The sequence below is a fragment of the Rhamphochromis longiceps genome, linkage group LG22 (assembly GCF_057381845.1).
Source record: "Rhamphochromis longiceps isolate RC_006_pf linkage group LG22, R_longiceps_female_GT1.1, whole genome shotgun sequence".
In the NCBI taxonomy this organism is placed as follows: Eukaryota; Metazoa; Chordata; class Actinopteri; order Cichliformes; family Cichlidae; genus Rhamphochromis; species Rhamphochromis longiceps.
In genome coordinates, this window is record NC_140577.1 from 1,320,700 (window position 1) to 1,433,642 (window position 112,943).

The 112,943-nt window shown below is 45.8% G+C and overlaps 3 protein-coding genes across 4 annotated transcripts; 2 read left to right on the forward strand and 1 right to left on the reverse strand.

Moving 5' to 3' along the window:
- Positions 1 to 6,076: 6,076 nt before the first annotated feature.
- Positions 6,077 to 26,599, reverse strand: LOC146643037 (uncharacterized). Its single transcript, XM_085396919.1, has 8 exons — positions 26,319 to 26,599; positions 25,991 to 26,141; positions 19,910 to 19,971; positions 19,427 to 19,702; positions 18,239 to 18,490; positions 7,019 to 7,117; positions 6,701 to 6,796; positions 6,077 to 6,418 (listed from the first exon to the last, which is right to left on the reverse strand). The coding sequence occupies exons 1-8, from the start codon at positions 26,377 to 26,379 to the stop codon at positions 6,381 to 6,383; spliced, it is 1,035 nt and encodes a 344-aa protein (XP_085253045.1). The 5' UTR covers positions 26,380 to 26,599; the 3' UTR covers positions 6,077 to 6,380.
- A 1,432-nt stretch (positions 26,600 to 28,031) lies between these two features.
- atf6b (activating transcription factor 6 beta) lies at positions 28,032 to 40,575 on the forward strand. Of its 2 annotated transcripts, none has more exons than XM_085395829.1 (17): positions 28,032 to 28,349; positions 30,066 to 30,145; positions 31,918 to 31,999; positions 32,098 to 32,157; positions 32,239 to 32,318; positions 32,418 to 32,625; positions 34,484 to 34,654; positions 34,982 to 35,151; positions 35,310 to 35,489; positions 35,966 to 36,048; positions 36,135 to 36,341; positions 36,716 to 36,823; positions 36,954 to 37,050; positions 37,161 to 37,231; positions 37,533 to 37,632; positions 37,715 to 37,799; positions 38,060 to 40,575. In XM_085395829.1, exons 1-17 carry the CDS (start codon positions 28,277 to 28,279, stop codon positions 38,350 to 38,352), a joined length of 2,148 nt encoding a protein of 715 aa, XP_085251955.1. In that variant the 5' UTR covers positions 28,032 to 28,276; the 3' UTR covers positions 38,353 to 40,575. The 2 variants fall into 2 exon arrangements, with proteins under 2 accessions (XP_085251955.1, XP_085251956.1); XM_085395830.1 differs by having other exon boundaries at positions 37,164 to 37,231.
- An 18,609-nt stretch (positions 40,576 to 59,184) lies between these two features.
- Positions 59,185 to 112,602, forward strand: tnxbb (tenascin XBb). The gene is made up of 20 exons (XM_085395828.1): positions 59,185 to 59,331; positions 66,334 to 66,692; positions 67,661 to 67,718; positions 67,839 to 68,057; positions 74,006 to 75,280; positions 82,662 to 82,777; positions 96,141 to 96,294; positions 97,064 to 97,333; positions 98,715 to 101,696; positions 103,504 to 103,626; positions 106,264 to 106,407; positions 108,287 to 108,406; positions 108,577 to 108,726; positions 108,800 to 108,942; positions 109,694 to 109,826; positions 109,907 to 110,058; positions 110,263 to 110,359; positions 110,601 to 110,756; positions 111,305 to 111,468; positions 111,671 to 112,602. Exons 2-20 carry the CDS (start codon positions 66,558 to 66,560, stop codon positions 111,767 to 111,769), a joined length of 6,690 nt encoding a protein of 2,229 aa, XP_085251954.1. The 5' UTR covers positions 59,185 to 59,331; positions 66,334 to 66,557; the 3' UTR covers positions 111,770 to 112,602.
- Positions 112,603 to 112,943: the final 341 nt, after the last annotated feature.

Sequence of the window (112,943 nt, forward strand, 5' to 3'; positions counted from 1 at the left end):
TCAGGAGAGACTCGGAGGCAGACCGTCACTTAAGTTCACAATTTATGTACACACAGACACCAGGTGCGGATATATACAGGTGAGGGGGCACAGGAAGAGGGTCTCCGGGGAACACAGGCACGGGAAGGGGACGGCTATGTACACAATCCTTCACGGAAGCTCAGGTAGCTCGGACTCCGGCTTAGCTCACCAAACGGCGGTCCTCAGGCTGGCGAGAAATCTGGCACAGGGAGGAAGAACAGGTAAGTTGCGGCACGAAAGAAACTCGGGAAAAAGCTCAGACTTGCAATGACACTGACGAGTGTTACACAATAATCCAGCGAAGAAGCACTCTCAGCAGCCGCCTTAAAAAGTGAATGAGATGAGACGATTGCTTGCAGGTGTCCGAGCCAGGCGCTGGAGCCGTCATGACTCCGCCCCGGTAGAGCGCAGTGCGCCGGAGGGGAGAGAGAGACACAGCACAACAAAAACACTTGTAGCCATACAGAGTCAGCCGAGAAGGCACAGGGTCATGACACAGGGTTTCAGGTGAGCTCATTAGGAAACCTGGCCCCACCTTATCATGCGAATTCCTGAGGTCAGACGGCCCAGGATGTGAGTGGGCGTTAAGGCGTCTGGGAAGGGATCTCAAAACTGGATTATAGATGGCAGAGAGTTGGTGTCGTAAACCCCGCCTCTGTTCAAAGATGGTCACTCACAGTGGACATAGATGCTTCTTTCACTCTTTCAAACCATCTGTCCTCTCTGTCCAACATGTGAACGTTGGCATCCTCAAAGAGTGACCTGAAGAAGCTTCTCGGATGAGAGAAGCTCCTTAGACCTCCATGTTCGTTGTTTTTAGTTTTGCTTGCCCTGTGATGTTCCCCCTGATTCCCTCCTGTATGTGTTTAGTCTGTGTGTTTTCTTTCATTCTCTCTCAGCTCGTCTGTTTTCCTCCCATCACTCGTGCTGGAGGACACCCCAGTGTGGGACGGCGGTCCGCGCCTTCTTTGCGACGTTTCCACCGGCCGCCCCCGCCCGGTGGTTCCCCTTTCGTGGCGTCGTCCCACACCGGGGTGTCCTCCAGCACGAGTCCCATCTGCGCCAGGTTTTCCAGCGTTTGGAAGGAGGAGCTCCTGTGCTCAGTCTGATGGTGCTGGAGGTGTTGTTGCCGATTCGGACGGACTGAGGCCTCTGACAGGAAATCTAGCACGAGTCCCATCTGCGCCAGGTTTTCCAGCGTTTGGAAGCGCACGGCCTGATCATCAACTGCGCATATCGCGCCACAAAACACAGGAACACACTTCCTCTACACTGGGTGTGAGTGGAGCCCTCTAGTGGTCCACCACAGTGGAAGCAAAACAGCAAAATTCATGACGCATTGATCAAATGTGAAGCGCAGTTTGCTGCTTCTTTTGCTGCTGGCTCGGTGGATTTTGGTTGGAGAGACAAAACCTGCAGCTCAGAATCAGCGCAAAAAGACGTAAACACAGCGCGGACCGGACACATCAGAATCGCTGAGCTCCGACAGCGTGTCCGTCTGCGGGCCGGCGGGTGAGAAAGCCGAGAAAGACAAAGCTGATTCTGATGCGTCGGTCTGTGTTTACGTCTTTGTGCGGAGTCCGTGTACCTGCTCTCATCTGCTGTTTGGTTGTTGTTGAAATGGTTTTGTGAGCTTTAATCTGAGAATCTGGCGTTTCTGGCAAAACACAGTTATATTTAAAAGTCGATTCAGGATTTAATGAATTGATATCGCTTTATTCAAGCTACTCACCTCCCACTTCCACCTGCACTTTCAACTGGACCACGGCCAATCAGAGAGGTCCCGCCCCTGACTATCTCTGATTGGTTTAGTCCACGATAGGGGCAAAATGTGTGTCTGTTGTTGACCACAGGGAAGGTTGCAGATTTTTTTTTTTGTTACCCGAACAGTTGGTCGCACAGGTGCAACCAAATTTTTTTTTAGTCACACCACTGAAAAATTTGGTCGCATTTGCGACCAAATTGGTCGCACTCTAGAGCCCTGTGTACATGGAAGAAGTGGGAAAGAGGGCTTTGTGATCCTATTCTGGAACACCAGGGTAGGATCACATCTGTGTGAAAATCAAATCTTAGGGTGTACTACAATTCACCAACACATCAAATTCACCAGGGAGGATATGAAAAGTGGCAGGTTGGCCTTCTTAGACTGTGATACTTCCATCAGTAATGGGGGACATCTAAAAGCTGATGTGTACTGGAAACCTATTTAAGGTTTAACCATAATATTTAAGGTTTGACTCTCATCATCCACTGGAGCACAAACTGGGTGTCATCAGGACGATACAGCAGCAGGGAAGCAGAAGAACTAGTTATGGTCATTATGCAAATGTACTGTTGCTAAGGAAACCTGCAGTCAGCTGAGATTGAAGAAGTCACCTGGATGAGTGATGTACATGCAGATGAACAGAATCAACTTTCTGGTAAGATAAAATCCTTCTATGCTACTCAAGTCTGGTGTTAGTCAGCCATGTGGCTGCAAACACTTATCCCACTAGAGGGCGCTCCGGTTTTACTTTGAACCAAGAAGAGGAGCAAAAACCAGCTACTGGTCTGCTACATTAATGTCTGCTCAGAGAAAATGTACTTTAAGTGGTCTAAGGAGCTTGGAAAGAAAAGCGTCTGGACTTCTTTAAGTTGCTTGAAGACGTTTCACCTCTCATCCCATAAGCTTCTTCAGTTCTGAAGAGAAACCAAGAAATGTAATCCTTCACTGCGCACATTAAGGCTGTGGATAAAAACATAAAGTTCAACAGGGAACGCACAAAGGATAACTGTTTGCCTTTCCTGGACTGCACTGAAGAGAACGGCAACCTCAACATTGAAGTTTACCGGAAGCCCACACACACGGACCAGTACCTCCTCTTTGACTCCCATCACCCTCTGGAGCACAAACTTGGAGTAATTAGGACCCTACACCACCGGGCAGAACATGTTCCCTCTAAGTCTGAGGGAAAAAAGAAGGAACACACACATGTAAAGGAAGCACTCAAAACATGCGGTTAACCTAAATGGGCGTTCTTAAAGTCAGCAAAGAGGCACAGAAAAGAAGACCAGACACCAGCGAGGGAGGATAAGAAGGACAGACGCAACAACATTGTCATCCCCTATGTAGCCGGTGTATCAGAGAAACTCAGGAGAGTTTTCTCCAAGCATGACATCCCAGTGTATTTCAGACCCAGCAACACACTCAGACACAAACTGGTTCACCCGAAAGACAAAACGCCAAAACACAAACTTAAGTACTGTATGCTGTACAGTGCAGCGAGGAATGCTCAGACCTCTACATTGGAGAGACCAAACAGCCACTTCACAAGCGCATGGCACAACACAGAAGAGCCACCTCCACAGGACAAGACTCAGCAGTCCATCTGCATCTATGGCTACGTTCACACTGCAGGCGAAAGCACATCCAATCGACTTTTCTGACCCCATATCCGATCTTGCTATGACAGTGTGAACGGCACAAATCTGATATTTTCAAATCCGATCTGGGTCACATTCGTATGTGGTACTGAATCCGATACATATCTGATGTTTTAGAAAGCGACTGCTGTTTTAATGGTCATGTTGCATTAAATCCGTCTTTTATGTCACTGACACAAGACAGACGACAATTATCAGCGCCTGAGAAGACATCATGAACGCTTCCTGTCCATCCAGCGTAGATGTCAGTGAAACTGTTGGGAAGACAACGTTGGAGAAACGTGAACATTTTATTTGTACTGTATAATCAGCAGATTCTTTTTTTTTTCTTTTTTTTTTTTTTTTTCTTTTTAAATGACATCAGAAACAGCAGTATGCGACATTACGTGATGGCAGAGCTTCAGTTCATCCTTTGTCTTTTTTTTTTTTTTTTTTTTTTAATAAATAGGACAGGGGGAATGAATGAGAGAAAGAGGGGGAGAGAAAGAAAGAAAACCAAAGGGGAGAAGAGACGGTGAGAGGGGGGGGAAGAGAGAGAAAAAAAAAAAGAACTCCTGGGTCACCTGTATGGAGAAAAAAAAAAAAAAACAAAAAAAAACAAACAGAGGAGACAGCAAACAACAAAGAGCAACATAATAATAGAGAAAACAAAGCACCATCACAATAAACTAGCTAGTCATAGATATCAGTATTTACTAAGTAATAAACGATATTGTGCAGCACGCAAGATAGACAGCGCACAGTGTGCTTTGAGGCAGCAGCCAAGAAAGCTTTAGTCCGCGTCTGTGAATACCCATGTGTGCATACCTGTGTGGATCAGCATGCTTGCATTCCAAAGGTTTCTCCATGTAATGATCTGCTAGGGAGTGTGGGGGGGCCACAGCCCCGTCCTCCAGGGTGTGAAGCGGGTATGGAGGAGATCAAAACTCCAGACATCCAGAGGCCCCCAGAACACATGAGACCATGGAAGACCAACAGAGGGGCAGCCGCGCCACTGTTCCAGTAAGAGCTGAGGAGAGTCCCAGATGAGGGCTCGCCCAGCAGCCGCGGAGCAGAAGCCAGGGGGAGTTGCAGTGACGCGCCCGTGAGCTCCGCCGGCCCCCAGCTGTGCCTGAGTGACCGAGCCCCAGGCCGAGAGGCCGGGGGCACCCCACCTCCAAAGGGGCCCGAGCGAGCCCCAGGCCCCAGGCCCCGACAAGCGGCCGCCAAGGAGTGAGCCGGTGTGTACCCGGACGCCCACCCCCAGACACAAAGAACCACCAACACACCGACACCTGAGGGAGTCCGCCACCGGCAGGGGAAGTGGTGGTGGGTGGAGATAGGCCTCCAAACCTTGGAATCAGCAGATTCTGACAGAAATTCGGAATCGGAATTGAGCATTAAGACCTGCAGTGTGAACGTAGCCTTAAGGTCAAAGGTCACTGTTTCGAGGATGCCAATGTTCACATTTTGGAGAGAGAGGACAGATGGTTTGAAAGAGTGAAAGAAGCATCTATGTCCACTGTGAGCGACCATCTTTGAACAGAGGCGGGGCTTACGACACCAACTCTCTGCCATCTATAATCCAGTTCTGAGATCCTCCCCAGACGCCTTAACACCCACTCACATCCTGGGCCATCTGACCTCAGGAAATCACATGATAGGGTGGGGCCAGGTTTCCTAATGAGCTCACCCGAAACCCTGGCTGATTGGGACCCACACCCGTTTTCACACCACGGCTCATGTGATTAGGTAGAGGATCATCAGGGGGTTGTCTCTCTTGGGGAACCCTCCCATAGGGCTTTACAGCATCCTGCGATTGCATTTGTCCCTAACCATCGGGAACCCTCACATTAACTTTTATAATGTCCAGCTTTACTGTGTCTGCTATGCTAACATAGCTGTGTCACTAGCGATCACATAGCACATCATTATAAACCAACTAGCCCAACTTTAGTAACCCTACAAACATCACTGCTGTTTTGTGTTCTGTCTTCACTCATGTCTGAAGTGATAGCAGCGCTGTACGACTTAATTTTTTCTGAAATGCCTCAATCAGAACATGGTATATTATATTTCAATGGAAACTAGCGACCTAACTTCCTGCTAACTTCTCTGTTAAACTTAATAAATTCTGTTTTCCTGGATGCCTGGATGTTAAACGTAATTGTTGCACCTGCCAATCAGCCACACTGATCATTTTATTAAATATGAAAGGATTTAGACAGTTTTTAACTCTCAGTGATGCTGCAGTGATCGTTTGACTTTTGGACCTGCAGCGGAGTTTGGGCCCAGACACAGCTAATGATGACAGACTTAAAGACTGGATTGGCTGACGTCTGAGGCCTGTAGCCAATAAATGCTCTCCAGGGCCTTTATAACTGGACTGATGCTGCATTCAGGGCCTCTGTGTTTGTGAAACTGCTGTTAGTATGTTAGTTAGGATCTGATCGTCTTTGTTAGCTTGTTGGTGTTTGTTAGCCTTCATTGATGGTCTTGTTAATTTAGCCAGAAACCTTGAGTGCCCATTCTATTTTGGTTTTCACCGTTTTCTCCTGTTTTTCCAGCCAGTTTGATGTTACTGTCCTCACTCGTAGACCAACTTGGGGATGCAACAACAGCAACATTTACTTTTAAGCAGGTGTGTTTGTTATTTTTATTCAGAGTTTTACATGGTATAATTTGGTGTTATTGCCATGACAACAGAGCCAACAGCGCACTGAAGCTAAACAGCAAAATAAAATCTGTAAGAAAAAAAAAAAAAAAAAAATTTTTTTCCAAATGATTTAAAATTGTGGACACAACGGTACATACTGAATCTGCAAGGCACTTATACCAAACTGGAGCCTAGCAGCAGTAGCTTGCTATTGTGCCACACTGTCTTTAGTCTCCATGAGCAGCTACGATGCATATAGTTAACACAGGTGTCCTGCTTCTGTGTGATGGAGCATCAGAGATCAGAATCTGCTGCTGTCTCGCTTCTGTATCTGTCGAGCTGCAAAACACACAAAATAAACATGGATATGATGGATGGTTATAAATCATACAACTGCTTAAAGTCTGTTTCACTCTATAATTTACAAACTGAACATCATGTTGAAACTCTTAAGACTAAAAGGATCATTTTCTCAGAGACTTTTATGCAGTTGGACTTCTATTTGTAAACCTGCAAATGTGCAGCTGCACAAACATCTGCACTAAAGCTGAATCATGTTAAACTTCAATGAGTCTGAAAACAGTGATGATGAGAGCACAGAGGCTCTTTGAGCTCATCCACCTTTCCTCCGGGTAACAGCAGTGATGCTGATCATGATGATTAAGTAGAGCAGTCCAATCAGTGTACGGACAGTCATGTGCCACAGGTGATCAGCAGCTGGAGGACAAAGAAACATCTGGAATCAGAGCCTCATCCACCACCAGCTACAGTCACTGATCACTCAGTTATTCAGCTGTATGGGAACAAAACTGAACACTTGATTATTCTGGTACGTTTGTCCTGAAACAAACACACTGGGTAACACTCAGAAATTAATATTTTGTCTAAATACTGGTCACAATAATGCAAAAGTCGTTCTTTGAATAACTGCTTTCATACCTAAGATTTCCTCAGGTGCTGCTGCCGCTGTTGCTGCAGTTCTTGTTGTCAGTGAAGTGGTCGTTGTTTTTGGTGGTGGTGTTCGCGTTGTTTTCCTGTCTGTGTTTAACATTTGAAAGATATAAAAGACAGAAAATGTACTTTAGAATAGTAACTTTACATAAAAAAGATTTTTTAAAAACATAACAGAACCCCATGAGTGTTGGTAATCAGCCCAGGACTCTTCTTTTCCAACTAATATTGGTCAGTTTTTGCTGGCCTCTGCAATTCGTCCTCTCAACCCACTGGCTCCAAAACCTTTCCCAGTATCCGCTCACGTTCGCCAACAAAGCATTGTCAGTAAATATATAGATCTAGCACAGCTCATTCTTCCACCACTCAACCAGCCCACTCCACCCATCATGCGCAGTCCGGCCCCATCTCAGGCAAAACAGCTCACTCCACTCGAGTTTTCTTTTGCATTTTCACTATACAGAGACATCTTCTGCACTACTTTCCCTTCCCAAAGACAAGTTCTCAATACCTACTTGACCATAATACTCGATCTCGCCCTACACTTCAGCAGCACCAGCTTTTACTAGTACCACATCCAGTTCACTTCTCAAGCAGCTGCTTGCCTACAACAGTTTGATCAGGACACATTCTGGGGCAGGAACTCTACTGTCGCTGTCCGATCTTCACTCTCCTGCAAGATATGCAGTGCTCCGTCACATCCTGCTTCCGTTTGTAGCATTCCAGCCCAAAGCAACTGACAGCCCATAAGCCACACATCCACTCTTACCTGCTTGGGTCCAGCCTCTAAACCAGAAATTTCCAAACCCACAGCATCCATTCCTAGCATGCCTTTGCCACAAGGTACAGACTGAAAGGGCGACCCATCGTGAACCTAGGAGGCCGCACCATTTGCAATAATTCCAACTCCAGAAACTGATTCCAGTTGCCTCATGTCTTAGTGCTGCTATCTTCACTCCTGCTCTTTTTGCGGCAGCGGCCATTCCTGCCCAGCATGCCCCCACAACCCCCCCAAACAATGACCAGTTTTATCTGTTTTGACACCTATACATATTCGCGCTTTAAAAGAAGCCTTAAAAAAAAAATCACCCTTACCCAGACTTGGTGAACTTTTTAGTAAAATGTTTTTAAGGTTTCCACCCAGGGATTGTTACCCAGCCATCAGGTCTCTTGTACCTGTAAAAACCTCCAGTCAGCTCTCAAAGACCCAGACGCCATTGAAATCCTGCTCGCCAAAGAAGTTAGGAGGGTTTAATGAGTGGACCCTTTCCTAAACTGCCTGTTCCCCTTTTTCGCATCGCTACCAGAAAATATTCAGGCAGAAAGCGCATCATCATCATAAATGTATCTGCACCTCATGGGAGTCATGTTTTTAAATTAGAGATGTCATTCCCTGGAAACACCTGGAGAAACACAGCTGACACAAATGAACCTGACGCCACCAGGGAAGCAAAACTGAACACATTGAACATGGAAACAAGACTTTCAAAATAAAACAGGAAAACATAGAGAGACGTAGACATGACAACCACACTTGACATTACAACAATGGTTTGTATCATATCTATCTAATAGACTCCAGTTTGTGCATGTAAATGGAGAGTCCTCTTCACACACTGAGGTTAATTATGGAGTTCCACAGGGTTCAGTGCTAGGACCAATTCTGTTTACATTATACATGCTTCCCTTAGGCAGCATCATTAGAAGACATAGCATACATTTACACTGCTATGCAGATGACACCCAGCTCTATCTGTCCATGAAGCCAGATAACACACACCAATGAGTTAAACTGCAGGAATGTCTTAAAGACATAAAGACCTGGATGGCCGCTAACTTTCTGCTTCTTCATTCAGATCAAACTGAGGTTATTGTACTCGTCCCTGAAAAGCTTAGAAATATGGTTGTGAAATGCACTACACACACACACACACACACACACACACACACACTTCTTTATAGCGAGATGCCACGTTTATTTCTAGTTTTTGTTTGGTGTGACAGTCCAGTCTCAGCTCTTCCCAGCCTCCTTCCCGCTCCTCTCCCGTCTCACAAAAAAAGGGAAGAAACCGTCATCAGTCCAAAAACCACCAGCTGTGTTCTCACCTGCCTCTCCAGCACCACCCCGTTGAGCTCACTGCACCACTCCTCCCCTGCAGCTGAGCCAGGGACATACACCCCCACCGCCCGACTGAGGCCAGGGAGCCGTCTGGCCGAACCTACTTTCGTGGACAGGATGCGATAGCTGCCGTCTTCTCCACCTGTGGACGCACCTGCCTGCCCCCAAGTGGTGCCCCAGATACTGTAGCTGTGGTTGGAGAAGGGTGTTTTTTCCTTGGATTGGCAGACAAGGGAATCTGCCAGTAACCCTTGGTTAAATCCAGTGTCGTGAAAAAACGGGCTGTGCCCAACCGGTCCAGGAGCTCGTCGACCCGGGGCATGGGATAAGCATCAAAGCATGACCCTTCATTCACCTTGCGATAGTCAACACAGAACCGTATAGACCCATCCTTCTTCACCACAAGAACTATGGGGCTACAGCAGGCGCTGTGCGACTCTTCTATCACTCCCATTTTCAGCATTTCAGCCAATTCCCTCTGAACAATTTGCCGGTTATGCTCAGGAAGCCTGTAGGGCCGTGAACGCACCTTCACGCCAGGCTGTGTTTCAAAATGATGCTCAATGAGAGACCTTCGGCCGGGCAGGGGGGAGAACACGTCTGCAAAATGCTGCTGTAAGGCGTCAACATCCGCTTTCTGGGCCTGTGTGAGATGGTCATCACAAGGGAGGGAGGCGGGGATGATAGAATTTGGCCCCTCCGGCCCCAACTCCTCTCTCTCCTTAACCAGGCTTACCAGAGAAGCGTTTTCAGGCTCTCTTCATGCTTTAAGGAGATTGAGGTGATAAATCTGCGGCGCTCTTCCCCTGTCTGACCTCATAGTCAATGTCCCCAATTCGCCGTGTGACCACAAAGTGTCCTTGCCACTTTGCAAGCAACTTTGAGCTGGAAGAAGGGAGTAATACAAGCACTGTCTCCTGGTGAAAATTGCCTGAGTCTAGCCCCTCTGTCATACAGGCGTTGCTGACGCTGCTGAGCCTGGAGCAAATTCTCCCGTGACAACCTCCCCAAAGTGTGGCGTTTCGCTCTCAGGTCCAGCACGTACTGAATCTCATTCTTGGCGAGGCCCGGACCGTCCTCCCAGCTTTCTTTAATCAGGTCGAGCACCCCACGCGGCTTCCTGCCGAACAGCAGTTCAAAGGGAGAAAATCCCGTGGAGGCCTGGGGCACCTCCAGCACTGCAAATAACAGAGGGTCTAGCCAGCGATCCCAATTCCGTTCATCCTCGTTAATGAACTTACGAATCATGGACTTTAAAGTCTTGTTCAACCGCTACACCAGCCCGTCCATATGAGGGTGGTGGACGCTGGTTAATGCCCAGTAATTCGTACAGTTCCCGCAGTGTGCGAGACATGAACGATGTGCCCTGATCTCTTTCGGGATTCCGACTCGGGACCTGAAACAGTGCCTGCGCCACACTCTTTGCAGAGGTGTTGCGCAGCGCCACTGCTTCCGGGTATCGCGCTGCATAATCCACCAGGACTAACAGAAAGCGATAGCCGCGTGCACTCTGGTGAAACACCCCGATGAGGTCTGTGCCAATGCGCTCAAACGGGACCTCCATGAGTGGGAGCGGGTGCAAAGGCACTTTTGGTATGAACGGCTGATTAACAAGCTGGCAGGACGCGCACCAACGGCTCACATCCGGATGTCCGGCCAATAAAATCAGGCCGTTATTCACTCCAGAGTTTTTTCATATCCTATATGCCCTGCCATGGGGTTAAAATGAGCCGCCTGGAAAATCATTGCCCCTCCATGAACTGCTCCAGCACCGACTTCTCCACCAGCAGAGTCTCCCCCTCTGACGATCCCGGCTGCAGCCACCACACCGCCGCGTCGTGTAGTTTCCGGGCCCAAGCAAACGGCCGATCCTCCCCGGCGAATATCCTCAGGGGCAAGATCCATCCTGTCCAACACCGCCCAGCTCATGTCCTCGAAGTTGCTCCTCGAGGAGCTCAGACGGCGGCCCTGAGTCTGCCGCCGTCTGAGCCTCCCCCGACAGCAGAGGAAGCAAACGTGGAGCCCACTAAACCTGCGGCCACTTCCAAGGTGGCCGCAGGTTTAGTGGGCCACCTTGGAAGTGGTTTAGCTCCAATCAGCCGCTCCAGAACCTGGGTCTGCCGGTCCGCCTGCTCCTTCAGCTTTGATCACGCTGGAGCGCCGCCTGGTCTTGGCTCATCTTCGCCATCTCTGCTGGCATTTGCGCCAGGAACTGCAAAGGCTGGGCAGCATGTGGGTCTGACATTCCCACCAGACAAGGTTTCGGCACAACTTGTGAAATGCACTTCACACACACACACAGTTCTTTATAGCGAGATGCCACGTTTATTTTTAGTTTTTGTTTGTTGTGACAGTCCACAGTCTGGACAGCTCCGGTCTCAGCTGTTCCCAGCCTCCTTCCCACTCCGTCTCACTAAAAAAGGGAACGCCACCAGCTGTTTCCTCTCCAGCACCGCCCCGTTGATCTCACTGCACCACTCCTCCCCTGCAGCCGAGCCCGGGACCACACCTCCGCCACAGTGGTATCTAAGCAGATTCTTACTCTGGATGGCATTACCTCGGCCTCCAGTAACGCTGTGAGGAACCTTGGAGTCATTTTTGACCAGGACATGTCCTTCAACGCACATATTAAACAAATATGTAAGACTGCTTTCTTCCATTTGTGCAACATCTCTAAAGTTAGAAATATCCTGTCTCAGAGTGACGCTGAAAAACTAGTTCATGCATTTATTACTTCCAGGCTGGACGACTGTAATTCATTATTATCAGGAAGTCCAAAAAACTCCCTGAAAAGCCTTCAGCTGATCCAAAATGCTGCAGCAAGAGTCCTGACAGGGACTAGAAAGAGAGAGCAGATTTCTCCTGCTCCTCACATACAAGGTCTTAAATAATCAGGCCCCATCTTATCTTAATGACCTTGTAGTACCATATCACCCTATTAGAGCACTTCGCTCTCGCTCTGCAGGCCTACTTGTTGTTCCTAGAGTATTTAAAAGTAGAATGGGAGGCAGAGCCTTCAGTTTTCAGGCCCCTCTTCTGTGGAACCAGCTTCCAGTTTGGATTCAGGAGACAGACACTATCTCTACTTTCAAGATTAGGCTTCAAACTTTCCTTTTCGCTAAAGCATATAGTTAGGGCTGGACCAGGTGACCCTGAATCCTCCCTTAGTTATGCTGCAATAGGTGTAGGCTGCCGGGGATTCCCATGATGCATTGAGTTTTTCCTTTCCAGTCACCTTTCTCACTCACTATGTGTTAACAGACCTCTCTGCATTGAATCATATCTGTTATTAACCTCTGTCTCTCTTCCACAGCATGTCTTTATCCTGTCTTCCTTCTCTCACCCCAACCAATCACAGCAGATGGCCCCGCCCCTCCCTGAGCCTGGTTCTGCCGGAGGTTTCTTCCTGTTAAAAGAGCAGGGGTGATGTGGTGCATAGAAGGGGTCCAGGTGATAATACGGGCAGCAGAGTTCTGGATACGTTGAAGCTCATGGATAGATTTTTGACTAAGACCAAAAGAAGAGAGCTGCAGTAATCGATCCAGACTGTGAACAAGAGTGTCAGCGGCATGTGGGGTCACTGTTTGATCAGACTTCACAAACAGGAAAAGACTCATGAACACCTGGACATTGATTAAACATAAACTAGAATAATACTCGACTTAACCATAACCAAATAATAACACCAGAACTTTGTGTTAATTGAATCTAACATTAGAAAATACAAAATACTCAAAACGCTGGTTTACGTGAACAGTCGAACTCGGTTTGTTCTGTGTCCAGTCCTCATTGGGGTCTATGCTGACTGGCTTACTGTACAGATGTGAGGTGATTCAGTCTCAACATGTAACTCTACACGACTTACAGTAGAGAGCAATGAAGTGAAAATCTACCTTTGTAACAGCGCTTTCTAAAGTGCATCACGTCATGAAGAGGACAGTTATTCACATCCTCTCTGGGACATGTCAACAGAAAACGATTCTAATATTACGTGTGGGTTTAAGATTCAAAAACAGAAAAAGGGAAGTGAAAGTTTGACGTTACCTGACGGGATCACCCTCAGCTCTGCGGCCGTTTCGTTATTGCACAGGTATGTTCCAGAGTCTGAGACAGCAGCTTCACGAATGTGCAGTGACTTATCCACGAATGCATGGTAATGTTCTCCTGGATCATCGTGTCTCATTACACCGTCATTAAAAACTGTAAGTATGATAACTTTCCTCCCTTCTGTCTCTCTGCTCCAGGTCACGTTGCCCTGAGGGCGAGGACAGGGCAGAGTGATGGGCTGCTGCTCCTCAGCTTCTCTATAGATTAAATCTGTGAAACATAATCTATGAAAATATCTAACAATACCAAATTATCTGTTTACACATGAAAGGCGGAGTGTTAGAAGCCTGTACCTGCAGAGACATCAGAGCCCAGAATAAAAGCACAAAGACAGCAAATGTTCACCCACATCCTGATGCACTGAAATAACTGCAACAGCTGACCCAGGCTTCTGTTTCTGCTGAGAACAGGAACTGTGTGGTTTACAGGAACTGTGTGGTTTACACGCACATCTTCTGCACATCTCAGAGTCTTTTTATAGGAAATGAATATTAATGTTTCCTGTTAATATTTCCTCAGGATTTGTTGTTGACTACCGACAACAACAAAACTGTGTCTGTACTGGAAAGTGAAAATTACTTTTCTGTGAACAAACACACTACGCCACAGCTACAGTGGGGCAAAAAAGCATTTAGTCAGCCACCAATTGTGCAAGTTCTCCCACTTCAAAAGATGAGAGAGTTCTTCCATCACAGGTATGCGTCAACTATGAGACAAAATGAGGACAAAGATCACATCGTCTCATTTTTAAAGAACTGATTTGTAAATCGTGGTGGAAAATAAGTATTTGGTGAGTAACAAAAGTTGATCTCAGTACTTTGTTATATACCCTTTGTTGGCAATGACAGAGGTCAAATGTTTCCTGTAAGTCTTAGCGAGGTTTTCACACATTGTTGCAGAGGTGTGGACTCGAGTCACGTGACTTGGACTCGAGTCATTAATTTTATGACTTTAGACTTGACTTGAAAAAATGTTCTAAGACTTGTGACTTGACTTGGACTTTTACACCAATGACCTGGGACTTGAACCGGTTTACTTGAAAAGACTTGATATTTCACCCCAAATCTAAAATTTAACACACACATTATGTACAAAGTGTGCATCATTAATTCAATTCATTCATTCGTTTATTCCAACCACACTCCGTACGTATGTGTGTGTGAGCTGTAGCACAGCCAATCAAATTAACCAGATTTCTTTTTTAAGAAGAAAAAAAACGCTCAAAAATGTTATTTTTTCCAGGTACATAAACTATGAAGTAGTCAACAAAAAACCGAAACGCAATATGCAAAACATGCAAGCAGAGAATCACAGACAGAGATGGAGCAACTTCCAGCAGTTGGAGTTGCATAAAGAACGGTAGGCGGTGCTTCATGACTTCATCTAACTGGCAAATGTTGTCCAGGCTCCGTTGGTGATACAGGTTTTTTTAATGTGTATGATATTTTTGTCATGCGATTTTAAAGCCGGTCCTACAAGCGCATCCAAGAATAACATGCAGCTTATCTCAGAACTGTCGGTGAAAATTATTCTTGGAGCTAGGTTTAATTGAGCTGCATTTTAAAGAGGTGCAATTTCACAATTTGTGTATATTTTCTAAGTTCACTATTTCGTCATGTGTTGAGAAAAACACAGATTTTAAAATTACATGGTCTAATATTTACATTTAGCATAACTGCAACATGCTTTTCTTTTTTTTTTTTTAAGACTTGAAATTCAAAGTTTCAGACTTGTGACTTTACTCGGACTTTTACAGTGACTTGAGACTCGACTCTGACTTGAGGATAAAGACTTGAGACTTACATGAGACTTGCAAAACAATGACTTGGTCCCACCTCTGCACTGTTGCCCCACAGCCTGATGTTCCCACCATGCTTCACAGCAGGTATGCTGTTCTTTGGATGCAACTCAGCATTCTTTCTCCTCCAAACACAACAATTAGACTTTTTAGCAAAAAGATCTATTTTGGCTTCATCTGAACATATGACATTCTCTCAGTCCTCTTCTGGATCCAAATGCTTTCTAGCAAACTTCAGACGGGCCTGGGCGTGCACCAGCTTAATCAGAGCGACACGTCTGGCACTGCAGGATTTGAGTCCCTGGCGGCTTCGTTAGCCTTTGTTACTTTGGTCCCAGCTCTCTGCAGGTCATTCGCTCGCGCCCCCCGTGTGGTTCTGGGATCTTTGCTCACCGTTCATGTGATCGACCGCACGGGGTGAGAGCTTCCATGGAGCCCCAGGTCGACGGAGATTATCACTGGTCTTGCTCCCACAGTTGATTTCTTCACACCAAGCTGCTTGCCTATTGCAGATTCAGTCTTCCCAGCCCGCTGCAGATCTACAATTTTGTTTCTGGTGTCCTTTGACAGCTCTTTGGTCTTGGACATAGTGGAGTTTGGAGTGTGACTGTTTGAGGTTGTGGACATGTGTCTTTTATCCTGATAACGAGCAAAAACAGGTGCTATTAATACAGGTAACAAGAGGAGGACAGAGGAGCCTCTTACAGAAGAAGTTACAGGTCTGTGAGAGCCAGAAATCTTGCTTGTTTGTAGGCGACCAAATACTTATTTTCCACCATAATTTGCAAATAAATTCTTTAAAAATGAAAATTTTTTACTCATTTTGTCTCTCATATCCTGGAACACCACCAAGTCATTGGTTCAGGTATGTGGATGACACCTGGGTGACAATCAAATCTCAGGACGTTCCACATTTCACGGATCACATTAACTCAGTGGACCGACACATCAGATTCACCAGGGAGGATATGAACAGTGGCAGGTTAGCCTTCTTAGACTGTGAGATTTCCATCAGTAATGGGGGACATCTACAAGCTGATGTGTACCGTAAACCTACACATACGGATCAGTATCTAAGGTTTGACTCTCATCATCCACTGGAGCTCAAACTGGGCGTCATCAGGACGCAACACAGAGCGAACACCATCCCTACTGACACAGCAGCCAGGGAGGCAGAAGAACATCAGGAAGGCCCTGAGTAACTGTGGTTATCCCAGCTGGACTTTTGTCAAAGCTGGGAAGGCTCCTAAAGAAAGCTCCAGCTGATCCAGGAGAGAAGGACAACCACATGTTAATGATCCAGGCACTGACCTCACAGCCCATGGTTCATTCAGTTGTGCTAGTTTCCGTTATTATGCAAATGTCCTGTTTATAAATTTTTATCATCATCCAGGTGACTTCTTCAGCCTCGGCTGAAGAAGTCACCTGGATGATGATCAAATGTTTCTCCCACTGACAACACAACGTCCAGATGAACAGAATCAACTTTTTGGGATAGAGTGCTCCCAGCTTTCTGTCGAATGGCCTTCATTGCTTGGAGAATCGAGGAGAGCATCCGGCAGGCTCTACGGGATGATAATAATAATGCATTGGATTTATATAGCGCTTTTCAAGGCACCCAAAGCGCTTTACAATGCCACTATTCATTCACTCTCACATTCACACACTGGTGGAGGCAGCTACAGTTGTAGCCACAGCTGCCCTGGGGCAGACTGACAGAAGCCAGGCTGCCATATCGCGCCATCGGCCCCTCTGGACAACACCAGTAGGCGGTAGGTGAAGTGTCTTGCCCAAGGACACAACGACCAGGACAGAGAGCCCGGGGATCGAACCGGCGACCTTCCGGTTACAGATGCGCTCCCCTAACCCTGACCTCCTCCAACCTCCAGATCGCCGTTTTGTTCCCACGTTCGGACTCACATATCTAAATTCTCCTGTCACCACAGAGCAGGTTGAACCATCGCCTTACCGAAGCGCCACTTCTGGTGGGAAACGTGCGCGGGAGTACGTCTCCGCCTGCGAGACCTGCACCAGGAGCAAAACCAGACTACTGCAGCCATTAGCCATACCTTCCTGCACTTGGTCACACATTTGTCTGGACTTCGTCACCAGTTTGCTCATCTCGGCAGGTAAATCCGTAATTCTCTCTGTAATTGATAGATTCTCCAAAGCCACTGACTTTATAGCCTTGGACAAACTCCCCACAGCTACTGAAACCGCTAAACTTTTGGTCGCTTCATCTTCAAGCGCCACAAGAGCTCAATCCGAGATCACCTCCAGCAGAGGACCCCAGTTCACATCACAGGGTTGGAAGTCATTTTGCTCTTTAGGGGACCAGGTCAGCCTCAGACCAACGGAAAGACTTCTTAGGTTCTTAGCTTTTGTGTTCTCATGTTTATCGCAGGTTTAGTTCAGTGTGTAGTCTGTCTCTCTGTGTCGTGTCTGCGTCTTTGTTTAGTGGTTTCCTGTTTTATTGTGAAAGTCTGTCTTATGTTAGTGTGTGCAGCTTTGCTCCCCCTGTCTCGTTAGTCCAACCCCTCCCAGCTGTGTCTCCCTCCTGTGTCGCGTCGTACCATCAGATTATGCCTGTGACAGTATTCAGTGTTCACTTCATGTTTTGTTTCCGTGCCAGCAATAAAGCTGAGGTTTGGAGTTGTATTCAGGGTCCTCCTCTCCCTCCGCCTGCACACAGAGCCCTGACAGATCAGATGCTCTCCTGAGAGAAACTGGGAGACGAGCGGGGATAAATCATGAACTCAAAAGCTATATAATAATTCAAAAACACAAAACACTGGGTCACCGACCCAGGACCGTGACACGTTCCTTCATACTTGACCCTCCTCTCATTTCAGATTTTTTCAGGTCACATCGCAGGTTGGAGGCTGCTCCTGCTGCATGGCTGCTGCATGGCTGCTGCATGGCTGCCAGCTTGGCCATCTGGCCAAGCAGAGTTGCACTTTTTAAATGTCTTTTATTTTCCAGCTGCCCTCCTTCTGTGTCACACACAGGTATCTCAGGTCCCAGCAACATGATTGGATAATTAGGTCACGTGTGTGAGTAAACCTCCCCTGACACCACACCCTGAATCCATTGCTCCACCCCTCCCAGGCAGCTGAGCCACAAACCACACCCCGCCCCAAGGTCACTACCATGAGATATTTTATATTCACTGTCTTATTCTCACCGCTGTCAGATTTCTCCTCTTTGATCACTTTTAGATAAGCAGCTGGTTTTCCATCACAGTGGTACAGTCCGGAGTCAGCAAGCTGAACATCTGGAATAATCAACATCTGGCCCACAGTGGAAGCATGAGGGCAGACTATCTGTTGTTTTCCAGCAAAACTTCTGCTCCACGATGGACTTCCTGATCTTCGACCAGCATGAGGGCATCTCAGGGTGACGTTCCTCCCCCCCACAACAGCGAGTCTCATTGTTCCTGTGCACAGTAAACATGAACATTACGGGGTCAGCACCTGTCTAAGGTTCACACACATGCATTCGGTCTGTCTTCTGACTTTCATTCTCCTCTCCAGGCTCTCCTCCACCTCTCCAGGCTCTCACTGCAGATCACAGTGTCGTCTGCAAACATCAGAGTCCACAGAGACTCCGGCCTGACCTCATCTGTCAGTCTTTCCATCACTGCAAACAGGAAGGAGCTAAAAGCCGATCCCTGATGTAATCCCACCTGCACCTTCACACCCGTCTCTCTGCTCTTATACATGAGTTGCACCACCCTCACTTCTCTGCCACTCCTGTCTTCCATCTTCAGTGCACCTCTCTAAACAAAATGAAATGTTCTCGAGAGACAGAGAAACATGGTCACATGACCTCACATATTCAGACCTGAGTTCAGGGTCATAAGCCTGGGCTGATGTAACGGTCAGAGAGGCAAAGCGTTTCTAGTCTGTGCTGTTTCAGATGCTTTTTGTGGCAGACACGCAGCTACACTGGGGCCATGCGGCACATGTTACCTGCTCACCAGCAGAGCCACACCAGTGAGCCAACGTTCATTATGCAAATTTAGATGTACCGGAAATTTACATAACGATGCAACGTCATAAGGGTTTCTTTTGAAAAGCAGGCTTTCCTAATTATAAACTACTACTATAACAATAATTCTCGGTATGTGGAGAAGACATCGTGTCATTTCTTAACCATTTATCAGTTTTTGTAGTTGCACCAGTGCAGCCAGTTTTGGCCCAGCAGGTGATGTCAGCGGGGAAGCTAAGCTAACCTCTGACCCACACTGACTGCTCAGATGTGAGCAACATCTGACTCAGAGACTGTTATGACCTCAGCACTGAGAAAATATCCACATCATGTTGGGAAAAACCCAACTGAAGACTGAAAAATCGAATAAGTTTGCTGTCACCTGACGGGATCACTGTGAGCGCCACAGCAGCTTTATCGTCACAGAAGTAGGTTCCCGAGTGCGAGACAGCAGCTCTGTAAATGTAGAGCGACAGGTCGTCGTATGCAGTGTACTGCTTGGTGATGTCATCGTGTCTTATTAAACGTCCGCCATCGGCTGTCAGGATCTCCTCTCTGCTGTCATTTCTCTCTCTGCTCCACGTCACTCTGCGCTCCTCGGAGAGAGGACACCTCAGAACAACGGAGCGCTCTTCTTCAGCCACTTCATGCATCAAACCTGCAAAACACAATATCATAAAAATACAAGTGAACATTTGGCTGCAGCTGGATTAAGATTAAATCTTTACTGAGGTTTTTTAAATTAAATCAGCTGCACCACACACCACTGACACAGGCTTCAATATGCAAACTTATCATTAAGGTGTAAAGAACAAGTTTAAACATTTAGGTCAACATGTTCAGAATGAATGTAAACGGTTCTTACCTGCAGTGACTTTACAGCTCAGGAAAAAGGCAAAAAGACAGCAGCAGATGTTTGCTGCCATCCTGATACAGACAGAAAAGATTTAAACTCTGACTTCATCTTTTCTTCATGAGAAGATTATCAGGAGTTATTTAGGAACGGCCTTAACACCTCTCACTGTCTTTTAATAGTGTTTCCTGTTTTGTGCGCATGAACGTGTGCAAATACAGTGTTGGTGCTAAAGGCGTTCGGGGAAGTGTGACTTCTGAAACACAAAGAGGATTTAAAGAAACCTGCATCAGAAACTGGCTGATGGCTGGCAGCAGAGACCCAGGAGCAGAGTGGGACAGGGCGCTGATGACCGGTCGGGCGGAGACGCAAATGGACCAGACGGTGTGGAAACCTCTGGTGAGACAGAGCTAGCTGCAGCTGTGCAGGACACGCAGCGTGCTCAGGACGCTTCTCAAGCTCAGGGAGCGACGTGGAGTTTGTGGCCGGCTGGAAACGCTCGCTCGAGCTCCCAGCTGATGCAGGAGGCTGAGACAGCTCGCAGCCTCCCCCATGTTACATAGTTAATGTTGGATTGCAGTCGGCACAGTCAGAGGACATATCTTACACATCGTGTTTAGACATTAAACTAAACATTACCCTCTGAACAATGTCCTGCTTCTCCTCAGTTACTTCATAGATTAAATCTTACAAACACATTTAAACACAAAAGACAAAATGCAGTGAGCCCAGTGAGTGTGAGTGTCTGGTAGTAGGAACTCAAGCGCAGAGCCGTAGGCGTCTCCAAAAAACAGTTTATTCACAGCACCAGTGCACGATATATACAGTGGAGGGGAAGCTCTCTCACACTCGCTCACGTCTTCTTGCCCAAACTCACACACGTTCACACGACTGGGGGGTCACAGGTACGGAAAGTCTGTCGCAGAAGAGAGGGAAGTCACACACGAATCACAGGTTCACCAGCGCTGGGAGAAACACTAACGTCTGTAGTACAACCACCCAGCGACGAGAGGATCTGTGTTCCAGCCTCAAATAGTGCTCCAGGTGATGACCGCTGATTGTTGACAGGTGTGTGGGCCAAGGGCGGAGCCCACAGTGAGCTCCGCCCAGGCAGAGAGAGAGAGAACCAAACAACACATGTAGCCCTGTGGGGCCGGGCGGGTGCGGAGACCATGACAGTGAGAGCCTATAACAACACAGCAGGAGATGTTCACTGTCACCATCATTCTGTACTCAGATTAGCATCTGAGCTAATACTTCGGGCTGAGAGCAGGAACTCTGTGGTTATGTGTGGGTTTGCCCACACGTAACCACAGACAAAGAGGTGCTTTATATACAAGGTCAAAAAAACTGTACTGAGTCCATCCACAACTCAGCTAAACTAAAGTTCGTGGATGGTTTTGTTTCTTATGTAATATCTCAAAGAGCAGCTCTGCTAACTCAAACTGACTCATGTGTTATTTTTACTTTAAGCTGAAAACAGGAACTGTGCGGTCGTGTTTGCACGTCCTCAGCACACCACAGTGTCTTTTTAGACGCATACAGAAGATGTGTGAACTGCCATCAGACACATGCAGTGTGACGTTTCCTCCGTCTAGTCTGCGCAAGTAAAGAATACAACAGAATTCAAATGTCTGCAACAGCAGAAGATGAAGAGAGGACTCCTCAGCTGTGTGGCACATCGATCATGCAGGTGCACTGAAACCTGCTCCTCACATACAAGATATTGAATATTCAGGCCCATCTTATCTTAATGACCTTGTAGTACCATATCAGCACTTTGCTCTCAAAACATATAGCTGTAGGCTGCTGGGAGATTCCCATGATGCACTGGGAGTTTATTGTTCAGTCACTATGTATTTATAGACCTCTCTGCATTAGTTATTTTTAATCTGTGGCAGTCTTCACAGCGTGTCTTTGTCCTGTCTTCCTCCTCTCGGCCCCAGATGGTTTCTCTGTATTAGTGTAGTCTTTATCTTACCATACAGAGCATGCTGAGGTGCCTGCTCTTGTGATTTGTTGCTACAATGAAATTGAATAGAATTTGTCTAACAGCAGGAAAGCAGCACAGCATGGCTGTGAAAGCAGGGTTACGTCTATGAGACAGCACCGTAATATTTTGCCACTAAAATCAATAATTATTGTAACAAATAATTGGAATCAAATATTGATGAAAATAATTGTGATAATTAATTTGGCCATAGTGATGAAGTCCAAATTACAAGGCTGCCGGTCCAGACGGTGTAGCTGAATGTGAAAAGGAAGCACGGCATCATCAACACCTGTCTGAGTCACACATGCCCACTCAGCCCTCGTGGAAGAAGTGTTGAAAAGGTGGAGCTGAAAAGCTGAGAGAGGAAAGCATGAACAGAAACTAAAAATAGATGCAGCTGCTGCATCGTGAACATTAGTACCACCAACAACTAACCAACCAGCCTCAGGGTGCTGGACTTGGGGTGAAACCCTTCATGCATGGTCAAGAGCTTCCTGGACTTGATGTCAGTGGCTTCTATCTCCTTCTTTGGGCAGCTTATTATCCCAGCAGGGTACCTGATCACGGGCAGGGCAGGTGTTGATGGCCCGGGTCTTGTTCTTATCGTTCAGCTGACTCCTCAGGACTTGCCTGACCCTCTGCGGGTACTTGGTGGTTGCGGTTTTTCTAGCGACCTTTCCATGACTCCCACAAGACTTTTTTGAGCATGTTGTAAGCTTTGTGCTTCTTTGGAGATCCCAAAGATAATTACTGGTGGATTTGGATCAATCTTGGTTTTAAGAATATTAGACAGACAGGTGAAAATGTCACACCAAAAACCCTGAAGTGCATTTCCATAATGTGTCATACGTTTTTCACAGAGGGGGGAGCAGTCTGGGTACAGTTTGTGAAGTCTTTCCCTTGAGTAATGTAACCTGTGTACAATGTTATACTGAATTAGGCAGTGACGGGAATTAATAAAAAGCCAAAACTCTTCCGATAGGGAAATCCCAAATTCCTTTTGGATGAATGAGTTGAAGGTGCACTCATCTCCTGTAGTGCGTCATAGAATAATGAGATTCTCTGTTCGGACCCCGGCTATCACTAAGGCTTCTATCCAAGGTGTCGGACGACGTGTGCAGATATTATTCCGTAGTTGAAGATATCTTAAAAGATGGCTGCGCTGTAGTCCAAATCTATCTATTAATTGTTGAAATGACATGAAGGCATCGTTTGAATACAAGCCTTTTAATTTACGAATTCCCAGTTCCTGCCACACGTTGAAAGCTCCATCTGCACATGATGGAAGGAAAGAGTGGTTAGCTGTAACATACTCATCGATAGTGGTGGTATGGATCTCTGGTTATAGTTATAGTGTGCACTTGTCAAGGGAGTAGAAGTAATATTCCACCAACACAGTAAGGAAGGCAGTCCTGCAGACCGTGGGGGAGTAACGCTGTATCATCAAGTAAGAGGGAACTTATTCTTAAATTTGATGCCCAGTAATAATGCAGGCAGTGCAAGTCCTCCAAGGCCTTTACAAAGATGTTCTTTCTTTATTCTATGCGTTTTCCAGTTCCATATAAACGACATAATAATGGCATCCAACTTTTTGAAGAAAGATTTGGGCAAAAAAATCGGGATATTTCGGACCAAGTACAGATATTGCGGGAGAAAGACCTTACTGAGTTCACTCTTCCTATAAATGAGATAGGGAGCGTCCTCCAAAACTGGATGTTGTTTTCTAGCTTCTCCAGTAGAGGGAGACAGTTTTCTTTCACTAGTGAACTACATTTTCTTGTTATTGAGATGCCCAGATATGTAATTTTTTCACAAGTTATTTTAAATGGTAGAGATGTAAGCCACTCACTACTTTCAGATTTGATGGGCAATACTTCACTTTTCCCCCAGTTGATCCTGTAACCGGCGAAGGTGCCAAATCTTGTCCCAATTGAAATTTCTCTAAGACAGCAAAGAGATAGGGCCACTCCACATGATCAAATGCCTTTTCAGCATCTAAGCTGAGTATAAGTAGATCCTGTTGCACCTTAGAGGAGTAAATTATATTAAATAGACGCCTTAGATTATTAAGGGAACTCCTATCTGCTATAAAGCCTGTTTGATCTGAATGTACCAGTTTATCTATCACCATACTGAGTCTACTCGCTAGTGTTGTAGCCAGGACTTTATGATCCAAATTTAATAAAGAGATAGGTCTATATGATCCCACTTCCTCCAAGACTTTACCTTTTTTGGGGAGTACAGTAATAACTGCTTCATTCAATGTTGGTGGTAAGGTGCCCACATTGTATGCATGGTTGTACAGTTTAAACAGATATGGAGCAAGTTTGATCTTAAACTGTTTGTAAACCCATCTGGGTCTGGACTCTTACCATTTTTAATACACCGATAGATTTAGTAATTTCTTTTGTTGTAATCTCGGCATGTACGTAATCTTTATGTAATCATGTAATCTTTAATTGTAATGCCGAGATTTTTGTTTTTAATTCATGTCCTTATTTGCATACCACAGGTCAGAGCGGACACTGTGTCCTGTTGTGACAGCCTGTGGGCTGTAGCCTCGTTTTCTTGTTTTCTTATTGTTTCTGTGGCTGCTGTGGTCAATACAAATATGAAAGCATTAATTTATTTGATTATTGAATTTGTTTGTCTAGTTTCGTGCCCCCTGTCAGCAGAATGAACTTAAAAAGTAAAGTAAGTTGACTCAAACAACATCTACACAAACAACTCAAATCAAAAATGGACTCACTCTATTTGCAAAACAGTGAATGCAACACATGTAAAATTAACTGAGCTTCTAACGTGTTTTTAATGCCTGTTGACTAAATGCAGCACAGCTCCAGAAACAGCAAAGACAAAGAAATGAGACTGTGACGGGACAGGAACTGTTGAGCTGCAGGACGTTGAGAGGGCAGAGCAGCAAATACTTTACATGTAGGTCTGGATCACATGCTGAAGAATCTGTCGTCCCTCTGATGTTCAGACTGGCTGTTTGCTGTGTGACTGGATGACGATGAACTGATCCCAGTTCAGTCTGTACGGCTCTTGTTTCTGTGTGATGGAGGATCACAGGCCGCTTTCTGCTCCTCTGTCTCTCTTCTGTTTCTCTACCCGTCGAGCTGCAAGAGACAGAAATGAATATAAGATGTTGGATGATCACAAAGCAGAAAACCATCAAACATCTGCACTAAAGCTGAGTCATGTTAAACCTCAGTGAGTCTGAAAACAGTCATGATGAGAGCACAGAGGCTCTTTGAGCTCGTCCACCTTTCCTCCAGGTAACAGCAGTGATGCTGCTCATGATGATGAAGCAGAGCAGTCCAATCAGTGTGCGGACAGTCATGTGACACAGGTGATCAGCAGCTGGAAGACAAAGAAACATCTGGAATCAGAGCCTCATCCACCACACCAGGACTTGTCTGCTGGAGCTGTCAGTGGTTTAATTCTTGTCATACCTGCGTTTTCCTTTGCTGGTGGTGGCAGTTCTGTTGTTGTTACCATTGTTACCACTGTTGCTGTCCATTCAGTTGGTAAGAGCGGTGGAGCTGGAGGTGGTGGAGATGGGCGTGGTGGAGGAGGGGCTGGTGGGGGTGGGGGCGGTTGGGGTGGTGGAGGTGCCTTTTTCCTTCCAGCTCCACAGTTTGTCAGGAGGCAGAAACAGCAGTTTGAGGTATCAAAGTGTTTTTGAATGGCCGTGGAACCAGGAGATAACAGCAGTCACAACATGAATTGTGTGATGTGCAACAAAAACATCTGGTATCACAACTGAATAGTAAAGTACACCCTCCCCCACTCGCCCCCAGCCATTCTTTGCACGTGTTCGTTTCTTTGTTTCCACGTCCTGTTTTATTTCGCTCGCTGCGCTTCTCTGCCACCTTGTGTATTTCCCTTTTTTGCCTCATGCTGAAGGATGTCTTATTTCCTAAAATGAATGAGGGGGAGCTACATCCAAGGATACATAGGTCTATCCTGTCAGAGATAAAGGAGGCATAACGCACAGCTGGAATATACAAACCACAACAAGGACTCTTTCCCCCTTCTCATTTTATAATTACACGTCCTCATTAAAAGAGCTTGATGTTACCTGATGGGATCACGGTCAGCTGTCCCCGAGTCTGAGACGGCAGCTCTCTGAATGTACAGGGACCCGCCTTCCAGCACTCTCTCTGCTCCACGTCACTTTGCCCCTTACAGAGCGACGGCAGCTCAGAATGACCTGCTGATTCTCCTGAACGGCTTCATGGATGAAACCTGCAAACACAGAATTCGTAACAAGACTCTGATCATTTACCTGCCCGATGCAGCGAGAGGACATAGAGTCCGCCAGTACAAACCAAGAGCTCACAGTTTAACACAGACCATCATGAAAACAGTGAAACAAGGAGCAGATTAAACTGTTTGGTTTCAGTAAATGTGCAAAGTTCTTACCTTTAGTGACATTAGAGCCAAGAATGAAGACAAAAAGACTGCAGATGATGTTCACCTTCATGTCAGGATGGACATTATGATTCACCAAAGGCCGACAACAGGAACTCTGTGGTCACGTATGTAGGTCTCTGGTGTGAGCTCTTTTTATACATAGCATCTAAACCACAAGAAAACACAGTGTGCAGTGTTGGTGTGACACTAAAGGTGGACACACGTATGTACGATTGTTTCTGTTGGTGTCACAGATCTCGGGGTTGGACACTGTCCTGATTCTTTGACTGAGTCTGGTTTTCCAGCAATTAACTGAAGAAACGCAAAGATTTCTACTCAACAAAGTGAAACAGAAAACCAAGTCACGTGACTCTGCATCCAGGTGCTTATTATGAATCATAACCTTACCAACTTTAATCTCAGTGATCAACAGGACATACTCGTATAAGCTGCATGTGTAGAATCATTTTAGTCCAAGTAGAGTTTTGAAACCTTGTTCCACTATGGAAGCATCTACCACCATGTTTTCAGACTCTTAAATTTAGGATTCTTTGATTATAATAATAGTTACATCGTTTCTGCTGCACCAGATTTCATTCATCAACAAAATTACAGTGATGTGACTGTCAGTCATTTGCACGTTTAAAGGTTTCAATAGTCAGAGCTGTGAAATAGAGTGTACACGTTCATTTGCTCTCAGAAAACCACATGAGCTCACTCACCACAGACCTTCAGTGCACAGCACAGGTTAGACCGCTGGGTTAGTTTAGTGCGACAACAAAACCAGGTGCATGTGTTTGGTCTGTGCTGTCACACTGACCTTGGTCCTGTGAAAGTCTCTGTGTTTTAGTCCCATTTTCACCTTGAAACAGTCCCTTACAGGAAAATCCAGGAACAGAAAAACATGTTTTTGAAATTCCTGTTTGTCTGCAGCAGATCACAGCACACCTGTGATCACCTGACATGTCTGCTCACACACCATTTTATTTTACAGCTGGAAACTTTTATTTATTTTTATTAACGCTCCGAGTGCGTCACTAGGAGGCGCTGTGCTCCACCTTCCACATAAAAGCCACAGCAGTACACCGGAAAGCAGCTGCAGCTCTCCGAGTTCCTCATTAAAACTTCCCCCTGCAGCGCGCAGCACCTGCGCCATCCTCAGGTGTGCTCCCAGTGATTAATAAAAACAAAACCCTCGTGAGGGGCTGCAAGCTGCCGCTTTGTCCCCACTCACGCTGCACTGTTATGTAACGACTCCCACGCTTCATCCCCAAAACTAAAAATGAGAGCCCCATGCCAGCCCCGCTAGCATCGTTTACTACCACGCGGATTGTTTTGTTTATGTGTGCACACCGGCTTCTTCTTAAATTCGTCCACAAACTGGACATAACGCAGAAATCATATCTCTCTGCCTGGATCCACGTGAGTTCACCAAAACTGTTTTTCTACTTCTAACCCGTGATTGGCTCCCCTTGCCTGTCAAACCCTGACATTCCTAGCGTTCACTGGCTTGCTACACATGTCAATCAAAATACGACCATTCGATTGGACCGAATCACCTTTAAAGCCCTTCCTCACTTGTTCTTCTCAACGATAGGCTCCCTGGCAACCCAATAGTAGTCTCTGAATTCTCCTATTGGCCCAATATTTAGTCAATCACACATCCCTGTGCTGTGATTGGCTTCTCTAGCAGACGTGGGCGGTAGCTCTGCCCAAAAGAAGCGTTTCCTTGTGCTGTCATATGCGACGTAAAAGGCAAGGACCTACAGTTCAAGAGGATACAGAAAGTTGACATAAATAAGGGAATTTAGAGCAAATATATATTTGATTAGTTTGAATTATAAATGATATCTTTACATCACACCGCCCAGCTATCTTGATGCGGACGCTGGAGGCGGTAATCTGTCTGTTTGTTTAGCTAGCTGCTATCGAGCCTCCTGCTCTTCAAACACACCGCCTGCGGGGCGATGGGTACGGATCTGTTGTCGGACTTGGACAGCCGCTTCTTCGCGGATAACCTGCTGACGAGCGAAGACTGGGGTGAGGCAGCATTTTGAAGCATTAAGGGTGAGGCTGAAGCATTCAGAGGAGGCTGACGTGATAGCGGGGGTGTGGATGCATCGAGAAGGCGAGGCGACGCAAACGGGGTCGTCGGAGCGTCTTCGGCGCTCATTGTTCTCACCGTGACATCTGTGTTCACGACAGAACTGGTCAAATATATTCGTATATGATGATTTTTGGGTTGTGTTAGAGCGCACGCGACTGCAGGGCTGTCCTGTGCACGCGCTTCCTCCTTCAGCCTGCTCGCCCGGACGCGCCGGTGTGTTCAACACGTTGGCTGGAAACGTGAGCTGCTTTAATTTAACCGCACACGTCGCCCTCTGCGTGTTGTTCCCCCATTTCCGCTAAAAACCCGCATTAAACCGCGTACTGTTGACATGTTTCAGGGCAAAGCTCGAGCCGCGGTCAGGGGGAGGAAGGGGGCTGTCACGACTGTCGTGATCAGCGCACGCTGTTATCGCGATATCTGCTGGAAACTGGTTAAAAAACCTCATCAGCCTTCTCTTATCTCCAGCTTCACAATAACCCCGAGAAAGGTGGTGTAGGCAGGTGGATGCAGGTGGAGGGTGTGCTGTTCCCTTTGTTAGAATAACATGTCATGGATAACCAGTCAGATAGAACAGCCGTGCTGTAGATGTAGCTCTCTCTGTTATGTTAACATTTTTAAATAAAAAAACACGTTTCCAGGATTTACCTGCCTGTTAAACAGTGAAGTAGGTTTACAACCCGTTTTATTGTAGCTGTTAGACCAAAGAACTTATAGCGCCCTGCCGCTGCGGTAAATACAGTTTCATCTAATCTCACCTGAGATTAGATGAAACTTTAATGATCCCCCTGAGAGAAGTGGGTCAGAGCAGCAGCAGGAAGAGTGAAAACACCTGAGGACAAGAGACGCTTATAAAGGACAATAACGTGTAAAACACAGCTATTTCTGACCAAAGTGCATGTATGCTGTATGTATGCACACAGCAGCACAGGAGGCGGAGTCATCACATATAAACTTCTGTGTGTAAAAAGTTTAGGTTTTTTATTTTGTTGGTAAGAGAAACTCTGCTATTATTATCCACAGATCAGTGTGTATTTATCAGCTTCTAGAAAATAAAATGGTATCAGCATCTATAAACATGACAAAACAGTAAGAGGAGACATGAGAAACACCATTCAGCCCTGCTGTGTGTTAATGGTGCATAGTTTGTCCACAAGGGGGCACTCTGCAGCTTCCTCGTTGATAACAGCTATCGGGACATTTAATCTTTCTTAATCACAAAAATATCCTGTATTAGTCAGTAAATCATTTTAAAATCTGTGATCGTAGCGTCTCTGAGCTCGAGTTCTGGGATACTCGAATACTTTACGCCGTCTCCGGCTGAGCTGATGGACTCATTTCTAGTCCTGTCCATCTGCTCACACTTCAGCTCCGCCTCCCATCTCCAAACCATCACAGCAGGTCTCACCTCCATCTTTAAACCTGCTGCTGTCCTTCTGTCACAAATCCTGTGCAGAGATCTGGAGGATTCATAAAAAGTAAAGGTCACATGCAGATTTTTTGAGTGCTGCTCTGACAGCATGTGGCTTCAAACTCCAGAGGTGTGAGGAAAGCATGACGGGAGAAGCAGAGTTGACACCATCGCGGTGTGTGCGTGGCTGAAGCTGGTTTTGTTTTCTCTCATGTATGTGGACTCGTGTCTCCTGCAGATGCCTGCCTGTTCCAGTGTGAGAGCATGGAGGAGGGCGAGGACGGGGACTTCGGCCGAGGCTTGAAATACGACGCATCGGTACGTTCGACACACAAAGCTCACGCTCTGCTTTCTGTGCACGCCTCACATTGAACCCGACACCCTGCGACCAGCACTTTCACACGGTGATGAAATCCAGTGTGTAGCTCTGCTGCTACACTTACAGCTAATCCTAGATCATCAGCACTGTCAGATGATGTAAAACCAAAGTGTTCAGCCGCAACATTAAAACCACCTGCCTGATACTGAGCAGTGAAGACGGCTGTGAGCCTGCAGGGCTGTGTGGGCTCTGCCTCTGGGACCTGGCCTGCTGTGACTCGCTGGGCACATTTGCGTAGCCTCACAGAGCTGTGAGCTCATTATTTGACTGTCTGATATTTATGAAAATGACGACGCTGAGCCCAGCGATCGCTGCCTGATTGGGTCTTTCGAGTCGCTGCACTGCTTCCCTGATTCGTCACTCCACTATCACATGACCCACAAACACATCCTGGATAGCAGGAGATCAACATGTACAAGAATAAACGGACAAATAATTTCTGAAGTAGGGATCATTTGAGTTTTAACAGATAAATTGATTTTGCTCAACTACAGCAGCTTTGCATGAGTGATGGTTTAAAATAAGCCTTCTTATACTTCCACTGGACCTCACTGCAGCTGCTCAGTTCATAATCTGTCTGAAATGAACAGTTTGAGTTTGCCCCACAAACAGGTTTGAAGAGCAGGGGCGTGGTTTCTGTGGCCGAGACCTCCATATAAGGAATATTTCCCCTTTGTGGCTTCAGCTGCATCAAGAGTGGGAAACAGCTGAGACTTCTAGACATGTTTAATATCTACATCAGCCATCGTAGCTGCACAGGCAGGAAGACAAAGAAAAGCAGAAGAAGCTTTTTTTAGCACCAGAATCTTTGTTTGCTTTGTTTGTTTGTTTGTTTGTTTTTTAAATAGAAAAACAAAACTTTCAAAGTAAAAGTTTGTTTTTCTGGATTTTGGTTCTTCAGATTAAAAGTCTCTGAAACAGACTGACACATGACTGTTTTGGTTAGCAAGCTGCTGTGAATGCAGTGTTTGCTAGTTTAGCTGTGAGCTTAAAGTGCTGCAGATGGTGATTAATAATTGTTATGACTTTAACGATCAGCGGTGACGTGGCGTGTGTTGCGGAGCTGCTTCCTGGTTGAAGCTGCAGGTTCAGGAGGATGTTTCCTGGTGTTTTGTTATCTGTGATCTGCAGGACGTGACCGACAAGTTTACTGAATTGCAAACAGTTTCTGCAAACGTCCCACCTTAAAATAACGATGGAAATATTTGGCGTGCTGCTTTGGCCCTCAATGAGGAGAAATGTTTGCTTCATGTTTATCACCTGCTTCCTATGACCTTTGACCTGAATTGAGTTTCCACATCACAGCTCCTGATGCTTCATGCTTCAGCAGATTTACGTCCTCACAGAAACGCAAGTTTTTGTCTGAGTTGTTGTAGCTGCAGATCACAGCTCCGCCCACTTTGCTGCTTTGGTGACAGCGGTGTGATAATGAGACACACACACACTCTCGTTTTGGTATCTTAGTGAGGACATCTAATTGACATAGGCGTTCCCTATCTGCTAACCGTTAACTATGAATGCCTAACCCAACTGTGACCCTGACACTAACCCCACACTTTAAGTCTCAAACATGCAAACTCGTGAAGACGGGCACATTTGGGCTGTTGGTCCCCACAAAGATATCTAAACAGGCGCACACACACAGTTGCTGGGTCTGATTGTTTACTTTCTTTGCTCTCTCTCTCTCTCTCTCTCTCTCTCGCTCTCTCAGTTCGACAATGACCTCGTACTCACCCTCGATCCTGACAACCCTACGTCGCCCTGGCGACACCTTGACGACAACCTTCTCACAGGTACATGGCGGTCAGCGGACCGTGGCGACCTTAAACCACCACCGTTTAGTGTGAGTTTGATGTAAATGAGCTGTTTCCTGTGTGTGTTTTCTTTGAAGCTGACGCTCCGGCCATTAAAAACGAAATGACAATAACGCAGCCGCTGCCGGTGGAGATGTGTAAGTCCCTGTCGGGTTTCTTTTCATGGGGTTTTGGATCGTTTGTACGTTTCCTGTGGTTTCACTGTTTGTCGTCTGCAGTGTTTCAGGTGAAAGCAGAGCCTCCCTCGCCCACGTCCTCGCTCGAGTCCGAGTGCTCGGCCTCTCCACCTGACCCACAGGTGTGTCTCAGTCAGTGGGTATATTACAGAAAGCTAATGAACACAGACGGGTTTGTTATGGCGTTTAAAAAGATGTCCTCGTTTCTCTCTCCTGCTCAGATCACCGTTAAAGGCGAAAATCCTCCGACTCCTCCCTACATGTACGGAGACGTGCTGTCGCCTCCTCTAGGGTCCATGGAGGTTACCGTAGCAACAACAGCACCCCCAACACAAACCCAGATTGCTGCGGTGACACAGACGCAGCTCCAGACGCCGCTGACGACGCCGATCCCGGCGGTCATCGGCGGGCTACAGACGCAGGCTACAGGTACGACCGCTCGCCCGCTTATCCACTGAAAGCAGCCAATGGGAAAGCTGGGTGTGGTTTGGTTGCTTTGGTGATTGGTGCACGAGCGCAAGTTTTCCAGGTGTGGCTACAGAGGACCAGTGTTAGCTTAATGAGCAGCTTCCCTGGCTGGGAGTCATTCTCCACGTCAGGAAGCATCAGAAACATCAGGCCTGCTTCTCCAGCTTCGTGTAATCAAATGTAACCTTTGTCCAAGAATCACACCAAAACAAGAAGAACGTCTTGGAGGCGCCTGGTTAGCTGCTGTGACGCCGAGGTCAGACTTTAGCCTTTTGACACAGTGATGGACAATCTGAAGCTCAAAGTCTGATTCAGGGTTCTCAGTTTAATGAGCTGTGATCAGCTGATGGCCATGGAGTGATGTAACAGCCACGCGTTCAGAGTTCATCAACCTGCAGGCTGATGACGAGCTGCTGATTCAAGCCTGATGTTCAGTAATGACAAATAACCAGCAGGCAGAAAGCGTCGCTGCAGGGAGGCTGTTAGAGTGTGTGCGTGTGTGCGTGCGTGTGTGTGCGTGTGTGTGTGTGTGTGCGTGCGTGCGTGCGTGCGCGCGTGTGTGCGCGCGTGTGCGTGTGTGCACTGATACACGTTTATAGGGGAGGTCGGGTCTCTCGGGGAAATGTAAGTTTGTTTTGCATAACTGCACTTTAAACATAAAAGTTGTTTTTAGGCAGGCGACGTCATACGAGCTGCAAAAATGAGCGAATGTCTGTGTGCAGATTGTATTCTGCTTGGTGTTGTTTGTTCGTGGCTGCTGCACACGTCGGTCTAAAAACAGGATGTTCCCGTGCTGGTTAACTTTGGCTCTGAGCTGCACTTCAGTGTGAAGCAGCTGTGGACGAGTCGGCGAGCACAGCACCGGCCCTTTGTGTGAGAGGTGAAAGAGTTCAGGTGTGTGAGCTCTGCCTCAGTGGCTCTCTGCTGTTTCCAGGTGTAAGCCTGCTCAGAGAGCCGGTGTGAATAAGGCAGCAGCTCAAAGCAGCTTTTATCTGAACTGTGGGGAAAACGGAGCGTCGGCGGGTCGCTCGAGCTTTCATGTTTGGGCTCTGCCTGAAGGGAAAGCTCTCAGTTTACTGGGCGACTGTGGAGGTGGAGCCTGAACATAATAGGTCAGTCCCAACAGACATGAATGTCTCATCTGCTGCAACCTGATCCTGGTTAAAGGCAGAGAAAAGGCGAGTGTATCATCATCATCATCATCACCACAGCGACTCACTCTGAGGCTCGCCGCTCACCTTAAAGTGTCTCTAATGAACATCAGAGGGTTTGGATTATAAATCCTGGCAGTGATGGCCGTATGAAAGCACACGCTGGTGTCACGTTAGCTTACCTCTGTATGCGTGTGTGCGCTCTGCCAGCAGGATGTGGAGGAGTTTAAATCCTGCTCAGGGTCAGACGCGTCGGGTAACCATGACAGCGAGAGGACATCACTGAGTGAAATATGTTTCCAGAAGTTTCTGAGTGATTGAACTCAAACTGCTGTGTTTATCTTCTAAAATCAAGTTTGTCATTAAAAGTTTGGAGCATTTCCTGCTCTGTTGTGGACAGCACGCCTGCAGCTCTGCAGCGCCTCCACACCGGTTGTTCTGTGCGAGCATGCAAACGACGCACGCTAACAAACCTGTTTGTGTACTTTGGATTAACTGCAGCGTGCGCGCTCCGTCCTGTTTGCATGCTGAGCCTTAGCGTCGGGTTTCACTTACGCTGTCGTTTAACCAAAGAGCCGCGAGGTTCCAGTCTGACCTGTGACCGCCGCTGCAGCGTCTGTTAAACGGCGCCGTTTTAACCTCTGACGCCGCCTCTTTGTCTCTTTCAGTCTCTCTCAGTCCGAGCTCGGCCACGTTAAAGGCCAACACCATCCTGAGCACCAAACCCCCCATCCAGCCCCGACCCGTGTGCGTCGCCACCCTCCCCGTCTCCCAGACCGCCACGCCGGCCAAGGCGCTCATACTGCAGGGCCTCCCCTCCATGGACCAGACCAGACCTGGTAACAACATCCTGTTTCTTCCTTTACTAATCCTTCTGTTTATTTCCTTTCCCATCACCGTTTCTTTTATACATATCTACTTTTATGTTTCACATCTAAATAATTTAATTTATTATTATAAGTTAATATATTAATTTATTTCTGCCTTTGCTTTTCGTGGCGTTTCACTTTGTGCAGCTGATTTAATAACGTAGTCGGGGAATGAGTGATGACGGAGGGATGCTGGAGTCCGACCTTTAACCTTCCTAAACAGTCATGTGTTCAGTTCTCGTGTGTCGAGGATGCTCTGAGCAGATTCGTCTTCATCTTCTCCTCTTCCTCCTCCAGTCGTCATCTCTCCGTCCGTCTGCCTCGGCTCCACGCCGGCCATCGTCAAAATGGAGCCCGTCTCTCCCAGCATCCCCCAGCACTGCTCCAGCCCCACGGCCCCGCCCACCAGCAAACCCATCGTCCCGGCGACCACGACTTTGCCCGGCAACAGCTCGAACGGCATCGATGTGAGTACAGCACTGACATTACAGCCAGTACCCACAATTCCTCACTCTGAGCCTGTGAACGGATTACATCACACAACTTTCACACAGCTCCTCCTCTTCTTCCTGTCCTCTCTTTTTAACTTCCTCCTTCCTGTTTCCCTCACTGACCACCTCCTCAGATGAAAGTGCTGAAGCGGCAGCAGAGGATGATAAAGAACCGCGAGTCGGCCTGCCAGTCGAGGAAGAAGAAGAAGGAGTACCTGCAGAACCTGGAGGCTCAGCTGAGGGAGGCCCAGCAGGAGAACGAACGGCTCCGCAAGGAGAACCAGGCACTGAGGGAGAGACTGGCAGGGAAGGAGGTGAGACTCCAAGAAACATCACAACACACGAGTGAAAGGTTTGATGGAAACCGCGCGTGAACCGTTCTGCCTGCTGTTAAACTGTAAACGCCGGGAGCAGCAGGACAGCAGCGGACACACCGGTTGGTGGAGTCCTGCGAGCTGGACGTTCTGGTTGTTCGTGTTTTCCCTCTCAGCTCTTCAGCTTCACGCCATTCCTCAGCCTTGTGATAAGGATCTGATGCGTGACAGCAGCATCAGAGCGCCAAGCGTGGCGTTCAGCGTAATGTCGCTTAACCTGCTGCTGAGTGAGGAACGTTCTGTGAGACGCAGCGTCTCTGCGTAACGACACTGAATGATCTGCTGAGGGAGCCAAAACCACCAACAGGAAGTAACTGAGACAAAAGGGGAGGAGTCAGACGAATAAGAACAGAGTCAGATGGACCTGCTGCGTCAGCGTTCAGGGTCATTCTCTCATCGTGTTCGTGTCATTTCAGGGCGCCGAATCAGCGAGTAACAAGAGAGCCGTGTGCGTCATGGTCGTCCTCCTCTTCATGACCTTCAGCTTCGGACCCGTCAGGTATCGTTTGCGACTCGTCGTGAAAATATTTGCCGCCGCAGATGTCGGCGCCGCTTTTGATCAGCACGTTCTGTTCTGCATCACAGCATCACAGACAGGAAGCTGGCGACGGGTCTGCACGAAGACGTGGTGTCGTTTACAGGACGGCGGCTGCTGGAGATCGAACAGCACCAGCAGGCGCCGCCGCCGCTTACCAACAAGGTGGAGGACAAGACGGAGACGGAGGAGGACGGAGGAGACGAGCGATGGAAGAGAGCGGAGGCGAAATACGCCGCAGAGCCGTATCAGTTCAGGTGAGAGGAAGCTGATGTCGGCGTTTTGTGACATCACTGCGACTGTCGGCTTTGAGTGTTTGTGCTGCCATCACACCACAGGAGCAGCTCTGAATACAGAGCGCTTCAGCAGAGGCGGAGCTTTATCACACAGAGAGGTCAGGGGTCAAACACCCAGCCACAGCAGCACCAACACACACACACACCCACTGATACACCAGTGGGTGTGTGTGAAAGTGTCCACGCTGTCACAGTTATCAGCTGACAGACACGTTTAACAGAAGCCCGCCTGCATCAGACCGTTTCTCCACACTGAAACAAACGTGTGTGTGTGTGTGTGCGTGCGTGCGTGTGCGTGTGTGTGTGTGTGCGTGCGTGTGCGTGTGTGTGTGCAGAAACCTGAGCGACGTGTTCAGTGATGTGAAGGACCTGGTTCTGCAGGACATCGACCGTTACTTCACCTCCTCTGACTGCCGGCAGTTCAACCGCTCCGAGTCTCTCAGGTGAGTCTGACTGTGTTAGGATCTCCACGCTGGCGCTGTGGCTCGCGCTGTGGCTCGCGCTGATGTGAGGAGCTGCAGCTGTATTTAAACCTTCCTGCTTCTGTTTCTTTGCTTCCTCTGAATCTTGCAGGCTGGCGGACGAGCTGAGAGGATGGGTCCATCGACACCAGATCGATCGCAAGAAGTCCGGAAAGCCGAAGATGGCCAAGAAGGCCAAAGTCGCCCAGGTGAGGAGTCGTCTTCATCTCCCAGAGTTTTAATCCTTTAATGGAGAACAGTAGTTGGTCTTCAGCTCACTGGGATCTGTGTTTTGTGTCACTTGTGTCTCGTTCTGCAGCAGAAAGCTCAGCAGAGGAAAACCAACTTCTCCAGATATCTGCCGATCCAGACTCACCGCTCCATAGAAAGGTACGACGCGCTCTTCATCGCCGAGCGCAGACCTGCTGATGGTGCAGCAGTCAGCCTCAGCAAGTCAGACAGGAAGTGACATACATGACCATCGTTTAAAGAGTCTTTAAAAACATCCAAAGCTTAAATCGCTGAATGTTTCTGTGCTGCTGAAACTCAGTTATAAAATATTTGTGCTGATTGTTTAAAAAAAAACAACTTTTATTATAACGTGAGCTCATGTTAGCTGAGAAACACTTTTGCTGTGTTGTTGCATTAATGTTGGTTACTGTCCAGCCTGATGAGTCTCTCCCTGCTGCAGTCAGCTGCAGGTGCTTCCTGGTCCTGAGGTCACCTACAGCGACTTCCTGGACGCCATCGACCGCAGAGAGGACACGTTCTACGTGGTCTCGTTCAGACGGGTATGACGCACGCACACGCACACACACACACACACAGCAGGCTCTCACAGCTGTGCGTGTTAAACGGCGTGTCTTCCTGCAGGATCACCTCCTGCTTCCAGCCATCAGCCACAACAAAACCAGCCGGCCCAAGATGTCCCTGGTGATGCCGGCCATGTCTGTAAACGGTGAGTGTGCACGCTGTGGCGCGACAGGCTGCAGTGCAGCTGTGAATCACTCGGCGAGCGCCGCCGTGCACAGCTGACTCGGTCACGGCGGCCCAGCGAGCGCCGCGCCCTCATGGTGAAGATAAAAGGCTGTCATTGGCTCAGCTGCTGTTCTTCTCCTTATTGATACAGCTGTCCTGATGATGATGATGATGATGATGGTGGTTACTGTTATTATCATTAACCAGCCGCTCTTCCTCCATCTCCCTCCTCTTCCTCAGAGAGCCTCTATAACTCATCTCAAGGCTACGAGATGATGATGCAGGTCGACTGCGAGGTCATGGACACTCGGATCGTCCCCATCAAGTCGTCCGCCGTCCCCCCCTCGCTTCGAGACCCACCCCCGCCTCCCCCCTCCTCCCACGGCAGCTCCAACCATCACCACAGCAACCACACCTCACTCCGAGGACGCCACCAGCACCACCCCTCCTCTTCCTCTCCGTCTCAGAGGCAGCCTTTACCCGCCCGCCGACGGACAGCTGAATACTTAATCAGCCAATCAGAAGGAGTCTGAAGGTCGGAGGTTAAAGGTTGGAGAAAGACTTGAAGTATAACCTCACTGTCCCTGCACCAGGTAACGGTTCCTCCTCCAGCAAACAGGAAGCTCCTCTCCGCACACAAGTCGAGTTTCCTGCCGTTTCCCAAAAGGTGAAAATTCAAGAAAACAAATTGAACTTGAGGACGTCCCACAAACGCCAGCATGTTTGTAAGAACGACAGCGGCGTGCATGCTGCGTTTTAATGTTTAACAGCGAGAACGCAGCGTGGAGAAGCTGCTCCATGAAGCGCCCACAGCCACACATCTGTCACCTAAGCTCCGCCTTCTGTACCTCATAATTCAGACAGAGGACGAGCTGAGCTTCTTCTTTCACGTACAAACAGGAAGTCTGTTCTAATGCTCTGAAAGATCCGAGTAAACGTCAGAAATAAACTTTACAGAATAAATTCAGCTCATTTACAGGATCAAGTGTAACGTTCATCCTTCAGAGACACCAAGCACAGCGCTGAGACGTTAACCGGCGCCAGCGTGTTTTTCACGTTTTAGTGAGTCGTAATTATGAGATACAGAAGCCCAGAGGAGCTGCAGCGCCTCTCAGCTGTCAGTCCGGCAGCTGCTGCATGAAGCAGGAGCCGCAAAGATGTGACGGCGTCCGTACGGCGCGAGGTATGGCATCTAAAATATCGCCAGCAAAAAGCCAAACCAATGAAATTCCACTGAGAGTGAAACAAAAGCAGCTTGTTTGGTACTTCTCTGGATTTTCTGTGGTACAGCAGTGAAATCGTTTCTGCGTCGTGCGTCAGCCGTCGCCTTTATCAATGTTTTGTTTTTTATGCTTGTTTTGGAGCGGTTATTTAATAGTTGTAAATATGAGTGTAGATATTTTGTCACCTTTTTACTTTTTCTAATTTTTGTTTTTTCACAACAAAAAGTAAAAAAACAGAAAAATATTTTGTATTTGTCGGACGGTCCGGCGTGACTCTGTGCTGGTCGTTTGAACTCGGGATTATCTCCTGATCTAAAATATTTATGGATATATATGCAGATTTTTGATCTTTATTATTGTACAGAATTAACGTGTAGAAAACTTCATACAGTTTGTTTTATTGTGAAAAATCTTGGCCTGTTCTGCTCACTTCCTGTCTTTTTTTTTTTTTTTTTAAGTTTAGACTCTAACAGAGCAGCTTTGCATGATCCACAGTTCATAATAATCCTTCTTTATCTGATACGGGGCCAGTTTATCCTCTGTGTGGAAAAATAAAAAGCTGCTTTGGCCACTCCCCTTTAACCTTTCTTTTGAATTTTGGGTGGGGCTTCTGTGGCTGAGATGACCATATTAGGGATGCTTTCTTTGTGACATCATCCAGAGCCACAAGGAGAAAAAAACTGCTGAAATTTTCCATTTGAGCTCCTGGATCATAGGACGATTGTCCATTAGTGCACATATGCTTGTGTTTACCACGAGCACGGAGGGCGGGGCAAGAGACCTGGCGGATGAAAGCAACCCCCAAATGTACAGAATAGCTCCGGCCCGCTGAGCCGACGGTGTGACTTGTTTTTGAGTATGTACAAAATTTTCAATCGTTTAAAAAGTTTAAAGCGCCCAAGTTTCACCCATCAGGGTCACGTTTGCTCAGCATTATGGGAAATGTAGGATCTGCAGCCTTTCTTACAGTGAACATGTGGGAAAACCTCCTCCTGTGTTAATGTCGTTTCACTTCATGGTGTTTTCCTTTCATACTGATGTTACTCTTCATGTGTGCAGAGAGGAACGTGGAGGATATGAAGGTAAACTTTTCCTTTTAATGGTGGTTTGAGTTTTAAAACACAGATGGAGCAGAAAAACGAGATTTGTCAGCTGCTCGTTGGTTCTTTCACACACAGTCGGCTCATGTTTCACTTCCTGGTTTCTGTAATCTGAAAACGCACTGAAAGCTGTTACTGAACCTTTGGGGTGCTTGTTGATCAGCTGACATTATGACATCACGCATTTAGATAAATCCTCAGGAAATGTTCTGGTTTGTGTCTGTTCATCACAAGAATGACGTTTGCATTCTAAATGTGGTTCAGACGTAGTTTTATTCAAAACTCCGACCTTTGACCCGCTTTAAGAGCCACCGTCTGCTCTGCAGCCTGTTCTTGTACAAACCAGATTGTGAGCTCGCTGAAGCTGCACATATGAAAATGTAAACTGTCCTTTTTTATGTAAAGGGAATAAAATCATGAATGTGTAAATATTTCACAGGCTCCTGCTGATTGGTCGCTGCGTTCATGTTAGCAGGAAATGAATCAGAATCAGACGGCTGAAGGTTCAGAGCCGCGAGCTCCGAGGAAGCCGGAAGACTCACTGACCCCTCACTGACCCCTCACTCACTGACCTTTCACATCACAGACTCAAAGGGGACTTTTATTTTTCTCACTGCTCACACTGGATTTTTTAAAAAAAATTAATTGTTCACATTTAATTTCATAAGTCAGGGAGAAAAGAAAGCAGGTTGAGGAACAGACAGGAGAAAAGTCTGTCCATCCAGCAGAGGGCGCCAGAGTGCTGCAGACTGACACTTCATGAAAGAAGAACACTGACGGAGGCTTTACCTGTGCAGGTGAGGAAGCTCAACCTGAAGAGACGACCTGCCTGTAGCAGACTTGAGTCACAGCGCAGACACGGAGCAGTGAGGTGGCGCTCCCTCAGGCATGAATACACGTGTAGTGAAAGGCGGGGCCGCCTCACCTGCTTAGATTACAAAAACAATCAAACACTTAAAGTCACCTGTCATAGGAGACAAAGACTGCAGCAGCATGGGGTCATCACTCAGTCACATGACCTGCTGTGATGTTTAGTTTCGCCTCAGTTTCAGAGATCAAAACTCAAAATGTGTCAGTTTGATGGTCCGTTAATGTGAAAAACTACAGATGGAAGAATCTGAAGACATAAAGATGAAATATTTTTAAGCTTCCCTCTAAATTCAGATCTAATACCTGGGTCGTGTTTGTGGTTTCCTCATGACGGCCGTTTCGTGCAGACTGAATAGATGCTGAGCACTTCAGCGTGCTGATGCTTCAGGCTTATCTGGCACGCAGTCCCAGCGTGGATGTTTATTTGCTCGTTCAGTGAGACGCTGTGTTTATAATGGAAAATCGTCCACATGCAGTGTTCGCATATACAGCTCCCTGTTACAGGATAATCAGGACAAACTAATTCTTTATTCTTTAAGACGTTTCCTGACTGGCTGTAAACAGATAATACTCGTAATTACCAGCCTGTTAAAAAACAAACAGCAATTAAAGGAGTAAAAGGAGAATTTACTGGCTCGGGGTGACGTCAGCAGCCGGCCGCCTGTTTGTTAGCAGTGTTTGTGTGGGAGACAGTTGTGTGACGCGGTAGTCGTACACAGCTGAAGGAGAATCTGTTTTGGTGGAACTCTGCTGTGTGAGGTCGACTTTGGGCCGGCCGTCCAGACGGAAGTCTTCACAAAACATCATCCAATCCTGAGCCACGCTCGGTCAGTGGACGTGACCGAGCGTAAAAGCAAAGAATCGAGCTCCCGATCAGCACGTGGAAGCATCCAGCCATGAACCAAACACCAGTCATGTTTATAACCACATTTTAAAGACGTTTCTGCAGGACTGAGGCTCAGTGAAAGCTGCTGGTGATGTCGCAGAGCTCTGTGTGCGCGCTGCTGTTAAACAGCTGTTTAGTTTTGTTTCTGACATTTGGGGCAGAGCTCTGTGAAGAGCCGAAGCTTTAGCACCACGTCCACAACGCAAATAAACAACTATCAGAGCCGCGGGCACAAAGTACGACTCTTTATACCAGCACAGCTGCTTTCTTCTCCAAACATCTGAGAGGGAAGCGCCTGCATACGGACAGACGTGTTTTAGTGTCGGCGCGAGTGACGTCTTCGTCCATCTCCGAGGCTTCAGATGAAAAACTCATCAGGCTACCAGACGCAAGACGACAGTTCGGTGTCCCGAGTTTCCGAGTCCATCGCGAGTGTTTCCAGCGAGCAATAATATGAAGGTCAGCGAGAGGAACGAAGCGAGGAGGGAATGAAAACACACGGCAGTTTGTTTTATGAGGGACTCCTGCAAACCTCAAGGACGTGCACACGGCGTCACGAGATGACATCGACCCCGTGGTGCTGACGGCCCGAGGCCCGGCGTTCTGCCCGTCGCAGCAGGTGTCTCACCTGCCAGAGACGTCAAAGACGAGCCGAGCTCACGGTCTCTGGCTGCGATTTAAAGGAGGGGAGGAAAGAGAGGTGCAGTGGAAACAAGGCAGCGAGTGTCTGGCAGCTGACGCGTGTAAATCGGTGCTAATCTGGTCCTGCGGCTTTAAAGAGGAAAGTCGTATTTTCTCTTTGCCTGCCTCGCAGAACAAAATCATCAGAGTCCGTCTGCAGGAGGCTGAACGTAACTGCACAGTAATCCAGACCAGACCTGGAAAAGTGTGCAGAAGCATCAGCATCGACCAAACACCAACCAGTCCACATAAAACACCATCAGATTGAAATAATAATGGTTTAGGGTACGTGGGGAGTCTTTTGATGCTTCCTGCATCGTGTCATGGTTCAGTCATCATGTTTCTCTGAACCTCACAAAGTGTTTTGTTGCCTAAACCTTTATAGAACCACTAGGATCTCTGAGTGTTTCCCAGGTGGGCGTGGCTCTCCTCCCGTCGGGGTGCCGGGCACACCTGTGCTCCATCAGCTCACAATCAGAGCCAGTATTTAAGGAGCAGCTGCAGCAGCCTCTCCTCACCAGACTGCCTGCTGCTTTCTGATGGTAGCGTTTGTGCGCCGTGTCGTTATCTCGATGTCTTGCCTCTCCTGTGCTGACCTTGTTGTCTGCAGGTTACCTTGGCCTGGGCTCAGAATCCACTATGTTACCTGTTTCGCTCACCTGGTCCCTCGTTGCCTTTTTCGTCCCTCGTCGTGGCTCGTGTCTGAACCTGACCTTCAGTTCTGCACGAGCCTGCCCTCCTGGACTCCCTGGACTCTCAGACCCTGGACGGATTCACGCCGAGCATCCTTCCCCTTGACAGGATCAGTGCTCCCCGTTCCCCAGTAAGTTATCACGTGTCACTCCCACTAATACACCTGCTCAATTATCAGCTGACCCCGGTGGATCCACAGAGGTGCCTGTTCTCTCTCTGCGATCACCTGATGCTCCAAACATTTGTGTTGTAAAGCTTTGAGTCCAGGTTTTACTACGGCCGGCGTGGACCTCGATGTTTGTAGCTGATGGTCACGCCGGCACGTGCGTGCATCCATGTGGGCAAACGCCATCGATGATTTCACAGCTTCTGTTTCCTGCCAGCAGTGACGACACTATGAAATCATCCAGCTGTTGTTGTTTTCTGGGTAATCTGAAGCCTGGGCCAGCGCTGGAAACTCTGTCGTTGTTTTGATCGCTCGGTTTAATCAGTGTGGACGTAACTCGATCTAATTTTCACCCACAGTGGACGTAAATCCAGATGTGGTTTGGTTTTCTGATGATGATGAAGTAGGAGGAAGGAGCAGCTCTGGCAGTTCGAGCTGCAGTGGAAAAATAAAAAAGGAGACGAGGATTTTATTTGACGGTAATCTGCAGAGCCGCACGCTCGTCCTCTGGGAACGTCCTCCCAATTCTGGTGGCGATGCGTGAGGCGCTGCTGCTGATTGGAGCGTTTAATACGAGCAGATGAAAAGAGCGGAATCGTAGCGGGATGGGTCGAGTTTAGCCCGGAGCCGGGCCCACGGGATGGAGACGTTTATTCCAGCCTGAAATACGGCGTCATGATGGAAACGAGCAGCTGCTACACGATGACTCAGAGTGAAAGTCACGGTGAATCAGGGGTTCTGGGAGAAGCTGGCAAGCATTTGTCCTAAAGTAGAGACAGATGAGACAAACTGGGAATACTGGGAATATGAATCTGTGACATCAGCTTCCTCTGTGGGTTTTACTGTTGGAGCCAACCTCCACATTAAACACGTCAACAACAGTGAATGATCAATCTGTTAACTTTAATTTCAATACTAAACAGAACTGACGAGATGAACCGTGTGCTTCAACTTCCCAGTCTGAGTGTTTTCCTCCTCATATTCCAGCCGTACGCACACAGCACAGCTCTGCTACGGACACAGAGTCCCTGTCACAGCACGCCTCCACTCCTGTGGATATATTCACAGCACATCTGTATATAATCTGCTCTCTGCACTTCTGATTGGATGCAAACTGAAGCTAAAACTAAACCCTGTCTCAGACCTGGTGACTTGCTGGTCAGTGACAAAGCTCACAGGAACCTTTAGCTGAATAACTTTTACCTGGTGCATGTTGGGAGCAAAGCAATCCCAGCAGTCCCAGTGCTTCTTCCACTCAGGACGGCCTCACTGCACCGATCTCTGCACCTACGACTGCATGAGTTTGTGCTGGTGACAGATCCACTGTGTGCAGGTATGCACATCCCCACATTCGTAGTTGATATGAATGAGACTGGGACTTAGTCGTGTGTCAGGACTGCAGTAGATGCAGCAGCATGAATGTCAGAGTCCTTTCAGTCAAACTGATGCTGTGATGAGGCTGGTGGAGTCTGCGCCCGTGTGGGACTAGTTTGTGTTTGTGGACCGACTGGTTCTTCGGGGTAAACTAACTGTGGCAGGATTAAGTGTTAACATGTACGTGCTGTGTGTGCGGGCTCTTTAATGACTCGCACGTTTCCCTGCTGCACTTTAAATAACCGAGGCCTGTGCGGCCATCGCTGGATTCCCGCCGCTCAGCTTTGATCAGCGTCGATGGGAATCTCTCATCTGGCCCCAAATGTGCTCGCCAGCATCGTTTTAAACATGTAGGGTTTGAAACAGACGTAGTAAATGTATTTTTCCACCTGTTTCTGCTTTACCTGCTCCTCCACAGTCTCAGCTGTGCTGTGGTTTCCAGGCAGCAGTGGGCTCTGATGGGCTCAGAGGAGCCGTTAACAGCCGTGTTTCCTGTGGAGGTGCAGGGAGCTTTAGCTCAGCCAGATGTTTAGGTTGCACCGATGGCTTTTACAGCTGTGAGGGAAATATGCTAATGTGACCCAGCGTCCTGCTGACTTCTGTGTGTTTCTCTTTAGTTTAACATAACTCTGCTTTTTTCTCCCGGCACACACAACAGCTCAGCTCTTTCTGTTTCATGCTCTGCAGCTTCAAGTGAATCTGTCTGAGTTTCTGAGTCTGTGAAAATCAAACTGGCCTCTCCAGCTGGAGGCTCGTTGCTTTATTTTTATTATAAATATACAAGAAAGCTGAAGACGTGGAAGTTTGCGTTTCTTCATCACAGGCATGGATTTCTCTGTAATTCCTGGTTCCCTCTGCTGCACCTGTGATTCCCCGGCTGGGTCCACTCCCACTAACCAGCCCTGTGTGTATTTGTAGTGATGTCTTCACTGAGGTCACTGTCAGAGCATCTGTTTAGACCCACTGTGGACTGGGATGTGGTGACTGTGGAGTCTGATTACAGTGATGGCTGTGGTGTTTAAACAATGCTCAGTCGGTGCTGATGATGCAGAGTGGGTCTCCACACCATCAGCCTGACACACAGCAGGGCTGCTTCAAACGGACTCATCAGCTCAGGCAACATTTTCTCCAAACTCGACCAGTTTCCAGATGTTAGCCGCCAGGAGCAGCAGCTGGTGTGGTTTTGTCCCACCTGCTCCACAGTCTGACACGCTGCATGGTCAGACGTGTCCGTCTGCATGCCTCGGCTGTAACGCTGATTATCTGAGTTACTTTTACCTTCGCAGCCTGAATTTTTCCCCGTCAGCATATTTGGCAGCATCATAATACACTGTTTCTATAACATGATTGAAAACCATTAAATGTTCTTCCTGCTGGATGTAAATATTTGATCTTAGCACAGAGCACAAGGTGCTGTCTCAGAGCCTTACCTGGGGACTCCCGGTCAGCCGGAGCAAACAGAGCGCCGTGCTGAGCAGAAGAATTTATCACATCATAAATCCATGTTTATGAAACTGTCCAGGCAGGACGGAGAGCCAGTTGGCCGCCAGTCAACGTGCCTCGGAGCAGGAAGCAGATTCAGGAGTTGCAGCTGCAAAGCAGGGGGAACCGAGTAAATACACACAAACAAACCGCCTTGTGTTAATCTGTCCACAGAACACGGGTCCAAAACAGCTGATTCACGTCCCACCTACAGGTTTTTACTTGTAAACTTTTATATTTTGATTTAAGTTAAGTGCAACACTGCTGTCATGATGCCATCTGAGATTTTACAGGAAATTACTGAGAGACAAAGTCAAGTATTAACTGGACCCTTCGTGTTTGTCAGCTGTCACGATGAATGAGGCCGACGAACGCAGCTCCCAGCACCGCCGACTGTTTGATATACTGATGACTCTGGATGTTAAAGGAATGATACGTCTGCAAATAAGGTGGGAATACCTGCTGTGACTCCACCCGCTGTGACTCCACCCGCTGTGACTCCACCCGCTGTGACTCCACCCGCTGTGATTCTGGACTCTGCATCTGTCTCAACGTCTTTATTTGAAGCCAGGTGTGACGATACGAGGACAACAGAGTGGGTTTATATGCTAATGTTAGCATGCTGCACCAATAACCTGTATGGATGAACCCACAGACACACACATGTGCTAAAGTATGCTAACGCTCACTACATTGTTATAATGTTATTATTACCTCACGTGACTCTGTGGGGCTCTGGATCAGGGCACAGCAGCTTCACACGACCTCGTTTCACACAACACGCATAAATGGGAAAAACTCCAGGCTGAAAAGAATCAAATATTCTTGAAACAACAACAACAAAGCTCTTTTTGAGCCCAAAGATCTTTTTAGCTTTGACTGCATGGAGCTGTTTCCTCCTCACAGGCTGTTTAATGTTGTCTGCAGGGCTTCACCATTCGTGCAACAGATGAAGTAAATATTAGTCATCAGGCTGTTTCCTTTTCAACATTTACTCAGCCTCAGTTCATCCCCTTCAGTCAGCAGAGGTCCTGTTTGCTGCACCTTTGGATCAGGCTGCAGGCACGGCGGCACAGAGACTCGCTGTGATGAAGGAATGAAGCCGAGTTTGTCTACCTGAGACCGGCTCCTGAAACCACATCCCACAGACGCCGTGTTAGCGTGTGAAAGTAAGATGTTCACAGCCCGGAGCAGAAACAGGCCCCTCTGTGCGTGCAGATGCAGACTGATGAGGTTATGGAAGCAGCGTTCTACCTGAGACCGGGTTACCCGGCCGCTCAGCGCGCCGTCATCTGACTCCAGCACATCAACATGGGAGCAAACAGTGAAACGCTGAGGGTTCAGAAACAGCTGTTTCATGGTTCTGACTCAATGACGTTAAATACTTTTAAAGACGAGAATCAGAGGGAAGGAAGGGGCGTGACTTCCAGAGACATGATTACCCTCAAAGATGGGAGCTGTTATCAGCTGGTTGGTGATGGGTCAGCGCCTCAGGCGTGTGGTCGCGTGTATATTTTGAAGAAAACAAATCTTTTGTGTCATCTTTGACAAATCTGAGGAAAGTTTACACAAACAGAAACGTGACAGAGCTCCAGACGCTGTAACTGAATTATTCCCATAACAAACATTAACATGAAACATCCTGTTTGGATTCAAACGAGTGGCTTCACTGTGAATGTGAAGTACGGGGTGGGACTGTGGAGCGAGATGTTTACCTAGCCCGACAGAAAAGACTGACCTCAGAAAGAACGTGAGCTCCTCCACATTTTAGAAAGCCGCAGGCTGGAGCTCATATGAAGCCATATTTGTGCTCTGAGATTAAGTCGAACCACATGGACCTGCCGGGACTGACACACGAAGCCAGAGGCGTCCGAGTCAGACGCTCAGTGTCGGGTTAATGATGTTTGCTTAGCTCGTGGCTGCTGTTTGTTCTGGGCTCTCTGCGATGTGTTCGTGCGCAGTGAGACGATCCGTAAAACACATCCTCAAACACGCCGAGCATCATCCGACAGACATTAAAGGATTAAAGTCGGCCGGGCGTCTCCTGACTCTGGCTGAAACCTGCTCGCTGTCCTCAGAGGCTAACGCCATGTGGACAGGCTAACGTAGAAGATGGTCCAGCTTCAGGTGGACCACAACTGTCAGCCTCCCAGTGAAGCTCCAGAACATTGGAGAGAGTCCCGGATGGTCTGTGAGTTTGGACCGTCTGCAGGTGCTCTGTGAACTGAAAAAGGCGTAAGACTGCAGGCGTCCCCAACTGTAGGGTAGATGATGGGGGGCGAGACCTCAGTCCGTGCTGCAGACGATACATTAGAATAGCCGTTGGTGGACTCTGATCTCTGCCCAACATCATCGGCTCCTCATAATTTATATAGAAGGAATTTTGAGATTTTCTCTTCCTCTTTCGTTCCTCAAACCGTGACAGGAAGCAGCTAAAATGAGATTTAACACCTGGAGGCCTGAACTCAGCTGGAACAGGGTGGAGTCTGACGGGCGAGTCGGTGCAGCATCTGTGACGATGCTGAATCTGTTTCCTGCCTTCACCTCTGCTCATCAGCTGTGAGCAGTGAGTGAATAAGATCACCGGTAAACCAAATGATGTCCGAGCTCTTCATTAAGCTACATGTACTCTGCCAGCTGTGCAGCTGTGTGTCTGCTAAAGGTGATGAAGACGGATGCACGTACAAACTTTGTCAGCTTTTTAAAAATGGTGTTTGTTACAGGTCGCTGCTTTCTTGAGAAATGAAGACGAAGAAACGATGACATGATGAGAAGCAGTTTCTACACGTTAATGATGTTTGAACCAGGACAAACATCTGCAGCAGACTGAACCTATCAATGCATTTGTGTTTGTGGAGCAGTAAAGTGTTTATAGTGAACGATAAAATGACGTTTTACTTTTCCACACACAGAGCTGTTTAATGCAGAGTACGGTGCTACTTACTGCACACTCCTCTATTAAGCTGCTGCCTGAGTTGAAGCCTGTGGCCGCGGTTCAGCGACGTCTGCGTGTAACATCAGGAAGAGCTGCTGCAGAGGGACTTCAATGTGTGTCAGCACCGTTTCAGGTGCACCGGCGGCTGCAGCACATCTGCATACTCCTGATGTTTCACCTCAAACAGGACCAGAGCAAACATAAAGTGTCCCTGCAGGCTTCTGCACGGCATCGTGCAGAGAGGAGCCGAGTCCTGGGTGATGGCGAGGATGATGACGGTGCTGCTGGACCTGCATGACATCACTTCTCTCTACAGCGTGCCTCCAGTTAAAGATTCAGTTACCGAATCCCCCGATGATAAACGAAACCAGCATCACAGATGTGAGCTGAGGAGCTGCTGGCTGCAGCAAACAGAAGCACCGTTGTGTTTTTAACGAGCGCTCGTCACACGACGGCTGCGTTTCACGTTTGGATCGCACACTGGAAGCATTTGGGACGTCCGGCATCACTCTCACATGTTTTTATCCTTTTCCTTGCTGAGTCCGTGTCATAGTCAGAACGATAGATCAAGGATCACCACAGCAACGTTTTTCCATATCAGCGTGGAAAACGTTGATGTTCCTCACATGAATTTACCAAAGTGTGAAAGACTGAAGGGCATCTGTTTTGGTTTGTTGTGAAAACGACGGCAGGCTTTTGTTGTTTGCATGATGAGACTCATTTTTATTTTCTTAGCACGATATTGAGTTTAGTTATTATTTCTATTACGTCGATATTTGATTGTTCAGGTTAAATGTTTGGTTTTAAATATCAAATGTAAAAACGTCTCGATCACAGACAGTCAGGAAAACTGCACGTGTTCAAACATCCTGTTATTATAATAAATCTTTCTCTACAACAGAAACTTTATGATAAGTGTTATTCTCACTGTGACTGTAGCAGAGGTCAGAGGTCAAACATGCATAGGCTTTTATCAGTTTTGGACCGTTGACCTTGGCGAGCTCGGTGGATGCGAGCCAAATATTATTGGATGGTTACCATGACTCCTCGCTGCACCGCTGCCAGACACGTACAGTTATTACAGATGATAAGAAGCTGTTATTACTTTGTTATTGCTTTTCTCTCTGTCGCTCCTCGCTGCTCGGATGTTTGCGACTCTGCATAATTCAGATTCTCTTTCTCATTTACGTCGGAATACTTGGGATTTCACGGAGGACTTTCCTCCTCCACGCGGGCACAATGGCTGCTTTCAGCTTCCGTGGGAACACGTCTCCCAGACGTGACTTTTCATTTTTCCTGACAGTGACATGAATTTTCTTTGCTTGTCATATTTACATCTGCAAACACTTTAAACACCAGATGAAGCGTGTTTGGCTTCGTGTGTTTCTGTGGTTAATATCCATCGTTGTCTCGCTCGGAGGTCTTTGAGTTTCGTGTGGATTTGACTCCCTGTGGGTTATCTTCAGCCTCAGTGGGGTTACAGAGTGACATGTATCATGTCATGGTTTGCCTCGCTGTAGTTATTTTGTGTCTGTTCGATAGAGTTTTTAGAGCGACGTGTTCAGACCCTTTATAATGGAGGCTGGGGCCCTGGGCCCCCGGGGGCCTATAGAGCTGTAGTCACCTGGATCGCGGTGTGAGGAGAATCGAACACTGCGTCACCGGCTTCGGACCGTACGGGGCGACTGGGCTGGAGGCTGCAGACGGCTGACAGCGCTCTGTGTGTCTGTGACATATGAGCAAGCTCGCAGGCATCTGTGTCGGCCTACAGCGAGGCTTTTCCCACGGCGTGACTCGGCCCAAACAAAGGCTGCCGCCGACGCTGGAGCGCGTCCAGCTCCACCATCTAACCTCATATTTCTGGGACACATTCAACCTTTCACAATGAAATATTTCCTCCACAGCAGCACGAGAGGCGGGTGAAGGCAGACGGAAAACCCCGAGCCTTTGAGTCACCCGCCTGTCCGTCTGCTTTTCAGTTATTTTAAGATAAAAGCAAAGATTTTTCATAAAGACATGAATGAAACTGTGGTTTTAAAGCTCCATCTGTCTGTCAGAGGTGGAGGCTTCCTCCACGTCTCTGTCCTTCAGCCTTTTTTTGAGATGAGATGATCGGGAGCTGCACATGCTGAAGGAACGATGGAGGGGAAATGAGACAGAGGGAGGCAGAAGCTCTTATAAAGTCTGCCCCCACGCTCCCTCTCCGCCTCTCAGCGGGGCGAACGCTGCGACGTGTCTTGATGTTCTTCCAGCATCGCTCTGAGATGGAGAAACCAGAGGTCGGTGGCAAACGCACAGAAACACAAAGAAAACACATCAACAAGCAGGAGAAAAGCCGATTTTCCCATGAAAGCTGATATTAGCGAAACCTCGGCGTGACCTGTGCTGCTGATTGTGTCGCACACGTGTGTGCGCACGTGCACGCGTGTAGATCAGTCTAAAGAACGTGCGTATTACGATGGCTTCATGACAACCTGACCTGTCGTCGCTCACTGCCAAACTGAACAAAGCTCACCTCAGACCTGCTTTGCTCGCATCATTCACTGTTCATGCTAAGCTGCTCAGCACAAACCAAACGCAGCACAGAAGCTGTTCACGGCTGCAAATGAAGGATTTCAGTTCATGTCAGTGTTTCAGAAGTGCTTTGGAAATATTTTGGATCACATGTGCAGATTTAATAAACCTCATTGGTTACAGGCTTAGCCAATAAGACTTACTGGATCCTTCAGAAACACGTAGCAGGAAGCATCAGAACCGAAGAAAAAAACTTTGAAGGTGGTTTCTCTTTGAGTTTGTAATCCGGTCATGCAACACAGTTTTTCTACCCTCGGATCTTTGTGATGTCATAAAGATGGGCTAACCCTAATATGGTCGTTTTTACGAAGTTGTCTTCAGCAGTTTGGATGAAGTGAGCGGGGTCTGTGAATAAGCAGCAGAGGTGCACTTTACCTCCGAGTCATCACAGCAGGTTGTTGTTGTTTGTTCTGGAGATTTCTGATCGATGTTTGGTGTGTGTGCACATTTTAGTGCACCAGTACTGTAACTAGTCTTGTATATTTTTGCATTGATTCTTTATTATTGGCCATCGCTGCACATATTTATAAACTAGAGCTCCACATCTGCCCGGCTGACAGGCAGCTGATTGGTGGAGACGCTGCTCTGGGTTTGTGTAGTAGGTGTGTGTGACTCGCGCTGAGGTGCTGAAGCTGCTTCGACTGGAAAATGTGAGTCAGCGCTCGCAGCGGCACATGCGCCCATCTTTTACCCGGCGTGCGTTGGCCTCCGTCACAGTCATGCACTGCAGAGGCTGCGTTTCTGCTATGCTCATCTGCTGCGACGGGAGCTTGAAACCTGCAGCCTATGAGGACCCGGGTCAAATACACAGGACTGTCACATAAATCAAGCTGTTCGATAAAAACCTCTCTCACCCTTTTTCAAATCCAGTGTGTATTTGAGGATTAAGCACATTATGTGAGGTTTGGGAGGCTTTAAGACTTATTTCAGGTTTAGCCCAACACCAATGACTGAGGGGAAGATTATTGAGCCTAATTATTTGGCAGGCAGCACTTTGTTCCACATCACCCACCACGGGGCAGCTCTGGGTTCTGCGTCTTTGACCTCTGCACGCCTCCGGCTTGTGGGCAACACGTGTGAGGCGGAGCTGCTGGTTTAAAGACTTCATTCATGTTAAAGCGGCCGTGTTTATTTTGTGCAGATGTTTAAATGCATGACCCTTAAATGTGACACGAGTCTGCTCCCTCTGGTTGTCAAACTGACGGTTTTACAGCGAGGCGACGGTTAATGACCCGTTAGCGCAGGGATCGCTTCCTTCCCGCGCTGCAGACCGCAGATCAGCAGGTCAGATGCAGAGGACGTGTTTGGGCTTCAGACTCAACCGCCGCCCGTCCCAACACGCCGATTTTTTTCAGCTCAACTTTGTGCTTCTTGTCCGTGTTTGCTTTGCAGAGCAGAATCAGAGTTGGCAGGTTTTACTTTCAGTTTCTCACAACTGCTGCTTTGTTTGGCAGATGTGCAGCTGTGTTGTAGTTCAGGACGTTTGTGCTTCAAAAATCATAAAACTGTGGTCAGGTACCAGTGGCTACCATGAACATCCCTGATGACGGCGTGGTCTCTAACGAGTCAGGAAGGAGGATGAACCCGGTACGAACAAAGATGCGTCAAAAACAAGCCGACTTCCTGGTCAGCTGACGATCTGTGTCCAAATGTATGTAAGACTGATTATAACTCATCTGTGTGTGTGAGAGTGTGTCACTGATTTAGCTCTGTGACGATCAAAGCTACAAAACCATCATGCAGCTGAGCCTCGGGCAAACCCAGCGCTTTACAGCAAACTTCCAGAGAAACTCTTCAATAAAGCAAAGTCGAGTCCAGGATGCTGCCGAGAATAGAAACAAATAAACGAAACGAGTCCTCAGAGTCGCACGCAGACGTACCTTCATACCTGCTGCTGTGAAACACCAGTAAAACCAGAGGCTCTGTGGGTGACGTGGGCTCAGTGCCTGCTGGTGGCTGCAGCATGACATCAGCGCGGGTCAGATTTTCATTGGCGTGCACGGCTCGCGTTCAAACAGGCCCATCAGGACCCGTCCGTCTGTCTGGCTGCACGCCTGCTTCCTGCACGCGTGCAGAGGGAAAACCTGCACAATGAAATGTTCATAACTCATCTGTTTAACTCACCAAGCGTCTCTTACCTAACGGAGCGCTGCTCTACGCTGCGAGGGTCCCGCTCCGACGTTACAGGACACCAGGGGAAAGTCGCACAGCTAACCAGGCGAAACATGCACTTTGGTCTTTGTTCGACTAATTCAACCCAGGCGGACGATTTATGACATAAACTATGTTACAACTTTCAACAGACTGTTTATGGACGAAGGATTTCCCAGAGTGCCGTTTGGATGTGGCAGCATCATCATTCTTCTTGCTGCCCGCTGAGGCCGGATGATGGAAACACCCACGGCTCCTGTGAACGATGTCTGCACGTCGGCGCAGGAAACACTGACGTCTGTTAGCTGCTCACAGTGCTGAAGCTCCTCAGCTCACCTGTACTGGGTTCTCACCAGTTTAGCACCAGTTTGAGAACTACAGGATAATCTCCCCTGTGGGTTTGTTGGTAGAGACTCATGCAGAACATGTGCAGACCTGGGCGTCCTTGTTGCACCGCTGTGCCATGTTCGACACGTCGCCAAAATCATCTCCAGAGACGATTATTAGGCAAGCGAGCCTCTTCATCATACCATCAGTCATCTGCATATGTCCCAACTCCAAGCTGTAAACACTTCAGTGCTTATTCAAGTGTTTACTCTGATTTTGTGGCAACTCAGCGTTTCTCTGAAACACAAAGAAACTGCGTTTTGTAACAAAGTCACATCTGCCCGTCGCAGCTGCGTGTGGTTTCGTGGTGGAGGTGAGAGCAGGAAGTCATCAGAGCACAAACGGTTAGCACGGTGGAAGCTCCGAGTGAGGCGGCACACAGGGAGCCAGTCATGAGGTCGACCGCAGAGCGGTTTTTCACTTCCACATGAATCAGGTTCAAACCGCCGTCGCGTTCTGTCTGACTCGGCTCGATCTCATCGTCACATATCCAACAACAGAACGTCAGCCTGATGCTGAGCTGCAGACGTCTGTTAGGACGGCCTCTTTCAGACCTGTCACATGATTATTATCCGGTCTTTAAGTGATGACGTGACGAATCCTACTTCCGGGTCTAACGTAGTCTGCGTTTAATATGGCTTTTGTGTTGTTAACATGTTTAATGTTTTGTATTTTCTTCTATTTGATCTCAAAAAGCTCCTAAAACAGTCAGTGATCACTGTTGACCTCCCTCGGCTTTTATTACCGCTAATCATTTATTTAAGCTCAGTTTTTAAAACCTTAGGATGTAACTACAGCCCAGCCCATGCAGCAGTATATGAATGACTAACCTCGTGTTGTGGATGGATTATCTCAGTTGTTCTCCTGGCTGAAGTTTGGTCCTTTTACAGCATCCTGCCATGCGATTACATTTGTTCCTGACCACCGAGAACACTCACGTTAACTTTTATCGAGTGGAAAAAAGTTAGCTTGTTTATATTATGCTAACATAGCTGTGTCGCTAGCATCATTATATACCAGCTAGCCCAACTTCAGTAACCCTACAAACGTCCCTGCTGTTTAGTTTTCTGTCTTCATTTATGTTGGAAGTGATAACAGAGCTGTACGTTTTAATTTGTTTCCAAAACCCCGCAGTCAGGACATGCTATATTGTATTTAGATAGAAGCTAGCGAGCTAACTCCCTGCTAACTTCTAACTCCGTTAAATGTCATAAATTCCGTTTTCATGGATGCCTGGATGTTAAACTCAATTGTTACACCTGGTAGAGCAGAACGCTGATCATTTTATTAAAGATCAAAGACTTTAGACAGTTTTTCAACTCTCAGTGATCCTGCCGGGATCGTTTGATTTATGGACCTGCAGCGGAGTTTAGACCCAGACACGACTGGTGACGTCAGACTGAACGACCAGATTGTGATTCTCAGAGTTAAGAGGAAGTTCTGGATGTTGTGCACGATTAATGGACCGTAAAATGTTTCGTTTCTCTTTCATCTTCTTGATTTATTTATTTTTAATGTTTGAAACATTCAGAGTGATTCACTGTTAAGTTATTTCAAACAAGCGTCCTCTCGTCTCCACGCCGACCTGCTGAGCGTGGGCGAGCGCAGTTTCTGAAGGCCGTCCAGGTTCAGACGCCGTACACGGGCCTCCATCAGTACTGATGGAATATTGATTATTTATTTAGTCCTTTTAACTGGAGATATGAAATGAGTTCCAAACTTGCACCAGTGCAGACGAAGAAAAGCTCGTTCCTCCTCGTTGTCGTCTCGAAACTTTGGAGGAAACTGTATTTCCGGGCTGCTCCTGGTTTCCTCTATGAGCGTCTTCTTCCTGCTCCTCTTCCTTACTTTGGGTTTCTTGCTTGTTTCGTTCGTCGCCTCTGTTTCAGCCTGTGATGTCCTGGCTGTCAGACAGACTCTTCGCCCTGCTAATGAGCCGTTCCCTCTGCTGTCATTATGACTTCACCTCCTCTCAGACTTAAATGGCTTCTTTCCTCATTTCTTCCTCCAACTTTCCCCTGAGGGAGCGACCTGCTCTGTTTCCACTAAACTTAAACTAAGTTAAACATCAGGAGCATCGAATCCGTCAATCAAACAACAGGATATGAAACATGTGTAGCAGCGGGAAAACCTCAGCGTCCGCCTGTTTCCTCGCGTTAGGACTAAAGTGTGACAACAGCAGCTCCCTCTGAGGAGGTCCGCTCGCCACAGCGCTAAACTCTGTCTCCGCCCACTTTAACCACAGACTGCTTCATCAGCATGAAGAGCCTCAGCTTCTGAGCAGCTGATCAACAGTTTTTAACTTTATTTGTCATAATTAATAACCTTCAGTTACTGTGGTTTGGACTCATTAAGGTCAGACTGCTCTAAGTACAGTTTCATATGTATGATGTCACTGAATGGGTGTGGCATACGGGCATCTCCACCCCCACCTGCTGCTTGTAGGTGAAAGCCAGTCAGAAAAGGGTGACATTAGAATATGTGGAGCAGGTCAGGCGGTTCACTGTGTTCAGCATCTTCAGGTCAGATAAAACTCATTTCTCCACATTGTCACGATTTCTCTTTGATGAGTGCTTGTTGGAAGTTTGCTCCGACAGGAAACAGGCCTGAGCTTTACACTGCTGCTCGCAGAGCCCAGCTTTGCACAGCAGGTCACAGAAATGAAGACGTGCACGAGCAGCGGCGACACCGTCATTCACGAGTACGACAAACCGTCAGCAACGCCGGCTGCATCGTACACGACGGCATGACTGCGATGAGCAGGGTCAGGGGGTTGCAGGGGAAGCTTGAGTGGATTTAACCCCAGCAACACACGGTGAGTGATGCTTTAATGGGCTCTGTGAACGCCCTGTTGTGTGAATGTTGCACATGTCTGGATCCCTGCAGCCAAGAGATTCTAACTCACGAGGTGTTCACGCATCACATCCTGTTTGGCAGCACATCTGGACAAAGAGCTGCAGTTTTTAGACTGAGCTGTGGTGGGACAGCAGCACTCAGAGCTCCACAGTCTCTGCAGGACTTTCCACTTTTCTTACTTTCATGTGTATAAAATTCACCAATTACGTTCTAACAAATATGGATCAGGTGGACAGAAACTCTGGACTCTATAACAGCGAACTCGATGCTCAGGCTGAGCTTTGACACAAACCAGAGTAGTTTGGGTCATTAGTGGGTCAGAAAGTGCCAGAAACCTCCATGGAAACCAAATAAATCAGTGACCTGCACCGGCTGTTTCCTCAGACTCGATCTGTCACAGTTATTGACGGGACAATCAAGACGTGGGCGTCAGCTTCAATCGCTCTTTTCCCACTTTTACAAGCTCCAGCTCTGGTTGCTGGCTTGGCTCGGCCCGCCGCACATGTGGTACAATTAGCCTTCGCTTCATCGCGCATGTGTTCCTGGTTTCTGTGGTATTTCAGTCATTTCTGAGCTCCCACGGGAACCGCAAAAGCACCGCCAACCAGCCGCGGGGGCAAACCGAAGACTTCTGAGGTCTGCAGTTAAAGGTGGCAGTAAAGACGGTGAGCTCTGTGAAGCACACGAGGGAGCACACAACACTGCATGCATGTGTACGAGCATTACAGATGCTTTAGCTACACAGAACAATCAAATATTAATACTCAGGTAAATGAACCGTTTTAGTTTGTTTGCAATTTAGAATTAGGATCATTCATTTGTAATAATTGTAATTATACAATAATGAGTTTGGTATTATGTTTCAAACTCTCAAATTTACATCATCTCAGTGTGAAGCTGCATCAGCTGACTGATCTTCTTCTTCTGTAGCTTAAAATCAAGTTTGACTCGTTCCTGTTTGAGGATGTATGAAGGTAAATATCTGCGTGGTTTCATTAGAAGCCTGGAAGTATTGTCCCCAGCATCAAATCTTATTTTGAAGGAATCACTGGGAAGTTGCTGACCTCTGCTAAACTTGTGTCGGTAGAACTGTGAGGTTTTCAGACTCTTTATGATCTGAGCAGGATTTAAAATTCAGACGAGGTCGCAGCCTGAGCACACCACGCTGTGAGACTGCACTGCTGCTCTCTTCATGCACAAAGTGCAAATATTGCTGCAAAATCCTCAAACAAAAGCACGCCAGAAAGTCACGGAGCACCATGGTAATACAAAACAGGGCTCGTGGTGAGAGGGTGGAGGTCAGTCGGAGGTTGGAGGTCATCGGGTCATGAAGCTGGTGATAAATTTGGACCATAAAGCCCTGAGTGTGCCTTCAGGTGTCGTCTCACACCACACGTCTAAACTAAAGGCAGCTTCAAAACTGAGTCACTCCCCAAAGACACTCACATCGCTAAGGTCTGCAGTTAGGGGCGTGGGCAGGTGGCTGCAGGTGTGCAGTCCGGCTCAGGTTGGACGTGACCTACCAACAAGGCTTGCAAACATCATCCAAACACATTCTTGCAGCAATAAAACAGCACGAGGGACTAAAAATGTCTCCCAGTCCCAGGAGTCCTTCCTCCATCTTTACTTACAGTCTATGCTTTGAATCAGCACACTGTAACTTTGTCCAAACCTGCAGTCACACATGAATGAAAACTCTGTCACGCACCTATTTTACATCCTCTCTGAGCAACACGAGCGCCCGCAGCCACGCGCCTGTGTGGAGTCAGCTGGGTCCTTCAGCGCCCGCTAACCAGCAGAGCGTCCTGCAGCGGGGGACGCAGACCCCTCTGAAACACATGAGCCCCTGAAAACATCTAAAAATCAGATGTTTTCCATCTCCAGCCCTCCGCCCAGCGGGGACCTGTAAAGCCCACAGAATTACATCAGAGGGAAACAGAGGAGGAAGAGAGGAGAGAGGGAGGAAAAATTCTTCAAGTATGAGAAAATTTTACTGCACTCCTCCTCCCCTCCCCTCCTCTCTCGCTCCGTCCATCACCCTCCTCGTCCTCCTCCTGCCGGTCAGTCAGCGAGAGAGCCGGACTGAGACGAGACTTCAGCACCGCTGAGGGAAACTCCTCACCTCTCTGAGCAGGTAGGATGCTGCTGCAGGAACAAACTCTGCTGAGAGCGAGGTTCATAAACATTTAATATGAATGTAACGCAGAGCAGATTTCATTTGAAAATTCATCATTTAAACAGCAGAACTGTGCAGCCATGATTGCTGCTTTTCTTCATTCGAGGACGAGGGTGAAACGAGCAGCTGCTGTTTTACATTCAGTGCCGACGATGTTTCAAAAGGTTTTAGCTTCATGTTTCATTTATTTTAAATTGCTTAGATATTTATCTCTTTATTTTTTATGAGCTTTGCAAGAACACGAGTTTCATATTTTGGTCATTTTTATGACTTTTACAAATAAACTGAAAAGATTTCTTTTTATTTGTTGGTTGAAAAAAGATTTAATTGTTGGACTTTTGAACTTTTGTCTGTTTTCTGTCAGTTTAACGACCAAATTAATTTGATCTCATCAGCTGTAGCTTCACAGGGGAGGATTTGTGGGTTTTGGTGATAATAATTGGCAGCAAATGGAATAGATTCATGTTTTTCAGACATTCATTCATGTAAAAAATAAATCATAATTTCTTTTACATGATCCAACGATGTGAAACGTGCCGACTGCTGCAGAGCTGTGACGGAAATCATAAAGCAAATATCCAAATCAGGATTTTACAGAGAACCAGGCAGTAATGATGCAGAAATACAGACAAAGTAAAATGTTTTCAGTTTTATGTATAAAGCCAAAGATCAGAGAGACTCGTGCATGTAATAACGCATCCTGCAGCAGAATCGATGCAGGCTTATGTTTGGACGTCGTCTCTGTGACACTGAAGTCTCCGTCCTCTGTGATGGACTGAATCAAATAACTGCTTTGATTAAAAAAAAAAAATCTGCTATTTCACTCATCAGCAAGTCAATCAGCAACCTGCAGGACTAAAAACTTACAGCAGTTCATGACTGCCAATAACTGCAGTTCCTCTAATGTCCACTAGAGGCCACATGTTAGAACATCTGACTTCACAGCAGAATCAAACATTTACAGGTTTACAAGCTGCTAAACAGCTACTTTCCCCCCTTCATGGTAACTGTGTACTGCTGCTAGCTTCATCTCTGAACTGCTTCTTTTTAATGCACTTATCTGACCAATAGCATGGCTGCTGTGAGGGTACACACACAGTCCTTCCTAACATTTCATCACTTTGTTACTTGGCAAACATTAGCAGGAATCTCTGCACCCACTTTATGGAAGCAGCTTGCTAACTGGGCTAGCTAGTATTAGCATTTACCTTAGCGCGCCGCCCTGTTGTCCATATATGCTAACCGGGTTGCAAAAACACTGAGCCCTCAAAACACAGAATCCAGAAACCAGTGGCTGATGTCACAGTAACAACTTCCATTTTTTATGTACAGTCTGTGTTGTTGCACCCACAGCTGCCAGATTTCCTCACTGGACTCTTGCTGCTGTGATCCTCTGTGGTCTCGGGGAAGCTTTTGGCCAAAGCATGTAAATGTGCTTCCTGATGTTCCTGATCTTTCATCATTCTGTTAGCACAAATGTTAAAGTTTCACAAAGTCAAACCCGTTTCCTGTTTCTGAGACCTGAGATCGCTCATGTATGTCTGAAGGTTGTGACTGTGTTACTCGATATTAACTAGGTAATAGTAGTTTCTGGAGTTGCACCCCTGCTTGCTGGTTTGAAGCCAGAAGAACATTTATACACTGTAAGACCGAATAGTAATAGTTTGATAAATGAAATGAGTTCCAACTACTTAAAAACCTGTTATAAGTTCATACACCTTTATTTTTTGAGTAGTTTGAACAAGTTTGTTTTTTCAAGTTATCAGTACTTGAATATATTGATTAGTTTCTGGCATTGCCCTCAAATAATTTGAGTTTTAACACTGACGTCACTTACGTGCCTACGTACGTACCTACGTGCGCCACCTGTTTCTTTATGAAGTGCTGGCAACCATCTTGGATTCCTCGCTTCGAGTGCGAATGCCCGCTCATTACTCCGAAAGAAACTTGTGGAACGTTAATATCCGAACAGAAATAAAAACATTTGTCAAGGGGTTTTTTGCGGCATTGCCTTTGACGCTGGATAAAGGAGGGCATGCTATGGTATGTTACGGACTTTTGAACTGGAACAGCTAACGCTCTGCACTTGGCTAGCTGCATTTACCGCCTTTGCAGCATCTTCAGGAGCGCTTTTGTGGTAAGTTTTATTTTTCTGAAACTATAGTTCTCCATTGTAATATGGGTTTTTATCGTCATAAATGTACAACTCTAGCAGGCATTTAAGAATTACATGCATGCGTCGTTTTATCCATGTTGGCTTGGCCCCAAAGTGTTTTGCATGAATTATGCTAATAAGCTCATATTTAGTATAACACATTATTAGTCCGAGCAGAGGCTGGGACTAATGTGTTAATAACTTTTCTAATCTCTTACTATTTTAAAAGAAGTCTTTAGAAGGCGTTTCTGGATTTGCAGATTATAAACTGCCTTGTGGTTAAATTGTTGAATCAATATGCACTGCTGCGCTGCTTCACACTTAGCGCATACGTGGATATTGACTTTGGCTAACCCATTTGCTAACTGGTGGAACTTAAAACTTACGTTTAGTTCTCTGGAGTTGTACATATTAAAACTGGGGCAGCAAAATTGTAGGCACAGGACATACTTACAAAAGCAGTGAATAATCATTACATAATTACGCGGTAGAACTTGGTTTACATTGCAAATAGTTATGTATACCAAGTTGAAATGTAGAATCTTCTGAACTGTAAAATTGTTGTGCCTGGTCTATTTTAGGTTAGCTTAAGGGTGAATCCATCAATAATATATTTACCAAACAGTTATTTTTTCGTTTTATTTTATTCTGATGCCCAGTGTTCATTAGTGAAAGACTTAGTTTTTTATCTATCAGGGGCTGGGTCTGTGAACCAGCATTTTGAGTTTATTTTGTAGTTTTGCTTTCTTATGTTATATTGAAATGAGGTGAAGTTCTTGTATTGTTGTTATTATTAGTTAAGGTTTAGTTGAGTTCTGGGCTGGTTATGTTTCATCTGTGTCTCCTTGGTTGTGTGTCTTTTCTGTTCTCTGTGTAGTCTGTCTTGTCTTCTGTGTTTTACGGTTATGTCCATGCCAGGGCAGAAGTAAATTTTCAGGGGTGAAGATGCTGTTTACCTTGACCAGCTAAGACTACAGATTGTAGATGAAGTCGAGAAAAGTGAAAAGAATCCTGATTACAAAGCTGATGCACACAACTTTGGCCTTGCAATGCAAAGAGATCATCAATGATGACCTACCAGTAGGTCAGATCCTGGATTGCTGGCCTACTCTGAAATCCCAGTCCCAGGTATGAATGTATATAGATGTATCTAACAAGGTGTATTTTATATCAACTCCTGTTATCTGGCCTGTCTGAACAAATTGTGCCTTTGGAGTGTAAGGATTTTGATGTATTTTGCAAAGATTTATAGACTAATTGAAACTTGTAAACACAAATGTATCCTGTGTGTTCAGATCTGTGCAGAATTCCACAGGATTACAAACCTCCACCTGAAGAACCACTTTTATGCTGTTGGACCAACATGCTCCCCGGCTCCAGAGCTTATTCAGAAAGAAAGCTGTTTGCACAGGGAACGTGTCTGATGTCCTGTCTCAGCTCTTCAGAAGCTATAATCTCCAGGTTAGTGGGTTTTTGTCTTGTTTTTGAGCTTTATTTAATTTGATCAATTTTTCCAATTTTAATTACCATTCTTGACTAGGTTAGCCAATAATTTAAAATAAAAATTTTCTTGTGATGTAGGAACAAGCTGATATCCATGCCCAAAGTGCTGGTGTGCTTCATGCCCTCTCTGCCTATTTGTACGAAGACACCTCTACCTTCATCAAAACATGGGATGTAAGTTTTGGACAAAGTTGTGAACAATATCTTAGTAGCATCCTTGTTTAGATTTCTCAAAACATTATGACACTTTGAGAGTTTGAGAAGCATCTCCATGCTTGGATCTGTCTACAACAGTGTCCATGTCACATAATGGAAACACTACATGTTTTTAATGTGTGTAGACCTTCTATAATGTTCCTAGCCCAACCATACATCACTATACAAATGAAAAAGATATATAACTCCTATTGACTTTCTGTTGTTATTGCTACGAAGAGGTATGACTTTGCTTTACTAAAAGTACTATTTTTGTCAGTTTGTTTTTTCAAATCTTTGGTGTGTTGTGGCTTTTTTGTTGTTCAAACAATTGATTTCTGAGCTAGTAATAATCCAGAAATGTGACTTGTATAGATGAAACTAAGAGAAATAGGAATGCACTAACATGAAGTAATTTTGTTTTCTGTAGATGATGCATTCTGATAGACCAGATATTAGTGAAGTGCCACTTGGATGACTCCTGATCAGAGCCAATTCCAGCGATGCAACATTCTTCTGCCCTGAGAAGACTGCAGTTTTGGTCGAGGGTAACATGATCATTGTTTTCACCACCCTGGCTGATGCATTTCTAGTGATATTTGGACTCACCTACGCCCTGCACCTAAGCTACCCAAAATGTTTGGCCAACATTTTTGACTTCATTCAGAACGTTTTGATGGGTCTGGAGGGTGGGAAGTTGAAGCCCAAAGTGCTGAGTCTTAAAAATGATCTTTTGGCAGCAGAATAATGTCCAGGGTTCCTACACAGCCCTCAAGTGCCTGTTAAAGCAAGTAATTCAGTTTATCATGTTTCCAAGTCTGGATAAGTTTGTTTTTTTTTAAAAGAGAGAATAGAATAAAGAAATCTTTGCAGACTCTGTTTCATACTTCATTATCTAAAAGCCACATACAAAGTAAAAGGGGTGATTTTATTTTATTAATTTATTTTTTTTCCCCCAACATCACTTGTGTTTTAGTTGATTTTGATTGTGTTTTTAGTCAGATAACTGTAAATCTATAGAGAAAATGAAGGACAATCTCACTACATTTCTGGCTTCTAGGTGGGATCTTGAATGTCACGTAAGGAACGTTCCTCCTGAACTATTCATAACTGACATAAGGCGCTAAGGAGGTTTATAACACTTTGTTTTATGTCTCTAAAGAAGTATTTTTCTATTTAATGTTTTATTGCTTTGTTGTTGAGACTGTGATTGCACTCTACAAATGTGCATTTTGCATAACCACAGTATTGGCATATTAAAAAGGTTACCAATTATATTTCAGTGTATTAGCTGCACTATACTATACTATTACTTTCATTCGGTTTTCCCACCTAATAATGCAGGATTTTCTTTTCCTTTTGTTTGTTTTTTAATAAACAGGCCATACTCATGTGTTAATCAAATTTGAATACTCTTAAAACATGTTGTGAATTTCTTTATTTCTAATATTGTAACCTTGTGCCAAAATTTCCGACATTATTCCCTATAAAATGTGGTGGATTTATGTCTTTGGGCTTTTTGTTAGAAAGGCTATGTGTTAAAGTACTCAATAAATTTGTAACTTGAATTTATGTTTTCTGTCTTATGTTTTTACAAGTGTAATTATTTTGGGCACTTTTTTTATATCAAATTCAAAACACAGTAGATTTGGATATTACAAGCATTTGTTTTTTAAATTTTTGAGTTGTATTAGCTTAAAATGGTTAACATTTTGAAACTAAAAATTAATTCCTTAAAGTTACTTGAGCTAGATTTGTACTTGAAACTCAAAATATCAAGTAGAGAGTACTAAACCAAAAATGTGGATATAACATAAAAACATTTGTCAATGGTACTTAAAAATATTTATCTAAAGCTAATAAATAAAGTGTGTTTATTTAACTTTTATTTTTAAGTTTTAGTTACTTAAAATATTTTATGTAATCAGTTTCACCAAAAGTTTTGAGTAAAATTAACTTATTGGGTTTTACAGTGTAGGGTTTATAAGATCTCCTCCTCCTGGTCATTACAGTGCTATCAAATGATTAACCTGAGTGTGGGCGTGGAGCGACAGGTTTGTCACATAGTCTGGAAGCAGTGAGGGAACAGCCTCCAGCAGCACTGAGAGTAAAGGTGAAGAGCACATGAGAAGCCTTCATGGTGTATTTTGAGAATTTGTATCGCCCTCCTGAGGTTCTCCCGTAGCAGCTGGAACAGCTGTCACAGGCAGCTATTTACAAGGTAATCGTTCTCACTTAGACCCACTGAGCAGAAACTGGCCGAGGTCCAGACTGAGATCTAAATCAAACCGCACATGCAGAAGCCTCTGTGTGTCGGTCGAGTTAGCAGCAGAGAAACATGTGGACAGACGGAGAGGAAAGGTTCAGATCCAGAGCTGAGCTGAAGCAGAGACATGATGGACGAGTCCTGAGGACACCTGCATCAAAAGTTAAATTATTCTCATAGGAGGCTTTAAAACAGCCAAAGACAAATAACAGATAGAAGTCAGGCTGGTGCAAGCTGAAGCTGAAGAGGCATCAGGATCTACTCATCACAGCTTCACTGCAAACATGCTTGTTTCACTCCAGTGGACTGAGAGGACACACGGGTGGTTACTGAGGCCGACAGACCATTCACAGAGCTACTTGTTGCTCATAAATATGCTAACAATGTAAAGTAAAAGTCATGTAACCAGGAGGAGTTTGCAGTGTTTCCTCCTGCACATGAACAGGATTTAAGGTGTAAGTATCTAAAGAAGTCTTACAAACATTCACAGAGCTTCAATTTTGCCTCTTTTTTAAGTAAAGAAACTCTAAACTGGGATCTGTTTCCTCAGATGCTCCACACATAATCGGCTGTTTGGGGCCAAATTGCACTTGAAGTAATATTCGGCGTTGCCAGGCCCCGGCCTGATCCGCATGTCAGAAAATCGGCTGCAGGATAACAAGCTACTCTTTCAGACCAAGTTACTTTTTCCATCGGGTTTTTATTGGCCGCCATGCTCCGCTGACGGGCCCATAAACAGCTAATGGCCCCCTATTCCGGCTAATTGTGGCCAAAGTGGAGTCTGCTGCGCTAACATGAAATTTAAGGTGAGCTTAAATGTGTAATTCTGTGTCTCTTCCAGTGGGAAAACCCATGGAGAGCAAAGGCGAGAGGAAAAAATCCATCACCTCTGTGACTGAAGCGAAGTGAGAGCAGGTCCAGATCTGCAGACTCTTTCCAACTGAGTCCTGGAAGCAACCGGCTCCGCTGTTACCGGCAAACGTCCGTCAGCATCGATTTCCCGAGCGGTCCGGCATCTTTCTCCTCAAACACCCAGGGAAGTCTTCTCCTGGTGCCACCCTGGCGATGCTTCCTTTCATCCCCTGCCTCCTCCTCTTCCTCCTCCTGGCCGGCCCAGCCCTCCTGACCCCGTCAACCTCCAAAGAGCTACAGTTAAGGGGTCAACGGACACCAAGGGACACCAAGCAGGACTCCTTCAAGGTGATTAAGGGTTTAGCTGAGATAAATGGGCCGACTCACGGCAGTTCAGTGGTCATCTGGGTTAAACGAGGGTCAGTGTGGTTAAAAGGTTCAGGGAATTCTTCTTTATCTGCTTTTATTTGATGGCCCCTGTAACATCTGACTCCGCAATCACAGGAGTTTTAAGTTTTCATATCTGTCTGCAGATGATTCCTTATTGCAGGAAGAAGCCAGTGAAGACCAGTAATGAACATACAGGCATCTCATTGTTAGGACGTTTGAATCCAGAAATCTGCTCAGGAGATGATGCAAAAGCCAACTGCACAGTCAGAGTTCAGTTCCAAGCCGTCTGCAGTCCAAGCAAAGAATAAATTGCAGAGACCTATCATCAACAAACTCTCGATGTGTTTTAACTGATGACTGACGTCTTTGCTGCCCTGCGCTCCAGCACATTTTAATGTTGGAAAAAGCAGAAAGTTAAAGCCATAAACCTCCTGCGCCTTCTGTAATATATCTACCCCGGCATCGCCGGACTAATGTGCAAATGTGAATTTGTCTGGAACCTTTTTGTTGAGCTCCAGTTTCCAGCGGGCACAGAGCAAACTCAACTAGATAGACGAACAGCCAATCAGAGGAGCTGCGATGAAGGATAATGCTAATGGACTCTTTCAGAAATGACACTTTGTGCTCCAGAGCAGCAGCGATTATTTCACCCCGAGCTCAGTAACATGAAAAAAGGTGGCTGCAAGAAATCCACAGTCCAAAAACCTGACAAAGTCCAAACACAGTCAGGAAGACGACTCAAAGGTTTAGACTCAAACACACTGATGGGAAGATGGACAATACGACACAGGAGGACTCAACCAGGACAACAGGAACGTAGAAACATGAGAAGCCATATGTGGAACAAACCAGCAGAACACAGCATTGAGAACATGAAAACTTAACATGAAACAAAGTGCAATGATTGGTGTTTTCTGCTGTTGCAGGTGGTCATCTCAGAGGGCTGTGCCACTCAGGGTGATGCATCTGATGGGAGTACAGGAGGTAAAGAGTCTGACCTGAAACAAGAACATCCAGAAACTGTAGTTTTTCACAGCAGTGGGGGGTGTTGTAGCTCAGCTCCTACTGCAGAATATAATCACAACCAAATGTCCTCGTTTGCAGGTAAAGAAATTGACCTGGCGCCTGGTTCTCCTCTGGTTCTGACCCATAAGATCAAACTGGTTCCCTCAGATTCGGCGTCTGGGTCTGGATCTTGTGGATGCGACGCCGACTTTGCTCCGCTGCGGGAGCGGCTGGAGAGGCTGGAGAGGGAGGTGTCAGCCCTCCGGGAGACGTGTGGAGGGGCTGAAGGAAACTGCTGCAGCTCAAACGAAAGCAAAGGTAAAACTGGATATTTCTATTAGATCGACCACGTTTCTTACCTTCAATATTTATCTGTAGAGCAGAAAGACGCGACTATCAGCGTTAAAGAGGGCACACTTTTATGTCAACAGCACTCTTACAGAGCGCTAACAAGCCTCCGTTACAGATCCCTGTTAGCATGAACTTGGCAACAGTGGGAAGGAAAAACTCACTTTTAACAGGAAAACTCCATCAGAACCAGGCTGAGGCAGGGACGATCATTTGTTCTCCAGATCATCCATCAGTGTGTGAATGTTGGACACAAAGCATAGAAACACGGCTTTAACCCTTTAAGTCCTACCATAGAACCAAGTCTGCCAGAGCTTATATTATATTTTTACATGCTGTGGAGCCATTTTTGGGAGCATTTCAAGTTGCTATACATCAATACAACCATTATAGCCCAGATTTTAATGATATGTCTGCATTAAGTGCATAGTAATTACACAAATTGCAAAAACTTGCAATAAACTACAAAAAAATTGAAAATCGTTTTTGTTTTTTTAACATATATTTCTAGTGAGAGAAATTTAAGAGGCTTATCCCTCAAAACTGTAAATACAAAAAAGTTTCACAAAATAGTTTCCCACCACAGGAAATTTATTTTGAGTGTCTTCATAGTTTTATTTTTGAAATACAGCAATTTTTATACACTGCAGGAAAAACGAAAATAAATATTATAGTGCAAATTTGCAAAAAAACAGCATGTGCATCAAAATAAACTATTTCCAGCTGTGCAATATGAGTCCTAAGCATCCCAGAAACGACACAGAAAGTCATAAAGTCAAACATAACTTTTAAAAACACCAGTATCCGATTATTAAGTGATGACGTGACGAATCCTGCTTCCGGGCCTAAAGTAGTCTGCGTTTAATATGGCTTTTGTGTTGTTAACATGTTTAATGTTTTGTATTTTCTTCTATTTGATCTCAAAAAGCTCCTAAAACAGTCAGTGATCACTGTTGACCTCCCTCGGCTTTTATTACCGCTAATCATTTATTTAAGCTCAGTTTTTAAAACCTTAGGATGTAACTACAGCCCAGCCCATGCAACAGTATATGAATGACTAACCTCGTATTGTGGATGGATTATCTCAGTTGTTCTCCTGGCTGAAGTTTGGTCCTTTTACAGCATCCTGCCATGCGATTACATTTGTTCCTGACCACCGAGAACACTCACGTTAACTTTTATCCAGTGGGAAAAAAAGTTAGCTTGTTTATATTATGCTAACATAGCTGTGTCGCTAGCGGTCACGTAGCACATCATTATATACCAGCTAGCCCAACTTCAGTAACCCTACAAACGTCACTGCTGTTTAGTTTTCTGTCTTCATTTATGCTGGAAGTGATAAGAAAGCTGTACGTTTTAATTTGTTTCCAAAACCCCGCAGTCAGGACATGCTATATAGTATTTAGATAGAAGCTAGCGAGCTAACTCCCTGCTAACTTCTAACTCCGTTAAATGTCATAAATTCCGTTTTCATGGATGCCTGGATGTTAAACTCAATTGTTACACCTGGTAGAGCAGAACGCTGATCATTTTATTAAAGATGAAAGACTTTAGACAGTTTTTCAACTCTCAGTAATGCCACAGTGATCGTTTGATATATGGACCTGCAGCGGAGTTTAGACCCAGACACGGCTAGTGACGTCAGACTGAACAACCGGATAGGCTCATGAGGCCCTGATGGTAAAAAAAACTACATTTCCGCGAAAATGACGCCACTTCCGGTTTCGGGCAGGTCATGGCGGACATGCGATAGTTCGCGCTGACGTCTGTTCCAAGGTAGGAAGTGTTATGAACAGCTGATTGGATCGGCAAAGCGTGTTTCTGGAATATTATGTTTTTGTTGCTGCAAGTGCTTTTTATGCAGTTTTTGCAAAGCTTTATGTGGAAGGAAACTGTGACCGAGGACAAGCTGATGGCATAAGATGCAAGTACAACTCCTCCGGTTTCATATGCAAAAAAATTATTGCGCTAGCTTACGTGGTTGCAGTGCTACCGGGATTTAAAAATAGTTATGCAAAACAGAGCGTGCCGCTCCGACCGGCTTTAAAGGGTTAATGGGTGAATGTTGTATAAAGAGCTTGGCGTGAGTGGAAAAAGTCACCTGATCAAGCCCTACGATAAGCTTTCACAGCTTTATGAACTCTCACTCAGCACTTTTCCCTTCTTAGATCCCTGAAGCCAGTGAGGAGCCGATCTGATGCTTCATGGACGTTTATAATTTTAGCATCTTCATTTTAAATATTCTTAAAGTTCATCACATGCCGAAGCTTTAATGACCGGCTGCATTTCTGTCATTGTCATATAGAAAAGCCACATTTTCATGTCACGTCTAAACATTAAACGAAACGTGAAAAGTTTTTCATTCACGTGCAAAAAAATAAAAATTCAAACTGAATTTGAGACAGTGATCAAAATCATTCGTCATGCATGAACGAATTCTTTATACCAGGCTGGAAAAAATTATGTTTTTTCATACCAGAGGACTCAAAAGACTTAAAACAGCTGGAGGAGCAGGACCTGCATACAAACCTTTAACAGACACAAAGTCGAGGTCGTGTTTGTTCCACCTCAGTGCCAAAAATCCAAAAGTAATAAATGAAATAAAAATCAAATGTTTTCAAACTTTATCAGAAAGACGTGCAGCAGATCGTGAGTCATGTTTTCAAGGCCTCGAAGCTTCGAAAAGAAATAAGTTCGGGAGCTTTAGGAAAGCCGAGGTTTTCCATCACATGGCTCCAAAGTCACCCACAGTTGATTTCATCAGTGTGGAGCTGATGATGTCCTGCAGCAGCTCCACAGTATGAACCCCAACCAGCCAAAGATCCACTCTAAAAGCACCTGAAGCATGTTGGTGAGGTTAGCAAACAGAAACTCCAGACCAAATGGAGCAATCAGCTCACGCATGGATGAAAAAGTAAATATAAACCGAACTCTGGCACAACCAGCAATAATCCTATTTATGAAAATAAACACTGGGGATGTTTGGGAGGATTCTGTGGCTGCTGATCAAAGAGACGCAAACAGAAAAACATCGCAAGGAGAGGAGGAAACACGAGAGAACAGCGATTAATACGAGTCTGCATCAGCAGGTGCTAACCTCCCCGCCGCGCAGCACGGCGGCGCTCGGCATACAGAGCAGCAGTCGGTCTTACAGCGGCTGATCTTTAGCTCGTAATTACAGTGAAAATGACCCAAGATGTTGTTGGTCTGCAGCACAGTGTGTGTTCATAGCAACATATGTTTAACAAACACTGGACTCTATTGGATTTGTTAAAGAAACGGTCCCTGTGTGCGCTCCAGGTTTTTTTTACTGCCGAATTCTTGTTTTGTGAGGGCATCGCTTTGCAGCAAAGTCTGTGACAGCAGCGTCCAAACATCGACAACACCAAACGTGTACCCGATGCCAAAAATGACACGCCGGAGGAACGGGCCACGAGGAGATGGAGGTGCCGCTCTCTGTTTCCCAGGACGTCCCTTTTCAATCTTTGCTCCACGATGACACTCGGATTCATAAACCTTCCTTTTCACTCGCATTTAAAACACAACCAGAGTGTCAACAGCAGCGCAGGATCCATCGACTGCATTACTGTGTGAATCTGCCTCGCACCGTGACCTCGAGCAATAACAGACCAATGAGAGGCCACAGACATGTCTCTGCTGACGATTAGCTCTCTGAGCATGTGGTTTCTATTCTGTAGGTTTTTGTCTTTGTTTGTTTTTTAAGTTGATTTCTTGAAAAGGTTTCTCATCATTTCACATAGAAGTATACAAACATTTATCTGCGTGCAGGTTTTCTGCAGTTTGGTAACGAAACACAGGAAGTGTCGTCTGTGAAGGTTCTCAGTCATCCAGCTCATCGTGGTCTAAGAAGCTCGGAAAGAAAAGCATCTGGACCATTCTCTACTTAATCACATTAGCCAGGTGTGAATCGGTCGTAGGTCACGATCAGCCACGCTTCAGGTCAGCTCATTGTGAAACCCAGCCCCACCCTATCATGTGATGTCCTGAGGTCAGGTGGCCCAGGATGTGAGTGGGCGTTTAAATCTAAATCTTTCTCTTCATGTGTGGAAAGCTGACCTGACAGCTGAGCAGTCTCTGACAGGGTTACAGGGACCCACAGTGGGAGGCGTTATCTACACCTGGAGGAAACGTTAACACTGTGAATGAATGAAATATGAAACATCTAATACAGAGCAAAGCGAAATGAAAATGAAAGTTTTTTGACTTTATTTAACATTACTGGGCAGCTACCTGCTGTTTCCTACACCCTCCTTCATGCTCTCTCAGACGTGCATCAGACCTGTTGAATATTTCACCACCATCTGTTATTATGTGTTCTAATAGCTTTATGTTAATCTAATAAAAAAGTAAAGTAGACTAAAGCTGTATTCTACTAATAGAATATGTGTTTTTCTTTGAGTGTGTGATTGGATTAATTTCAGAGATGATCACATTACAAACTGGCAGAGATTAACCTGTGAGCTGTGTGTGTGTGTACTTGTATTACCTGAAACATGGGGACCCATAGATTGTGAGGATATGGGGGTCTGATTTGTGTTAGGGGGCATAAAGTAAGACTGTAATTTACTCCAAAATCATTACCCAAAACTGGATAAAAAGTTAATGTCCTGTTTTTAGTTTAGCTTCAGAAAAGTGAATGTTTTGTCTTCTGAAGTGATGGAAACGGGAGAGGACTGTTTGTGCGTCTCTGTCTTCAGCTCTGTGCCCAGTGTGATCTCAGCCCCCACCTCCGCCCAGTCCACCCTCTGCACCGCAACAACACACACACACACACACACACACACACACACACACACACACACACACACACACACACACACACACACACAGGGGATAATCAGTCACAACAAGGCTGTGTTACACTCTATTTAGAGAGGATTAGACGTCCACCCCCCTTCACTCTACCCCCAAAACTGAGGCAGTGCAACAAAGGGTAACTATTTGGTTCTAACTCATTCAAGATGCTTCATTCATCCTCCAACAAACCACATTTATGACTGAAGTGATGCTGATGGCCGTCTTATGTTTTGGATATCTAAGAATGCATTTGACCTAGTCATTACTATGATGCAGGATATCTGCATACCGTCAATTAATGCTTCAATCTTAAATATGATCAACCTATCTCTAATAATCAGCTATGTACCACAGGCCTTCAAGCTGGCTGTAGTTAAACCTTTACTCAAAAAGCATCTCTAGACCCAGCAGTCTTAGCTAATTATAGGCCAATCTCCAACCTTCCTTTATATCAAACATCCTTGAAAGAGTAGTTGTCAAACAGCTAACAGATCATCTGCAGAGGTTTATTTGAAGAGTTTCAGTCAGGTTTCAGAGCTCATCACAGCACAGAAACAGCTTTAGTGAAGGTTACAAATGATCTTCTTATGGCCTCTGACAGTGGACTCATCTCTGTGCTTGTCCTGCTAGACCTCAGTGCAGCGTTCGATACTGTCGACCATAATATCCTATTAGAGCGATTAGAACATGCTGTAGGTATTACAGGTACTGTGCTGCAGTGGTTTGTATCATATCTATCTAATAGACTCCAGTTTGTGCATGTAAATGGAGAGTCCTCTTCACACACTGAGGTTAGTTATGGAGTTCCACAGGGTTCAGTGCTAGGACCAATTCTGTTTACATTATACATGCTTCCCTTAGGCAGCATCATTAGAAGACATAGCATACATTTACACTGCTATGCAGATGACACCCAGCTCTATCTGTCCATGAAGCCAGATAACACACACTCGGGTTTCCAAAAAAGAAGTCAGGATTTCTTTTAGGATCTCTGAACTGATGTCACAGATACTGTAGCTTGGTTCAAAATGGTTTAAACTGAATTTAGCTTGTTGCCGTGGTGATCAGGAACCTGTTCTTGACCTCTTCCTGTCCATCAGGTGCAGGATGCTCCATCAAACCAGAGACCAAGGAGTGCCCCAGTGAGTGCAGTGATCAGGGTCGCTGCAAGGATGGCAAGTGTGTCTGCTTTCCTGGATTCAGCGGGCCGGACTGCAGCCAGTCCAACTGTCCCGGGGACTGCAGCAACAACGGGAAGTGCGTGAATGTTCAATGCGTGTGCGATCCTGGTTTCACCGGTCCTGACTGCTCCCTGAAAGCCTGCCCTGATAACTGCAACAATCACGGCAGGTGCGAGAAAGGCAAATGTGTGTGCAACAGTGGTTTCACAGGTCCCAGCTGCTCCGATGAATCCTGTCCCGGAAACTGCAAAAAAAGAGGGGTCTGTGTTAACGGACAGTGCGTGTGCAATCCTGGTTTCACCGGTCATGACTGCTCCCTGAGATCCTGCCCCGATAACTGCAACAATCAAGGCAGGTGTGTGAACGGCAAGTGTGTGTGCAACAGTGGCTTCACAGGTCCCAGCTGCCTCAACAAATCCTGCCCCAGCAACTGCAACAGGAGGGGGCGCTGCATTAACGGGCAGTGTGTGTGTAATCCTGGATTCGCTGGGCCAGACTGTTTAAAGAGGACATGCCCAGACAACTGCAATGACCGTGGGAGGTGTGTTAACGGTAAATGTGTCTGCAACAGTGGCTTCACCGGTGCGGATTGCTCTGAGGCAGTCTGTCCTGAAAACTGCAACAACAGGGGGCGCTGTGTGAATGGACAGTGTGTTTGTGATGATGGATTCACTGGCGAGGATTGCTCTGAAAGAACATGCCCAAATGACTGCAACGACCGTGGCAGGTGTGTTAATGGTAAATGCATATGTGACAGCGGATTCACAGGTGACGACTGCTCTGAAAACACCTGCCCCAACAACTGCAACAACAGGGGGCGCTGTGTTAACGGACAATGTGTCTGTGATGATGGATTCACTGGTGCAGACTGCAGTGCTAAAGGCTGCCCCAACAACTGCAACAACAGGGGGCGCTGTGTTAACGGACAATGTGTCTGTGATGATGGATTCACTGGCGAGGATTGCTCTGAAAGAACCTGTCTAAACAGCTGCAACAACAGGGGGCGCTGTGTGAATGGACAGTGTGTTTGTGATGATGGATTCACTGGTGCAGACTGCAGTGCTAAAGGCTGCCCCAACAACTGCAACAACAGGGGGCGCTGCTTCAGGGGGAGCTGCGCGTGTCGTCGGGGGTTCACAGGACCAGACTGCAGCCAGTGTCAGGAGGGGATGACTGGGCCCAACTGTGATGTCGGTGAGTCAACTCTTCCATTTATCTTCTCCATATCTATCTATCTATCTATCTATCGATCTATCTATCGATCTATCGATCTATCGATCGATCTATCGATCTATCGATCTATCGATCTATCTATCTATCTATCTATCTATCTATCTATCTATCTATCTATCTATCTATCTATCTATCTATCTATCGATCGAGATATGTGTGCACGAACAGCACAAAGGAGCAAAGTTGCTCCCAGTGTAAATGCTATAATTCACTGTTTTAAGAAAGACAGCTTGTTTATTTCCCCACCAAGCCTCTTTAAATTTGACTTGGTAGGCTTGGCTTTAACCACAAATAGTCAAGAGTTGGTTACATTTATGGTGGGGGCATGGACGGAACCAGAAGCTGAACAGTAAGGTGGAAAATGAAGCCAGAGCACCAAAACTGCACTTCCTGTAATGTCCGGTTGAGTCAATCCTGACCGATTACTTTGCCCAACAATACAGCAGGGAAAATGTCAACAGTCTGGTAGACAAACATCTTGATGCATGCTCAATCAAACAGGTAAGTAAACCCCCAAGGTTTGATTCTGTTCATCTGGATGTAGAGCTTTCAGTGGGAGAAACGTTTCGTCACTCATCCAGGTGACTGAAGAAGTCACCTGGATGAGTGACGAAACGTTTCTCCCACATCTACGTCCAGATGAACAGAATCAAACCTTGGGGATCTGGTAAACAAACATAGTTTTTGTTCCTGTAGATAATAATCTCTTAACATCAACTACACCCAGGGTGAATTTCTTAAAAGTTGGAGTGTATAGCGGTGTGGGTTAAAGTTAGGGACATGGTTACATTGGTGTATGTCTTTCCTTTATTTTGTGTAAAATGCATGTTTGTGTCTCATTCTTATCTGAAGAACATTTGTTCACCATGACAGGATCACATTTAATTGCAGTGGGAATATCTGTTTGCAACAAATGTGCACAAACCACACATTTCTTCTAAAACTGTCATTCTGGGGTTGTTTAATTTGATACAGTTTTGCAGCATCAGCCGAGCTGCGTACTTCTTTCAGCCATGTTTTCTTGTTGTTGTTGTTGTTGTTGCCATTGTTGTTACCAGGGTGTGGTAGGCTATTAGCACGCCTGTTTGGAGGCTGTTCACGCTGCAGTGATCTGAGTGACGGAGCAGTTTCATTACCAGAGCGGTAGAGTCCAGACCACATAAAAACTCCCTCAGACAGCTGCACAGGACAGCCGCATGTGTGTGAGAGTTTTAAGTGTTTTCCCAAATGCAACTGACCACTTACTGGAGTGGAGGGAGGGATGTCCCACAGCCTGACAGCCCACTGAGTAAACTCAGAGTGGGCAGCAGAAAGTGTGAAGTATGTTTCCATCCACCTGCTGCAGAGACCCCAGTAATGACATAATCAGGAGAAACTGTTGGCATATTTAAATGATGCAAAAACGTTTGATTGGAAACAGATTTTTTGTGAACACTGATTTTCCTTCCTAAACATAGCTACAGATGCAAATACATAACACCGAGCCAACATCCAAATATTATGATTTCCTTTAGCAAACGTTGCCTTTTCACATTATTTTAGACAGTTGTCATTTATTTCTTTAAAACATGCAAGTTTTTGCTGTTATTATATTATTTGGGGGGAAAACTGCTCTAGTCACTCCTATACTGAAAAAACCTTCTTTAGATCCTAACACCTTTAACAACCTCCGTCCGATTTCCAATCTACCCTTCATCTCTAAGATACTCGAAAAAGTGGTTGCAGCTCAACTTCATTTACACCTGGTTAATAATAACATCTACGAGAGATTTCAATCTGGTTTTCGCTCATGTCACAGTACCGAAACTGCTCTACTTAAAGTCACTAACGATCTCCTAATCGGAGCTGTATCTGGTCTTCTCACCATTCTCGTCCTTTTAGATCTGAGCTCAGCCTTCGACACCATTTCTCACTCTGTCCTTCTAAGCAGACTTTCCTCTCTCTGCATCTCTGACACACCCCTCGCCTGGTTTCAATCATATCTCCTCGACCGCTCCCAGTTTATTCAACTAAGATCATCCCGCTCTCGTCTATTCCCCGTCAGCTCTGGTGTACCTCAAGGCTCAGTTTTAGGCCCTCTTCTCTTTATAATATACATCCTCCCTCTAGGTACCATCTTCCGCAAATTTGATCTTCAGTTTCACTGTTTTGCTGATGACACCCAGTTATATCTCTCTTGCAGACCTGATTCCTCCCTCCCACCTTCTTCCCTTACAGAATGTCTATCCGAGTTAAAATCCTGGTTTACCTCTAATTTTCTAAAGCTCAATGAGGATAAAACTGAGATCCTCCTTATTGGCACCAAATCCAACCTTTTGAAGGCAAACCATTTCTCACTCACCATCGATAACTCCACAGTTTTCCCATCTCTTCAGGTTAAGAGCCTTGGTGTCATCCTAGACAGTTCACTTTCTTATAAATCACACATCAATAACCTCACCCGTTCTGCCTACTTCCATCTACGTAACATTAACAGATTGCTTCCTTCTCTTTCCACCCAGTCTACGTCCATTCTTGTACATAGTCTTGTTACCTCCCGTATTGACTATTGCAGTTCTCTTCTGCATGGTCTCCCCCAAAAATCCCTCCATAAGCTTCAACTGGTTCAGAACTCTGCTGCTCGCATTATCACCAGAACCCCTCCTACCAGCACATCACCTGTTCTTCAGGAACTTCACTGGCTCACAGTGAAATTCCAGATAATATTCAAACAACTTCTGCTCACCTTCAAGGCCATTCATAACCTCGCTCCTTCTTACCTTTCTGACCTGTTAACCACCACTTGTTCTGCCCGTTCACTTCGTTCTTCTTCTTCTATCCAGCTTGCTGTACCTTCCTTCCGCCTCACCACCGTGGGAAGCAGAGCTTTCAGCTGCTCTGCTCCCAGGCTGTGGAACTCTCTGCCCCCTGAAATAAGAAACATTGGTTCTCTCCCCCAGTTTAAATCCCACCTCAAAACTCATCTGTTCAAATCTGCATATTCACTGTGAATCCACTGTTTGTTCATTTTATCTTGTGCTTTTGTTTTATTGTTCTTATTCTGCCATTGTTTTACTAAGTGTTTTATCCTATTGTAAAGTGTCCTTGGGTGACTTGAAAGGCGCTCATAAATAAAATTTATTATTATTATTATTATTATTATTAACTGGATATTTCCCTCCAGTTTATGACCACGCGCTGGTCAGAGATGATGGTTGGTTTCCCAGTGCATCATGGGAATCCCCGGCAGCCTACGTCTATTGCAGCATAACTAAGGGAGGATTCAGGGTCACCTGGTCCAGCCCTAACTATATGCTTTAGCAAAAAGGAAAGTTTGAAGCCTGATCTTGAAAGTAGAGATAGTGTCTGTCTCCTGAATCCAAACTGGAAGCTGGTTCCACAGAAGAGGGGCCTGAAAACTGAAGGCTCTGCCTCCCATTCTACTTTTAAATACTCTAGGAACAACAAGTAGGCCTGCAGAGCGAGAGCGAAGTGCTCTAATAGGGTGATATGGTACTACAAGGTCATTAAGATAAGATGGGGCCTGATTATTTAAGACCTTGTATGTGAGGAGCAGGATTTTGAATTCTGGATTCAACAGGAAGCCAAAACAGGAGAAATCTGCTCTCTTTCTAGTCCCTGTCAGGACTCTTGCTGCAGCATTTTGGATCAGCTGAAGGCTTTTCAGGGACTTTTAGGACTTCCTGATGTAATGTAAACAGAATTGGTCCTAGCACTGAACCCTGTGGAACTCCATAATTAACCTCAGTGTGTGAAGAGGACTCTCCATTTACATGCACAAACTGGAGTCTGTTAGATAGATATGATACAAACCACTGCAGCACACTGTAAAAAAAATATTGTAATATAAAAGTATTTACTGTGTATTTTACAGTTTTGTACTGTTCTTCTAGAATATCATTAAATTTAAATAAATAGACTGATTTTACATTTCTAATGTAAATTAACGAGTTTGCAGTTCGCCTTGTAATCAGAAGGTTGCCGATTCGAGCCCCGGCTCGGACAGTTTCGGTCGTTGTGTCCTTGGGCAAGACGCTTCACCTACTGGTGGTGGTCAGAGGGGAATTGTAAAGCGCTTTGAGGGTCTCAAAAGCACTATATGAATGCAATCCATTATTATGTAAACCAACTGTTAACTGTATATTTCTGTACATTTAAGTATTATTATTCATATTGCCGCATTCATTGACCTTTTTATAGGTAATTTCATTGTTTCATCACATTAAAATGTTCCTAATTTAATGTTTAAAAGCACTTGAAAAAGGCAGAATCCCGTGTAAAATTAGGGCAACAAACTTTATTGTCATTGCTGAAAATAACCGTATTTTCATGAGGAAGTTCTTTTCTGTTATTTTATGGTATTATTTTGGCGCCCCAGCTGCCACAGTACCTGTAACACCTACAGCGTGCTCTAATCGCTGCACTGACATATTACCAGCTGTAAAAACAAAGTGCAGGTTCTTGACAGCGACTTGCTGCTTCCTCCAAATATCATATGTTCATTTTTCTCCACTGTTGTTAAGCAGTCATAGCAGTGGGACATGCTAAGTACTGAAGAGACAGTCACAGCTTCATCATGTTGATGCCATTACTGGCCCAGTGTGAGACAAAGTGCTCTCAGAGAAAACAACTGAAATGTCTGCCTGAACATAGAATAGAACAGAATAGAATAGAATAGAATAGAATAATCCTTTAATTGTCCCACAAGGGGAAATTTGGTTGTAACAGCAGCCAGAAAGACACATGTACAAACAAACAGGACAGAAACATTTTTCTTACATATTTACATCGAGGACAGTGGTTCCTATAACCAGAGAACTGTACAGTTATTAAATTAAATAAAAGTAACTACAGATAAGAGGCAAACCTAAAAAGGCACGTCTAGGTTTCTTTAAAGTGTTTGATTGAAAACACTCAGACGTGCACATTTTGTTCTGATAAATGTTTCTTTTAGTTTTTGTGTCTTTAAATGTATGTTTGTGTTGATGTGCCTTCCACATGACGGCCGTTGGCTATAACTTTAATCAGTTGTTGACACACAAACCCAACAAACATCAAAACGTTGTGGCAGCTGAAATCGATAAAGCTTAAAGGAACCATCACGCAAAACAGAACAGTGAGAGTTGACGTAAATCAGCGAATAAACCACCAAGGCCACAGTCTGATAGACGCAGACACAAAGCAGATGGGATCAAGCGGAGAAATATTTATCAGTCTGATGACGTTTATGTGCAAAAGAAACTGTTTGATGGAATAATGTTGCAGAATGGGGAAGCTTTTATTGTGAAGGCGCTCAGCCAAATAATGCTTCTTTACATGTGTAACACGCACGCTGAACTTGAGTAGCTGCCTTCCACGAGCAGCGGATCTTCCAGTTTGACTGTTGGAGGCTGATGGAGGCTGATGGAGGCGGCCTCCGTGAGCCGGAGGTGTTGGTCTGTTTACTGCGCCTGTGTTTGTGCCGTGCTGCTGCGGTGTGAGCGATTTAAACCATCCCAGAGGAAGTTTGAAATAAAGTCACGACGTTCCCTCTGGGAGGAAATAAAGTTAATCCAGACGCAGCAGTGGCAAGAGAGGCGGGGTCATTGCCGAGTCCGTCGGGCTGTTCTCATGAGCTGACTAAAGAACACTGATGGGAGAAGAGCAGCAGAAGGTGGATGAGATAAGCTTCTTTGTATTTTTACTTTCTTTTCATTAAAGAACAAAGAAGAACAAACACCTGAAGCAAATGAAAATTCAGCTGCTGTATTTGAAACAGAGCCAACACAGCTGTGGTGCAGAGGTTACATACATGTGATGATTACTTCTATACAGTGCTGTAACAGTACAGTAAAAATAGTGTGCACCTTTAAAGGTAAGCTGATGTTTTCCAGTGTTCCAGTGGACACACAGCACTGCTGTGGGTTGCATCAAGCACACAGGAATATTAATGTAAGTTACATTAGAGTGCATAAGCAAATAAAGAGCTTTTCTGATGTATTATCGCCTCAGTAAACTTACAGTGAATGTGTTGGCCAGCAGCTTCTTTCACTTCCACATCACTGAGTCCTGTTTGTGGTCACCAGAAGATTCCTCGATCGGTCTCAGCCAGCTCCCGCTGCTTTTCAATTTTCCCCTCAAAGACTGAAATCTGCCTCTTCTTCCTCATCTGAGCTCATGCTGTGGCTCGGAAATCACAGACCTGGACATGAGCCTTAATGAGAAAACCACCCCTCATCACTGGAGCAGTGTCATTTTCAACCTGCACATCAGATCGAATGGTTTGTCCTGTTGTTGTGGTGCCAGGGAGCAGATGGTTTAAGGTTTCATTAAGGCTGATGCCAAACTCTGATAAATGCATCACTTTGGTTTGGGTAAGATGGAGGAGAAAAAGCCTCCTGCTGCAGGACAAACACTTTGCTTGTTCCACTGCATCAATCACAGGAGAGAGAAAACGAGGAGGAAGAAGACCTGCAGGGTTATTCAGCAGTGTCGACTGCACGGAGCATGGACAGGAACGTTTGTGATGAGGTGACTAAACTGTGGCGCCGATGATGTTCGTCTGTGTGTGATCCATCTGCAAGTCACTGAATACAGCCATTATTATTATTATTATTATTATTATTATTATCATGTTTGTTGTCACCTGATGAGTGGAAGAGCTTGAAAGGTCACTCCTGGATTATACTGCCCCAAATATATTCCTTCTCTCACCCCAACCAATCACAGCAGATGGCCCCGCCCCTCCCTGAGCCTGGTTCTGCTGGAGGTTTCTTCCTGTTAAAAGGGAGTTTTTCCTTCCCACTGTCGCCAAAGTGCTGCTCATAGGGGCTCATATGCTTGTTGTTCTCTGTATCTAATAGTGTAGGGTCCACTGTACAATATAAAGCGCCTTGAGGCGACTGCTGTTGTGATTTGTTGCTGTATAAATAAACTTATTGCATATTTGCTCAGTAAACGTGCACTTGTCTTAAACAGTTGATAGCATGATCTGTCGATTGGCAGTCTGCTGTGCTCCACTTTCAGTGGTGGTCATGTAAAGGTGGAGAGGGCTGAGTGTGGTAGGCTGGCCCGCTCCAGCCACTGGGACAGGGTGGAGCTGCTGTAGGGCCTCCTTCCCAGATGCCATGGTGTTGGTGGATGAAGCCAGGTCATCTACCAGGTGAAGAGGTCGTGTTTGTTGTTGTGCTGCTAGCTGCTTCGCCTCTGTCCTATAACATGAGGTCAGCAAAGCGCGGCGTCCGCTAAAGCAGGAATGTTGCTGAACAGGAGTTTTTGCCACACAAACACGTGGAGACAAACGCACACGGTGGTGTTAGCCTGAGTCTCATTGTGCAGCTAAGTCTGTGTTTCTCTCTTTCAGTCATGTCTGGTGTTTCCCGGCTGAGCACTCAGGACATCACAGACACGTCAGTCGCTTTGGTTTGGACTCCGCCTCCTGTCCAGTATGAGACCTACTACATCACCTTCAGCAGCCAGGTACGCGGCAGGTTAAGCTTTAAAGTCTTTGAGTTTCACTTCTCTACCTCCTCAGTGGTTCTTTGGCAGACGTGCACAGACTCCAGCATCAGATCACCTGAACTGAATTTATCAGTTTAACTGAAAGCAGCAAAAAAGGGGAAAAATCAGAAGTTTCATTCTTAAAGAAACGTGTGTTGTTCCCGGAGAGGGGCCCACTTTCTCCTGTGAGACGTTTGACGTGTCGTGTTGATCTGAAACTCTGCCATGTTAGACAGAAGCATCCACCATTAACTGCATATACAACACATACAGTAATATACGTGTTGTGCTATGACTCAGACCAAAGTGTTTCCAGTATGGAAAAGCAGAAAGGCCCCATTTAAAACTGAATAATTTTAATAAAATGAATAAAATGTGAAGCCAGCTGCTGTTTTTCTCTCACACTGTGGAACCACACGGAGACAGTCCAGTAAAAACCTGTTCGGCTCACGCACATATTTCCATAATTCACATAACAGATCCACAGTCCTCACTGTCCCCTTATCCAGGACCTTCACCGGGTCATGTAGAGAGGGTGGAGCAGTGTGGAGGACACACGTTTCTTTACAAGATCCTCAGTGAAGTTTCCAAAGAGGTCTGCAGGTAGAAATATCAAACTGCGGTGCGTCGTTGTGAGCAGCGTTCACAGCCTGAAGCACAAAACTGCTGAGCTCAAAATGAACTTCAAACATTTGACACACACCATAAAAATCCTGCTTTATGTGACCGCAGTCATAACAGCAATCACAGTCTGCAAACCTTAGAGGATATCCAAAGTGTAAGTGATGGGGGTGTGTTGGTCTTTTATTTTGAAGGACACGAACAGTCTGTCACTTCCATGACAAACGCCTGTAAGAATGATCTGTGAGGTTGGGCTGCAGTGCCAGAGGAGATCTCTGGGCTCCATAAACACTAAATTACTGCAGATTTTATGGCGTTAAACTTCAGTGACTCCGTCCGCTGAGCACAGGTTTGAGACCAAAGCGCCGCTTTCATGTTTCCGTGACTGGAAGTGAAACTCAGCGTCTCCAGATGGCGGCGAAAGTCACAATTTTGAAATTTCAAAGTCAATTAAACAAAGAAATGTAACCTACAATAGTTTTTTCTTCGGGGGGTCATTTTAGCTACCACTCAAAGGTTTGGGAGGTGGAGGTTCACACATCCGCTCAGTTGCTGGTTCACTTTCCAGGTGGAGACAGAGCTCTGCTTTGGGGTCATGTCAGTAGGTGGATGTGGAGGAAAGCTACCCACTGCAGTGACCCCTCGTGACAGGGGAGCTGAATGTGCCTGGAGATTTAGATGGAGCTGCTGTTTATGTCTTTTTCCAGCTAATATTTAATAAACATCAGTAACCGTGGTTACTAGAGTGGGTTTGATTTGGAAAGTGATGGGGACATAAATTTGTTGGAGTGTCAGGATCCTGCCGGGTTTGGACCGATCAGCGCTGTGTGGACTCTGGTGGTCCCACGTCCACCTGTAAAGTAACCACTAGTGATGGGATTTCTTTATAGAGAGCCGGTTCTTCAGGTTGTTTTGTTGCTTTAATTAATTTATTATTAACAATAATATAAAATTATGCACAAAAGGAATTACTAATGTAAAAAAAAGTGGTTTTATTTATATATGTTTATATATAAATATATGTGGTGGCCCCTAGAGACAAAACACGTACAAACTCCAAGAAACATTTCTAGCGTTAACTGAACTTCCAAAGCAGAGCTACTAGATCACTTAAATTACACAATTGAAAGCATATGTGTATTGTTTGTGTATTTATACACAAGCACTCATATATATTCAAATAATTTAAAAAAAAGTTCATTTACCTGTTACTACCACACACCAAATCCGGTCGTTGGTACTTGCCGGCTTGTGTAGCCACGAGGTAACAAAAGCTCAACACTGCCCCCTAGCATCCTGGAGCACTTCTGTTGTGTTTTATACGTGTTTTGAGTTATTATGTGTTTTGTCTGTAGCAGCCACCGTAAATATACTTTTATTTATTCACTCCACATAAAATGTAATAAATAAATCATATGATACAAAAACCAACTATTCACATTTCAACTTTTAACTATTTAAATTTTCAGCTTTTTCCTTTTAAACAAATTTAAAGAGAAACAACACAAAACACTGCAAACCACAACACAATTAAATATAAATTAAAATATGAAAACAAAAAGAAATGCACATTCTCTGTCATATGGACCTGCATGAATAAACTTTCTGAATCCTTTATCATCTGCAACTCTCTCTCTCCCTCCCGCTCTGTTCCTGTGCTACTGAGTGTAACTACCGCCCCTCCCCCCTCTGCCTCTAAAGCACAAGGCGGGAAAAAGTGTGAGAGAGAGGCTGAGAGAAAGAAAAGACAAAAAATACGACTCGCGTCGCTCACGTCAAAGACCCGGCTCTAAGAGCCGTTTCGTTCGCGGCCGACACATCACCAGTAACCACTCACTGTCTTTAAACACCCAGCATCCACCTTCATGCATAAACTCATCAGCCTGCTCTACAACACGCTCTGTATTCAGTGTTATTAATACACGACACCATGAAGCAAATACTCAGTTTTGTGAAGTTTTATGATTTTAAAAAATCATTAGCAGTGTTGCTAAGCAACTAATTTTACATGTTTGAACTTCATAAGATGCTAATATTTCTCAGAGGTGCCTTTGAATGGCTTTAATAAAAACTGCCTGATCCTGGTTCTGTTGGAGTTCTTCCTCCCGCCGTCACCAAGTTCTTGCTCATGGGACTTTTGGAGGTTTTCTCTCTAAAACAGCAAAAATCAGTCGTGAATGCGTCAGACTGAGTGAGTCTGAGCCGGGACACGGCACAGAGATGTGTGTTTTCAGATCAAAGCAACAACACATCTGCCCTTTCTCTTTAAACCTCGGGCATTGCAGAGGTATGATGAGTCATCTAAAAATTAATTTGGTTTAAAAAATATCCTCATGGATCCTGATGGCTTTAATTATGACAGGACAGATTGACAGTAGAAAAGAAAGATGGAGGAGACGTAACAGAATCAAACCTGGACTCGCCCCAGAGTGGCTGCTCAGCCCACCACGACCCTCCAGGCAGGGCAGGGACTTTCACCAAGCTTCATTCTGTTGACAAAGAGTTTAAAAACCATTCACTAAATATAGAAACACCGAATCTGCCTCTCCTGTGAAAACGAATAATAGTAATTATGTATCAGTTAATGTCGGGCTGATGTTTGCAGCAGAGCAGCAGGAGGACGGCCGGCTGATGGATTTCCTTTTTCATTTCGTCTGCTTTCCCTCCGCTCATTTTGGCTTTTCGTTTAGAGCCAAACTCGTTCCATCGCAGCCGGATGCGCTTGGCAGTCGGAGCCCATGTGGAAGACACTAACACCTCATCTCCTGCTTTAATCATGTGCTGCATTTCCTGCTGATTCTCCTCAAACCACATATGAGCACTTTTATTTGCTTCCCTCACAGGAACCTTAAAGCGCTGACAGTGAGTGTCGTTAGCGACAGTGTTAGCAACACAAACACAATCATATCATCGTGGACGAAAATAAACTGCAACATAGCAACAACGTCCTCGGTCCGCTCCTCTGATGTAACCGCCTGTAGGGGGCGCAGTAGCGTAGCTTTGTCTGATGAAGCTGTTCATCATTTGCTCGCTTGTAACAGCCGAGCGTGCAAGTTTGTGCAAATGAGTTCAAGGTGTTTCAGTTTGAAGCGTTAGACTGTTTAAAGTGATGTTTGCAGGACAGAGCAACAGCAGGACGTGCAAATATGTAAAAGTGAGCTGCAGTTTAGAGACTGTTTGACCATGAATGTGTATTTGCAGCCAGAAATAAGGATGTGATTGTTTCTGAGAGGACGTCATGCACAGAGACCTGCTGACCTGAAAAGCACCGAGTGGGTGTGGCTTATTTGGCAGCACAGCTTAGCTTTTCATGATTGGATTAATGTCCTTTGGACAGACGAGACCAAAGTGGAGATGATGTCCACAATGCAGAGCAGCACCTCATACCAGCGCTCAGCACGGTGGAGGAAGGACAATCATTTGGGCCATTTGCCCAGACCTCTGTTCCCCAAAGTCGTCTGGAGTCAAACGTGAGCTAAAGCTCGGACAGGGTCATCAACAGGACAACGATCCAAGCACGGCAGCAGAACTCTGACAGAAGAGCTGAATCGAGCTGCTGTCAGAGTGCAGACGTCAACCTGACTGAGATGCTGTGCGTGAACGAGTGGAGTGGCCAAAGTTCCTCAGCGACGACGTCAGAGACCAAAGAAGTCACACAGGAAATCACCACTTCATTTCCTGCTGCTGACTGATGCAGTGTTGAGTTATGGTGCAGGTAGTTTTGCACAGGACTGCAGAGGATAATCATGTTTGTGAAAAACTAACTTCATTCAGCAGCCTTTTAGGCCATGTCCATGTTGGACATGTGGTCTTTCTTTAACGTGTTTATTTCTATGCAAATTTCCTGGAAACCTTTGACGACCTGAGTCAGGACTACAGCACGCTTCAGTCATGTGCTTTTAACTGAATTAATACCTGAAAATAACAGGTAACAATTCAGTCACATATGTCAAATATAGTGACTTATTGTGGCTCATACATGATTTCATTATCTAATAAGTGTAAACGTTTCTCTGTTTCCATTTCACCCATCTGGCACCAAACACTGAAACGGGAGAACATCATATAATTTTGATGAAATTACCAGTTTTTCTGGGATTATATGGAAACTGTTTGCAGGAAACCAGGAGTTCAAACTCCGTGTGCCAAACATGATAGAAAACAGCTTCCCTCCATCTATCTCAGTGTGTGGGTGGCGGGATGTCTGATGCCCTGCAGCCAGGCCTTCTACATATGGTCATTAGCTACGTGATGCATGATGGGGTCTGATCATTCTCCTGGTGTAAAAACACTAAATTGTCCTTTTAATCACAGAAGTATTGAGATGCTTCGTAACCTGGGCTTCACATGTTCATCAGTCTGTTCACAAACATGTGCGATCAATCGGCTGCAGAGGGCCTTACAGAAGGGAAAATTACTAATTGCGTTGGTATTTGTGAGTTTAGGAGCGGCAGGAGAGAGGGGGGGGCCTCGGCAAAACCAAAACACGTTTAAACTCGTTCTTTCTACATCACTTAAAATCAAAACTGTCACTGAGATGAAAGAAGTCGCTGCTTTACATTAAACACACACACACGTGCTGGCCTCCTCTCAGACATGTTTTCCCACACACACAGTTACAGTGATTGCCTCATACTGTAATTTTCTTCCCGCTCTGACATCATCGAGGGATTAAGACTTAGTAATGACTTTGTTTGGAACGACTAACAGCACCAGAGAGACAAAAGGAAGGATGGATGGATGGATGGAGGTTAATAGGCGGAGGAAATGATGGAGACTTGGCCGAAGAGGGAACAAAACTGGAGCTGAACTTCAGATCGACATGTGTTCGTCTTTACGAACCCACCGAGGGGAGACGTTATCCTGAAGCAGTCCAAACACAGACGGAAAACAAAGAGAGACAAACAAAGGAAGAGAAAACAGGAGTGGAATAGAAGGACAGAGGATGAGAGATCGGTGCTGATATGTGCAGTTACATGTGCTGTTTCTGGCACATTTCACTCGTCGTGTCTCCAAAGTTTGCATCATTTTATGGTGTTGGTGAAATGTTGGGCTCAGAGTCAGAGCTGTCCTCAGTAAGACGGCACCAGGCAGCTTAAAGTTCTCTCTGCTTTTTTTTCTTGTGAAAAAATGTCAAATATTTACAGGAGGTTTCATTTATTCATCGTTCAGAAGAAATGAAACTGATTTAAAAAATGTCCAGAATCCTAAAAATCACCTGTTTTCAACCAGTAAATGAAGGATGCGGTGCTTCTTTGCCTGCTACGCTTCATTTGAGCTAATTCGAGTCACCGGACCTCCTAACTCTATCTGTCCTGTTAAAGAAGCATTTTAAAGAAGTCCCCTGAAAAATAATAGAGCTTACTGTGCGGCTCATGGTGCTAGCATAACGTTCATAAAGCCTGCTAGCTCCCTCTGTGCTGATGCAGCCTGCTAACAAGCTTGGTCATATTAGCACTTTGACTCAGTTTAAGGCTTTCTTCTGCTTCCTGAGTATGAAGAAATAAATGTTGTGCACAGCAGGAGAGTACCACTTTCACTAGTTTGATGGGGGGGTTAGGTTAATGTGCTTATGTGCTGCCTAACAGGGATCATCGAGCTAGCTAGCATTAGCTGCTAACTTAGCACTTCAGCCTCTCATCCAAACATAGCTCCAAAACAACAAAGACAGTAGCGAGGTGGTGGCTGATTTACGTTCCAGCTTTGAAAAACAGACTTCCATCTTTTATTTACAGTCTCTGTGACAAACATGTTCACCAACAAAGAAACCATCAAAGGGTCAGAGGTCAAGGTTAGCTGGTTTTCTTGATGTCAGGAGTCGTAGAGGGCTGTTTCCTGATGTCTGACTGCTTGAAAGCCACATGTAAACCTCCCAGTAATAATTACAAGAATCTTTTTTGTGACGGTCGGGCCCATTAAGTCATTTGCTGGTTTGGGAATCCGATCAGAAAATGATCAGATGTGTCATCTTTGGAAAGGCAAAGAAAAGGTTTGGATGGCTCGCTGCGGCAGTCGCACTGTGAGAATTTGGCTCCGGCTTTCCGACTCTGGAGGTTTCCTGTTCCTGTCACGGCCGTCAGCTTTGAAGCGTTAAAGTCAGAGAAGCAGCGAAAAGTAGACAACAAGCCGAGTGGGCAGAGTGGGCTGACAGAGGTGGATGAAGTGAACTCCTCAAGGTCCAGAGAAAAAGATGCAGATGTGGGATGCTTGTTGCCGAGGAAACATGTAAACACTGTCAAAAACATGGCAACTGCCAGAGAGATGACATCACCGTGGACCTACAGCTGTGACACAGAGAGCGAGGGAGATGGGAAGAGAGCGAGGGAGACGACATCCGTCAGCGGCCGTTCACCAGACGGATAAACACGAGATAAACGTCACGCAAATAACGGCGTGTCACAACAAGCAGCAGCGAGAACATCAGGAAACAGAGATCAGTGTCAGTCTGACGGCTGCTGGTTTCATTATTGTTTCCAGTTAAACGCACAGAAACAGCAGCAGCGATGTGGACGTCTCAGCGCTGCTTTCTCTGGAACCGTTTCTGCAGTAGGAAGAAATGAAAACTGAAAGCACGCTGCTGAGTGGGAGGCTTTGATGATGCATGAAGTCTGGAGTGATGTTTGCAAGGAAGCGTGGTCCCAAAGCTCGTCTCTAAACAGAGAAGTGACTAAACGGTCATACGGGTGCAAGTGCAGGTCAAAGAGCGGAGCCAGGGCCCTTTGTTTGGGACAAACACCACGTCTGAATCCCGCCTCTCCGATCATTCAGAGTCACTGAATTTTACCAGATTTGAAAGTTTCATTTGGGATCTGTTGTTTCGTTTTCCCCTCAAAGAAAAAGCTGAGACAGTGAGAGTATGTGATCTCACCGCAGACTGCTCCGTGATGTTCAGGTGCCTCGGCCAACACGAGCTGACGTTCGGCGTGTCTGCACGAGCCAACCTTTGATCCTCGCTGAAGCAGAGCAGGTGGGCCGAAGGTTGGGGAAGGTTCTGGTCAGGGTTTGCTTCCTGTCCTCCGGGCTGAGCAGCTCACAGTCATTCATTCTGCATCATAACAGAGTAGCTGAGAATAATGTGAGTCCATCTGTGGGAAAGCTGATGTTCAGCTGGAAGACGAGCGCTCGAAAACAACAACACAAAATTCAGCTTTAATAAAAAAAAATCCTCCAAACTGGGAAATCAAAGGGAACAGACTGGTGTTAATGGATTCACCTGTGCATGAATGAAACTGTTAGGCTGAGTTATGAACTCACTGCTCGCTGTTTCCTCTGGACTCAGAGTCGAGCATCTTTCTCCGTCTGCACGTCAGCGAGCAGCGGCGTTAGCTTTCACTGATCTTTAGGTTGATGAAGACTGTTTCGTGACCGCAGGCGAGTCGGTCGCTGCGTGCCTGAGAACGAGGAAACGCTTCCTCTGCACACTGCGGGCGGCGGCTCCTTCCAAGAAAATGTGATGTTATTAAAGTTGTCAAAGTTCTCACGAAAACACGGCAGCTTAATCCAGATCCGCTCCGGATCCAAGGACTCATCCGTGGTGTAGTTTCTGCTTGCACGCCGTCAGGCGGTGTAGCCTCCACATTCAGGCTGAACCATCGTCTCTGACAGCATTTCCAGAGCGTCAGACAGACGTCACTCCTCAGTCTGGATTTTCTCCTTGCTTCATTTCTGACTTCATAAACTCATTTTCAGTCACTGATTTCCTCTGTGGCAGCAAAACAAATCTGAACAGCCTCGAGGAAAATCCTGCAGCTCGCACCGAGCTAACCAACCAGTGTTAGTGCTGAAGATGGACACGAATCCAGGCCGGGGTGCAAAGCTTCAAGTTCCCCCTTTAACTCGTCGCTCAACGTGTTTTTTACAGTTTCGATATGAGACATACTCAGTAAATAAAGCAAACTCATATTTACTGAATGTGGGCTTGAAGCTTTAACGGTGTCTTTTATGTCGTTTGTGCGGATAAAACAGTCTGTGAGTCCAAGACGACCAAGTGACCTCACGTCCAAGGGAAGTATGAGTCAGTCACCAGTACAACCAGCAGAGCTGCCCAGCTGGGATCTCTGACTGCTTATCTGCATGAAGTTCAACTAGAGCCAAAATGCAGCTTCTGGTGTTTTAGGTTTCTGTGGATGAATCATAGAAACTGAAACTGAATAAATCAGTTCAAGCAGGTCACTCAGTTTCACAGGAACTCCCCAGCCCACAGCTCCAGAGTGTGTGTGTGTGTGTGTGTGTGTGTGTGTGTGTGTGTGTGTGTGTGTGTGTGTGTGTGTGTGTGTGTGTGTGTGTGTGTGTGTCAGTGCAGACATGTGTGACTTCATGAGAGCAGTTTTACTTTATCAAACATGTTAGAAAAATAGAAACAAGGATTGTTTTTAGAGTAGAAAACATAAACACGCTGTTCACACTCAAATCAGCTGATCCACCAGGCTGAACTTCCTGCCTGGAAGAACGTTTTAATATATGAGGAAAATATTTCTGACGGTTACTTTAAAAAAGCCACACAGGGTTTAACACGAGCTCGCTTGACCTGCTGATTCTGCTTCCTGACCGATGCTGAGGTTTTTCTTATTCTGGGACTTAAACGGGAACAAAGTCCAGGCTTCGTCGACACACCCAGGCGGAGAAGAGGACGGCGCAAAGATGTATTTTTATATCGGAGAAAACCATGAAATCGTAAAGAAGCAGAGTCGCTGTGCGGCTGGTTTAGTCACCGTGGCGACGCCACGCAGCCTCGGCCTGGTTTTAGGCGTACCGTGAACTTGTTGGAGCCTCCATGTTAATGATGTCGTGTTTGGATCGAGGACGCAGATCCAGAATGACCTCTGGAGCTCCGTCGCCAGGAAGTCACCATAGAGACCAGCATGGCAACCAGCTGTGGTCCATTTACTTTACAACACAGTATCCAGGCATTAAAAGTGCAGCAGCCTTTAATTGGAGGGCAGTTTGAGGCTCCGACACACAAAGAGACTCGATTCTCTCTTAAGAGCCTGAATTAGAAAAGATGAAAGACGGAAATTATGGGAATGACGTCTTAATTGGGGTATTTTCCCTCTGAGCTGTGGACTGATGCATTTCTTATCACTGCGCTGACGTCACCTAAAGGTTTTCAAAGGGTCGTCTGAAATCCTGCAGCCGCTGAGACTGAGGCGTCTTTGTTAGACGAGCTTCAGCCAAGAAGGTGAAGCAGAAGCAGGAACTTTATCTGCCCCCAGTTACAACTCGTATTTACGACAACATGGTGTTAATGTTATGATCTATGGTCTGACTTTCATGAATGAAGTCCAGGCCTCACGCTGACTCTGCAGGTTCATTCAGTCGCTGCCCAGCACAGGGCGAGAGGCGGGGCAGGTCTGTCACAGGGTTTATCAACAACATTCAGGACAGAGTTACAAACACATGAAAACAATACAAACAACAACAAACAACAACAAACCTGAAGAAAAGCAGCTCCTGTGCACTCGCACACATCAAATCAGAGACGGTTGGATGAGAAACGACCCTCAGAGAGGAAATATTCATGAATCTCTTTGAATTCCTTCATTTCCTGTAACTCCAAATCATAAACCTCATTTTCCTACTATGATAAGGTTGCACACGAGTGGGAGGGGCAGATATGTCCCCAGGTGACGGACGCCGCTGATCAAAGCGATGTTTCCTTCTGTGTTTTTCGTACATCAGAGACTTTACGTTGTGTCCTCCCACTAGTTTAGGTTAGGGGTTAACCTCAGGGTTAGTTTCCCCTGAATGAGCCTGACATGCTGCACAAACCAGAAACAGCCGTTTCCAGACGTGCAGCGATGTCACTGATTTGCTTCCTGATTGTTTCTCATTTGCTTCAGTAAAGTTTGATTGTGGAAGCCCCACAGACAGAGTGGTGTTTCCACTCAGGCTCTCTCTCACCATCATCATCATCATCATCACTCCAATAGCTTAAGCCACGTTGGGTTCAGTTACAGCCAAATGTTACGTGGGCCAGATGCCGCACGGCGTCCACCTACAGCAATAACTGAAACACAGCATCGTGGTTCTTTTGTGCCTTTGTTGTCATGCTGACCTTGCTTCAGTCAGGCCACTATTTTCAAAAGAAGATTATTTCCACTTGCATTGTTTGGGTCTTTTCGGGTACCTCCCTGCCTTCCATGTGCAGCAGACCTCTGACGAGTGATACGACACTAACTTGATCAAATACAACAACGATTTCAAAGGCTGGAGATGCCCAGAATCCATCTTATGATGCAAAGCTTTGTGTCTGCAGGAAGACGGGGATGACAGATGAACACCTGAAGCATCTGACAGCGTGTCTGTGGAAGTTCTGACAGACAGTGTCACCACCCAGAAACGGATCACCATGTACCCCAACCAGAAGCCTTGGATGAACCGGGATGTTCGTCTCCTCCTGAAGGCCCGCAACACTGCCTTTAGGTCAGGAGATGCACACGCCTACAGTACAGCCAGGGCTAATCTAAAGAAGGGCATCAAAAAAGCCAAACACCATTACAAAAAGAAGGTAGAAGAACACTTCTCCAACTCCAACCCCCGACGCATGTGGCAAGGACTCCAGACCATCACAGACTACAGGACCACCAAACCCTCCCCCGCATCCTCTGATGTCTCCTTCCTCAACGAGCTCAACAACTTTTATGCTCGTTTTGAGCGAGGGAACCCCACAACCACAACCAAAGCAGACATGACGCCAGACCACCAACCTCTGACTCTCTCCCCCACCGATGTAGGAGCGGTGCTGAGCAGGATCAATGTCCACAAGGCTGCAGGCCCTGATGGCATCCCCGGGCGTGTTCTCAGAGCGTGTTCTGGGGAGCTTGCAGGAGTGCTCACAGACATATTCAATCTGTCCTTGGCCCACGCTGTGGTACCGGCCTGCTTCAAATCCACCTCCATCGTCCCGATACCCAAAAACTCCAACCCATCTTGCCTCAATGATTACCGCCCAGTAGCACTCACCCCCATCATCACTAAGTGCTTAGAGCAGCTGGTCCTAGCACACTTCAAATCCTGTCTCCCCCCCACCCTGGACCCCCACCAATTCGCATACCGCCGGAACAGGAGCACAGAGGATGCAGTCTCCATCGCACTGCACTCTGTCCTCTCACACCTGGACAACAACAACACCTACGCCAGAATGCTGTTTATAGACTTCAGTTCAGCATTCAATACAATCCACCCCTCACAACTCATCAGGAAACTGACAGACCTGGGCATCAGTTCCCTCATCTGCAAATGGTTACTGGACTTCCTGACCAACCGCCCCCAACATGTCCGGCTGGATAACCGCTGCTCATCTACCATCACAATGAACACCGGTGTACCACAAGGCTGTGTGATGAGCCCTTTCCTCTACTCCCTCTTCACCCACGACTGCAGACCTGCTGATGGTTCCAACACCATCATTAAGTTTGCAGATGACACCACGGTGATTGGCCTCATCAGTGACAACGATGAGGCCGCCTACAGGGAGGAGGTGGATCGTCTGGCTGAGTGGTGCGACAGAAACAACCTGCTGCTTAACACCGAGAAGACCAAGGAGCTCATCGTGGACTACAGGAGGAATGCTGACCCACATCCACCCATCCACATTAAGGGGACGGCTGTGGAGCGTGTGAGCAGCTTCAAGTTCCTGGGAGTCCACATCTCCGAGGATCTCACCTGGACGACCAACTGCTCCAAGCTGGTCAAGAAGGCTCACCAGCGCCTCTTCTTCTTGAGGACTCTGAGGAAGAACCACCTGTCCTCAGACATCCTGGTGAACTTCTATCGCTGCACCATCGAGAGCATCCTGACCAACTGTATAACAGTCTGGTACAGGAACTGCTCTGCCTCGGACCGGAAGGCGTTGCAGAGGGTCGTGAAAACTGCCCAGCGCATCGCCGGAGCACCACTTCCTGCCATAAAAGACATCTACAGGAAGCGGTGTCTGAAAAGGGCTGGGAAAATCATCAAAGACCCCAGTCACCCATCACATGGACTCTTCACCCTCCTGCCCTCTGGGAGGCGCCACAGGAGCCTCCGGACTAAGACCACCAGGTACCGGAACAGCTTCTTCCCCACAGCTGTCAGACTCCTGAACTCTGCCTCCTGACATCTGACCCACGTTAAACTCATGGACTGAACATACACACACCCACAATGGACAACTGTACCCTCAAACACAATAATAACATGGACTGAACCACCACTCACAACCACTAGCACTTTATATAGCCTCTGTAGAAACTATCTACACCCTCACTTATCTTAACTGCACTACTGTATAGCTCTGTGTAAATAATCATTCTGTACATTCGATAATTTTTAATCCTACAACTGTTTACAACTTGCATAGTTCCCATTTCTGTATAGCTGTATATCTCAGATTCTGTAAAGTTATTTATTTCATATTCTGTATAGTTTTTCATATTTATATCCTGTTCATATCCTGTACATAGCTTGTACTCACTACAGCCTGTACATACTTATAGTTATAGAATATTCACAACATACTTCATACCGTGTACATTATAACATACCATAATAGACCCATTTCTGTAATATACTCACATATCTATATTATTGCTAATATATATTGTAATATATCTATATCACTAAAGCACTTCTGGATGGATGCAAACTGCATTTCGTTGCCCTGTACCTGTGCATGTGCAATGACAATAAAGTTGAATTCTATTCTATTCTATTCTATTCTCTGTCTGTCCTGACCCGACAGAAGGAGAGCGACCAGCAGATAACTGCGCAGGTGGAAGGCGGCCTGACCACCTACACCCAGACGGGCCTGGCGGCCGGTCAGGATTACAGAGTCGGCATCGTGGGAGAGATCGACGGCAGGAGAGGACACGAGAGCACCGCTGAATTCATGACACGTGAGGTTTTGTTTCCTTCTTTGTCAGAAACTCCTCTGCTTTTCTCTTCTTACTAAATCGAAGCCACAATCGCTTCCACCCTCCGCAGATGGAAATGATTTTAACACTTAGATAACCATTAAAAATGAGGAAAGTCATACAGACTACACTGACTTTGAATAACTTGTGTACATCTTAGTCACTCTGCACTGAATTATCCTCCTTAATAGTGTTAGTTCTTTGGCTGGTTTACAGGAGTTATACCGTGATGGTGTTTAGGAGGTGTGATGGGTGTAGCTACGTTTTATCACGTCAAGTTTTGTGTTGTAACCATTCTGAGAACACCAAGTATTCCCCAAATACACACTGTGTGCAGATGTCCTGACAAAAGGCATGTTCTTCAACTCTGATACCTGAACCAGAAAGTAACTGTGCGCTGGTCCTGCTTTATGAAAGAGCCTGAAGTTAGAGAAAGGAGCCTCTGACTAGCATACTGGCACTTGAGAGCAGCTCAAATCACCAAACTGGCAGCGGGAGCTTAAACATTTCACTCTCGCTGCCCTTCCTGTGGGAGATGTAATCTGTGGCAGCTGCAGAGAAGCTGCCCGGTGGCTGGCGATGAAGAGGACGATTCAGTCTGCAGGAGTTTAGAAAAGGCAAAAACCGAGTGGAAGTGTATCGATCCAAGTCAGGGGGGTAAACAGGAACAGGTAGACTGCTTCATGTTACCTGGAAGAAAACATTCACCTGGCGTGTGCTGGACTTTCTTCTCTGTTTTCTTCACCTTCAGTCATTTCTGGTCCCACCAACCTCAGAGTTGTCAAGATGTCGTCCACGTCTGCGGTAGTCCAATGGGAGCCGACAGTGGGGGAGATTGACAGGTACCGTCTCACCGTAACGCCAAATGATGGAGCGGAGAGGAGTCAAGAAATGACCATCCCAGCTGACCAGAACTCCGCACAGATCCAGCGGCTGGAGGCCGGGCATTTGTATGACATCCTGCTCGTGGCAGAGAAAGACACGAGCAGGAGCGCTCCAGAGACCACCCAGGTAGTCCCCGGTGAGTAGAGCCAATCACAGCTTGCTTCCACTCAGGTTAACGTCCTGGAAATCATTTTTCTTAGCTCACGCCATTGACTGTATGTAGATAATGGAGATAGCCTCAACTTTATATGTCAGAAGTGACCTCATTTAAATCATATTTAGCTAATGCTCACTAGCTTTGTTTGTAAGCTGCATCCATAAACTGTCAGATACTTGCTAATTAGTGCTAAGGAGCTAAAAAATAACGTAAAAGGAATTAAATTCTTGGCTGGTCGACTACTACATTTAATAGCAATTCCAGTGTTTAGTACAGTTTGACAGTAAGCCAAAGATATTTATCAGATAATTGCATTAAAAATGCTCCACGAGTCTCCAACAGCAGTCGAGAGGTCCAGTTCACATGGATGTTAGAGGAACTGAAGGTTACTGCTTGTTAAGCATTTTATATGAAATTTGTGGTCAACAATGTTAGTTAGAACTATGAAGTGTATATAACGTTTCTGGTCTGAACAGTAAATGCAGAGCTACCTCACAGCTTTCTAAAGGACAGACGGAGGATTCTCCTATAGTTTAAGAAAAATAAGTCCGGTTAAAGTCTCAGAAAATGATGCTTTGGCCTGATTGATTAATTTAATAAAGTGCAGTATGATGTTTGCAACTTTACAGTCAAAAAACAAGCTAAAGCAGAACATGCATGACCACGTATGACTCTGTGCATCCATATGAGTGTTCACCGTTTCTGTTGTGCTGTATGTTCACAAAAACCCAAGATAAAATCCTCACCTTGAGGCTTCACAGCAGGACTTGTTACGTCTGGCTTTAATAAGAGCCTCTGGTTAGTTATCACCCCAAAGTTAGTCTGAAATGACTCACTGCTGAGTAAAAAGTTAGAAATTTGATAAGAGAGAGAAATAAAAGGAAGGAATCCAGGTCGTTGTTGTTCAAAGATTTCTTTTCCAGGCTATGCTCGGGCCATAACAGCTTTTGTTCGGCTAAGTGAGCCTTTGTGTCCCGACACCTCATCATTCAATGAATTACGTCATATACAACACGTTAGTCGATGTCCTCCCCCGACCCTCAAGAAGAAAACGTACTTTTATCTGCCTCTAACCTCAGTCGTTATGTTTCTTTCTCAACAGTGATACGAACAGGTTTGTCCGAGGAAAACAATAATGACATTATGATATTCTCCTTGCAGGTTGAACGTGGATGCTGCTGACCTGAGTTATGGTTTGCTCGGGCTGGCAAACTGTTGTAAATCAGGTTTCCTTAAAGGAACAATAATGATTAACAACCCTGCTTTTCTTTCTTTGTTAGGTGTGACTTCTTCGGTATTAAGGGCATATTATGATGATCTTAACACTTAATCCAAATACTCACTGCCTTTACATCCTTAGGAACGATATTACCAAGATTTCCCACGGCAGCTTCCCCTCCATATATTTCCAAAGAGTCCACTTTGACTACCCAGGCCTCCCTAGCACCTAACCAAGATGTTAGCAGCATACACCAAGACTTGAACCCATCAGCCGAGGGACAAATATTTGACCAGCGTGAGAAGACAGAAGATGTGAGCAAGGACAAAGACTCCTCAACTCCTATAATAATTGCCAGAACTAAACCTCTGGTCAATAAAATGTTTTCAATAAATGGCACCAGCCCCAAACCCATCGGAAAGTCCATATTGCCAAGGAAGCAACCGCATTTCAATGCAACAAGAGTTGTGCCCAGAAGGAGACCTTTTAAAAAAGTCTTGGAGAGTAAAAACCTTAAACCAGGTGTCCCCATCATCAGACAGTCTGTGTCAGACCCAAGTATAGAGGCATCCAGCTCTGACAGAGTTGATAAAAATAAAGCTATGCTGCCTGGAACAGATTCAGAAACAAAGATCCAAAGTAGCTCAGAGGAATCAGCGGCTGCTGCTGACTTAAAAGGGCCACCGCAAGTTGGCATTGCAGGCCATGGAAATGACACTGGTCTCGTTTCTCCAGAACCAAGTGGGACCGTTCAAAGCCAAGAGAAGAAATGTCTAAATAAAATCAAAGTGACACATTCGAGACTCCCCTTAAAAGATAGAGGCAATGGGTGTAGGGGGGCTGAGCATGCTGGCATGGTAGAGAAAAGTCCAGACCTGGGTTCACCGCCTTCTGCAGAGCCAGACCTTGATTATAAACCAGATCCTTTACATAAACTTTTGAAAGACACTTTTGATAGTATGAACATCTCAACATTTTCTGTTCACCTGTCAAAATCATCAAACCTCTCAGTCAACGCAGACATAATTGGGAAACAGATTTTGAGAGGACTGAAGCCACTGCCATCGCTCTCATCCTCTTCAACATCCTCAGAGTCACAATCATCATCGCATTCATCAGCCTCAAGGACATCACACTCTCCAGCTGCACCACCATCACCTTTATCCTCACCATCCCCACCTTCACCTGGTTCCGATGGATCAACGGCAGGTTCATCGTCCTCGCAAATGTCTTTAATTCCATCATCACCTTCATCTTTACTGTCACCACCTCCATCCACATCATTGTCCCTTCCAACAACATCATCATCCCCTTCCAGATCTGATAAATTTGATTCACATTCAAGCAATGAGCTAAGTGAAAGCAGCAGAAGTAGCTCTGCGCCTGCACCACCCACAGATAGAAAACCACCACCAGAAGGTGGGGTACCTCAAATGAACACTCCTAAATATGGAATCAGACGCCGTCCATACGCAAAGTTTGGACCTTTTCAGAACAAAACCCATATAAATTCTAGATTCCGTCTCCCCTCCCATCGTATGAACCTTAGTCCTGAAATGACAGCAGAGAACAAACATCGGCCGACGAGCGAACTGTTGTCTTTACCATCTATATCTGCTTCTGAGGAATCATCCTCTGTTAAGGCAAGTGTACCAGTGAAGGATACAACTGGGTTAAAAAATGGGACAGGTACACCTGACTTATCTGGAGTCGAGCAAAACCAAAAAAATGTGCAGATAGAAAGACAAAGGATAGCAAATCGCTGTCCTCCATTCAAGAATTGCCGTTTTCTAAAAGGGGGACCTTTTCAGAATCAAACTCGTCGTATTGGACCTTTGAACCGTGAAACAGAGCCACGCAAAGAGCAGGTGGTTTCCAATGAGTTAACAGCTACGTCAGCCCCTTCTCTTTCCAAAGGGCCTGTGAGAGATGCAGATGATGGTGGACTTGGGACAAGAATCTCCTCCACAAGTTCAGCCACTGAGTTTAATCGGACACTCAGAGGAAGAGGAATGTCTTCCTTCCATCGCCAAAATACCAAACTGGGCTATATCTCTCGCCAACTATATGAAAGACGTTTAAAAAACGGAACCCAAAGAATACCTCAACGTCCGTATAACTATCCTCCTCACAAGTATTTCCCAAACAAAGAGGTAAATGCAGGCAGCACTGGAAATCAAACTGGCCAACTGGGAAGCATATTAACTCGCCAGAATGTCCAACACCCTATGCATCAAATTCCAATTAGAGAAGGAGATCAAGATACTGCAGCTGACCAGATAGATGGTCAAACCAATGTCCGATCACAGACTGAGAATCTAGGAACTGGAGACAGAGCTGTGGGGAGAGAAGAAGATATTAGCAGTACTGATTCAAAGCTGCAAGAAATAAATGACAGCGGAAATCCTGGCAAAAGCAATGGGACTGGAATTCAAGGCAGACCAACAAAACAACATTTCCCAAATTCAAGACCCTCCAGCTCAGTCACATTTCCAATAAGACAACCAGCAGCAAAAACTGTTCCAGCACAGCATCCCACCCACATTAGACACTACACCGGGGGTAGCCAAAAGAGTGAGAACCCACAAACATTTGAAAGTAAAACTAAGCAGACAAATCCTACGTCAGATCTTTCTTCGTCTGGAGTCTTAAGGGAACCTTTGGACTTTGTGGAAGTCATAAACCAGACCACTGATGGAGTCACATTGATATGGGACTCACCTGAAGGCAAGTACAAAAACTTTGTTGTGACGAGAAAAGACGGAAAAGAGGAGGACACAGAGCCAAAAGAAAAAGAGCATGACTACCACGATTCTGGCAAAGAGGGAGGCAGGGAAGAAGAGAAGACGAATCACACGCCTAACAGGGACACCATTTCCCAAAATGTAGGTAGTGACGATGAGAACAGAGTGCCTGGAAGCCTTGTAACTCATGCCCCAAAAATCCAAAGCAAAACAATAGTAAAACCAACAGAAAATGAAAAAACCTTCAAAAAAGTCCTTCCTGGTTCAGCTCGGTCCTTCCGGTTTGAGGATCTGCCCCCACAGCCCGAGTACACCTTGACCTTACTGGGAAAGGGCCCTGGCGTTCTGTCAAGACTGCACAAGCTTGTCATCAGTACAGGTACAAGCTATTGTAACAGTAGAAAAGATGAATTTCTACAGTGCAAAGCTTCAAAATTACTGTCAGTGTTGTCAAGTCTCGTTCAGACGGCTCGATTCTTTCTTTTTGATCTTGTACCCGCGTCAGTCTTGGATCATTCAGAAGACTGTTCATTCAAGTGCTAATAACTAATAATCACTCGTCTTAAATGTGACTAGAAATGTGTGCTTACCCACTAAATGCTTCCTCCATCGTGGTTTCAAGAGCTCGGATGCTGTGGCGCTCTTGAAGACTGTAAGCTTGTGATTTACAGTTCCACATTCATCACTTTGTGTTTGTCATTCAAACAGTGGTTCAGTATAACTCACTTTCTTATTAACACATACTGATTTTGAAAAAACTCTCATGAACTTGTGTTTTCTGTTCATATTATATTTGTGCAGTCATTCTTCAGCTCTCGTGAATATGACAAATACTCATATTCATGACATTATAAAGATCAACACCCTCTCCACCATAAAAGACACATCCAGTTATTTGATGTCAACCCTCAGATGTGGGTTTACAAAGCTGTTTGCCAGATAGTCTTCTTAGTTTGTACTGGCCTAACTTGGTTAACAAACAACCTGCAGAACTTACCAGACTGCCACATGCAGAAAATTTACCAATTCTTTACAAAAAACAAAAAAAGAGGGAGAATCTTTGTTTTTTTCTCTTTGTACAAACATTAGGGAAGATTTTATGTACAAGAAACCAAACAGCATTCCAACTCTGTTGGGCATGATTAACAGAAGAGGACCCAGGATTGAGCCTAGGGGAACTCCACTCAGATGCACTGTTGATACAAACTAGTTGATCAACTAAGTTGACATCAAAGACATCAGTAACAACGTAACTCTCTTCATTCACTGCTACTCTGGTTTTTTCTCACTCAGGGTAAGCTAACAGCCATCTTCACTGACACCTCTTCACCTCTCTCCCAAACCAGGGTAAGACCACGGCTGGTCTCTCTACTTTCGGTCTGTTTTAACTTTTCGCATTTAAAAACGAAAAAGTAAATCAATTAGTAAATCTGTAAATGTGAACATTTTAAGGTAAATCAGCGCTGTACAGTACTGATGCGTACTATCAGTATTATACAGTACAGCATAGATTTTAATACAAAGAATAGTCTAATTCTCTTTTGTAATATACAGCTTAAGTCGTGCAAAAAATAAAACAAATATCATTTATTGAGTGATACCGAGTCCTTCTGAGTTTTGGAAAATTATCTTAACTTCTCCCGATCGTTTCCTGGTTCTCACTTCCAGCTCTAAACAGTTAGATTAATATCTTAATGTGTTTGTGTTCATTCACTCTGAATAATCTTGTCAAGTGGTCTCTTTATCTTCCTTTGTTTTAACGTCCTTTATTCCTGCCATGCCTTTTATTTTCAGGTGAGACCGAGCAGCTAACTACTGTGTTAAAATGTCGTCACTCCCTCCTTTGCCCAGGAGCCATCTGCATTTAATTGTTACTTTATATGTCTGTATATGATTTGTATACTGTATATATGTTTGCATTGTACATATATACACAGAAACCCATTGAAGCACTAATAGCAAATGTGTGGATGAATAAATAATACTGTGCACACTGTTTTCACTCCTGACTCTTTTCACTCTACTTCAGTGTTTTTCACAAACCCAGTTATTATTTTTTCTTTCTCTTTGTGGAATTTTTGTATTTCTGCTGCTTGTTTTTGTCTTTTATTGATGTTTTTCCCTCCACTTCCCTTCCTGCCTTTCGTTTACCCCCCCTCTCTCGTTATATTCGATCTGCCCTCTAGGACCCGAGCCTCCCTCTAACATAGTCTTCAGTAAGGTGACGGAAAACTCTGTGACGGTGTCGTGGACCAAACCAAAGAGTCCCGTCAGCGGTTTCAAAGTCACATATACCCATGCAGAGGATGGTGAGAGCCTGGATTCCTATTGTGCTTCATTTCTTATTGGCTAGTGAATATTTACGTAAGCCAGGGGTGGGCAACTCCAGGCCTCGAGGGCCGGTGTCCCTGCAGGTTTTAGATGTGTCCCTGATCCATCACAGAATAGAATAGAATAGAATAGAATAGAATAGAATAGAATAGAATTCAACTTTATTGTCATTGCACATTGTGGCTTCGATTTAGTAAGAAGAGAAAAGCAGAGGAGTTTCTGACAAAGAAGGAAACAAAACCTCACGTGTCATGAATTCAGCGGTGCTCTCGTGTCCTCTCCTGCCGTCGATCTCTCCCACGATGCCGACTCTGTAATCCTGACCGGCCGCCAGGCCCGTCTGGGTGTAGGTGGTCAGGCCGCCTTCCACCTGCGCAGTTATCTGCTGGTCGCTCTCCTTCTGTCGGGTCAGGACAGACAGAGAATAGAATAGAATAGAATAGAATTCAACTTTATTGTCATTGCACATGCACAGGTACAGGGCAACGAAATGCAGTTTGCATCCATCCAGAAGTGCTTTAGTGATATAGATATATTACAATATATATTAGCAATAATATAGATATGTGAGTATATTACAGAAATGGGTCTATTATGGTATGTTATAATGTACACGGTATGAAGTATGTTGTGAATATTCTATAACTATAAGTATGTACAGGCTGTAGTGAGTACAAGCTATGTACAGGCTATGAACAGGATATAAATATGAAAAACTATACAGAATATGAAATAAATAACTTTACAGAATCTGGGATATACAGCTATACAGAAATGGGAACTATGCAAGTTGTAAACAGTTGTAGGATTAAAAATTATCGAATGTACAGAATGATTGTTTACACAGAGCTATACAGTAGTGCAGTTAAGATAAGTGAGATATAGTTTCTACAGAGGCTGTATAAAGTGCTGGTGGTTGTGAGTGGTGGTTCAGTCCATGTTATTATTGTGTGTTTGAGGGTACAGTTGTCCATTGTGTGTGTGTGTATGTTCAGTCCATGAGTTTAACGTGGGTCAGATGTCAGGAGGCAGAGTTCAGGAGTCTGACAGCTGTGGGGAAGAAGCTGTTCCGGTACCTGGTGGTCTTAGTCCGGAGGCTCCTGTAGCGCCTCCCAGAGGGCAGGAGGGTGAAGAGTCCATGTGATGGGTGACTGGGGTCTTTGATGATTTTCCCAGCCCTTTTCAGACACCGCTTCCTGTAGATGTCTTTTATGGCAGGAAGTGGTGCTCCGGCGATGCGCTGGGCAGTTTTCACGACCCTCTGCAACGCCTTCCGGTCCGAGGCAGAGCAGTTCCTGTACCAGACTGTTATACAGTTGGTCAGGATGCTCTCGATGGTGCAGCGATAGAAGTTCACCAGGATGTCTGAGGACAGGTGGTTCTTCCTCAGAGTCCTCAAGAAGAAGAGGCGCTGGTGAGCCTTCTTGACCAGCTTGGAGCAGTTGGTCGTCCAGGTGAGATCCTCGGAGATGTGGACTCCCAGGAACTTGAAGCTGCTCACACGCTCCACAGCCGTCCCCTTAATGTGGATGGGTGGATGTGGGTCAGCATTCCTCCTGTAGTCCACGATGAGCTCCTTGGTCTTCTCGGTGTTAAGCAGCAGGTTGTTTCTGTCGCACCACTCAGCCAGACGATCCACCTTCTCCCTGTAGGCGGCCTCATCGTTGTCACTGATGAGGCCAATCACCGTGGTGTCATCTGCAAACTTAATGATGGTGTTGGAACCATCAGCAGGTCTGCAGTCGTGGGTGAAGAGGGAGTAGAGGAAAGGGCTCATCACACAGCCTTGTGGTACACCGGTGTTCATTGTGATGGTAGATGAGCAGCGGTTATCCAGCCGGACATGTTGGGGCCGGTTGGTCAGGAAGTCCAGTAACCATTTGCAGATGAGGGAACTGATGCCCAGGTCTGTCAGTTTCCTGATGAGTTGTGAGGGGTGGATTGTATTGAATGCTGAACTGAAGTCTATAAACAGCATTCTGGCGTAGGTGTTGTTGTTGTCCAGGTGTGAGAGGACAGAGTGCAGTGCGATGGAGACTGCATCCTCTGTGCTCCTGTTCCGGCGGTATGCGAATTGGTGGGGGTCCAGGGTGGGGGGGAGACAGGATTTGAAGTGTGCTAGGACCAGCTGCTCTAAGCACTTAGTGATGATGGGGGTGAGTGCTACTGGGCACAGCTGATTTTAGTGGCTAAATTAGCTCCTCAACATGTCCTGAAGTTCTCCAGAGGCCTGGTAACGAACTAATCATGTGATTCAGGTGTGTTGACCCAAGGTGAGATCTAAACCTGCAGGACACCGGCCCTCGTGGACTGAGATTGCCCACCCCTGACATAAGCAAAGGTCATGTCCAGTTTCTAGATCAGGGAGCGAGGTCACAGCTGATGAGTAAAGACATCTGTTCCATCAGAGGTTTGGTTCAGTTCAATAACATTGTTTTCTCTGTGTGATTGTTAGATCCTTGCCGTATAATTTAAAGCACTTTGAGGCGACTGATGATTTGGTGCAAGACTTTATGGAAAATAAAAAATATTGAATAATTTATGACTTTTTATTACATGCAAATGTCTATTAGGATTACATGAATAAATAACTAATCCTGTGTTTGTGCATGCAGGCGAGCCGGTGTCGGTGTCTCTGGACTCAAAGGACTCCACCGTGGGTTTATCCAAGCTCTCACCTGGTTCTTCTTACGAGGTCACCGTCATCTCCACCCTCGGACTGGACGAGAGCGATCCAGTGAAAGACTTTGTCATGACGCGTGAGTCACGCGCTGTTGTTCACTGTTTATCTCAGCCTGAGATGACACACTGTTGTAAAAGTTCATAATTGAATCCACACATGGTTTCTTTAAACAGTTTCATGTTTTCAATTTTATGTGCTTTTTTTTACACTGAAGAACTAAAAACAATTAATTTTACATGTTTTTGCTTCTATATGAGAACTGGTAGCTTGGTAGTGTTTGCAGCAGGTGCTGACCTGGAAATGAGCTGCACGGTTTTTATGCTTCGTCTGAGGAGACTCGTGCTGGATTTATTCCAGTCGTCTGTGTTATTTCAAAGAGCAGAGAAGGCAGTTCAGATGATTCCCATCCTAAACACAGAGTCTCACGGGGAAACTGGATGCTTTTTCTCATCTTTGCATATTTCACTGGTGATCAGTCTACAAACTTCAGTGAGGTCAGGCAATGGCTCCTGGCAAATACTCTTATCCTCAATGATAAGAAAACTGAAATTGTGGTCTTTGGCAGTAACGTTCTCCGTGCCAAACTTCGTGATGCTTTTGGTTTTCTCACTAGTTCCTTTTCCGACACTGTTAGGAATCTGGGCGTGTTACTTGACAGCTCTTTTAAACTTGATAAACAAGTGTCTGCTGTTGTTAGATCCAGTTTTTACCAACTCCGCCTTATTTCTAAGGCCAGGCAGTATATCCCGCATAAAGACCTGGAAAAGCTCATCCATGCCTTTGTAACTTCGAGGCTGGATTACTGCCATTCACTCTATTTTGGTCTCCGCTCTGCCCTCCTTCACAGATTACAGACAGTCCAAAATGCTGCTGCACGCATTCTAACCAAAACTAGGAAGTTTGCCCACATTACTCCCGTCCTGGCTGATTTGCACTGGTTGCCTGTGAAATATCCAATTTAAAATTCTGCTGTTTACTTTTAAAATCACTAATAACATAGCACCGAGCTATCTTAAGGAACTCCTAAGCTCATATGTTCCTGCTAGGGCTTTAAGATCATCCTCACAGTTACTGTTGGTGCAGCCTAGATCTCGGCTGAAGTCTAGAGGTGATCGAGCGTTTGCCCTGGCTGCACCAGAGTTGTGGAACAACCTTCCGATTGGCATCCGGGCGTCTGACTCTATTCAATCTTTTAAATCACGGCTTAAAGCGTATTTGTTTAATCTTGCTTTTTCTACCGGTTAAATGCTGGCCTTGTTTGCAGCGATTTATTCTATTAATTTTCCTATCATGCTTTTATTTCCGCTGTGCATGTCATATCGCCATTGTGTTTTGATGGCATAGTTATATTGTGCTATAGTTATATTTTTCTATTGGTGGCTTTTTCCTGTGAACATAATTCTACACTTTTATTTTTATGACTCTGATTATGCTTGTGTTAATTTGTTTTATGTTAAGCACTTTGGCATGCCGTTGGTTTTTAAATGTGCTCTATAAATAAAGATTGTTGTTGTTGTTGTTGTATGTATTTGGTGATTATCAGACTGGGGCGTGTGTCCTCTGGAGTGGAAAACTGAGAGAGAAACTTCAGGAGAATTATAGAAGTATTCATTTCACTTTTACTTTTAGGCTTTTAAATCATGAATATAGAGTAAAAACTTCAGCATTACAATACAGATTTATTTTAATCGTTAGTTGGTTAACTGGCATTTTACTTTCTTCACCGTGGCCGTGATGTTTACTGCACTAAACTTCAAGTTGAACCGATATAGCTGAAATGTTGCTGTTATAATTGTGGAGCGGGAGGTCAAGATGGGAGAAAGGTCATGATGGGAGGTCGTAATGGGAGAAAGGTCATGATGGGAGGTCATGATGGGAGAAAGGTCATGATGGGAGGTTGTTTTGGGAGGTCATGATTCTTTTCGTAACTATTATTACCTTTATGTGTCTCTCAGTGCCCGACCCGCCGACACACCTGCGTGCCGTAAACGTCACCGACTCCACCGCCTTGTTATTGTGGCGTCCAGCGCTGGCAGCCGTTGATAAGTATTCCATCGTGTACGGCGCGGGCACAGGTGAGCAGGCTGTCTCATCTCACTGTTAATGCAAACTCATCATGTCTGCATCATGTCAGTTTCTCTCGCGTGTCTTAAATTCACCCACGGCTCCTCGTTGCTACTCCTACGTGTCTGACTAAAGCGTCCAGTCTGATCATCGTTTTGAATGAGGCAGTTTGCTTGTGTAGGTTCAGAGGTGAAGGTCACGGTGTCCGGAAACGCAGCCGAGCAGCAGCTCAGCGGCCTGGAGGGATCCACCACCTACACCGTCACTGTAACCAGCCAGCTGGGCAGCCGGGAGAGCTCGCCGGCCACCACCAGCTTCACCACCACCGGCGGTCAGCACCACCTTTGTCTGTAGTTTGGTTTGTGACCTGAACAAACACGAACCTCATCAGTGTTCCTCTCCAGGCTCGGGGAAAGTTGGGGAAGGCCCGCAAGACCTCCAGGCGAGCAACGTGACTCCACGCACTGCCACGTTGTCATGGAAACCTCCATCAAAGCCCGTTGGTAACTACAGACTGAGCTATCAGGCTAAAGACAAAGAAATGAAGGTGAGCAAGTTTTAAAAATGATTTCCTGATTAGTCAGTGACTCGAGTTCAAGTCACGACAGGAAGTGAGGCTGATGTTCTTTTTACGCCTCCTCCTATGATTTTTCTGTGTTTTAACTTCTGAGAACACAATCGTCCGGCTTAGCATCGCCTCTTTGGACCAAAGAAAATCGAATAACATATTTGTTAAATTTGCTGAGTCCTCTTGTCATCACCGTGTGCACATCTGGACTGTTTCCAGCACAGCTGCTTCTTTTGGGTCACTCTGTGGACGTTCACACTGCTTACACTTGTACAGGTGTGGAGTGACGATTGTGTCGATGGCCAAAGAACTGCTGAATCTTCAGAGTCATATAAAGATCAATCATTAGAAGGAAAACACGAGTTATTGTTATTGCAGACTCCAGAATCGCAGCAGTGATAGGGATTAGCAGGACCCTGGAGTCTAGACGCTGGTGGTGGTGAACACCTGGGAAAACTCCCAGATGTGTGAACACTGAGCTTCCTTGTAGAGTTTAAACTTAAAGAGGTCCAGATGTGTACATGGCGACCACCTTAAAGAGAACCTCAGACTCATTTTATTATTTATTTATTCGTGAATATCAGCAGATGTTGAATTTGATGGTTGTTTTTCACCAACCGTCAAAGGAAAACGTGGCTGAGACGTTCCTGTTTATTTTGACCTGATGTTTATAATAGCGTGCGTATCTCAGACATTCGTGAGGCCTGATTTCCGTTTGTACCGGCGGCAGGAGGTCATTGTGGACGGCTCGTTAACGCAGTACAACCTGACTGGACTCCATCCTGGATCCACGTATACGCTGCAGCTCCAGGCCGAAGGAGGAGGACAGTACACGTCCGCCATCTCCACAGAATTCACCACCGGTACTTCTTTGAGCCTTCGTCAGTGCTGTTGTTGTTCGAGATTTCCTCCCACCCTCACCCTCCGTCTTGCTCCTCCTCAGGAACCCTGCGGTACCCGTTCCCCACTGACTGCTCTCAGGAGCTGCTGAACGGCATCGTGACTTCAGGCGAGGCAGAGATTTTCCCTCAAGGCAGACACGGGACGCCAGTGACAGTTTCCTGCGACATGGAGACAGACGGTGGCGGCTGGACGGTATAAACTCACACCACAGAGTCATCTTTACTTTACGTGTGTTTGCCTAATTTAATTACTAATAAAACACTTCCAATATAGTCCAGCAGTATTTATAAAGCACGTTTATGGGACTCGATGGAGACCGGCTCGCTTTCAAAGGCAGCCTCGTGTCAGCGCCGCCTGCACTGAGCAGGTCTCGGGTGTTTGGTTTCCTGTGTGCAGGTCTTCCAGCGGAGGAAGGACGGCTCCGAGAATTTCTTCAGACGCTGGAACGAGTACGTGGAAGGATTCGGGGACGTGAATGGAGAGTTTTGGCTCGGTGAGAGATGCTTTTTAATATCTGAGTACAAATCTGCACAGGACCAGGCTCCGTGTGGTGAGGAAACATATTTGGAAACACGGATGGCAGATGCAGCTTCCACAGAGTGCAGTTAAAGCAGCAGATTTGAGCACAGCGCCAGTTTAACTGGAATGACAGACATTCTCATCCCAGCCTTTTCTCATTTTTCTGTTGTTTATTTTGTTTCCTGTAATAAAACCCGATAAACTCGCCCCTTCAGGACTCGCGAGTATCCACAACCTCACAGCGATGAGCAGGATGAGCCTGCGGGTCGACCTGCGAGACGGCGACGAGTCGGTGTTCGCTCAGTACTCGACGTTCGAGGTGGCCAAGAGGAACTACAAACTGACTGTGGGAGGATACAGCGGCACCGCAGGTAACACGGGAACCTGGAAGAGGTGATCAAAGGTTTTCAGCACCGCCGAGCTCGATTCAGGTTCAGATGTTTGCTCTGAACATCCTGATCTGCCTGGGTCTCATTCAGTCAGAAAAAGCCATCACACCAAGGTCACCTCTGTCCTACTGTAATGTCCAGACTGGGGGGGCAAGGCCCCTAAAAGCATGCCCCTGCCTGCACTCCTGGCCTCCTTGGTCTGGGACACTTCAGACTGAAACCTGCTGGACGGTCGTGTATCATCAGAGGTCAGCCTGACTCATAGCTGGCTGCTGCTTCTCACGCACGTCCATGCCAACTGCACTTGTGCCCAACACAAACCTTTTCGATCGCACTTCCTGGTTACAGTTTCTTATTTTCTCTTGTTGTGGGAAACGAGTTTGAGGTTTTATTTCCACAAAGACTAAAATTCACAAACAGTTGAATTAAGTCATCTAAATAAAGCTCAAGGATCCGGAGATAATGAATCATTTAAGTAAATAAAATTATATTTGTTAATAAGGAAACTTCCTACCGTGCTATCCTTTCAGGTGACTCTCTCAGTTACCACAACCACCGGATCTTTTCCACCAAAGACCGGGACCTGGCGCCCTTCATCACCCGCTGCGCCATCTCTTATCGAGGAGGCTGGTGGTACAAGAACTGCCACGAGGCAAACCTCAACGGCCTCTACGGCATCAACACCAAACACCAGGTAACGTCATCGAGTCGCTCGGACGGATTTTACTTATTTTCAAGGACCTGCTACAACTTTGAAATGGAGCTGGTTGAAGTATAAAAACAAACGTGTGCGTGTGCGTGTGTGCGCGCGTGTGTGTGCGTGTGTGTGTGTGTGTGTGTGTGTGTGTGTGTGTGTGTGTGTGTGTGTGTGTGTGTGTGTGTGTGTGTGTGTTCAGGGTGTGATCTGGACCGCCTGGAAAGGAAAAGACTTTTCTGTCCCGTTCACTGAGATGAAGCTGAGACCGGCAGCCTTCCGGCCTCCGTCCCGAGGATGAGCGAGAGAGAGGCTGATGATGATGATGATGATGAACTGCTAAACACACATGCTCAGTGTGTTACATGTGTGAACGCACACATTGAAACGGGGAGCTCGGGCTCCTGTTAGAAGATTTGTATAGAGTCAGTTATCAGTATGTTACTGCAGATTGTACAGGTTCCTCCTTTTCACCAGTATTTTAAAGCGGGGCGTCTTCCTCCATACTTAAAGGCTCAGTTCACACAAATTATATCACGGCTGGGTCCAGTTAGACAGTTCTGGTTTCACATGCAGATGCTCTGAGAGATCAGAAGTCTCAAACTAGAGGCCCTCGTGACTCCTGATCCAAAGCAGACTGTGGCTTTCAGACCAAATAAAAGTCACACAAGATAAAAAAAACAACTCAAAACCCTCTTAGAAAGATTACCGGTACCAGTGAGTGCTCGGCTCAGTCAGATCTGATGGATATGAGCGAGACACAGGCCAGAAACGCAGCCCACACGTCACTCCCTGGTTTTTCCATCACTGTGTGCCTCAAATTTGAAAAATAAATAAGAACAAAAACATTTTCAAGGACAAAATGATCCAAAAAACATTTTAGTGTTTCAGATCAGATCACAGTGAAATGTAATCAGGCACAGGTCCTGCTTAGAAGCTCGTTTAGCAGCAGCCCCACTTTAAAGCTCAGCAGCGCCCCCCGGTGTTCACTCTCTGTGAGGGTCCTCAGGTGCACTGTGGCCCCGCAGTAAATGGAGACGGGTCTGTGCTCTGTCGCCTTCTCGTTGTGTTAACAAATCTGTTTTATTCCCTGTGTTCTGTATGAAGCCTCCCAATGACTTCAATAATAAAACAAGTGAAACTAAACAGCTGCGCGGGTTCATCTGTTGGAGTCAAGGTTGCATTGTGACTAAACACTCTCTGTTTGCAGGATATGAATGAAATTATTCTTTCTTTTGTTTAATCTTTAAAATGTTGAATATATTAACAAAGAGCGTGTCAGTGCAGTTTGAGCAGTGTCGTTTACTCAAAGTTATTCTCTCTGTGATGCACACAAGGTGTCACTGAGCAAATGTCACAGAAACTGCACCTGGATCAGCAGGAGGAAGAGGAGGAAGAGGAGTATCAGCAGTGTTGGAAAGGTTACTATGAAAATGTATTCCACTACAGATTACAGATTACATGCCCCAAAATGT

Bases quoted from the DNA above. Each gene is read 5' to 3' on its own strand.
- LOC146643037 (XM_085396919.1), bottom strand. From the start codon at position 26,379: ATGAAGGTGAACATCATCTGCAGTCTTTTTGTCTTCATTCTTGGCTCT. The intron at 26,142-26,318 runs GTAAGAACTTTG...CTGTGTTTGCAG, and splicing joins TGGCTCTAATGTCACTAAAG to GTTTCATCCATGAAGCCGTT. The intron at 19,703-19,909 runs GTAAGAACCGTT...TGTGTTTTGCAG, and splicing joins GAGCTGTAAAGTCACTGCAG to GTTTGATGCATGAAGTGGCT.
- atf6b (XM_085395829.1), top strand. From the start codon at position 28,277: ATGGGTACGGATCTGTTGTCGGACTTGGACAGCCGCTTCTTCGCGGAT. The intron at 30,146-31,917 runs GTACGTTCGACA...TCGCTCTCTCAG, and splicing joins GCTTGAAATACGACGCATCG to TTCGACAATGACCTCGTACT. The intron at 35,152-35,309 runs GTGAGTACAGCA...CCACCTCCTCAG, and splicing joins ACAGCTCGAACGGCATCGAT to ATGAAAGTGCTGAAGCGGCA.
- tnxbb (XM_085395828.1), top strand. From the start codon at position 66,558: ATGCTTCCTTTCATCCCCTGCCTCCTCCTCTTCCTCCTCCTGGCCGGC. The intron at 109,827-109,906 runs GTACTTCTTTGA...GCTCCTCCTCAG, and splicing joins CTCCACAGAATTCACCACCG to GAACCCTGCGGTACCCGTTC. The intron at 110,360-110,600 runs GTGAGAGATGCT...TCGCCCCTTCAG, and splicing joins GAATGGAGAGTTTTGGCTCG to GACTCGCGAGTATCCACAAC.